Raw genomic sequence first — 144179 nt, forward strand, 5'->3', positions numbered from 1 at the left:
CAGTAGCTAGATTAAGTATCTGTATCCCAACCGGGTATAAAATAAAATACAGGTTCCAATCATTCATTGTTCTATCATTGCACCCTAAAGCTTATTTCAGGCTGAGCTGATAAAATTTGAAGGGTGGTAGGGAAATCTGGCCCTTTTGATCCGTGTAGGTCCCGTAAATAAGTTTACAGGCCTCAGAATTTTCCTCTTAAAAATCTCCAATTGCCAACGATTTTCACCCACTCCCGAGGCAGAGATGAAGTGTGTAATCACGTTGGTAGAACTAGAAGTACTGGTACACACTACTAGCCGACAATTTATACATACAATAAGCATGCATGGGTCTGGATTTTGTGAAATCACCATACAGTTCAGTGAGAGAACACGGTAATGAGCAAAACCATGTTCACAAAATGATGACTTTTTTTCTATATTATAAATTGTTCACCTGTCCTTGTAGCCTGTGATAGTAACAATAAGCCAGTAATGTGCCAAACATTGAACAGTGAGCGATCGCGTGACCAAATTGGTTTCTCATTCAGATGGCTAATCTAATCAAATTAACTTCTTTATTAATTACTTTGCACGTTCATATCCACATTAGGTGATCGCATTGCACCCTCAATTAAATTATATGCATACCCAATTAGCCAATAAGCAAATTACACCTTCATATTTCACTTCTACTACATGCATCTTTTGTTTTGGGTCCAGACTATTATGAACTATGTAGGTTGTCATATAAAGTTAAAATTGCTCATCTGTCAATATCAGCTAGGATGCACCAGAATTGTCACTAGGTCCCCCCACTGATTGTTCAATAGTATTGCGTAAATGTAATGGCAATTTTTTTTGTATTTTGTTGGCTGCTAGCCCTGTAATTAGAAGAAGAAGAAGAAGAAGAAGCATTAGGTCGTATCTGATGATCATTAATTGATTTGCATTTAATGTGCACAGGACCACCATGCCCAGATTTTGCATGCTTGACTTCACAGTTCTGAATGTCTGGTATCACATTATTATAGACTCCTCTCTCTTAAGACTCTGAATTGGTTTATGGCCACATTATTGTATGGCTCTATCCATTGAAAGATGTGAAGTCTATGCATGCTTGCTTATCTCATTTGTACGCTAACTTTAGCTTTATTCTTTTTGTTACTATGAATGCATTATTGTTCAAGTTGAAATTTTAAAAACAAAAAACGAAAACCAGGACTATAAATTATCCCATCTCGAGATTTTTCTTGGTGGTTCAGATGGTTTACACACATTGATTATGCTAAAGAATAGTTCAATGAAAATGTTTAAATGATGAATTGTAATTAAGGCAACAAGATGAAGAGTAGAGTTTCACTGTTATGGACTTAATTTGGAAAAATGTACCTCTCATTCAATTTGTGTGGTTGGTTTGTTGCCTATGGTTATGGGTAATTAAGAGACTTGGCTATAATGTTTGTACTTTCTTTGTTTATGGGTTCCCTCCTTTTTTTTACCTCATTTTAGGAATTTTTTTTGTGTATGCATGCGTTTTTTTTTCTTCTGTGATTCACTCCAGTGAAATTGAAATTTCGATGGCAAATATGTTTTTAAAAAATTTTAATAGATGTTTTACTCACCATCATATTTTTCAATTATCTCATTTCAATCTCTAGATTTACCATTTTTAAAAATATTTAAAACTTTAATTCCTTTATATCCAACTATTTATTACTATTATTAATAATAATATTATTATTACATTAGTATCTAAACATGTTTTTTTAATGATTATGGCCTTGTAAGATGTAAAATAACTATTAACCTCGATATTTCATAATTACATTGACTTTGATTTGAGTTTTTTTTAGTATTAGTTGTACGCTCTTTATCTAATAAATGTATTGGTCTTTTTAGTGAATTTGTCCACTAATTAAATGATTACCCATTAGTTTGTTTAAAAAATTGAAATTAAAAGCCAAACTTATATATATAAGCGAGGGAAAGCCTAAAAGTTTTATAGAATAAGTTAATGACAAGTTTAAACATTGATGTTAAACTCGAATAAAATTTGTCAAGGTGTGACAATTTCCCCGTCCAAACCATAATTGGTGTATATTGAGAATTTTGAATTAATTAATTTTAATGATTCAATCAATAGAGAATAAAAAAAAATAGGTTGAATTTTATCAATATATAGCAGAGGAGATATCAGAGAGAAAATCATCTTTACACATTGGTTAAGGGTGCACTCAAAAATACTTTGAATGTTCTGGACATAAGATAGATTACTCCTTTTTATCTAGAACAAGTTTTAAAATTTCTATTTATTTTTCAATGTTATTAAAAATATACATTAACTATTAGATAATAAATAATAAGTTTTAAATAAAATATTTTATCGATTAGAGTATATTTTTAATTGGTAATTTATAAATTATTCAAATTAGAATATATAAAACTCTGTGATTCTCTCATCCTATCCGATCCTTTTAATGTTTCAATATGAAATTTTAAGGTCATTCTTACTGAGAATTTAAAAAATTTGATACAAAATTTTAAGGTCTTTTTTTATAAAGAATTCAAAATATTTGATGATAAATATATTATTTAGATAAATAGTTTTAAAAGATTAAACTTTTAAAATTTAATGAGTAATGGAATTACAAAACTAAAGAATTTCAAACTTTACCAAAAAAAGGTAAGATTTTCAAAATCTTCCTTCTTATATATTTATGTCTCTTCTTCTTTTCATATTATCTCATTACTTTGATTTTGGTTATATCCTTGTTTGATTAACACTAATTCGATTTTGGTTATATCGTTGTTTGATTAATGCTAAAAAGTTATTAGGATCACTATTTTTTGATGTCGGGTAGGTTTTTTTATTCATGCTGATAAGAAATTATTACTATTGTTTTATTATCGTAGACCGTTGTATTTCTCGCTCAATATTAGTTATAATTATCTTAGCCAATGTTGGAATGTTATTTTTTGGCGAGTATGAACTAAAAAAATTCGATTCATATTTATTGTGGACAATTTTTTATCAATGTTTGCATTGATTTATTTCATTATCGGTTAATGTTATTATTTGCAATAATTCGAGTTGAAAAACTTTAACCAACATCAATTAGGATTGTTTTTGTCAATCTCTACAAGGAGTTTTTTTAACTCACATGTATCAATAAAATCTTAAAAATAATACTAACTAATATTAGTCTAAATAATTTGGTTAACATCAATTGAAAACAAATTTGGTCCATGTGAATTGAGAAAAAAAAATTGTTAATAAATTAATAAAAATCTTGACGAATTTTGCCTTAAAAATAATATAAATTAGTATAGATTAAAAAAATTATTAATATTGATATTTTTGAATTGTTAATAATTATTTAATATTAAAATGCTTCATCCAAACAAAAATAAAATATAATAAATTTGATTCTCTTATCTTAAAAAAGCATTTGAAAAATAAAGCCGTTTAAAATATCATCAATTTAAATAGTGGTCGACGTTGACTACTAATTTTGTGAAACCAAATTAATATATTCAAATTAAATGTTGTTTTAATGTATGATCTCTTTACAAAGACATTAGAATTCATTATCTATATATTCAAGATAATTTGGGCTAACTTCTCTTTCTAATACACTTGTAGTACACTATGAACTCTCCTTAATCATCAACAACACTAACTCCTGTCTTTATTTTCAAAGAAAAAAAAATTCATAAACGATAATTTAATGACGAGATTAAGATTAAGGCTCCACAACTCTCTTAGATTTGATTGAATTCAAACTTAGTATATTTGAATGTTTAAAAAAATTCTATTAAATGATACATATTTGATCCATCTTAGCTTCTAACATAGATTCAACTTAAATACGTGTTAATTATGTGAAGGAATTAAAACAAAATCATTTATTCGTTTTGTTATATACATGTCAAAAAATAAATTCATTTTTTTAATTTTATGAATGGTTAATGGTGTATTTATTATTTTTTAAAAGTTGATGAATTCATTTATAAATACTTAATATATAAAAATTAATTAGATTGAATGTTTTATTGTTAAATCTTTCTTAAATTTACTCTTTTAAAATGTTCTTAAAAATGTAGTTTAAATATTTCCTTAAAAAAATTCAAAGTTTTTATAACATATCCTTTTTATAACATTTAATTTTATAAAATATTCCTCCTTGAAGAGATTGTTAGTGAATGAATTAAAATGAACTTTTATTAAATAAATCTAATTTGATGTTATTTTCAAATAAATATTTATGAAAAAATGAATTAAAAAATCTTTTTATCCGATTTATGATCGATTAAATAAAATTGATCCAAATCTGTTTGGGACTACCACTTACATGTCGTAGGCTAAATTAAGAAATCTTCCCCCAAAGCCTTTTCTCATTGGATTCAACACTCTTTCTCATTATTTCACTTTTAGTATAAAGATGAAGACAACTACTTCATTTGGAGTAGGTGCATGCAAACTTCGACCAACATGGACCTAAGTCTTTTCTTTAGGTCCACCACCACTACTTATTTTTTATTCTTAGTAATTTATAGAATATGTTTCGATACATTTTTAGATAAACATTTTTAAAAAATAAATGAGATTCTCCATAAACTACTCATAAAAACTCTCCCATATAACTGTAAAGTTCTTACTTTTAGTTTATATTTAAGTTAATTTTAACTTTAAAAAATGTGTTTTAATTTTTTCTTGTTTCCTTTATTTCTAAAAATACTCATGAAAATGTTTATTGATTTAACAATCTATTTGGTTCTACTATTTTTTAGTGTATTTTTTTTAATTAAGTTTCATTTTTAAAAAATAGTTTATTTCATTAAATTAATGGAAATGGTGTTAAGAAAAGTATGATATAATAAATATGTTACTCGTTGAAGATGCGACATTCACTAAATAAAACTAATTTATAATATATAAATTAAAACAATTTTTATCTTTTTAAGTTAGTATTATTTTTTATTTATAATATATGAATTAAAACAATTTTTATCTTTTTAAGTTAGTATTATAAGAATGAGTTAAATTTAAAGTAATTATTTTAATAGGATATCAGAACATATTTTGCTTTGTACTATCCGTTATCGTTTTATTTTTTAAAAATGAATTATAAAAAAAATGCCTTAGAAAAATAAAGTATGAAAAAGATTAGTAATCGACAATGGTAAAAAAAGTATTAATCATCTATAAAAAAAATTATAATTAATTTCCATAAAAAACTGAATACCTTTGATCACGTTTTTATTGATAAAATTCACATTTAAAAGATGGTTCCATTTAAACGAATTTAAATTGGGTGAGGAGTAAGCATATACATGAACCGTGTTGGTAAGTCAAATTAGTCCTTAATGATTACATCACTTTGTCCATTTCATGTAATTCACAAAATCACATTCACACGTATTTGATTGTGACTTTGAGATTGATATTTGATACCACACTTTCAGTTTTTCACCCATAAACTAACCAAGCCTCACATTATTTTCTCCTTTGTTTTTCCAATCATACCACATGCCATTCATGCCCTACCATCAAACAACTTTCTGTTCCTCCTTCTATTACTTTCACCATCTCTTCAATATTCCTTTTTTTCTTTTCTAATTTTTTTCTCTATACACACCACGGTTAAAACTACCACTTACTGTTTTATTAACTGTTTCGTAACGTGCGCATTATCAGTGAAAAATATCTCTGAAATTTTTTATATCCATAATTTTTTTAAGTGGGTAATTATAATACTTGTACATCCTATATTCAAATATTTATTATGAAAAATAAAACATAATAATGTTAGTTTTAAGTATGAAGATGGAAACAGTGATGAAAAAGAAGGTGATGATGATGGAAATATGAATGCAGAGGTTGTTTGGTTGAGTTGAATTGAGTTCAGAGAAGAGAACATAACACAAACACGAGAAAGACAGAATCACACAAATGAAATCAGCAGGTTGCGCCCACAGTATTCAATATCCCTTCAAAACCGCCATTTTTTGTCCATTTCCTATTATTTTTGGTCCCACCCCTTCAACCTTTTTCCATGCATCTTCTCCATTTTTTTTTCTATTTTTATTATGCTTTTTTTAATTTCTTCTTACTATATTAAATTTTTTCAATTTTTATTTTATTTTATATAAATTAATATAATTTCTTCTCACAAATTATTTATAACAATAATATCACGTTCAGATACAACGCAAACAATGCATAATTGTTTATTATCGAAAATAATAAAATATCCCAAAACGCCGATTTAATAAAAATAAATTAAATGAAATTAAGAATATTCTAAATTTAAAAATTAATTAGACGAAATTGAAGACATTAACATAATAGTAATAAAAGAATTATCACTAAGGCTTTTATATTTATCAAATAATAGTCAGCTACTCAACAAGAGATCAAACCACCAAATCTGTGTTATGTGCTTACTTCTAATTACTGATTTTAATTATATTAAATGTTAACAAGAAAATTTATCATTTGAAATAAAATATGACTATATATGTATTTATCATTCAAATCTTATTCGTTTTTTGATTTTTTTAATATAGGAAACATATATAGAAATAGAGTCATTGATATAATTGCATTGGGAATAGTTGTTTTATTTAATTATTATAATACAAATTATTTATTTTCATAAAATGTTTTATTTAATTATTCTAATACAAATGATTTCTTTTCATAAAAACTATTTATTAATATAACATGAGATATTTTTATTATTTTTTTTTTCTGGATTATTATCTATATTGATATTAACTGGATGAATGTTGGAGGACTACATAAAACAGAACATGTACATGTCTTGAATAATTGTACAATATTTTATACATGGGTTAGACTATTCCAAATACTCTATTATTTATGTATTTTTTTGAGAAAAAAAAACTACTGAATGCAATTTTTACCTGTCTTATACTAATTTATTTATAGAATTTTGAATAGGTTTGTGTATAGGTTTAAATGGGATTAATATGATTCTCAAAAGTGAAAACATACACTTCACACCATAATAAATAAATATTTTATTTTTTAATTTAAAAAAATTATTATATTATTATAGATAATGTTAAATATATGTTTTTTATTATTCATGTGTTAATAAAACTTTATGATATCAATAAAATAAAAATAAACAAAATATTAATTTATTATGGTATAAAGTGTGTGTTTTCACTGTTAAAGATGTTAATATATTAGCACCCACCATAATAGTTCAGACATTCACATTAAACGTTACATTAGTTTTCTAGCATATATTCAAGATAGGATCGTTTTAATTTTGCAAATATAGGATTGAAATATTGTTCAAATACTTTTATTTATTATATTTTTTAATTATCAATAAAAATATATATTTGATTATATAATTTTTTTAATCTAACGTATACAGATAATTTTGTTTCTTAAAAGAATGATGATGTTAATTTTGAAATAGATGTTATTATTTAAAGATATGATTATATATTATTGATTTTGTAACATAGGATTGTATTGCAGTGCATGATATGATATGACAGAGGGTAGAGGAGATAGAGAGGTGTTGCAGTGTTGCCTGCTGAGGATGGAAGCTCTGCCTTAAACGTCAGAACTCGTACGTTTGCTATTGTATTTTAGCATCTCAGATGAACAGTGGGGCATCCAAACTCATCATGCTTCTTGCAATTGCCTATTGCTGAGAACACTCATGGGTCCTATCCTTTCTCACCACAACACAACACCACTGTTATCCCAAATAATGAGGCCAAAAAGTGCCATAAAAAGACGAGAATTTTAACTAACATTGCAGAAGGGAACACCCCTCCTCCTTCTCCTTCACCCTCCTCTTCACTTTCAAACATTTTTGTCAAAATCATCAACCCCCTTTTTTGTTTTCCTCTTCCTTCACCAATACTGTGTTGGCCCAATGATAAAGTTCCACTTTTATGTCATGAATTCAAATTCAGAAACAATTTCTTGCTACATGTAAAGAGAAAACTGTGCACACATAATAACTCACTTCAGTTAAAGTATTAGTTAGCTTCTTTCACCTATCAGTTGAACAAGGTTTTGTTTAATTTAGAATTCAGTTATGCTGGTGTCTGTATTTAATTTGTAGGATATGATGTTTCCTCTTTTTCTGTGTTTAATTGGGTTCCATTGAACCTTCTAAGGTAAAATTGCAGTAATGAAGAGATAGTAACAAAAAAATGTGATCTGCAGAATAAAAACATTTGGGGTCAATAATGGGTGTTGTATAGTCTATAATTCGATATATTAAGAACAAACAGATGGGGACAAGTGTATGTCTATTCAATTTTCCTTAGCAGAATTTGCGGACTGGACAAAGTTACGAGGTCTTGCCTGGTCGGTCTGCAGCTATAATGCATCAACATTGCATGTCGGTAAAGTAATCCTTCCTTGTGTCTTACAATGAACTATGCAATCTATGGTTCTAGAGAAAAACTAAAAAATAATAATAAATCACACACAAATATGTGATGGAGACGTATTTATTATGAGAAAGGGTATGTAATTGTTACAGTTAAATTAATCATCAGTAATTTATATAAATATTTAAATTCAAATCTTTTGCTGTTCGTTAACGTAAAAACGATGTACTCCTTCCATTTCAAGCAAATAATCTCTTAAAAGTTTGACATACTAAATATTTAATTAATATAAAGTTAGACAAAGAAAAAGGTGCATGTGATTAAATTCCATTTTTTTAATTATACTTTTATTTAGCCTAAAATTGATTTTTTACACATATAATGTATTTAAGTTAACAGATTAATTAAAAAAACTTGACAGTTTTAAGCGTTTATTTAAAAGTTTTAATATAAAATGGTTGCGTCATCATCCACGGCACTTCTGATATTTCCTAGTATAAATTGTGAAGATTAAATTATAATTTTGAATGAAACTCTAAAGTCAATAAAAAAATGGTGTTTCATCTTCTATTTCTTGTTAAAAGTAAATAAGAGAACTGTGAATCATAGTTTCGTATGATTGTAAAAGAATGAAGTAAAGGGAAAATTGTTTGTTCCTAGAATGTTGTTCATGTTATGAATTAACTGAGTTAGAAGTTTAATATTGAGTTTGCTCTTATGATTTATAGAGTTTGACAAAAAAAAAATTATAATTAGATGTTGAATGAATTGATCTTTGTTCAATTTCAGTGTAAAGATTGAAATACTTTCTGAAGTGTCTTTTTTTATTTTATTTATTTTTTCTTATAAAAAGAATATATGTTATTTTAATTTTTTATATGAATAGGTGTTAAAAAATTTTAATCTCACAATAACCCACAAGTATTATACAAAAATCTTGCATTGAGGTTTTCAGTTTGTTTTCTCTTGAAAGAAACTCACATGAGGTTTTCAGTTTATTAATTAGTACAAAATTTTGTATATTTGAACTAAATTATTCTTAGGTGCAGTCTTCCACAAACCCTCTCTTCATTTCTTTTTATAGGTACATGAAGTTTTTTTAACCTTTAAATTAATTATTATTTATTCATTTCAATATAATAATTATAATTTCATTCTATTATTGCCTCCAAATAAATACTTAATAATTATATTTGTCTGCTATAAACTTCAAACCAATTAGATGGAAGAATAACCTATCTAATGTTTCATAACATTTTACACGTGTATACAATAAAATGTAACTATATATATTTAAATGCTCAATAATTACCACGAAGAATGGAATAGGAAATAGTATAAAGATATTTTAGTAAAAAAAATCAATTTAATGACTAATGTATTTTTAAAATAATAATAATAGTTCTTTTTTAAAGTCAATTTTTTGTCTACATGGTCACCTCTTAAGTTCTGAGGTTTTTTTTTATAAAAAATAAAATAAATTAATGTGACACATTTAAAGTGTCTTCGAAACCTTATAAAAAATCACAGGTTACTAACATAATTATAACCTTAAAAAAAATGGTATGAAGCTAATTGGTCCAAACAAAAATCAGTTACACATTTTAAAACTCAGAAAATAAAGTAGTTAAATGAGAACTTAAAGTCCATTATAGTATTATTGTCCCACAATGTTTCTTTCACCTTCAGATTTCATCATCAGTGTTATAAAGCTGGTACTACTCTTCATCCTAAAATTCCACTTTTGTTAAAACTGTTATGTTAAGCTTACGCTATATTACAATAAAATTATAAAATATAAACTAATTTTTAATAATAAAACATAATTAATTATTATAGTGATTAAATTAGATATCATTTTTAACAATTTTTTTTTTGTTTTTAAATTAGTTTATATTATTGTTAAATGGTTTCTAAATGGGTATCTAATTAACAACCAATGTTTTTACTTCCAAATTTAGAAACTAAATTCCAATTTAGAAATTATTTAACAATAATAGAAACTAATTTAGAAACTATTTTTTTTTAGTTTCTAAAATTATCTCTAATTTAATTATTATAATAATTTTTTTTTTCTATTTCATGTTTTTCTTGTAGTGGTAAGAATTAGTAAAAAATTTATATAGATATTTAACATATTTATTTGTATTTAAAGTCTGAAGTTAAAGTTAATTAATTTTACATTGATCACGCGTTTAGTGAGTGATAAACAATAATACTTTCGAGATAAAATCAACATACTTTTAGAATGGTGTGAAGAATATTAATAGAATTATTTTAAACTTCATATGTAAATAACATAAATGTTTATATTCAGATGTTTATTATTTGTTCCAGTTCACACTGCATCTTTAAAATTAGTTTTGTTGAGTTTAAATTTTAAACTTAGATTCGTCGTATTCCGAAACGAATATGAGTTTTACTTTAAATAATTCGTTTCAAATTTATCTATATCCTTTAAACATAATTTTTAAAAAATATGTATGTACTATTATTAGAAATATTAGAACTTTATTTGACACACTAGCGAGTATTATTTTGTATAATACGGTATTATATTTATACCGAAATAATTTATTTAAAATACATATATTATAAAATATAATCTAATAGCAGTTGTAAATTTTACGATTTAATTATATAACATTTTGTTAAAAAAGTTAGAATGATACTGTGGAATCTCAAGTTGAGTACTGTTTTTAAAATTCAATAAATGTTCCTATTAAATTTTAAATAAATAAAAAACTTTGTTTAAATATATCTTACGTAAAACTTTTAACTAATGCGCATAGCACAAGTGATTGCAACTTGTAATCCTCAAAATGGTGGCTATAGTGACTAAAACAATCTAAAGCAATGCACACGTATATGCTATCAATCATAGAAGTAAGTTTGATTTGAATGAATGAGATTACTTCCAACTTTTAATGAAAGCACACACAAGTGACTGCAACTTACGACACTGAAATTCATGGCTGCAACAATGATATATGTAAGTTAGATCAGAATAACCCAGATGGCTTATACCACTTTTAAGAGTAGTTGTAAGTAATTAGTTGCAACTTGCAACCCTCAAATTCATATTTAACAATCACATGAAAGAAAAATAAAAAGGTGAAAGAGGGTGGCAAACTAAAGTTAGCTGCATTCAATGGCAGTTGTCAATTACAATGGAATGTCAAAGTGAGATATATCAGAAACATGATACGAAAAGGGTATTTGCTAGCTAATGATGAGAATAATATAAATATGATTAAAGTTGTAAGTTGAGTTGATTGCTAAACAAAAAGTTTAGTTTGCTTGGATTTAATTTGGACTTAAAATGCTGATAATTGAAAATGGTTTCTGAGTTATACACACTTCTACATTGACTTTGCTTATGCCTCAAACTCAGATATTCTATTTAGCTATCATTTCCATTTTGTTTTGTTTGGTTCATGGAGATATCACTGTTGCATGAGAAATCAAGTGATACTCATGGTTTGAAACTTTATAGGCTTCTAGCTACTAATGAAAACAATAGCTTCATGTGGATCCAACTATTCACATCCCTCGCTTTATATCACATCGAATTGAAACTTCTATCTCTGTCCTTTTATACTTGTCTGCTTTTACATGTCACTAAATCACCATATCAAACCAAGATATCATTGTTGTAACCTTTTTCAAAACTCTCATGCTAGATTATTTTCCATAGAATGTGTGTAAAATGGGATGCTCCATCAACAAAATTCCAAAAATCAGATCCTGATCATTAGATATTCATGCACCTTACTTGCATATGCATCAAGAAACACAAACTATATATGTGAGCTTTTATTTCTGTTTACAGCCGCAAATTCATACACGAGGTGGTGGAATTTTTAGCAAACATTTTCATTTTTTTTCATTGATTGCAAGCTTGCAGCAGCAATGTCAAATACTAGATAATGATGTTTGTATAAAGTTCATACCCACATTAGATTTATGCTTTGATCAGCAGTTAGATTTTTAAGATATAATATAAATTGTAAAACCATGCTACAATAGGACAAATAATGAAAAACGTGATCCACACTTTCTTGTCTTAATTAATCCAAGTTGTCATGGACTGATTCTATTTTGTTGTTTTGGTGTCTTGAGGAAGAGTTAACACACACAGAATAATACATTGATTGGCACATACTTTGTTTGTTGTATTGATGCATGAAAGTATAAAGTATATGAAATTGAAAGATTCCAGGACAAACGCTATAGAACCTTGGTGTAATCGTCCAAATGAGACAGGGGCTATCCAAATCAAACTTTATTCATAAATTTTTCTGACTGAATTGGCGTTAGTTGGGGTTTTTTCCATTTATAGAGAGCCTCTGTTTTTTCCTTTTGACGTGAGGAGAATTCATTCTAACTTCATCCTATTTTCAACATGTCGATCAAGACTTGAGACAAACATAAAACATAGATTACGACAAAGTTTACTTGATTTTCTCGAACCAGATTTTCTACTGGATATGTTCACACCACTATAATGGACTACTTCTTCCTGCACCCTCATAGGTTCTTGCACCACCCCTGTAATAACAAAATTATCTCTATAAAAAAGTTAATTTTTTTAAGTGTTTTCATATTTCAGTGCCTTCTGGATTAAATAAACTTAAATTATCTTCTAGATTTGAGGTTAAATTTTAAATTATGTAATCTGAATGTATTTTTATTTTATTTTTTATTATATAATTTGAAAGTCTTTTTTAAATTTGTGAAAAAAAATTAGATTGTATAATCCAAAATGTATTTTTAAAAAAAATAAATTCTGAATTATGTAACCCATAATGTTATCATAATAAAAAAACAAGAAACCTTCTATCAGTGAAAATTGCATTCTGGAAGTGCCTTGAAGTGCTGGGGTACTTGGAGTGCATGAGAGAAATAAGAAGAAGGAGTAGGATGAAAAATGTAGGTGAGGTTTTAGGGTTTATTTATTTTTTAAGTAAAGCACAAAATTGTAACTGCATAATTGCTATGGGTGTCACAATAACCTCTGGGAGTGCAGGAAGAAGCAGCCCTATCATGAATGGTGAATCTTCTTGTCTGGGCGTACTACCCAATCTATAGTTGGGCCTCCAAGTTAAATTTAAGCCCAATTAGTGCATTAAGCCCAACTCAAAGTATTCATTTAATAAAAAATGTGTCAATCATGTTTCATGGATAGATTTTGTCACATCATTCAGAATGAAAATGTACAAGTCGTACCGAATATAAATTCCTCAATAAATTGCTTGAAGTAAAAGCATTTATATATTATTGTTAAAACTTGAGGCGTGTCATTATTTTAAGAAAAACATTTCAATCCACCTTATCTTGTTAATCTAAGTGACAGCGAATTTATTTTTTTAAAACAAAGCTTCAAAGTCAAGTATTATAAATAAAAAATAGATGTAAAAAACTAAATAGCAAACCATTTTTATATTCATTAATAAATATTCATAAAAATTTGAATTCCAATTTTTTTAATAGAAATACGTTAATTATGTAAAAAAAAATACTTTGTTACTTAATTATATATGTTACCATATAAACATATTAACTTTTGTAATAATTATTTGAAAACTTTAGTTAGAACACACTATCTATACATAATTGATTTTCATAATCCTGTCATGCATGACATTTTTATAATGATATTGTGTCATACGAGTTAACTATACAAGTAATTTCTTTCAAAATCTGTTTATATTGATAAACTTTTGACAAAATTGTATCATATTTAGAAAAGAAAACCCTATAAATGCTCATGTGCATAATTATAGATGTTTTGTTGAATAGCAACTGTTTAAGGTTTTACATCATTAAAAAATTATGTAAGGTATCTCTTTGTATGATAACTAGCGGGAAATAAATAAAATATTTATTTTAAAAACCAATTGTATTTTTAAAATAATTAATTATAAACATATAAATTTTAAGATAATTACTTTCTGTAAAAATAATTATATTAACATAATATATAAATATAGTTATTAATGAGAGAGATATACAAAACTATTTATAATATGTACTTTTTCAGATTTTTAATATTTATAAATATAATTATTAATAATATTTATATATTAATTATTAAAGTGAATTAAATCATTTATATTCTTTTCGGTAATGTTTATAAATATATCAATTATAATATTTTATTATTTAAACGTTATAATTTAAAATTAATCTTGAAATATGATCACTAAATATATAAAACAACACTTTAGTAATATTTACAAAAACAATTCCACTTCAACAATATTTAAAAAACAATTCCACTGTAATTTGACTATAAGATCACTATAATATTTTTCATAACATTTCAACATAATATAAATAGTCCACTGAATCCCTTAATCCAAATTTTTCATTTTCCTTCAGTATTGTTCAAGTTCAATATAGATTTTTTTTTCTTATAATAATGAACCATCCCTTTCAACCTAATGCTTCAATTTTTCAAAAATGAAATTACAAAAATATAGAAAGGTTTCAAAATTCTATGGAAGATAAAATTTTGCAAGAAAATAAATAATAATATTAGCAAAAATAAATATTTCAAAGATTATAATGAATTGTAGAAATAAAATATATACCAAATGTATAATAGAATATACATCCACTATTATAGAAGGTTAAGATATTTAAAAGTTGTAAATTAAAAGAATAACTATTTTGAAAGTCATTTCCATTTGATAACCCATTTGTCTTTGATCCAAATCTAAAATGAAAAAAGGAATCTCAAACAATTAAATCAAACAAAATACTTTTATTCATTTCAGAATCATGGCTATCAGAAGAGCCATTAGATTTGCTTTCGTGCAATCACATAAATATAACAATCACGGGAAGAACAAAAAAATTATTAAAAGAAAGTACTTAAAAATATCATGTTAAATAAATTGTCACTAACATATATTTTGATTATATATCTGACCCTATAATATCAAAACTATTGTATATAAAATAAACATGTATCACTTCCATCATTGATGCTTAGCACATTAGACACTTTCTTCTACTTTGGTGCAAATCATTTTTACATCTTGAACACGTTTCACATCTGCAAGACAAATACAACATCAATATGTAAGTAATTTACATCAGGTACAAACAAAATTACTAATTTGTAAAAGTAAGACTCTTCAACAAAGGTTGAAACTTAAAGAGATGATTATAAAATGAAATCAACCTTTCACATTTTTCCGCAATCAACAATAAAGAGAAGCACTCACCATATGTGTAACAACGTTTTTTTTAAGAAGCAGAAGCCAAAGACGCCCCCCCCCCCCATCACGCACATTCTTTCTTCCTCTCTCTCCCTTTAGAATCTGATCATACCACGTTGTAGTAGAGGAGTTAATGAACATTTTTACCCGATCAGATTTTCAAATAGAGTAAGTTCATTTTTGCTCTAAATATCCTTTGTTCTCTGTTTTTTCTTAGGATTTAGTCATCAATCTTGGTGGGGTCAGTTGAGAAGTTTAATCCTCTCAACTTATTCTATTATATACTGAATTTTTGTTCTGTTTGGATAATTTGCATTAGGCCCGTAAAATCTTGAAGTTTATCCAGACTGTGGGGAATAAAATTCTAAAAGTTGCTTGGAAAGCAAGCAATTGAGGTAAGGGAAGCTAAATTTAATTTTTAATAGAACCCTAGGCTAGAAGATCTGGATATGGAAGGGACGTGGTCCCAATATTCAATTTCTTTTGCAGGGATGTTATGTGTTGATGTATATTGAGTTGTTTGTTTATATATTATTTAAATTTGTGGAAATATTGGGTTTTGATGATTTAGTATTAAAGTTCTATTTTTTTTATGTGAAATAGACTTTTGAATATTGTTGATCACTTTTTGAATGATATTGTATGACAGAATGGTATGGAATTGAATTCATACATTTGGGATAATGTATGGACTGATGTTTGTTGTGTATTAAGTATTGATGCCTATGTGGTAACAGAGATCTCCGAGCTTCACTGATGATCTAAGTCACATAGACTAAGATATCAGGTGGTGAGAAACTGATGGAGGAGTTCATACACACCGTGACATATGAGATGCACAACTTGGGTTGTATTGAACTTACCCTGATCCTTTCTGTTGGATTCGTTGGTAATCTTTAGATCAGGTGTTAGTCTCTAGTAGGACTTACTTAATACGGGTCTTCCAGAAGACGTTGTTTGTTGAATATTCTGGATGTGTAGATCCATGAGAGATCTATGTGATTGATTTATGTTGGAATTTGAAGAAGATTGAATAATTGAGAAATTGGCCATGTAATTTGATTTTCTCTTTTAATTTAATTTCGTATATTATAAAATTTTATTTTCACTAGCTTACCCTTGCTTTTTGTGTTGTGTTTAAATTGCGATGATTGTACTATGTACATGAGCAGATGACCATATAGGTGCAGGAAAGCCTTAGATGTTTCAGAGTTTTATTTTGAACTATGGATATGTAAATATTTGTATTTCTATAAATCCTAATCATGTATTAGGAATGTTTTTGAAAAACTCCAAGTTTGTATAGAAATACGTAGAACTTGTATTGTAATAGTTAGATGTTATTTTCTGGGGTGTTACAATATGCCTTCAATAGCGACATCAAAAGTTGTCGTGTAAATCCTTGGCTCAAGTCATAAACATTTAGAGTAACCCTGTGACCCTCCTGCAGCCAAATATCAAATTTTAGATGTTAGGGAGAAACAGAAAATTATGAAAACAGACACATCCGAAAACATCACTAATACCACATACTAATGGTAAAATTCATATATTTTAGAAAACAACTAACCTTGTCATCTCTCTTTGTTGCTTTTCTGAAATCACATGAGTGAATATACGATCATCATAAAAAAATTTGTCAAATATCAAAATAAGTAACAATTATAAATTATTATAGTATAAAAAAAAGTAAAAATAGGGCCACCCAACGAACTTGGTAGACAAAATCAACTCACTAGTTCCTTTTTGAATCTGCCTCCGGTTTTAACAAAATAAAATTTAGCAGTAAAATTTAATAAATAGAAACTTGAAAATAAACACTACATTGACATTTATAAAATTTAAATGAAACATAAAAGAAATTATTGAAGCATAACATATGAATTCTCGGTGAGTGATATTGGTGTGTGCTAGAACAGATTTCAGAGAAGAAGTCGTCGGAGCTTCCTCGGTTGGCCAACTAAATGAATGAATCGTCTTATTTTTTCTTTGTGCTTGTATGAGAGATTTAAAAATAAAGAAACCACAATGTCATGTGATAATAAAGTAAAACACTTTACATGAAAATGTGTTTCTCATTGCAGTAGAATAATCTTATCTAATACCAGGAAGATGATGGGTGGGGACCATCTTACGGATTAAAGTTTTCTTTTTCTATGCAAAACTTGGATTAACGCAGTTTGAATAATTTTTTGAATATCCCAAACAACATATCATTTTTGTACAACAATGTCATCTGATGGTAAAAGTGGTGATGTTTCAATCCTTGGTTTCCATCAAATGACTCAGGAGGCATTTGGTGGTTCGACCATCTGACTCTTGTTATTATATTCAAGAGCGAGACTATGTGTGCAAAAGAAAACCTAGTGAAGGAGGACACAACAAATATCTTTAATTTTTTTTTAATAGAGAAGAAGATCAATTTAAAACAGAAAAGTAACTACCAATCTCTGCGGTCCACATCTAAAAATAAATATTAACAAATATCTTTAATTTTTTATTTAATAGAGAAGAAGATCATTTTAAAAGAGAAAAGTAAAATATTCATCTCTCCACTCTCCAACAAGTTAAGTAATAACAAATAAAATAAAATATTATTTGAAAATTAAAAAACTGCTTTATTAACTTTTAAAATTATAAAATGTCCAAATAACCAAAATAAATTAATAAAATAAAATATTAAGTAAGGATAAAATAGAAAAATAATTTAGAGCAGTTAAAGTGAGGAATCGCTTTCTATATAGATATAGAATAACCAAAATAAATTAATAAAATAAAATATTAAGTAAGGATAAAATAAAAAAAAAGAATTTAGAGCAGTTAAAGTGGGGAATCCCTTTATATATAGGTATAAATATGTAGATATAGATTAATAACAATATTTAGTATTCTCTTTTTATTAATTGTACTAATGATACCTTATGATTAATACATAATTAAGAAGTTAATATGCATTTATTTCTTATTAATGGTACTAATGATACTTATGATTAATACAAGACTAAGTAGTTAATATTCATTTATTAATAGTAGCTTTGATAAAATGGTGATCCTAAAATTAATTAATTTAATGTAATGCATTTATCATATATTAATATTATATGATCTATAATAAAAGATTGAATAAATAATAAGAACTTGTATTTCATACATACATGTAGTTTGTTTTGTGAAAAAGTTATTATAACGACCATGAACTGGTATAGAATTCTGTTTTCTACCCTGTTAATGGACAAATAATATATTTATTAATAAAATATTATTTCTTTTGAATGACATGGAAGTTGAACAAAACCTCAATACCAATTTTATTTGATGTCAAGAGAAATTTATTATTGTAAAATCATGACATTACAAATTATTATTTTATTTTTTAAAACATATGTATATAAAATATATGTTATAATCTGTAATAATAATTATAAATGTACTATATATTAATTTTAAAAATATAATTATTACAAACTTATAATCCATATTATTATGATAACTAGCGGGAACATAGGCACTGAAGTGCCTGTGTATCCGCATTTTTATCTTTTTAGTATTTTTTTTATTTTTCAAAAACAATTTCTTTTGATAACATTAAAATGAGAAGTTAAGGAGTATACAGTTAAAGAGTAGTGTGTATCCGCATTTTTTATTTCTCTTTTTTTAGTATTTTTTTATTTTTCAAAAACAATTTCTCTTAATAACGTTAAAATGATAAGTTAAAGAGTATACAGTTAAAGAGTAGGTTAATAAAATAATAGAGAGCGGTAATTAAAAGTTACATATGGTAAAGAGAATGAATGAATTTTCAAAATTTAAAATTCAAAATTGCTATTTGAATTCAAAACCGTCTCTCATAGAAAATAATTAAATAGAATTTGAGTTTAATATTTTTTTATAATTTTTAATATTTTATTAATTATGAGTAAAAATATATGTAAAATATCCAAATAACCAAAATAAATTAATACAATAAATTATTAAGTAAGGATAAAATGGAAAAAAAGTTAAGAGCAGTTAAGAGGGGAATAAGAAATGACACAATGACCATAATACAATAATAAAATTAAATATTAATATAAGGATAAAATAGGAAAAAAAATTAAGAGCAGTTAAGAGGGGAATCCCCTTTATATATAGGTATAGATAATATTTAAAAACTACAAAAATATATAAAGATGGTTCCTCTTCATAACCGTTTTTTGGTGTAGATAATTTTTTTATTATTCTACCTTTATTTAATATATCTCATTTTATTAATACAATAAAATATTTTATCATTCATATGAATTACTTAAAAAATAATTTTATTTTTTTAGATTAATATTAAGGGACAATTTTTATATGCAAACTAACTCTTGACTTTTTCCTTAATTCATTATTTTATGGCAACATCATAAAGAAAGAAAGGAAGAACATACCCTCACCCACACCAAATGTCACATCAAATAAAATAACCACTATTTCTAATTAGTCTCTCCATTCCATTTCAAAGCAACTCTATTATTTGTTAAAATCATCATTATTTTGTATTTACCATCAAGTGAATCATAACCTTAACGTGAACATCATCAGACTCTCTGGTCCCAAAATTGTAAATGAAAAAAGAGAAAAAACTTGAAGAAGAAGAAAAACTCAAAACAAAATAAAAGAAAAAAAGGTAACAATTATAAATAATAAATAATAATAATAAAATTAAAATAAAACATAAGCAATAATGTTTGTAACTGACATGAACATGTTAGCAGTTGTAGTGGAAGAAGAACCAAAGGAGCATAAAAGCTTGTGAACACTTTAACTTGATTGTATATCAAAGAAAGAAAGAGTGAGATGAGGAAGCAATGGGCATGGAGTTCCATGATGATGTTGCTTTTGATGTTCTTCCTTGTCTCTGAAATAGCCACCACAAGAAGCAGCGACTACGCTTGCAAATTACCCCATCACTCTTATCCTTTCTGCGACGCTTCCCATCCCACTCTTACTCGAGCGCGCTCCCTCGTTTCTCTCCTCACTCTTCCGGAGAAGATCCAACTTCTCTCCGACAACGCCTCTTCCATTCCCCGCCTCGGCATCCCTGCCTACGAGTGGTGGTCCGAATCCCTTCACGGCATCGCCCCCAACGGCCCCGGAGTCTCCTTCAATGGCACCATCCCCTCCGCCACCGGCTTCCCCCAAGTCATCCTCTCAGCCGCCTCCTTCAACCGCTCCCTCTGGTTCCGCACCGCCGCCGCCATCGCCCGCGAGGCCCGCGCCATGTTCAACGTGGGTCAGGCCGGCCTCACCTTCTGGGCCCCCAACATCAACCTCTTCAGAGACCCCAGGTGGGGCCGGGGCCAGGAGACTCCCGGGGAAGACCCCATGCTCTCTTCTGCCTATTCTGTTGAGTACGTCAGAGGCCTTCAGGGGCTTAGCGGAATCCAAGAAGCTGTTGGTGATGATGATGATGATGATGATGATGCACTTATGGTGTCTGCGTGTTGCAAACATTTCACTGCTTATGATTTGGACAAGTGGAAGCAGTTCGCGAGGTATAACTTCAATGCTGTGGTGAGTTCTCTTATCTTTCCTCTTCTCAGTGATCATATTCTCTGATGATTAATTACTTCTTACTTTATATAGAGAAATGAATAATAGTCCTAAACAGATAAACAAGTATGGATATGTATTTAATATCTTGAGAATTAGTAGGAAGATAGTGTATGAGTGTTTTTAGAATTGGAATTTGATTAAAATGCACACCTTACCATCATTATCCTCTACGGCTCGAGACTTAAGGATTATGTACCCTCCTAGATTTATGCTAGCCTTTTTGTGACGAACTGATTCGTATACTGTTTAGTTCTTAGGCAACCAGGTTAAATGTCGTTAAGGGGATAACACAATCATACTGGGGTACTGCCACGATGGAGTAACAGTCCATGGAGTTTGGCACTGACCCTCGGTCATGCCAGGAAGCAAGAGAATACACACTTGAATAGACAAGAAATGGTAGAGCTTTAGACCATCATCTAAGGCTTTCCTAAATTCATTGATTTTTATAATAATTACTTTTTTTTTTATCAGCAATAAAAATTAAATAATTATAATAATTACTTAAAAAGTCATTCTTAGAAGTTAGAATTAAATCTGGTTATTTGATAATGTAAAAATATTTACATTAACAATGCATATAATTGTTCTTTTTGTAAGGCTTTTGTTGTTATTTGTAATGTGTTGGTTAGGTGGCATCAATTGGTTCTGTGATTGTAGGTATCACAACAGGATATGGAAGACTCATATCAGCCACCGTTTCGTAGTTGTATCCAGCAAGGGAAAGCAAGCTGCTTGATGTGTTCCTACAACGAGGTGAATGGTGTTCCTGCTTGTGCTAGTGAGGAACTCCTGGGACTGGCTAGAGACAAGTGGGGGTTCAAAGGGTAAGATTTTTGGGTCTCTGTAATTTGTATCATCGTGAAAAACTATAATGAAAAACAAAAAAGAAAATAATCTTTTGTTGATTATCAGGATTGGTGGTTTTGACTTTTGATTGTAGGTACATCACCTCAGACTGTGATGCTGTGGCCACGGTTTATGAGTATCAGAACTACACCAAATCCAGTGAGGATGCTGTCGCTGATGTTCTCAAAGCAGGTGCTTTCGTTTGTCTGATTAAATGCATCTTTCATTGAATTTGTTGCAGCAACATTGTATGAACTGGACAGTTTTTGACACTTTCTCAATTCATCAGGTTTGGATACTGATTGTGGAACGTTTATGCTTAGACATACTAAATCTGCTATTGAACAAGGTAAAGTTAAAGAGGAAGATATAGATAGAGCTCTTCTTAACCTTTTTTCTGTTCAACTGCGCCTTGGACTGTTTGATGGAGACCCTGTAAGAGGCAGGTTTGGTAAATTGGGACCAAAGGATGTTTGTACCCCAGAACACAAAACACTGGCGCTTGAAGCTGCAAGGCAGGGAATTGTACTGCTGAAGAATGACAAGAAGTTTCTTCCCTTGAATAGGGATATTGGTGCCTCCTTGGCTGTCATTGGTCCAATGGCAACTACAACCAAATTAGGTGGTGACTACTCAGGTATTATTTTCATATTGGAATGTTGTAATTTTTACATCTTCATTTGTTTGTTTCATTTAATTTTCTTGCAGTAGTTACCTGTGATCAGGATATCCCTTTTACAAAACCCTACTCTCCAATACCACTGCTTTATGTACACAGGACACTCATGCCTGCTAAAAGGCTAAATACTTTCTCTATTCTGAAATAATGGTTGTTTTAGCAATTTACGACTTGTCTGTTTAACAATTTTTTGGTCCCCTCATTACTTTAAATGTTTCTTTATCTTTTAGAAGACCCCTCACGTCCGTGATACTGAACTGCATGATTTTGCACCTAATAATGTAGGAATTCCTTGCTCCTTAACAAGCATATACGAAGGACTTAGAGAGTTTGCAGAGAGGATATCATTTGCTTTAGGTTGCCATGATGTATCGTGTGAGTCTGATGATGGTTTTGGTGAGGCTGTTCACACTGCAAAACAAGCTGATTTTGTTGTTATAGTTGTTGGGCTTGATGGAACACAAGAGACAGAGGATCACGATCGAGTTAGTCTTCTCTTGCCTGGTAAACAGATGGACCTTGTATCTTCTGTAGCTGATGCTAGTAAAAACCCAGTCATTCTAGTTCTTATTGGCGGAGGACCTCTTGATGTCTCTTTTGCTAAAGAAAATAAAAAAATTGCAAGTATTCTTTGGGTTGGGTACCCTGGTGAAGCTGGCGGAAAAGCCCTAGCTGAAATAATCTTTGGAGAGTTTAATCCAGGTATGTATACTTACAAGTTATAAACGAAAATGCTGTTAGACAAGGGTGTCTTTATCCATTTTGAACATTTGAAATTAGATGAGGCTCTTTGCACTCCAAGAGTCATAGTTGCTAATTTAAGCTAACCGCTGTTAAGTGAGCTTTTTCTTAAATCATTCTTAATTAAATGTGATCGGATGAATCACAACATTATTGAAGTTTGACAAAAATCAGCAAAACTCTAATTGAGTGCAATTTTGGGAATTGCATAGACTAGTTGCTAGGATTGTCAAAATATTCGCTTCAATGCATAGGATTGTACAATCCAACATGTTTCGTGCTACCATTTGTAAGAAAAGCTTTGCTTTTTGATTTATGTTTGAGGTCCTAACCTGTTGTGCCACCCTTGACTTGTCATCCTTCAGATGTCTGTGGTTCTTTGTTCTCATTTCATCCTTCCAGCTTGCTCTTCTCTTTTGGGTTTGATCATCTCTTTCTCTTTATCCAACTCTTTTCTGGTTCTCTCTTCCTGTCTGCGGCCAAAGTTTGACTTATTTTGATCTGGTTCTAAAGGTTGCCGCAAACTGCATTTTGTTGTTAACTGGAATTTTCTTTTTATGCTTCAGTTATGTGTTTTTGAAAAAACGTATTCACTTATGACTTTGAGTTATACAACACATTGCAAATTTTCAATATTAAAATGTTGTGGTTTAGACTTATTTTTCTTATTTGTTAGTCCCTCTATCCCTATTTATAATACCTTTTTTAGAAAATTGTTACGTTTTTATGAGATCCCTTTGTAATTGAATGATGGATTGATTAACTTTTTCCTGAGACACCCTTAATTAAATATTTGAAATAAATCACAATTTTTTTCTCTCTCTTAATCTGATTTGATTTGAGAATATAAGGACTTACGGATACCAAAGCTTCTCTCAATTTAGGCATAAGAAATCACTGACAAATTTATTGTTTTGAACTAATATAATTATTTTTCTTAAAAGGTGTGAATTAGTTGAAAGAGACTTACAATTAGGGACTGTGCATGGATATTTTTATTTAAATAGAATTTCACTTTATAGACGAATCTTACTGTTTGCGTCTTTACCTCCCTTCTGTTCCAGTGCTCAAAACTCCATTTTGACGACCTGGGTTGTTAGCAGGGATTGTAAATGGACAATTAGGGTTTATTTTACCTGGTTAAGGCATAATTCTACGTTAATTATTGAATTAGGATTGGTCCAAAACAATTTACTTGAACTTGAAATTCAATGAACTCTTTTTTATAGAAATTCAATGAAGTCGTTTGCTTTTCATGTGTATGTATAGTTGTGCCTTTGGCATTAAAAGTCACAATTAGGTGTTTTAGTAGCTTTATTTTTAAACTATATGTGTTTATTGTGGTTACTTATGAAGTACTGTATGCAACACTTGAATTCAAAATTTTCCTTTTCAAGTCTCAACAGAAGAGTTTATATCCATGTCCATTTTTTTATGCAGTTGGAAGACTGCCAATGACTTGGTACCCTGAGGCGTTTACTAATGTTCCCATGAATGACATGAACATGCGAGCTGATCCTTCACGTGGTTATCCAGGAAGGACCTATCGCTTTTATACTGGAAGTAGAGTGTATGGATTTGGGCATGGTTTAAGTTACAGCCATTTTTCGTACAATTTCTTATCAGCTCCAAGTGAAATTAGTTTGTCAAGAATAACCAAAGATGGTTTCAGAAAAAGATTATTACATCAGGCAGGGAAAGAGGTTAATGGAGTTGATTATATTCCAATTAACGAGTTGCAAAATTGCAACTCATTCAGTTTCTCAGTGCGTATTTCTGTGACGAACCTTGGTGATTTGGATGGAGGTCATGTTGTAATGTTGTTCAGTAAAGGGCCGAAAGTTGTAGATGGTTCTCCAGAAACCCAATTGGTTGGGTTCAGCAGTCTGCATACTGTTTCTAACAAATCTACTGACACAAGCATTTTGGTGCATCCTTGTGAACACTTGAGCTTTGCAGATGAGGAAGGAAAAAGGATTTTGCCAATGGGCCCCCATACTTTGAGTGTAGGGGATGTGGAACACATTGTTTCAATTCAAATGTATTGATTGCTTGTAAAATGCTAAATGTGTAACTTATTGAAAAATTTATAATAAAATTCAAATTATGTTCGTGGAGAAACCAAGTTCTTTAGTCATGAATTTGTTTATTTAGTTTTGTACCAGATCCGTAGGACAGCTAGAGGGCCAGCATGATGGACACGATTAAAATGATTAACAAGATTAATCAGTGGTGAAATATTATATTTTTAATTATGTTTCAAAATCAACTTTGATCAAATAACATGAAATAGGCGCACATTTCAAAAATAGGCAAGTCATCGAAATTTTACTTAAAACGTGAAAGTGTGTTTTTTGTGGTACCCTCTAAATTTGGAGTTGACAAAGACTAGGAAGTAAAAAAAAAAGCACGGAAACGTAAAGAGAGAAGGTTATATATTCTTATGTCATGATCGTTGGTCACTGGTCCCAGTTATTTTTTAAACACTTCCCATCTAAATTACAATAGTTCGCTATTTTCACGCTAAAACTTTGAGGGTATATAATGTTTTTATGTTCAAATATGATTCAACTAGAATTTATTCTAATTTTATAGGAATAATTGAATTTTCATTCCTTCATATTCACATCCAATTCTATAATAAAAGCAATTTGGTGGAGAATTTATTCGCATTTATTTATTATTGTGGAATTTAGCAGATATTATATTATCAACCATGAATACGATTCTAAACCCAACCATATTTTCACACTAGCTGCTTCCAATAATCTTTCAGAGCTCCTTAAAGAAACACTTGTTGAATTTTAAAATACTTACTTAAAAGTTATACAAAAATTCGATTATTTAATAATTTAAAATAAACTCATAAAACTTTTAAATGTTCTTTATAATTAGATTTTAATTATAATTATGACTTAAATGTGTTTTTACTCTCTATACAATAAGTAAGCTTTTCTTTTGGTTTCTCTACTTTATTTTTGATCCTTTAATACTGAACAATTTTTTTTTTATAGTTTTTATCCAGTTTTAAAAATTTATTAACTATTTATGTGTTTAACAAAATATCAAATGTCAATTTGTGACACTTTTATTCAATTTTTATGACTAGTAAGATAGATGATATTTATTTATCATAAATTTATATTAGAAACTAGAAATAGTGATTTGAATTTTTTGAGAGATAAAAAATAAAGAAAAGCATTTTATAGAAACTAAAAATAGTAATTTTAAATTTTATAGAGGGGAAAAAAACAAACTTTTCTTTTACTTGGATCTTAATAAAGTTTGTTATTTTAAAAATAAAAAATTATTAATCCTTTCATCAGTCATGTATAACTTAAAATTATGGTTATTAATGTCTCATTTTATATATATAAAAGCGTGAGAAGAAGTGATTGGACCTTTGGTTAACAATGACAATTACCAACATATTTAATTAAATAAATCCCCTAAATTCTGCCCAAGAAACTCACATTTTGATAAAGATGCTGAACTGGGACATTGACATGGCAGTGAGTCAGAATAATTTTTAATTAAAAGAATACTTGAATCCCTTTTATTTAATATAACTTTTAAGGTTTTAATTAACTTTTTTACATTCTTAATCTAACTTTAAAAAAAAGTAATTTAAAAGATAATTAGATAATTAGCAACCACTCCAATAGGCAAATAGCTATCTCATCGTCATGTTCTTTGGAACTTTTCATAGCTGTCAGCCATCATCAAACAACTACTTCAAAAACACCATCTCACCAATTCAAATTCAACTCTCCTTTTCATTTGCCTTTATGTATTTTTCTGACATATTCTTTCCAACCACCAAAATTTACAAAGGAAAAATGTGATGTGAAATTTTTTTAGTATTCTGATATTTGAATAACGAGTGAATATCAAAATTTAATTGAATAAAATTACTTTTTAAAGTTTGTTTGTATTTATAGATATTCAAAGTCTATCATATATATCTATAACGATATAAGTAGGATGTTAATTTATACATAATTATCTCAAAATTTATGTTTTATATTTTTATATATCTTTACCTATTAATTGGTTATATTCATTTATTATAATCTATAAACTGAAAATAATTATAAATAAAATTAGCATATTAAGATTATCCAGAATAAATACAACTCAGTTTCTTTTAGTTATGATATATTCATAAAGTTATATAGATATTAATAACTATATTTTATTCACTACAATAAAATATAGAAACCAAATTTTTGGGATAAAAAATAATTAGCTGTTATAGTGACTAAATTAGATATCGTTTTAGAGACTAAAAAAAATTGATTTCTCAATTAGTTTATATTATTAGTAAATGATTTTTAAATTAGTGTCTAATTAGTAACTAATGTTTTTTGTTACCAAATTTAGAATGTAAATAATTAGTAACAAAAGTTTAGGTTACTAATTAGACATCAATGTAAAAATTATTTAACAATAATATAAACTAATTTAAAAACTATTTTTTTTTAAATTTTAAATATCTAATTTAGTCACTATAATAATTAATTATTTTTGCTAATTATTTTTGTGTATTTTTAGTTTTTATTTGATGATTTTCTTGTATTGATTAATTGATACAATATGTATTTTATTGTATACTATATATATATATTTATTTTTTCCTTCTTAAAAATGTATGAGTTCTGTCTTATTAATTTTTTTGTAACGTGGCTCTATAAGGCATTGACATTGGCAATGCAGTGATACAACAAATATTTGTTTTGTGAAGATTTTCTATAGTTTTGAAAGGAAATGAAAATGCATGGATTCCTATTTCCAAAGGAATTTTGAAATTTGCAATGAATGTATGTGATTGCATTGTGGCCGAAAGTAAAAGATAAGATGTTGTTTGTTTTTGACAAAATGGCATCACATAATAATACCTAAACAACTAGTACCAACGCGCGTCACTTCTTAGCCTGTGGGATAAGGTTCTTTCTGGGGAGTAACACCCTATTTTTAAACAATTCAACATTTTTAATCTTCAAAATTCTATTCTCTCTATTCCTTTTAATGGGAAAACACCTCTCAACCCTACACCATTAGTCAATACCTAATCCATATAAAACAGATAAAAAATAAGAAAAATGTTAGTTTAAAAAATACCCTTAAAAGAGATCACTTTATAATTTTTAACCTTCTATTTTTAGAATTATAATATGGACCAATTACGATTGGTTGTGAACATATCATCACTAATAAAAAATAATTATTAACTCATTACTTATTCATCAAGGCCATACATATCTTTTTCTTTTCTCTCTTTATATTCTCTTCCATACTAATAAAAAAAATTCTTCATTAATGAATTTAGAGCATTGGTCCAAAAATGGATTTTTATTAAAAAATTAACAATGCCCTCCTTTGTAATTCTTAATATACTCTAAATAAAATTTTCTATTTTTTTTTTCATTTCTTAACTAGTGTCTACAAATTAAGTCTAATTAAATATATTAAGAATTTTTATATTATTAACTAGTAAAAAATATATACGTATTTTTTGTTAAACCATAATTTTTATTCTCTAATAATTTTCTTAACAGAAAAATAATTTCACTCTTAATCAGAGTTTTAAAATTCTAATTAACTTTTTCCGAAGCATGTGGGTTTAAGTTTATAGCGTAAAGCTATTAAAATAAAATTGTTGGCGTAACTCTCATAATAGGAGATGAGTTTTGAACAGGGGTAGGTTCTGGGAGATCTTGGTACGTGAGAGAAACGTTGGAAAGTTGTTTCTTCTTGTACATCATTTTCATCAGAAAAATAGGTTTTGGTATTGGTGAACGTGAACAAAGATAACAAAATAATGTTTTTAAAAATTAATAATAATATATTTCTAAAGCTAACAAGGGAAGGTAAGAAAAGAATAAAATGCTAAGTAGATTTTGCGCCTGAAAAAAGCATACATAACTCAGGACTTTCTTCTTCTGCTTCTGCTTTTGTTTCGATTTTGTCGCAGAAGACTAACTCATATCACACCTTAGATTAGAGTCATAAAGCTCTCTACTTTGTGCCACAAATGAGTGACCCCAAGTATGCATATCCCTACCCTCCTCAAGGACAAGGTAAACTTCTATTCTTTTTCTTTTGATTATGCCATGGATCAAACCAAAGCATTTACATATTCATTCTTAGTTACATGCTGCACTTTGGAAAACAACTGCATCGTGATTGTACTCATAATAAGTTTCATCCTCTGAATTCTGGAACAAGTCTAGTGTTGTTTTTCTCTCATATGATATGTTCATGGAGGATACAAATAAAATTTCATTTATCTTTTTTTTCCAGATTTGGTTGTGTTCTTTCTTTATGCATCAATTTTATTTATTTCTTACTTTGTGGAGAACTTTTGTTGGCAGGGTACTATCAAGGTCCTCCAGTGATGGCACCACCGCAATATTATGCTGCTCCACCACCCAGAAGACAAGCTGGATTCCTTGAAGGATGGTTAGTTCCCTTCACTGCACACCTTTTCCTCTATTACTTGTATTCTTTCCCCTTCTTTTTTTTTCATCAACTTTGTGTAATTGACAGAATCCCTCTTTGTTCCTGCCTCAGTCTTGCAGCTCTGTGTTGTTGCTGCCTCATAGACGAGTGCTGCTGTGACCCCTCGATCATATTTATCAGCTGATGTATAGCATCAAAGTTTAATACTGCAAGTGGAAAAATAAAATAAAGAAGCTTCAAATATACATGGTTAGAATAATATCTGCACTGTATATTTTACCTTTATAACATGTCTGTCTTGTTCTTGATTAGCATAGTTTTTTTTGGAACTTGGTCATTGTTGTTCTTGGTGTGTGTGGTTTAGCCTACGGTTCTTCAGTGATTTCAGCTGTAATGTGGAAATTGGAAACAATTGCTGTGCATTCAATTGGGTTGGTCCCTCGGTTCCCCAATTATATTTGTCTTAGGTCTAATCATTTTGAATTTGGAATGTGGAAATTATTACTTGGCATACCAATGTGACTTTATATATCGAAGCTGGGTGTGACCCTGTAACTTAATAGTACAGAATCTTTAATATTGAAGTTTTGATCATGATGAAGTTATTTTTTTTTTATTAAAATGGGGTCCGTTTTAAAAAAATTACAAATTTAGGTAAGTCATGCCAATTCGGCACGACTTCATATGCACAAATCGTCTCAATTAGACACGATTCTGTTATGTCATACCGAAGTCGTACCAACTTGACACGACTTCTGCCTTGTCATACTGAATTCTGTCCTGTCATACTGAAGTCAAACATGATTCATACACGATTATCCAATTTTTTGTTCCTTAAAACTAATACTCTTAGAAAATTATGTATCAAATTAATTTTTAATATTACATAACTTACTACCCAATATATAAATAATAAAATAAAAAAAATAAAAAATATGACGTGTCAGAAGTCGTGCCAAGTTGGCACGACTTCAGTATGATAGGGCAGAAGTCGTGCTAACTTGGCACGATTTCAATATAACATGACAAAGTCGTGTCTAATTGAGACAATTTGTGCATATGAAGTCGTGCCAATTCGTAATTTGTAATTTTTTTTAAATGGATCCCATTTTGGTAAAAAGCAAAAAAAAAATAACCCATGATGGTAAAAAACCCCTAATATTGAGCCTTATAACACAGAAATTAAGAAGACTAAAATGGAAAGAAGCTATTCATCCATGAGATAATCTTTTCAATTATAGAATAACTTGTCTTATTTATAAAAAAATTGTAACTCTTCTTATTTTTAATTTAATTTTAAATAATAAAAAATATAATGAAAATAAGTTAATCAATTTAAAATTATGACATGTGGATAATTTTTTGGAGTACTGCACCTCCATATCTTCTTCTGGAACTTCCATAACATAAAAATACATTTTTATCCTTCTTGTGCCACCCCCATAGAATAACTTCCGGATTATGTAATCTAGAAACGCATTTGAAAAAAGACTTCTGGATTACATAATCCGGAAGTTAAAAAAGACTTCGGATTATGTAATCCGAAAAGTAATCACGCATATGAAAAAAGACTTCTGGATTATATAATCCGGAAGCTAATTATAAATTTGAAAAATCACTTCCAGATTATGTAATCCAGAATATTACAGAGGGGTATTTTTGGAAATACGAAAATCTATGGAGATGAGAGGAGAAGGTATGGAGGTGCAGGAAGAAGGAGCCTTACTTTCTATAGAATGCCCTTGCTCTACCAAATTTGCAGGATATATGCCCCAGGCCCACAACTACAATTTTTCTTAAAACAATTAATACGCATAATTAACGTATTTTACGTCTTACATATTCAATATAAATTCAACTAATTCCAAATATAAAATCTATTAAACATTAAATCACGTAAAAAAAAAGAAACAATTTCATTAACTTTTTATTTTGTCTCTTATGAGTATGATTTATTTTTACCTTTTATGCCTAACTTTTTTTTTTTTTAATTTACTTATACATTGTTGTAACAAGAATTTTTAAAAAAATTATGCGAGAGTTTGAAAGATAATAGAATTTACAAATTTACAAATATGTGGCAATAACAATAATTTGTTAGTAAGCATTGTATGATATATAATTGTATTTTTAAACTTATACAAAATCAATAAATATTAAATTAGATATTATTTTTTTAATCTATTCGATATTATTTTATAGATTAAAAAAATATTATTATTTAAATTATTATTATTTAAAGTGACTTATATTATTTATAAAAAATTATAATGTAATTTTTAAATTGGTATCTAAATTAGCTATCAAGATTTTAGTTATTAATTATATTGTTTTAACCTCAAGTCGACCGAGAAGATATCACTAGGATCAATTACCACATTTGAGGTATTGTATATTTTAGAGATTGAAGTTCCAACACTGTTCTTAAAAAGCGTCTCTTTAGAAGGTTAAAGAATAAAGATGTATATAAATTGTCTCTGATCTCGACTCTTAAGCGATGTATGACTAAAGAAATATCGAATGTATTGGAATAAGTCCCCCAAATGAGGGTCTAAAGGAACGAGTTTTCGATTTCCAATATGACGCTAATGTTCTGACCTAAATTTTGTTGAGATTGGCATCCGTCAACAAAATGATCACCCAAAGATGATCATCTCGTGACTATTGAGAGCAAATCAAATCAGATGCTTCTATTTCTTATTTTTAATGTTTTCGATCTCGGTTCCATAGGAAGATGTCATAGAGACCGAGAAAAATAGATCATTCACAATCATTGATGAAGGATTCCTTGAAAAGTTATTAGTAATCCTTTTGAAAATTCAAAATAGAAAGGATGGTGATAGTGCAAATACAATCTGTGTTTTTAACCCAACCCAAGCTTAAGAAACTTATTCAATGGTATGCTAATCGCTTTTGGTCCCAAATCTTTGGGGTTGCTTTTTCCAATTACATTTCTTTATGTTATTTGTACCAGTAATTGGTTTATGGATGAGTGCTCTTAGGATAGTCGGTTAGGCCTTGACCTTACGTGCTTATGATTTCGTTTCTCAAGAAATTTTGCGCAGCGGAAGATCCTGAATTTGATATTTTATACACCAAAAATATTCTCTTAAACGAAGGTATTCGTGTGTGGATTGCAGCTCAAGATCAGCTTCATGAAAACCTTATATTCCCTGAGGAGGTTCTACCACGTGGTAACGCTCTTTAATGGAACTTTAGCTTTAATTGGTCGTTACCAGGAAACTACCAGTTTTGCTTGACAGGTTGGGAATGCTCGACTTATTAATTTATCTGGAATATGTATTTTTCACATTGAATTGAAGTTCTGCCACGATTTTACCTTTAAAAGATGTATCGGTGGGTTAAAGGAGAAAGGTATAAGAAAAGTGTATATAATTTATCATTGATCTTGACGGTAAGCAATCTAAGACTATGTTGAATATACCGAACAATTATTATTTAAAAATTTATAAAATAATTAAAAGTCGTAAATGTTGAATATTGATGGAAAGATAATGTATATGCATACAATAATGAAAAGTTAATAAAATGATTTTAATTTACGCAATTAAATGATTTTTTTTAAATGCTATGCACCAACCTTAGCGAAGAACTTCAATATTATTTATAAATCGGATAAAAAAATTAGTTCCACAGATCACAAATTAAGACATTATGTTACAATTTAATTCAATAACAAAAATATAGTATTACAACATATATTACTAGAGCATTTCTAAAATTCACATGCTCTAAGTAGCAATTAAATGGATGAATGTTGAATAAATAGAAGCAATTTATTCAAGACTCAGTTCAATCTTTCAAATTTGGCTATCAAAATCCATAACATCATGAAGGAAGAAAATATTGTCACGAGTAGAATTTATTTCACATCATAATATTTTATATTTTATATCCTTAAGCATTCACAAACATAGGACCATAAGAACACACTCAGAGGTATGTTTAGTTGATTATTTATTACACATTCAATCCTTCCCCATGCTTTTCTGTCCAACAAAGGCAGTGATGGAAGAGAAGCAAAGCTTAGGTCACAGACACACGTACGTTCATATATACGATGATAACATGCATAATCATGCATGCTTCATGCAGTAACTGCTTCTTCGTTCACGTACTTTAGCTCCTCCTTCAAATGTCCATCGATACCACTTATGTCCTCACAACCACCACCCTTCGACATATATCCGCCCGCTCCTCCACAGCCTCCACCACAACCGCCACAACCACCACCACAACCGCCGCAGCCACCACTCTTAATCATATTTCCACAGCCTCCCCCACAACCACCACCACCACAACCGCCGCAGCCACCACTCTTAATTATAGTTCCACAGCCACCAGCACCACAACCGCCGCAACCACCACTCTTAAGCATATTTCCACAGCCTCCGCCACAACCACCAGCACCACAGCCCCCGCAGCCACCACTTTCCACTGCATTCCCACAGCCACTCCCACAGCCACCGCCACAGCCACTGCCACAGCTTCCACTGGAGAGTCCAGACTTCTTAGATATACCATCCTCTTCACTGCACACATTAGAACTCAGCCCCATTCTGTTCAAGACTGCCCTTTCATTCACCTTCAAATCTTTACTGTTAGCAATGGCGCCTTCATATTCTTCCTTTTTCATTACATTAGCAGCAATAAAAGCCAAAATGATTGCGGGCAGCACCATCCACTTTTCCTTTGCCTTTACAAAATGAGCAGGAGCAGAAAAGCAGAAAACAAATTAAGTAATGAAAAACAAATGTCTCTATAGAAAATGTGTAACATATATAAGTACCGTGACATGTTTAAATCTCAAGTCCAGCAATGCCATTGCTTTGCCATAAGGCTCTTCTACGGAGAATTCAATTGCTGTCAGGAAGTCCATTTCATTTCTCCGTTTTCCATGGTGTCCCAGTTCATACTCTAGTTTTCTTCCAGGAAAAAATTTCAACTGTAAAAGTGACATGAATTTAATATTATAACTTTGAATCTGTCTCATTTGACGCATGTTTAGAAATCTTATGTGCAGCAATGCTATTGAAAATTGTACTAGTTACTGGATATGTGAAATATCAACTGAGTAACAAAGAATTCAAGATCCAAGAGAGCTCTTGGCCAGGACAACATATTTTAAAATAGAATACTTCATAATAAATACATACAGTCTTGGCACCAGTAAGCTCAAAGAGATGGCCATCGTTTGTGCATTTGTGTGGAAGGTGGAAGAACCACAGATTCTCCAAAACAGACCACCCATTTTCAATAAACTCAGCTAGAGTGCGAGTTTCGCCGGACTTCATGAGGCCAACAACCTTCGTTCCAGGGTTTCCTATGTTCTTTGCATTCTCCAAATCCCTAAAATGTAATTCGTTATTGGGAAGATCATCATTAGCTTAACTAATTGAGAATACTTCATTACAAGAGACAGTAATACTGGATAATGTACATAAGATAGACTGTGTGGAATTCTAAAACATGTATGACAAACACAATAAGATCTAGACACTGTCAGAATTTTTCATATTTTTTTACAACTTTTCTTACCTATATTTTATGGAATTTTAAAAGTTTAGAGAAAAATTTGCAGAAAATTCATTTCTTAAAAATTCCGTAAGAAAAGTCTAGTAATGAGGGAAAAACTTCTTTAGGGACGTAAATCTGTTCAACTGGTTCAACTGCTTTACAAGTATACTCTCTCTCTCCCATATGAATTTATGGACTAATGATCTTATTTTGGAACCACAATTAGTCATAATTGTGCTTGAATGTTATACTATTTGTATCAATAAGAATCCAACATTATGAACTGTTTATCATATATTGGGGTACACTGAATGGCAAACCTCAACAATATCTACATGCAGAAAGCTACAGTGACAGTAAAAATTGGTTTTCAATTTACACATCTAATCTAGGAATGAGATGACCGCAAGCACTTAGTAGGAACAGTATTCACATGCAAATACAACAAGTTGATATTTTCAAGACACAAGACAAGCAGCAAAGCAAATCACTTTTGAAGCAGTAACTAGAACGCATCAATCACCTAAGACCAGTCCCCAACAAGACCATAATAAAATGAAGTACACATTTTGGCAAGGACCTCCAATTGTTATCTGGCATAATATAGAGGGTAGATGTACCTCATTTTAAGGCGCATGATCCTGTTTCCATTTTCATCAGTGACATGAGTCCAGCTATTAGCATGTTCAGATCTAACAGAAGGGTTAAAGAGGCATTCGTTTTTGGAAGATGGACGAGACAGAGTCATTTGGAGTTTATATGGGGCAGGAACTGGGACAGAAAATGAGATGGCTACTCGTAACAAGATGGGCTTTGAGCTCACAGTACCAGAACTTGGTACCAACTCAAACCATTTCTCAACATGGAGTTTTGAAACTGGGTCAAGATAATCTTTTACAGAGAAAGAAGCTGAAGCGATTGTCTTTGTTGATTTTCTTAGAGAAGAATAGGACGTGAGTTCAAAAAGCAGCTCTCCCGTAGGTTCACACTGGAAAGATGCAACCTGTTTCTCTCTAGATTGTGATAAAATAGTCAGTCTTCTTTTAGCACCAAAGAATGCATCAGGCTGTGATTTGGAAAATAAAACAAAGATATCTCCTTCCTGGCCTTCTGGTAAGTTTTTAACCCCAACGAACTCCAAGAGAACCTGATTGGATGTACGAGGGAATTGCAAATGTTATCTCATATAAACAAAAGCTGTTTCAGTGATGGTTATTCAATTTATGCCTATATACAAGCAGAAAGAAGACGAACAACAAGAAGTAATAGCATTATGATCCCCAAAATCAAGAAAGATTGTCCTTATACTATGGTTCCATGTGAAAGCAGACAAACATACTCAAGAAAGACAACTTGTTGGAGGCACTAGTATTATGCGATTAAGCTCCTGGTCTGTATTTATATACACAAGAATGGTTACATTTTGTAGCATGTCCATTATTTAACAGTTACCTACCTCTCTAGAACCCAGATAACATAACATGACTGGCTTGCTGCTAACAAAATCCTAACCCTGACGGACCCTTTATAAACAAACCTTCCAACTTCATTGATATAATTTCAAACTGTTTATATCGCTGTTATGATGAAAAGCTTTACAAACCACTGAACTATTCTAGGGAGAAACATTTAAACTAAAATTGATCCAATAAAAAATTAGTAATACAAACTTTTCATGATATGTGGCATGGAGTTATACTTGCATATTCGTGTACATGACTCAATAAATTTTGCATGGAATTATTAATACACGTATACACGTAATTCAGAGCTAGAGCTTAAAACGTGTAAGATATGGAACATAAAAGGAGATCTTAAATTACCTCCATAACTTTCCGATCTGGTAGTGAAATTTCTTGTGGGCACTCATTTGAAGAAACAACCTTCTTGAAAGTAATGTTAGATGAAAGAGGGTTATTTGTTATAGGAGATGGTGCATTACCCCTATACATTGCTCCAGCCTTCCAATATCTTGTACCAAATGTGACTTCCCACTGTTTGGTGGTTCCAGAAAAACCAACATCCAGTTTCTTGCCTTTAGTTCTGTCTGCGTCTGTATCGTCATGTTCCAATACTTTTCCAAGTGCTTCACTGAGGTCTTTACAATAAGAAACTGGGTGTAACTGATGAGAGTGCCAGATTAGGTCAATATCATATGTTGGAACACAAAAGCGTTTTATACCCTCTTCTTTGTTTTTCTTGATAAGATACAGAAACCCTCTGTATCTGGCCACAGATTCCTTGATAAAGAGATCATTTTTCATGTGGGGTCTTGATACCTATGACAAAGAAAACATATATTGAATCCCTTGAGATGATGCAATATTATGTACTGGCCACGCACAAGAAAGACTATTGGTAAATTAATTTCTCAAAACTGTTTGTAATTCAACTAAACTGAAAGATGCGTTCATATATCACCACATGATAGTAATGTTATTTGGAGATGCTGTCAATTAAGAATGTTGGAATAAAATTGTCTGAACCTTAGATTTTTCAAAACAAGGTAATTTTGAAACCACATGCATGTATTGGCAAGAAAACAAAACACAGTCAACCACAAATTGATAAAATTGAAGAAGAGTCAGGTTGAACACAGCCTAAAGCATGCTAACATTTAAATCAGGGCTTTGATTTTGACAGAGCCAGACTAGAACTGGCCTGGTAAAACTTGGTAATTCTGTTAGAATATCAAGCTTATGAAGAAACTCTAACTTTCCTTTACCTGGTAAAAGAATGGACTCTGCCTTTTAGCAGCTGAAATCAGATCATACTTGGTGTACTTTTCAAGCCTAGAAATCCTTTCAGAGATATCCCCTGGGAGAATATTAATCAAATCAGCATTGAAGAGCTCATCAGGGTACAGTTGATTCCAGATTTCTTCAGTTTGCCTGCCACAAACTCCTTCTACACTGGAGACAACACCAAAGTTGTCAAGTACCCGTCCATAAAGCTCCTCACAGTCAGTTTTGTATCTTACCTGTGTAATAAATTGGAACCAAATTTTATTGCCAGTACCTCAACCCAATCAAACAGCATTGTTAATAATCAGGAATAATATATATATATATATATATATATATATATATATATATATATATATCCTGGTCTGAAGCCTACCGGGTTGAGTCTGTGACAGTGCCAGACCCATTCACAGTCAAGAGGAACTACCAAAGGTCCTTCAAAAATCTTAGACTCAGAATGTTTGGCAAGCAAGGGAAGCCAACAAGCATTGTACCTGAATACACACTTTCATTGTTATTAGATCAGCAGAACTAATTCCTTGTTTGGTTGAAAAGATGCTGAAGGATGAAAGAGGATATAAATGATCTTTTAAAAGTGGAAATCACCTTACTATTTTCTCAATCTTTGTCTTCATCTCTTCTCTGTTTCTATTCTACTAAACATTTTAGTTTTCTATTTTTTTATCTATTTCCACTTTACTAACTAATTTCTATAACCTATTTTTCTCCTCTCTTCCAATCAGAACATAAGAAATTGATCAACTATAATGAAAAGCTGTGATTTGACCGCAGATACATGATTTCAAAAACAAATTATAATCCATAATAATTCTTGAGTCAAGCTTAGTGAACTAAATAAAATAGTAAAAATAACAAGCAATTGTTCTTTGAAACTAATTAAGCACGAAACTTTATCCGCAGGAAATACTTCATGGAGTGTTCACCTATAAATAGCCCTCTCAAGGGCAGGGCCATCATAGAGGTGACGGTTCCTGTCAACAGCTGCAAGGAACTGAAGCTGCCTTTTTGCTACAACTAAAAGATCCACGCTTAATGGAATCTTCTGAGCTTCATTCCATGCCTTTTCTTGTTTTGCATCCATCTCTCAATTTAACCTGAAATACAGCAACCTTCCAGAAACATTTTGGTGTAAGTTAAAGTGCCCTTTTAGACAGTTGTCCCAAAATTTGCAGTCAAAATGGAAAATTTATCCGCAAGAAAGCATGCTCCACCAACATGTTTTGTGTTATCCACAATTACCTGAAGATATCTTATAATAAAAGAAAAACATCGTATTTGAAAAGGGTCTAAAGAACAAATATAAAAGAAAGGTATCTACAGGTTGGTCAACAAGAAGTTTTCAAGAGAAAAAGGAAGGAAACCTTGAAAATCTATAAATTAAGCTCATGTAACAAAAACAAACATATTACGATCATCCACAACATACAAGCAACATACAAATTCATAGTATCAAAACCAAAATAAGAGAACAAAGAAGGGCATTTGGGGATTACCAGTTTCACAGAAACTGTGAGGCAGAGATGCTATAGCTGCAGAAACGGAAAATCCTCAAAAGATGGATCTGAATTTGACTGAGCTTCTTCTTATGTACTTTTCTGACTCTGCAACATCACAATAGACATTACATGATTCAATTACTGTCTTATGTTTTGTATATGTGACTTGTACTGCAGCTCAAACTACTCCCAACCATGTTGTACGTTTGATCTAATTAATAGTACCGCAACACATTCTATCCATAATCATGACTTGTACCAAAAATTCCAATAATTTTCTTGAAATAGTAAATAAGGAAAAAATATATTAGTTAATTTTTAATAAAAAATAACATTATTTTTACTTTATTGTTACAAGAACTTTTGGATTTTGATGTAAAAAAGAAGGAAGAACCTTCTAACTTTTGTTAAATGAATTATTTATGATATTCCAAGACAGTTGTCTTAAGAAAAAAATATCGATGCTATAGAAAGGTTAATAATTCTTTTGAACAGATTATGTTCATATAATTTTTTTAATCCCTATCTTTTTCATCCAGCTCTCTTGAAATCTTTTTCTTATCTATTTTAGTCCTATATTCAGTTCATTTTCCTTATCATTTTATTCTCAATATAAGTTGTGAACTTTTATCGTCTCATTGAAAAAAAAAACATTTAGTTTTTTATTATTTACATAATATTATATTTCTTTTATAATATTTATTAAACACGCTATCACTTATTTATTACGAAATCTTGAAAGAGACTCAAAAGGATTTTAAGACGAAAAGAAAAGACATTTTGTATAAAAAACACTAAAAACTTATTATTTTTTATAACATATTTTTTATTTTTTTATCAGCAAATAACATAACATATGGTTATGGTTAAATATGCAGGGACCTTGTCCCTCTTTTCTATTCTATATCGTGTACCCTTTGCTAACTGCGATAACGACCATTGCGTGAACAAATAACATATGAATATAAATATATTAGAAAAAAGATAAGGCCCAGTAAGTTGCAATGAAAATGGCTGAGTTGATACTATAATATGATTTCAGCACAGTTTTCCATCAACAAAAATAAATGGATCATAAACGTGAAAGTAAAGTTGGAGAACTAGAAAATCACGTCATAATTGTGATTGGAACTGCTTCAGTGCAGATACTTCGTTAGGAATGCAAGGGGATGCGGAAGATATGGGTTTTACTGTTTATATTCTACAAACAGATATTTACGTAAATTTATACTTACTTTATTATTTTCTCCAATATCAAATCTGTGTCTTACTTTTTTATATTAGACAATTACTTTTTTACAATATTCTAAATTTTAATCATTTTTTTTATAAAAAGTAAAAATAATAATAAAAAAGTAATATTATCAATAATTTAATATTATATATAAACAATTATAAATAATTAAAATTAAAGTTTTATGACAACTATAATCTTTATTATAGTTATAAATGTTGAGAAGAAAATATATGGAGGATATGAGTAAATTTGGTGAATATGAAAAGAGAGAAGAAAATAAAAAATAAAAATCAAAGAGAAAACAAAATATAAAAGTTAAAAATCAAAGAGAGAACAGAATATAAAATATTTTAAGTTCTCTAATAAATTAAAAGTTTATACTATTAAAAACTTAAAATTGATAGTCAAACATCTTTATTGACAAAAAAAAACAAAAAATAATAAACAACAAATAAAATATTAAAATTGAACGAAATAATCAAATATGTATTTTAAAAATGATTTAATCCGATAAAATAGAGGTTTATGTGTTCTTGAAATGCAAACAATGAAAAAAATGCGTAGTTGAGACTATGGTGGATATAAAATGAGTTGAACATTTAAAAGAGGAGAAGAATGAAAAATTTGTTGCAAAAGAAAGATTTTCATAATAAAATGAAACAAAAGACCTTATAGAATAATGAAAATAAGTTTTTTTTTTTACTTAATAAACTAAGAATATTTTTATAATATAAATCAAGGACACGCATGAGAACCAGACGAATATGTATATACGAATTTTCGTTCTTATACTTAATTTAAAAATTAAATATTGGTCATACTAATATTCAGTTAATGCAGAGATTTTTCATTAAATCTGAGATGAGTTTAAACAATATCCACAAATATAATATATTTAATGTTTATGAAAAGTGCCTAAGGAAAAATTGAGGGTCTTTAAGGTCAAATTTTACTTCATAGAGATATCTTAGGAAAAAGTCAAACATATATAATTTTGATTAAGTACGTAAGTATAATAAAATGTGGTCATCCATCGTCTGCATGGTGAATGTTTTTTCCAGTAACAAATCATGAAAGACATAAGTGTTTTGTTTGTATGATAATACAATACTTTGGAGTCTTACCTTATGTATGCTAAGGGATTTATATGCTCACGCGTACTTCTCTAATATTTATACACTTATTTTATGTTGCAGGAAATATTCGTTATTTTTGTTTGTCAAGAAGATCCCTTCAAGCTCCAATCACATTAAATAATATCATGGATGAAGAGCTATAAAGTTGCTTTCTTCAATAACGACCTAACACAAGTTCATTTCAATTCTAGTCCAACTAGATGTCCATTACTGTGTGCATTTTTACCATATTTTTGGTGCAAAAGCCTATGCTATTTAGGGAAATAAGTATTGCTAGCTATAAAAGATGTTGCTTAAAAAAGAAGACACATTTAAAGTAGCATGAAATGAATTTAATGCATAATACATGATGTTAGATATATAGAAAGGATACTCAAGTGAGCTAAAACTACTGCTCAACGACCAAAAACAAATTTTCAACCATTATATTCTTTCAATACCTTTATAAAACTACCTTTCAAGAAGAAGAAAGAATAGAGGACATTGCAAATGCTGTTAGATTTTGTATGCCTCAAAAGCTTCTTAGATAACACTATTAGTGTTCATCTAGCAAACAAGGTTAGAGCACATAAGTCTTGTAATTGTTAAAAGACACAATTCCTGTCTAGTATGGAAAATTTGATGATACCTTACAAAATGTTTTATGTTAGCCAAGAGTGGTTATTTGGAAAAGAATACTCATTGACTTAGAAATAATTTGTTAAAAAAATATATGAATATGGTTGGTAAAAAATGATTATGTTCCCAAAGAATACTCGTTGAGTCAGAAATGACGTGTTGAAAGAATAATTGAACCGGGTTAACTAGGAGTAATTGTGATCCAAAAGAATACTTGTACGTGACCAGTCAAGAGTAATTACAATCATAAAGAATACTCAATAGATTAGTCAAAAGTGACTAAGATCCCAAATAATATTCAAGGTGTTAGTGAAGTGTGGTTACAATTCCAAATAACATTCGATTATACTTCACAACATTAATCTGCCTAGTAGATCTCAATCTGTTGATTAAGAACTTGATGTAGTTTGTTGTGTCAAATGAATCAATATAAAATATAGTGTTTATTTCTTCTCTCTTTTTCTCTTTTTCTTTTTATGTTATGATCGTCTATGTTAATTCAAAAGGAGAAATAACCTCTCTACTTTATGGTTCTAGAAATCAAAATATGAAATACAATTCAATCTAAACAAATTAAGATTTTTTCTTCCGATCCAATCCGAACGAATTCAAATTTTTCGGTTTTGAGTGGTTCAAATTAGATTGATACGTTGATGTGCCCACCTCCACTCAAAATGATTTATCATCATCCAACTTCCTCAGGTGGATGCTTCATAATTTACAGCCAGAAGTACAATCCTCAACTTTGCAATGAAAATCAGATGAAATATGGTAATATCCAACTGGAATGTATTACAAAACTTTGAAAGGGTAGTAACTTCTTTGATCTATCTCATGTTGAGTCTTTTCTCCACTTCAACACTTCATACTCTTGATCTAAAAAAAGGCAGGGAACAAGAAACATATTGGCAAGAAGGATGTTCGTGAGACGCAACTTAAAACTCTACTGGTTTAGAGTCATCTTTAGTCTCAGACTTCTCAGCTGTATCTTTTGGCATATATTCTTGTTCAATAGTATCTTTGAGGATAAACAACCTCTGAATTACAATAGGGTCAGTCATCTGCCTTGCTTCTCTCAAATCTGTTTCTTCCTTGTTCAGATGATACGCATCAAGCATGATCTTAATCCACTTGTGCAGCTCCTTTGGGGTGCTGCTTAACCACATCAAAATTAAAGCAATATATCATATTTATCACAACAAAAAGATAACAGTTTAGAATGAACCAGGAGGAAATTCTCTTACGTGTATAGAGCATTAGGGTCTTTGGCTTCATTTTCATTACCAGGGGAGAAAGCCGTTGCCAATGCAGAGAATCGCTCCTCAGGATCTATGATGTTTAACAAATGCTTGAGTAGCTTTATTTCCTTTGGAGTAATACTCCTTAGGCTGCTCTTTGTGGCCTTGTACAATTGATACATTATATCTTTCACCTGCACAGAGGACATATGATAATGCAGTCTAATAATATCTTCTAATCTTGAGCAGTCAAAATTAAGGTCCAACATGCTAGATGAACAAGAATGAAGGCGTGCAGATAATACAGATTGATTTATAAATCAGAACAATCAATTCAGTTTTTTCCTTCCTAAGACCCCCATAAAGATTCATACTTTAGCTTCCTATCCTGGTAGGTATCAGTATTATATAGGGAAAGACATGAAAACCTCTTAAAATTTCCATCCCATGTAACTTCATAGTCATAACCAATGTATGTAACTATGCCTTTCTGACTCTCTGCAATATAACCCCAACAACCAGCATTTTTCTTTCAAGTCCTGTATTTTAAAACTTGAAAAATAAGAATGCACAGTCCAAACCGCTTTAAAATTAGCAGAGCAAGCAGAAAGCTACAGAAAAAGAAATTTTTGTATGCTTATATATACAACTACAAGAGAAACACATTCCATTTGATTTTAAGTTTTATAAAAGTTTTTTATTAATATTGGCTGGGCACAATTACAAATACATGGCGTCCTATCTTTGAAAAGGATGGAATGACAGTACAAAACCAAGGGGCAACATAAAATTCATACCTCATTCTTCATCGTTGTAGATTCTTTTGCTTTAGCCCAAGCACTGCTTATCAACAATATCAATGAAGAATCAAGTTCCTTTGCCTTTGCAAGACTTTTGATCTTCTGACAAGCAACATCAATAGAAGGAGAATTGAGGATATCATCAAATTTGGTCTGTGCAGCATCTAACGTCTCCACAACCTCTAGAGTATTATCATATGCACTGACAGCTGACAAACATCTACTCCCCAGCCTGGAAATTCCTGTTCAAAACACGCCGATGCCAGTCATTAGAAACATCCTACACAAGGGGCAGGATCACAAGTGTTAATTTTTTCCAGGGTGCAAGGGGTGGGTTCATTATGTAAATTTTAAATGCAGTACCAACATTAAACCCTCAAAGCTTAATACTATAAACATCTCATATCTTCTTCCTTTGTAAAAGAAATCTAATTTTATGATCAGTTCGTTCTTTCTTATTACAAGTTACAACAATAAACATTCTTAACTATTTTACTCATTTTTTCTGGTGATTACTGGTTATAGAATCAACAATCGTTGAGCCAAATACCCAAAATCAAACATTTATTTGTATTTCTACATAATTACCATCACGATCTTCCAAGCTGTCATACGTTTCTGAAATAAGAGAGAGGTAGTGGAAGAATTCTCCTGTAAAGTCTCTACGCCGTCGTGCAACTATGGCATTGATGTCTGTTGGACTATCTTGTATTTCCTTGAGGAGTTCACAGTGTCCTTCCATTTCATCATCAATCTGCAATGCTTACTCCTGATCAAACAAAAACCGGGGAAAGAAGGTCTAAAGCCAGGCAACTGCCTAGATATGAAAGTAAAATTGATGTACAGATTTGTTCTTTCTTACAAAATAAATAATTAGCAAAAAGAATAATAATGCTATATTATTATTAGTTTAGCAAGAACTTGCAGGATAATGTATCTGCATCTTTTCCGCTAAAAAAAAACTGAATTAGATTTTTGTTTTCTCTGTTTGAGCCAAAAAAAGGCAAAAACCAATAGTTTTTGTGAAAAGTTTCTTTGAATTTTTCAGCTTCTATTATGCAGCAGAAGGATCTATTTCTTTAATCAACATTGGAAGGGGGCATGGTTGTGAAGAACATAAAAAACATGGAGACTACCTTCTTCACTTTTCTTTGCAATGAAATAAATTTGTCCTTCATAATTGGGTCATTCTCCAAATCGGCCCTTCTTTGGCACCTACTGTAGAATCTATCCTTGTATTTTCTCCATTCCTCTCTGAATATCAAGTACCCCTTCCATTCTTTTGATTTGGTTTTCTCATTCAAAAAGAAATCTATGATTTTGTCACAAAATTGAGTCATATTGTAACCATTTGCGATTTCAACCTCTTGCTCCTCAGCTTGAGCCGTGGAAGCACTGCTAGCCTGATGACCTGAAAGGAATTTCATTTTTTAGTGAGACACAAATAAATACACTTAGAAAATAATCAGAAAAAAAAGAACAAGATAAAAAAAAACATACCCCAAAAAAGAGAAAATATAAAGATGCTTTCTTTTCTTGTGATTTGTTAGCACATAATGGAAAAACAGTGACATTCTAATTTCTTACACTGTCAACAATTCAGTAAACTAAAACGAAACAAAAACTGCTGACAAATAAAATAAGTAGAAAAAAAGGATATGGAACTATATAGTGTGAATTTCACAGGTCTGCCCTCCCCTTCACATTATATTACTACCCAACCCTAGAGACACCCTTAACACTTTCAAATAAAGACCAAAAATTAAAACATTTTTGATAAACCATTGAAGTTGAGAACATAAAAAGAATACAGCATATTAAGAAATAAACAATGGAGAACAAAATGACTGGAAAAAAGGGGGAAAGGATACTCACTGGACAGAGAAGTGCATATAATGACATGGGGTTTGAAATTCTGAACTTTAAGGTTTTGTCTTTGGCTTATGAAGGAAGGGGAGAACTTTGAAGCAGTATAGGAGGAAGGAGATGCGGGGTAACTTGGGGAGAGGTTACTGTTGAAAGGGGTGAAGGAGGTGGTGCTGTTGAAGTACCCTTTCATGTTAAGGTTGTTCATTCTCACGTTTCACTCTTCACATGACAGACAACAGAGGCAATTCGCCCGAATCTTGTTTATATATCATCATCTTATCCGTTTCATGAACAACTCGGAGTTCTGAATAGATTAATAAGAATAAAATCATTTGAACAAAAAATGGTGATATTTGTATATTTGAAAAAAATGACAAACTATTTCTTAAAAAGAATTTGGATATTTTTTTTTTAAATTCAGTAAAATTAAATTTTAATTTCTGAATATTAAATTTAAAAAACTAAAAATAGTTTTTGAAATTTTTACTTTAGTTCTTCAACTATGTTCAGGGATTAAAATTATATTTTTCTTAATTTTGAGAAACTAAAATAAATTTTTTAATTTGGAAACTAAAATTAAAATTACCTTAAATTTCAGTAACTAAAAACATAATTTAGCCAAATCAATTTTTTTGAGGGAACTTCAATAAAATAATAGTTTTATATAATTAATTGCTTTATATATGTTAAAATATAGGTAAACTAGAAATATTAGCAAAATAAACTTTGAGACACGTTTTCAAATATATTTAGTGAAAATCTAACCATGATGATTGTATTGATATAAATAATTTTTTTTGAGCATATATAAAGTGATTATCAATTAATTAAATATATTCTTAAATTTAGATCCATTGATTAATTTACTTTGAATATTTCCAACAGATTAATTCATAAAGATGTGTGGAGGATCAAATTAAAACTGAGTTTAGAAGCAGAAAAATATATTAAATCAAGATTCAACTAAAGTTGTCGAGAAATACATTAATTAAGTTTCTAAAATTACTATATAATTTTTTTTTTTTGAGAAATTATTCATTACTTTTCTATCCAATTGAAAATAATAATGTGGTTTTAATAATGGAAGAATGTTTTAATGTTCATATGTGAAAAAAAAGAGAGTAAAATATGAGAAGTTAAGCTGATGAACCAAAAAGTTACCTTACTCAAATGAAGTTAAATCAAATAATAGAAATTGATTTTAACTTAAATCAATTTCTATTAAGTTATATACGGAGTATAGAAAACTGAAAAAAATAATCTTTAACTGACAATTATCTCTCTCGAACAAGAAGTGTCACGAAACATTCAACTTGAAGCATAATTATTTTCACTCTCTTCTCTTTTCACTTTCATCCAAATTCTTTATTTATTTTGGTGGATTATTTGGATTTTCACTATGAATTGTTGTAGCCAATCTTTGTATTTTGGAGTTGAACTTGTACTGTAGGGAGCTTAATCATGAAGTCTTTTGTATTTCATACTTAACTTATATTCAATGTAATTACTTTATACTTTCATTTTTGTTAAATTTTGTTTTGGTTTTGATCAAGCAAAAATTGAAACGAGTTGAACACTATATTTACAATTTAAATTAAAAGTAGAACTTGATAAACACTAATTTTACTGGGAACGAATTAGGTCATGAAAATGGTCAATTGCAGTAAAAGAAAGAGTGTCAAAACAAGAATCGTGAGCACAGAGAAAAAATAAGGAGAAGTTTCGAGAGAGAGAAAAGATGAGTGAAAAAGGATTTCATTAATCAGCGTGTGAATGTACAATATAAAATGCTTACAAAATGGTAAAACTAATATAAGCACTAGTAAAAGTCCAAAGACCCACAAAGGGCCCAAAAACAGAAAACAGAAAAAGTACTTAGAATAACAACCATAACTAAAATACAACAGTAACAAAAAGATATTTTAACATCCCCCTCAAGCTGAAAATATATATTTTTCATTCCCAACTTGAAATATAAGGTCTTGAACATCTTATGCGGAAGGGGCTTCGTGAAAAAAAAATCAGCAGTTTGCATGGAAGAGGAGATAAGGAGCAATTTGATCAGTCCTTGATTGAATTTTTCATGAACTACATGATAGTCAATTTCTATATGCTTTGTTCGTTCGTGAAAAACTTGATTGTGAGCAATTTGAATTGCTTACTGACTATCACAATATAAGAGAGCAGGCTAAATGAAGGGAATTCGAAGATCTTGTAAAAGGTAGACAAGCCACACTCTGTATTCAGCTTCAGAGGAGCTTCTTGAAATCATTTGTTGTTTCTTTGATTTCCGGGAGATCAAAGTTTCACCCAAATATATACAAAAGCCCGTGATGGATTTTCTGGTCTTGGGGCAAGTGGCCCAATAGTATAGGAGTATTGTTATGGAGAAAAAGACCAGCACTAGGAGAGGCCTTTAGATATTTGAGAACATGGAGAGCTGCCTGAGAATGAATGTTGGTAGGTGCAGATACAGAATGACTGAGGTGGTTGACAGCATAGGCAATATCTGAGAATGTATTGGTAAGGTAAATGAGGTGTCCTATCAGTCTTTTATAGGAGGTAGCTTCTTCTTCATTGAGCCTTTCTCCTTTATCAGCAGTAAGGCGAAGAGTATGTGCCATGGGTGTGAGAGAGGGAGCACAAGCAAGCATACCAGTTTCTGTAAGGAGATTTAAGGTGTATTTTCGCTGGCTAAGGTGGATACCAGTGTTGTTCCTTGCAATTTCTAGGCCAAGAAAGTATGTAAGATCCCCTAAATTCTTGATGCAAAAATGTTGATGAAGCAAGGTTGTGATTTGATTAATTTCAGCAAGGTTGTTCCCAATTAAGACTATGTCATCCACATAGACAAGGAGTGCAGTTATTTTTTCTCCATCATGTTTGAAGAAAAAAGAGTGGTCAGTAGTAGAAATATTATAGTTATGAGATTTGAGGAAATTAGAAAGTTTGGCGTACCATTGGCGTCCGACTTGCTTGAGGCCATAAAGAGACCTTTGAAGTTTGCACACTTTATTTCTATTTGCTGCTGCAAAACCAAGGGGAAGCTTCATGTAAACTTCTTCATTTAAGCCACCATGAAGGAAGGCATTGTTCACATCCAATTGCTTAAGATCCCAATTTTTTGCTACAGCAAGAGCTAGGAGAAGCCTTAAAGTGGTTAACTTTGCTACTGGTGCAAACGTATCCAAGAAGTCTATGCCCTCCATTTGGTTGTAGTCTTTCGCTACTAGCCTGGCTTTATATCATTCTATGGTACCATTTGAGTGATATTTGATCTTGTAAACCCATCTACAACCAATGGCAGATTTTCCAGGGGGAAGATATGTAATACTCCAAGTCTAATTAGCTGCAAGGGCTGCTAATTCATTCTGCATTGCCTGGACCCAAAGAGGATTCTGAATGGCAGCCTCATAGTTTTGAGGCTCATCATGAGAAGAAATAGACATTATGGTATGTCTAAAATTAGAGGATAAGGAATTCAAATTAATGAAAGTTTGTATGGGATACTTGGTACTAACCTGATTACTGCTAGTCTGGAAGTCTTGCAAATAGATTGGCATCCTCCTGTTACAGTCAAATCTTTTAAGGGTAGCAGTAGGAACGTCATTGTTATCAACACAAAGATCATCATCATTTTTATCAGGAGAACCATGGTCATTATGCATATTTATGTCATCATAAGTTTGAGCACAATGTTGTGGTATGGGAAGTGAAAGGCTGTTGGCATCTTTTTCATTTTCAAAAGATATGGAAAACAGTTTTCATAAAAAATAACATTCCTGAAAATTTCAATTTTGTGACTTTTTAAGTTTAGAAAAATAAAACCTTTGGTGTGTGTTTTAAAACCAAGAAAGACACCAGGAACAACACGATTGTCCAACTTCTTTCAATGAGCAACAAGAGTAGAAGAATAGCACAAACAACCAAAGATACGCAAGTCAGAAATGTGACACAACTTTCTATGCAATTTTTCATATGGTGTTGCATTATTGAGCAAAGGAGTAGGAATACAATTAATTAAGAAAACAGCATGCTGCACAGCAAAATTCCAGAAATTAGCAGGGAGTTTAGACTGAAAAAGGAGAGATATTGTAACGTTTAAAATATGTTGATGCTTTCGTTCAACAATACCATTTTGCTCGGGTGTTTCTATGCATGAAGTTTGATGTAAAATGCCCTTTGAAGCAAAAAAATTTGTCATCACAAATTCAACACATTTATCAGTACAAATAGATTTGATTTTTGTTTGAAAGTGGTTTTCAACGTAAGAGACAAAACTCACAACATTAGCTCTAATTTCAGACTTATTTTGCATAGAAAAAATCCAAGTAAAGTGGGAAAAATCATCAACTATAGTGAAAAAATATCTATGATCGTGCATAGAGATAACAGAACAAGGACCCCATATATCCATATGAATTAAATCAAATATATGTGCAGAATGAGTAGTTCTAAGAGAAAAGGCAGTTTCTTTTGTTTAGCTTGATGACAAGCATCACAAAAATAAGACTTTTCAACAGATATATCAAGATAATAGGTTTGTAAAATCTTTAGTCTTTCATCAAAAGGATGACCTAATCTTTGATGCCAAAGACCAACAATTTTAGTTACACAGTTCTAGAAAGGAGAAACATGTTGTGTAATGGATCTATCTAAACAATATAAGCCACCAATCAAATCAGTTAAACCAATCCTGTCTCTGATTCCGTTGTCCTGTATGATACACTTGTTAGAACAGAAAGTTAAATCACATTGAAGACAAGAAGTAAGTTTGGATATAGAGACAAGATTGAAAGAAAAAGTTGGAACATATAGAGCATTTATAAGACTAATTTTGTAATTGAGATTAACAGTTCCAGAGTAATTTGATGTAACATAGTGTACATTGGGTAATTTTATGAGAATAGGATTGATACGATGATAAGTGGAAAAATCAGATAAAGTAAAACATACATGATTTGTTGCTCCAAAGTCTAAAATCCAAGTATATTTATTTAGTAAAGGATTCTTTAAGGTATGTGTGTTACCTACAGAGTTAGAGTCCCGGTCTTGTTGACTTGTATCAGTAGCAAAAGATCCAACCTGATTCACTTGAACTTGTCCAGCATAAGTGTTTGCTTGCTTGAGAAGGTTGGTTAAGATTTGATATTGCTGATGATTAAAATGAGTATCACCATTCTCATTGTTGTTGGAATCATACTCCTCTTGAGTGGCAATGTTGTTGACAGAATAAGTCTTACCATTTTGGAATTTGTAACCGGGTGGGTAACCATGCTTTTTATAGCATGTATCGACAGTGTGGCTAGTTCTATTGCAGTGTGTGCAAACCTTTCTATTACTATTATGGCTGACCTTTTTTCCATCCCGATTGGGAAAACCATGTTTCTTAAAGCACACACTATCATTATGACCATTCTTGCCACAAAAAAGAACAAACAACAGAAGACTGCACATTACTCTTGTTTACCATGGGCTGAACATTCTTTATATTAGCAATCAAAGCATTGCTACTCAATTGTCGTTCTTGTTGGGCTACTAAAGAAAACATTTTTTATATAGGTGTGACGGGTTCCATTAAAAGGACATGGGATTTAACATTGTTATACTGATCGTTTAGACCTCTCAAAAATTGTAGGCCTTGGTCTTCCCTTTTTCGTTTAGAGACAATAGAGGAGATATTGCAAGTACAATTCTTACAGATGCAAACAGATTCGGGTCTGAAATATTCCAACTCATCCTAGATCACCCTTAATTTTGTAAAATAGTCGGTGCTTGAGAACTCACCTTGGCTTAGCGAGGATGCCTCCATTTGGAGGTCAGAAATGCGTGAGAGGTCACCTTGAGAATATCTTGTCTTGAGATCATTCAAAATTTCTACAGCTTTGTCCATCCAGACGATGCTTTGACGGATAGGGACGGAAACAGAGTGGACCAGCCACGAGACCACCATGTTGTTGCACTGATTCCATGCTAAGAAGGTGGAATCTGTCTTTGCTGGTTGTGTAGCGGTTCCATCTACAAACTCGAGTTTATCCTTAGCGCTTAACGCCGTAAGCATCGACTGGCTCCATGAATGATAATTGTTAGAGTCCAACACCGGCGAGACAAGAGGAGTAGCTAGATTCTCACTTGGATGGAGATACAAATAACTTGGGGTTGATTCCTCCTTTTCCTTCTTCATGTTGAAAGAAAAATCTGTCCAAAAGAAACCAAAGAAGGAGTAAAATAGAAAAACCAAAACAAGAAAACGAGAAATCAAAGAAAAACAGAGGAGGAGCGGAAGAGTGAAAGAAAGAGAAAGATCGGTGAGACAGGATCAATAAGAGATCAGAGATGAAGCGCAGCAGAGCTCTTCTAAGAAGAGCTCTGATACCATCATGAAAATGGTCAATTGTAGTAAAAGAAAGAGTGCCAAAACAAGAACCGTGAGCACAGAGAAAGAATAAGGAGAAGCTTCGAGAGAGAGAAAAGATGAGTGAAAAAGGATTTCATTAATCAGCGAGTGAATGTACAATATAAAGTGCTTACAAAATGGTAAAAATAATATAGGCACTAGTAAAAGCCCAAAAACCCACAAAGAACCAAAAAACAGAAAACAGAAAAAGTATACAGTAACTAAAATACAACAATAACAAAAAAATATTTTAACATTAGGGTTTCTCGAAATTTACTTCTTCTTTCTTTATTTATGTAATTAGTTTTTGTAAAGGTTTAAGTGTCGAGAATATTAAGAGAAATGGATTTTCAAGGAATAAGAACAAGATCATTTATTCTTCTTTCTATAAGTTAAGATTCTAATTATATTAAACTTCGATAATGTTTCTCATCGATTTCTTATTATACTTTTTATTCCAATTGTTTGGTAAAATGCCACAAAAACTTCTATTTGGCACTTTTATTTATAAATTCATGTATCTACTCATGCACTTAAATTTATTAATAAATTTTTGACAATCATAATTTATTACTTAAATTTTTAACAGAAAATGATTGATAAAAATAATATATAAGAGACACATTCATAAATACACTAATTTAAGGTGTTTTTTTGTTGTTGAAGGTGGTCTCAAATATTTTATATGTGGTTAACTCACTCTTTCTAATATGTCCATTAGGAATAAAAAAAATACATAAACATAGTTACTATAATATTGTAATGCTTTGAGGATTTAACCGTGAAGCACTCTTGCAACACTTGTATGATTGGCTTACCACTCTAATCTAAAATTTTGGAAAGACCATAAAAGCACTTGACAAACTTAAAATAAGGTACCCGTATTGTTGCTTAAATTTCATGTCCTTTCAATTTTTCTTTTGTGTGCTAAGTACCAATCATTAATTATTTCATTAAAAGTTGAGTTATAAAAAAATTACCTACAAGTTAGACTAAGATACAAACCAAATATTAGGTTAATTATATTTAAAGCAATTTTTGAATGGGTTGAAAGGGGTCCTTCTGCTAACTGTACCTGACATCCTATATAGCACTGTATCCGATAGTAGGATGGGTATCTATAAAAGGTATTCTGATATCTAAATTAAGATTTGGTATAAAGTAAGTTAAAAGTAATAAATATTGTTTAATGATGTGTACATTTACTTTATGTTTATTGCAGGATCTAATAGGTTCTTGTTTTGGGTCTATATTAGGATATATCACAAAGTTAATTTTAGTGTTAAAATATGATTTTGTAATACTTTTTAATGAAGTTAATGTACAAAAAGTTAATTATTAGTTCTCTAAGAATCAGATTCAATCATATCATCCGTGTCTTTCAATCAGAAAAATATTATATTAGGTCACCTTATACAACATTTGATTATACCTAGAAGGAGATGACAATATTAACCATCTCTAACGTTAAATAGAATAAATAAATAATTTGAGATTGGCTTATATCTAATAAATAGTAGTTTAGGTTGTCCTAACAAAGACTTGTCCTTTCTTCACCTTCACAAACAAATGAAAGGAAGCCAGAGTAACTTAAGCACTCGCTGAAACATCAAAAGCTTTAGAAATATATTTTCACTCTCTTTGCAGTTAACTTTTTTTTTTATCAGCAAAAAATAATAAAATAAAATGAGATATTTTAGGAGTGTCTTAACCTTTATACAAAAACACCCAAAACAAGTTTCCTACCACCAACCAACACATGATCTAACAAACATTACACTACAAACCAACAATAAACCAGTTCTAGGTATAGGAACCCAACATATACAGTTACATCAACCCACCAAGAGATTACACTCTCAATGTAGGACATGCAGTCAACAACTGAACAAGATCTTTGTCAGCAGGCAGAGGTGCCAAACCAAGTGCCAAAACTCGACAAACCGATCCTACAAGGAGGATAAGTACGCCAAAAAAAACCACCAAATAGATCACACCCTTATTACAGGACATAACAACCAACAACAAAACAATGTCTTTACAGCAGGCTGAAGAACACCAAATACCCAAGAGCCAATACCAACAAACCCATACATAGACCAGAGGTAACCTTCCAAACCTACAAGAATCAGTCATAGCCAGATAGACCTGCACACAACACAAACACCTTCCAAGCGCAACCCAAGGCCACACACCTCAATCCAACCTTGCCAGATAGGAGTAACTGATGAAACCTGCACAAAGCACACCACCACTACCAAGACTGGAAAAATCGTTAGTTAAATAACGCAAAAAATCAGTCTTTCAAATACCTCATACAACAATGAGGTTCCAAACACCAGTCTGAGTAAGATAAAACAACCAATTTTTCTTTTACTGTGACCCAAGACCAAGTCTTCCTTTGTACCACGGTAAAAACCTCCACTAGATCCACCCGCCCATTCTTAAACACAACCCTATTCCTGTGATTCCAAATTTCACTTACAATACCTACCCAAATACGCCCCCCCCAGCACCTGGTAAATGCATGGTTCAAGCCTATAGGTTTGAACATCCTAAAATACATTTGTGCATCACGATGTAGCACCGAAGAGAACCCCAGCCACTCGAGACACATACCCCAAATTCTCCAAGAGATCCTACATTCAAAAAATAAATGTCTTACCGACTCTTCTTCCACACCACACAGGGGGCAGCGATCACTCATCAAAGGTATGCCACATCTCGAAAGATTGTCTTTAGTGGGAATGACATTACATAGCACCCTCCAAGCCATAAATTGTACCGAAGGTAAAGTCTTTAGAGTCCAAAAATGCGAATAAATCCTCACCCACTACAGACTCCTCCCCCATGAGACACTTATATGCTGCCTTCACAGAGAAATCCGTATAATCCACATCCCTCCAGAGCCATTTATCGGGTTTAACTCCACCCTCTCTTGTTAACCTTTTGTTATCCTACAGCTGCATCAGAAGATCAACCAGACTGGATTCCCGCATAAAAAAATTCCTTCTCCACCGCAGCTTCCACAACCAATTATTATTATTCTAAACCCCAACTTATGAGAGAGTACAAACAGTATCTAAGGAAATCGAAAAAAGCCTAGAAAATTTATGCAGTAGAGAAATGTTGTCCAACCATTTATCCTCTTGGATATTTACAAAAGAAATTACATATACGAGTATATAATAATATTAAAAGAAAAACATTTTCTATGGAGTTTTCCACCTCAAGAATATTCTCCTCAGTACACGCAAGACGGAGACTCTACTCAACAATATTTTTTGGTATTGCTTCACCTAAATATTATTAATTAAGAACGGTACTGATAAAGTAAAAAAAAAAAGAAACAAAAAAAGATAATTTTGACGGCAACAAAATGTTATATATAGGCGATGTGATGTGTCGATTTCTTAAATTGAAATTAAACCGATAAATACAAGCTTGAATGAAAAATATTGTGTTTTACCTTATCTTTCTATCATAATGCTGTGATGATCATGATCTTGTTTAAACAAATTCTGCTGGTGATTCATGTTTGATCATTCCAAGAAGAAGAATGTAGCAGAACACCCAATAGGAAGGGAAATAGAAAGTGAGAAGAGAAAAACAAAAAGAGCGAATCCTCTCTTTGATTTTTTTTTTTTATATTAAAATTCTTTTAATTCTCGCACAAAATCAAATTTAATTAAGCAAGATCAAATTTAACTGAAATCAAATTAATTAAGCAAGTTGTACTTGCACTAAATATATAAATATATATGAAATAGATTGCTTTTGAAATTCGTCTTCCCTTTCCCTTCTTTCTCTTCTCGGTCACTTTTTTTTTCGTTTCTTCATTTATATCTCCTTTCTCAGTTTTTTTTACTGGATTCCTCTCGATCTTTCGTATTTGTTTGCTGAATTCCTCTCGATCTCTCGACGTACAGTGTGATAAATGGAGAAACACTGAATATTAAGTCAATGTTTTATTTTTCTCATATCATTCTAAATTTTAAAAAACTAAACTAAACATCTTATCTATTTATACTACTTGACAATGGATCTATTGAACCTCTCACATCATTTTAATCTTTTTAGGCAAATGCTTTCTACACCATATGAATTTCAATATGGACCCAACTTGTTATTGAAAATGATAAAATAATATCTTTTCAAAATGACAAAAATAACCTTAAAATAAAATGAGGATGTAAATAAAAATTACTTTTAAAACCTTTTATCCGAAAATATTCTAGATTTGGATATCCAAAACACATTTTTGAATTCTGTAAATTTTTATCTAGAATGTATTTTCAATTTTTATTTATTTTTTAATTATATTTACTATTTCAGATTTTTAAATCGGAAATAAGAGTAATTTTGGAAATTTAGAAAAATGATAGGATGCATATTAAAATTAATATGGTTAAGAAAAAAATTGTCATCTTTTTTTTTTACTTCACACTAATCAACTTTTATACTTAATTAATTTTATTTACATATTTATACATGTCTACATTTAATCTTGACCGGCCTTTCTGGCTACTGATCAGTTCACAAGTATTATATATATATAATCTCCAAACATTCGGTAACATGTAATCTCAATTGTTGACCAGAAAATTAATAGTAATACATGAACATGTATAATGCATTCGTTGAAATATCTTCTCTTCTAGTTTACTAATTAACAATGAGATGACTTATTTATCCTATAGTAAGGGTGTGCATGGCAAAATTCAATCTAAATCCAAATCCAAATAAGTGGATGGATTTAAAATCCATATCCACTTTAACTAGATCAAATATATTTGGATTTTTTTAAAATCCATTTAAAGTGGATTGAATCCAAATTAAATTCAATTTGTTAATTATATTAAATCCACTTTGTCAATTACATTAAATTCATTTTGATATGGATAAAGACTAACTTGGCTCGAACTGGGCCTAAGCCGACTCAACCTGAACACAGACCAACTCAGCTCTACATCGGCCCCGACCCAGATGTCTCGACATCAGTCCGGGTCCGGACGACTCGACATCGGCCTGGGCCCGAACGACTATACATCGGCTCGGCCCGAACGACTCGACATCAGCCTAGGCTCGAACAACTCGACATCGGCCTCGGCCGAACGTCTCGACATCAGCCCGGGCCCGTCGACATCGGCTCGACATCAGCTTAAGCCCGCTCGGATCGACATCGGCCCGGGCCCGATCGGCTCAAAATCAGCCCGAGCCTGGTCGGCTCGACAGTGACCAGGCCCGCTCGCCTCGACATCGGCCCGGGCCCACACAACTAGACATTGGCTCGAGTCTGGTCAGCTTGACAACGGCCCGGGCCCGATCGACTCGACAAAGGCCCAGGCCCGGTCGGCTCGACATCGGCCTGGGCCCGCTTGGCTCGACATCTGTCTGGGCCCGCTTGGCTCGACATCTGTCTGGGCCCAGTTTGCTTGACATTGGCCCGGGCCCGGTCGGCTCGACATCTGCCCGGGCCCACTCGCCTCGACATCGGCCCGGGCCCGCTCAACTCGAAATCGGCCCGGGCCCGCTCGACTCGACATTTGACCGAGCCCAGTTTGCTTGACATCGGTCAGGGCCCGGTCGGCTCGACATCGGCCCCGGCCCGGTCGCCTCGAAATCGGTCCAGTCTCGCTCGCCTCGAAATCGGCCTGGGCCCGCTTGAGTCGACATCGGCCCGGGCCTGCTCGACTTGACATCGACCCGGGCCCAGTTGACTCGACATCGGCTCGGGTCCGGTCAGCTTGAAATCGGCCCGGGCCCGCTCGACTCGGCATCGGCCCGGGGCCGCTCAACTCGACATCTACCTGGGCCCAGTTTGCTTGACATCGGCCCGGGCCCGGTCGACTCGACATCGGCCCGGGCCCGGTCGGCTCGACATCGACCAGACCCGCTCACTTCGACATCGATTTGGATTTGCTCGGCTCGACATCGACCTAGGCCTGAATAACTCAAAATCGGCCCGAGCCCGCACGACTAGACATCGGCCCGGGCTCGCACGACTCGACATTGGCCCAAGCTCGAATGACTAGATATCAGCCCTGGCCCCCTCGACTCGACATCGGCTTGGACCCGCTTGGCTCGACATCAGTCCGGGCCCGCTCGACTTGACATCGGTCCGGGCCCATTCAGCTCGACGTGGACTTGGGTCAACTTTGCTCAACCTGTGCCTGAATTGTCTTGGCTCAACCTGGATCGGGCCAAGTCAAAATCCAACCCAAAATACAAATTGGATAATCCAAAAATATATCCAATCCATATCTAATCCATATTCAATTAAATGGATTTGATTTAAAATCCAAAAATATGGATTTAGATTTGAAATAAATCCATTTAAATGGATTAAAACTAATATGGATATAGATAATTATGGATTGGATTTTGTAATTTGGATTTTTTACCCACCCTTATCCTATAGCATACTCTACGAGAATCAAATAATTTTAGTTTTTCACGTGTTTCAAACACACAAAAAAAACTTGAAGTTAGTCGAATTCAAAACATAATTATTTACTAGAAGAAAGCTTGTGGATCATCACCAATTTGATTCGAAAGGAAAAGAGATTCCAGCTAAGAAAATTACTCTTTCACTGTCCTTCGATATTTGTTCAACAGCTATGGTAACTTGTGCTTTTGAAAGGGAGTTACAGGGATAAGGATCTTAAGCCCAAACTGTGACACAACGTAGGTTCAATATCCATTATTGAAAAGGATGGTGCTATAATATCATTTTCCAATAAATCTTATTGCGTTTGATCTGCAATATTATGCCAAAAAAAGAAATCGAAAGTAATTTTTTGTTTGTTTTTCCAATAGTTGAAATTGGTAAGTCCGTTAGCATGACACATAAATACAAGAATGAAATATATATAAATATCCAAAAAAGTCTGGTTCATTGCCAGCCTTTCTTTACTGAATATTATATGAAAAATGATACATATGCATGCTTACGTTTAAGCGAATATAATGAACCAAGCGATGAAGAAAACGAGAAGCCACTTTCAGCTTTTCGATGGAAACAACCCCAAATGGATTCTTCAACGAAGACAGCATGGTGAATAGCTTTGGAAGCACCATCTTTCACCGGCAGCACAAAGCACTATTCCCTCTCTTTTAATACATCCTTAACCATCCACCCTTTCAGTTTCAGAGCCCTTCTGAATAGCCTCCACTATGACTCAAGCCAATGGCCACCATCGTGTTGAGACGGTGATTGACATAAGGAAACCACCCGTGAGCTTCACTGGGGGTCTTGTGTTTGAGTGCCTCACTTACACTGTGACAAAAAAGACGAAGGTGGAGGGGAAGTGGTCGAGTAAAGAAGTGGACTTGCTGCATGATATCAGCAGCTATGCACCAAAGGGTTGCATCACTGCAGTGATGGGTCCTAGTGGTGCAGGAAAGTCCACTCTCTTGGATGGGCTTGCTGGGAGGATTGCTAGTGGAAGCCTTAAAGGGAAGGTCTCATTGGATGGTGCAACCATGAGTGCAAGTTTGATCAAAAGAACTTCTGCATATATCATGCAGGAAGATAGGCTTTTCCCTATGTTAACTGTGTATGAGACTTTCATGTTTGCTGCTGATTTTCGCCTTGGACCACTCTCACTTGCTGATAAGAAACAGAGGGTGGAGAAGCTCATTGACCAGCTTGGCTTAACGGTATTCAAATCTGCTACTAATTAATTCACTTCTTTTATATCTTTTTAAGATATAATTTCTTGCTTATATATGTGTTCATGAACACAATTCAAGCTTAACTCATGTAGATAAAGAAATAACAATGATTTAGGGTTTGACTTCAAAGACACGCAATTTAACGAATAAAGTATATAGGATCGGGATACTTTCACAACACACACAAAAATAAGACTTTTTAATGAAGTTTGAATCTGTGTGAAAAGATGATTTTTTTAAAAAAATTTATAAGGGAGTTACTTTGATTATGTAGTTGTTAAATTAATATTTTTTTAAAATAAAAATATTTATTTTTAATTTAAAATATTAATATGTATTATTATATTTTTAAAGTTGTTCATTAAAAATGTATTTTTTTTTAGAGTTATCAAATTATTCTTTCTAAAGATGAATATTCACATCTTTATACATTCTCTGCAATGCATTATGGGTGATCATAATTTTTCCAGAGGTTGGATTTTCAATATATATTTTATATTTAGTTAAGGTTGGATTTTTAATATATATTTCATATTCAGGATTGACAAATCAATTTACAATATAGAACTAACACCAATCCTCATGTTACTAATTCCTCCTCTTACTTGATTTTGTGAGATTAAATTAATATAAATTACATTTTAGAAATTTGTATATATTTATAGGTTAATCCAATTTGACTAAAAATCAACCTTTATTTGAAAAATGAAAGTAGCAAGAAACTAATAACTAAAAAGAGGGTAATACTTTACATCTACTAAGTAACCCATAAAGTGGATATATTTTTTTGGGTGTGTGTGAAAGTATACTTTTTCAAGTTTAAAAAAAAAGTATTTTTACATTCTACACTAACAATTAGATCACTCATTTTTAGGATAATATAATCATTAAAAAATGAACTTTTATATTGATAAAGGAAAAAAAAAAGATAAAAGGTAAAATAGGAGGTGTAAGGTGGGTATAAAAATATAAGGAGTATAAAAATATCTTATAGAAATAGAAAAAAAAATATTACAAGTGAAATGTACAGTTTATAATTGTGATAAAAAACAATACAATTTTCAAAAGGTGTTAATAGGTTAAATGTCCTGCACCAGATCACAAATGAAACTGAAAAGAGAATTATTTTTCGCTCGAAATAATTTTAAAATTATTTATGAAATTACATTTTGTAAACTGATTTTTTACCAATGGTCAAAATAACATTTTTTTTTTCAAAATTATTCCTTCTCTTCTCTGCGCATAGGTTCACATTTTCAAACAGAAAAAAAAAATATTTCTTTACTAATGAAGTTATCAATATATCAACACTCAAAACTATATTCAACTAATAAAAAATATCAAAGTATCATTGTCCAATTTTGATGGAACTCATCAAAGTATCTTATCTCTTTTCTTAATGAGTTATCTTTCTTTTTTTCTTTGTTTGTGTGTTTACGTTTGTTGTGGTGGTGCAGTCATCTCGGAACACTTACATAGGAGATGAAGGGACAAGAGGAGTGTCCGGCGGAGAGCGGCGGCGCGTGTCAATCGGCGTGGACATCATCCACGGCCCATCACTTCTCTTCCTGGACGAGCCAACCTCAGGGCTAGACTCCACCAACGCCCACAGCGTGATCGAGAAAGTGCACGACATCGCCCGCAGCGGCAGCACCGTCATCCTCACCATCCACCAGCCCTCCTCCAGAATCCAACTCCTCCTCGACCACCTCATCATCCTCGCACGGGGCCAGCTCATGTTCCAAGGGTCGCCGCAAGACGTGGCCCTCCACTTGTCACGCATGCCACGCAAAGTCCCCAAGGGAGAGAACCCCATTGAAAGTCTCATTGACGTGATCCAAGAGTACGATCAGAATGAGGTTGGCGTTGAAGTACTTGCAGAGTTTGCACGCACTGGGGTCAAACCACCTCCTTTGTCTAACCACCAACACTCGCTCTCCACTGTTGCACCCTCTCATGCCCCTTCCTCGCACCTTAGCCACAGGTTTGACGACAAGTCTCTGGACTTTTCTCACTCCTCGCAGGTAAGTAGAAGGGCCGTGGACGAATTCGATCACAGTCTCAGAAGTCCTTATAACAACACTTCCATGTCTTGGAGCACTGGGAACAGTGCAGCCTTTCTCAAATTCACACCTGCACGGCTTAAGAATGATCACAAGCTCAACAATACCACAAGGTTTGCAATATTTCACTATTTTCCCAAATCATAAAATTCAGAAAAGTTTAAATATAAATCAAACTAATTCAAGGGATAATTCATATAATTTAATTTGACTATATTTACAAATAGCACACAATATATAGTTATCATAATTTCCAATTGGATCAGGCATAACACTTTTGAGTTACAGTGTATACAAATAACTAAGTATTGTTGTTGTGATGCTTATAATGAATTGTGTGATGAGCAGAAACAATGCTTCAGCTGGCTACTACACATACTCGAGTGAAATCCTTCAAGCGACTCCAACACCCCACAGCAGTGACTACACAGTGAATGAGAATGACTACCTCACTCCATCAAATGGCACAGAAGAACACCTTGGCGCAAAGTTTGCAAATTCTTACCTAACAGAGATATGGATTCTCATTCGCCGCAACTTCATAAACATAAGGCGCACCCCTGAGCTTTTTCTCTCAAGACTGATGGTTCTTACCTTCATGGGGTTCATGATGGCCACCATGTTCCACAACCCTAAACAAGATTTGCAAGGAATCACCAACCGCCTCAGCTTCTTCATCTTCACAGTGTGCCTCTTCTTCTTCTCTTCCAATGATGCCGTCCCAGCCTTCATCCAAGAGAGGTTCATCTTCATAAGGGAAACTTCTCATAATGCCTATAGAGCTTCCACTTACACCATTGCAGGCATAATCACTCACATGCCATTTATTCTTCTCCAAGCAGCTTCCTATGCAGTCATTGTTTGGTTTGCCCTGAAACTTCAAGGCCCTTTTCTTTACTTCTTGCTTGTTCTCTTCGTTTCTCTTCTGTCAACCAATTCATTCGTGGTGTTTGTGAGCTCAGTGGTGCCAAACTACATCTTGGGTTATGCTATGGTTATTGCCTTCACTGCCTTGTTCTTCTTGTTCTGCGGATACTTCTTGAACAGCCATGACATTCCCCGTTACTGGCGTTGGATGAACATAATTTCAACGATGACATACCCTTATGAGGGGCTCTTGATGAACCAGTACCAGTGCAATGATACGTTTGGATATATTGATCAAGTACCCATTATCGGTTTTCAGATCTTGGATAGTCTACATATCAAGACTGATGGACGTAGGAAGAGGACAGTTGTGCTTATAATGTTTGGTTGGGCTGTGCTATACAGGATTTTATTTTACCTAGTCCTTCGTTTTGCATCAAAAAACCAGAGGTCGTAGAGAACTGTATCTTAGGGAAAGTGTGCGAGTTAGTGAATCATTTGATTTGTTTTGCACTGCAGACATGGAGGAACTGTTAAATATGTTGCTTCAAAGTATTTTGTTTTGCATCAAGCTTTGTAAATTATGTAGCTTGATGGGCTTTTTGTATACCGTACAATAAAGCAATTCAAGGAACTAGATTAACAAATCTCATAGCGTTATTTAATTTTGTTTGCATAATAAAGACCTAAACTTGCCAATGATCTGGCTTTTTCAGTGTTTTCTCTAAGTCATTGTGCTATAATGTGTTTATGAGTTTATGGCAATCTGATGAACTCCTATTTAATGCTGATCATCTTTCTTAGGTTGGATTTTAAAAAAAGTATTTTAAAATATAATTTTAAGTTTAGATCTTATCATGCAGTTTACAAAATTTTCCCCTAAAATATGACACAAGAATACTCAAAAACTAAATTACACCCAGTAAAGGAGAACAATATGGAATAGAAAAAGGGACAAAAAAAAACTTATAAGTGTATAATGTTTAAAATATATATATGCTTTGTAATCCATATATGGATATAAAGTGGAAAACATGAACTTCCACCATGGGGGTGAAGAGGGGGTGGAGTGAAGAAAAATAGAAAACGAAAAGATATAGTGTAATTGGTAGAGGAGGAATCGTGGAGAAATAGAAAAGAAAGAGAAGCAATAAATGGAAAATTGGAATTGCTTGGTTGATTGAAATGTGTTTTTTATTTTATTTTGCTGTTTAAACCTGTGAGTAATATAAGAAATGCTAGGTTTTTATTTCATATCTTTTTTTCTAATTTTCTCAAACCCAATATATTCATAGATTTTAATCTATTTGATATTTATGTTGTATTTCTTTTTAAATTTCCTATATTCAATAATTTTACTTTTTTTATTCTTAACCATTTAAAAAAGGATATAATAGATAATGTGGTACAAAATAATAAAATTAGAAAAGGGATTATAATTACTCTAGTTCATTTCCATTTGAAAGAAGAATTTTACATGAAATGAATGAAAAGAAACATTACTTCAATTTCAAAATTTTGGGATTTCCCCTTGACGTAATATAAAAACGATTAATGTTGAGTAGATAATTCCAATTAGATTGACTTATTAAAGATGAATGGAATGTTTTGTTTTTATTTTATAACTATTATTTTGGTTGATGATTGATTATGAAAGGTCTTCTACCAGTTGTTGTGGCAAGTGTTGGATGATTTTTTATTTTATTTTCCAAAGATAATATGTAGAGTTGAAGCTTGGCCTTATAATAGAGGTTTTGGGCATATGCATGTATTATTAGCAGACAAAGCTTAATACAGAAATATGCGTAAATCCATTGGAAGTATCAATTCACTTTGTCGGGTATAGGCAAGCCAACTCGAATGGAATAATCATATTTAAAATCTTAGGCCAAAATGTATAATATATAATATATAATGGGGAAAACCTTTAATCATACCCAAAAGGCTAATTTAACCTGAGTTTTTCCCAGATGATTTATTAATGTATGCCACCATTGATTAGGATTTCAAACTTGAAGTGAAGAATTAGGAAATTGAATTGCATTGACTTAATGTTCATGTAAAATAAGGGAAAAAGTAATTGATTTTGTCTTGGTAAGGATAATTTTGATAGCTGATGTAGCAAGATGATGATGACTGCATCAAATTCTTTTAACTTAAACATTAATCTTCAATTTGAATCCTTTTACCAGCTTTGAAATTACCGGCAATATATAAATATTCTATGCAACTTGTTACTCGGACTAATACTATAAAGAACAATATTCTTTTTTACACAAAATACAAGTTTATGGTTAATGAGATGTGCTTGAACGTGTTATGGGATTGAGATTGACCAAACAAAAAAGTTATATGTTAATCATATCAACATCTATCCTTTCTGTATATGACTAAGAAGCTATATATGAGATTAGGTAAGCAATTATATTGACAATAAATTCTGCTAAATTTTGATAAATGGATAGTAATTTAATTTGTGAAGAAATTTTTAGTCTGATCACGCTTAAAAGTTAGGCTAGTACTACAAGGATGTGAAGGGGTTACCTGCTCTTTTGGGGTTTTCTTGAGCCACTTCCTCTTCATACTTGGTTTCAAATGTTTATCTGTAAGTAAAATATTATAGAAAACATGAAAGGGAATAATTGGTGTGTTGATAGTGCTAGGCATGAGAATGAACAGTCTCGTCTTTGAAACTAATCACAATTCCTATATTTAGTAATTTTTTATTTGAATTCCTTTCCCCCGTAACTTCATTACCTACCTAAAGCGAAATCAGATACACGAGACTCTAACAATAATGTCCATAACCATTTGTATAAAAATGCATAGGTCAACATTAGTGAAAAGCTAAGTATACAAATTTATAATAAATATATTCAACGATACGTCACTTACAGTTGCTACGTATACCAGAAAAGTTCAAATTTGTTCCATGAAGATACCACTCTTATTTTGATCATTTAACATCCATGGTTTCAAATGAGAGGAATGAAGGCAGAAGAAGACGAAGGAGTGGTCTGTCCAATTATTTTACACCATATCAATATTAAATACACATAATCAAGCAACCACCACCACCACTCCATGAAAAATAATGTTTAACGTCAATAACATATAAAACTATAAAAGAAATATTTAACTTTGGATTTATACTAATTCAATCTCCTTACTCGTCTTCCATCTCTTTCCTAGCTACTACCTCCTGCCGTTTCCAGGCTTGAAGTCAAACCCCTATATCTCAAGAATATTTGTTCTTCTAATCCTCCATCCAATTCAGTACTTGTGCAAAATGGCGTCAAAATCTTTCACAAGAGACAAGTTCTCAGAATTATGGGATTAAGCAAGCTTTATTTCATTTCTCCCCTAATCTGAGATATAGGAAAACTCAAGAGTGTTGATGATCAAGGCAGAGAAAGAAATGGAATTCAGAAGAAGATTTATGGTACTAGGTGATGAAGTGTTAGTTGGCATGATTCAAGTTTGCAAACCAATGGGGTAACCTCTATTTCAGATTATGATGGAATTACCAGAAATTTGGGTATTGAGACTGGTTGTGGCAAGTGCTGTTTGTCTGCATATATTTATCAGATCAGTTTCTGGCTTTGCAACTGAAGGTTAGTAACTTAAGGTTATAATTCTCTTAGATCATGATGTCTATTACCTGGTATATTTTCCAATAATTGTAGCAAAAAAATTAATATAAAGTAAAGGTCAAGTGATAATCACAGTTAAAATGAGAAAAAACAAACAAAAATTTGTGAGGATGAAGAAATAGAACTGGTAGTTTTATACTTTCAGTTTCCAAACAGAGAGAATCTTAAAACCATTTTACACTTTCTTTTATTTATGTTGCTCAAATTTATTTAGGGGAAAATCCCTTTTAGTACAAAATAAATATAATCCGTGACATTTTTTGTAGGGTTTGAAAACATAGCATGTTGTGCTGATTCAAATTACACAGATCCACAGACCACCTTAAACTACACAACAGATTACTCATGGTTCCCTGACAGAGGAAGCTGCAGAAGACCTAAAATTGGGTTGAATGAAAAAGTTCGACTGTTTTCTATAGATGAAGGAAAAAGATGTTACAATTTGCCAACAATTAAGAATAAAGTATATCTGATAAGGGGCACATTTCCATTTGACAGTGTAAATTCTTCCTTTAATGTTTCAATTGGGGTAACACAATTAGGTGCAGTGAGACCATCCACGCCCCAGGACTTTGAGATTGAGGGAGTTTTTAGGGCTACCAAAGACAACATAGACTTCTGCTTAGTGAAGGGGGAGGTGGATCCCTTTATTTCTCAGCTGGAATTAAGGCCATTGCCTGAAGATTACCTCTCAGAGGATTTGCCTGCCAGTGTTTTAAAATTGATAAGCAGAAATAGTCTTTGGGGCACAAAAGATGAAATCAGGTACGTCATATACTTTAGTTTGAGGTAAATTTCACCAACATTTATCAAAAAAGTGTATCTCCTAGAAATCTACAAGGCTTAGGAGTCATCATCACTTAATGGTTTTTATGGAAGCATTATATTCACAATATTTAGAATGGATGTTAAATATTCAATCAACATATTTAGGGGATAAATAATAGCAATTTGCATTGTTCTTGGTCATGCTTTAGACAATCAAGTAGAGCACCATGTGCAAGAAACATACCTACAAATGCATGAGATAACCTATCTTCACCTAATAGACAGAAGTGTAACACACATTTATGTACAGCTTTTTCTCTTTATGATCCAATGATGTACAGGTTTTTCTCTTAATGATGCAATAAGATGCATCGTAATAAAAATAACAACAAAACGAGAAGCCAAAAATCTATCACTCAATCCATTATAATGTGACTCACAAGAATTACTGTCATCACATATACACCGTAAGTGGTGCAAATTGCAAAAAGGGTGTCAATGGGATTTATCCTTAATTTTCTATTGAAGTGATTTGTGTTTAGTGTTTGGTCTATAACTTTGTTTTGCTTCTTGGAACCATGGACTACGAACATGAACAGAAGGTCTTATAATATGGCTACTTTACCAAATTATAGGTTCCCAAATGACCCAAGTGATAGAATGTGGAAAGCAACTTCAAGTCCACCATCTGCTCTCCTATTGTCTTACAATGTTAGCAATTTTGACCTCAAGTCCAACATGACACCACCTCTACAAGTTCTACAAACTGCTCTTACCCACCCTGAGAGATTGGAGATCCAGAGTAGCCTTGACACTGAGGATTATGAATATCGTGTCTTTCTCTACTTCCTTGAATTAAATAGCACTGTCAAAGAAGGAAAAAGGGTGTTTGACATCTATGTTAATGGTGAGATTCAACGGGAGAAATTTGACATATTGGCTAGAGGGTCCAACTATACATACACTGTCTTGAACGTTTCAGCAAATGGTTCACTTAATTTAACCTTGGTCAAGGCATCTGGTGCTGAGTTTGGACCCCTTTTGAATGCTTATGAGATCTTGCAAATGCGATCATGGATTGAAGAGACCAACCAAAAAGATGGTAAACGTGTTTGTGTTGTTTTCCTCCTTTTTTGTGTGGGGTTATTGCCTTTGGGACCTATTTGGATAAACTTCTCTCTAAGAATTTATAGAAGAAAAAGCTAAGAAAAAATTATATCAGCTTCTTCAAAAGTAAAATTATTTTACACAATCTAATTTGTAGAAACTTTCTCATATAACTCTCTAGAGTTTTATTTTTTAATCTGTGGTGAGCTACTTTTGAGTAGTTCATATATTTTTTTCTTATTTTTCTCTTTTAGGAATCCTTACAGAGAAGTTTGTCCAAATACACCCTTAGTTCTTTGCATTCCATTTGCTTATTCATTTCTACACTTAAGATGGTATATGGGTGTATTTTAATTTGTAACCAATCTTCAATCTCTTTCTCTCTTATTTTTACTTCAGTGGAAGTGATTCAGAAGATTAGAGAAGAACTGTTGTTGCAAAACCAAAACAAAAAAGTGCTAGAGAGTTGGACTGGAGACCCTTGTATTTTCCCCTGGCACGGAATAGAGTGTGATGGTTCAAATGGCTCGTCTGTTATCACCAAGCTGTAAGTCCTTCAGTTCTAGTTAAAACACTGCCTCATGTATATCAACTCATTATGGATTTAATAACCCAACACAGGATGATCACAGTGGAAATGAAATGTAACCCTGGTGAATTTAATCCATAGTGTCAGTGATTTGAATTATTACGTGATTTAAAAACTCGCTCAGCTGAGAGTTTTTGAAGAAAATAAGAAAGATGGATTTTTACTCCATGTAATACTTTACCAAACATGCACTCAATCTCACAACTATGTCTATAGGAATACCTAGACAAAGACCAATATAGATAGCGGCTTTAATGCATTGATACATGCAATTGTCAACCAATCCATATCTCTAGCTAAGTAGGTTCTTGTTTAGATAAATGAAGTGTTTTCTTTATGTGTTTATTCCCCTTTTCGTAAACTTTTATTGTTATCTACATTTTTTTTTTCCTTATTACCAGGGATCTTTCCTCAAGTAATTTCAAAGGACCAATTCCTTCTACTGTTACTGAGATGACCAACTTAAAAATACTGTATTGCCTTCAAAACTCTAATTCAATTGTTTCTACTTCTATTTTTGGAGGATAATCTGGGACTGTGATATGCATTGATGTAATTATTTGGTCATGTGCAGGAACCTGAGCCACAACAATTTCAATGGTTATATTCCCTCGTTTCCACCGTCCTCCTTGTTGACATCAATGTAATGATCCCTTCTAAAATGTTTAGCTATGACTGGATGTCACAAGCTGAATTATAGTACTTCTATTATACTTGTTGATGTTATCATGAAAATAAGCAGAACCATAACACTTAATTACTGAACAAATTGCTAGAAGGTTCACTTTTACTCGGCTCAACATGCATTTACCTGAAATTTGATTTAAATGGATGGCGAAAATTGCATGATCTAATAAACAAGTTTTGTTTGTAGCCCTTATTCTCCTTCTTGAAGGAGCGAGGAAGCATAACCGTGTAGTAATACATGGATTCTGTATCATATACACATATGAACAATACATGTTGGGAATCCCTTCTTAATTAATGGGAGACCATGACCAATGAATCTTGTTAAATGATCCATTGATTATATTCAATGATGGTTATTTCAAACTCTTGAAGACTATGAAGTTCAACCTAGAAAGTTGAAGATAATTTTTTGAAGGTATCTTGAAAATGTGACAAACATTAGTTATTCGTTATCATTTTATGAAGAAGTCTTTCTCTTCTTCTCGATATAAACGGAACTTGTGAGGAAGAAAAAGAAAGCAAGTGAGAAGAGTAACATAGAGAATAAATGAGAGAATTGATATCCACCATAGTGTGAGACTAAAAATCCTAGTGAGAGGCTAGAGAGACATTGTATTTCATCCTAGTTCGGTGAGATTAAGTGTTATCCTCATAGAGTGAAAGAAACAAATATTGTAATTCTACTTTTATAGTGAAAACATTTTCTGAACTAGGTCCCATAGGTTTTTACTCCTTAATCAAGTTAAGGAGGTTTTCCCACGTTAAAATTCTTGGTGTCATTGTTCTATTTTGCTCTATTTTCTTTTGTTTGCTTATTTCTTCTAAAGGTGCCCATTTTGTATCTACACAAAGATGGGAGAATTAGTTATGATTTTCCCAACAATACATAACTGCATTAGGGTTACACTCAATTGAAATAAATCCTTCTGATTTGATATCTCAGTACATGCTCTAACATCCTATGCAAAACTCTATGGAATTAGGTTAGTAACAGAAGAGGTAGAAAATATCAATTAAGCAGTATCTATAATATTCATGTGCATCCTAACCTTTATTTCTCTGTGACACTTTAGTAGGTGCAGATATGCCTCTATATGCGATGTCTGCATGGATAATATTTGGAAAGATATGCTTTGACATTATTATGTTACATATACTGATCTTATTTCTTCCTTCCTGCACTTAGATTCAAATCATAGAGAATTTTCCTACTAGTGTCATCAAGAAAATTACCTACCACTGAAACTTGTTCCTGTGTTGATTGATTTATATTTCCGTGCAGAGATCTAAGCTACAATGATCTTATGGGGTCACTTCCAGAATCAATTGCCTCACTGCCATATTTAAAATCTTTGTAAGTATTTGAGTTGACATTCTATTTCATCTATACCAAGAAGTCACTTTTAATTATTTAGTTTTTTAATATACTTTCTACAAATTTTGCTTGTACTCTATTCATTCTTAGGTATTTTGGCTGCAACAAACGCATGAGCGAATACACTCCAGCTAATTTGAATGGTTCACTGATCAATACAGAGTATGATGCACTCTCTGAAACGGGAAAACAGACGCTTTAATTAAAGCATAATTTGACTATTTTAGCATTAATATTTCAGTTACGGAAGATGCAAAGCAAAAGAACCTAGATTTGGACAAGTATTTGTCATTGGTGCTATTACATGTGGATCACTTTTGATCACAGTGGCAGTTGGAATCATTTTTGTTTGCCGCTATAGACAAAAGTTGATTCCATGGGAAGGATTTGGTGGAAAGAACTACTTAATGGAAACAAGTACGCATTTTGTCTTTTCTAATCCTTTTTTCATCCTATGTCTCTCTGCATTCTAAAACAGTACATTTACTTTTAAGATTAGAAAACACAAATATATACTCACTTCCCTTTTTAAATGCAATCCCGGATCATAAGATCAATGGTCTTGAAAGATTATTACCTTTATTATGTACATGGTTTTACATACAAAAAAGAATTAGTTTCAATTTCTATTGGCTTCAAAAAGAACAAGCAAGATAAATATGAATTGAGATTTTGGTGTTCTGAAGAAAGGTTTAAAGAGACATACATCTTTAATTGCATTACCCTTCACATTTTATAGATTTCAACAGCCCTTGTCTTCAATATTAATTCCACTTTTCTTCTATTGTTTAGCTTGTCACCCGTGCATGTAACTAAAGCAAATTTAGGGTTAAGCTACCATTTCAGTCAGGAACTCGCACATAATGTTGTGTATTGTGATGAAAGTAACGAAGGGGAAAATCTATTAGAAAATTAACATATGCAAATTTCTATATAAATGACTGTTAAAAGTTTGCATTCCATACCTGTGCACTTAGCACGAGAACTTCATTGATCACACCGCTATCAATGTGTTTTTTCTTCTGCGTGAGAGGGACACTGATTTTAGCATGTAGGTTTTGTTCAATTTACACTTGAGTATATGACATAATTTTCTACAAAAACATGCAGATGTAATATTCTCTTTGCCAAGCAAAGATGATTTCTTAATAAAGTCTGTATCAATTCAAACATTCACTTTGGAAGATATAGAGGTGGCCACAGAAAGGTACAAAACATTGATAGGGGAAGGAGGATTTGGTTCTGTTTACCGGGGCACTCTAAATGACGGTCAAGAAGTGGCAGTGAAAGTCCGTTCAGCCACATCAACGCAGGGAACTCGAGAATTTGATAATGAGGTACAATAGGCATTATTTAGTTTATTAGATTATCAAAGTTCCCAGGAAATTTTCCTAATTAACATTTTTTTGCTGCAAGAGTAATTCAAAAGTGAAGTCACTACATCCCTGGCTCTTACATTCCCCAACTCCTCTTTTTTGAAGTTTTAACAATTGCCTACTTTTCCACCATCTCATCTGTGATGTATCTTGCAGCTAAACCTACTTTCTGCAATACAGCATGAAAACCTAGTGCCTCTTCTTGGTTACTGTAATGAAAATGATCAACAAATTCTCGTGTATCCTTTCATGTCCAATGGTTCTTTGCAAGATAGACTCTATGGTAAACATTCAAAATCCTTTCAGATTATTTGTTTTGATACCCACTAATTCTAAATTTCAACTTTATAACAGGGGAACCTGCAAAGAGAAAAATATTAGACTGGCCAACTAGACTCTCTATTGCTCTTGGTGCAGCTCGAGGCAAGTAATATGATGTTTTACTTTTACTAAGCTGCAGCAAATATACCTAATCAACACAACAGCTTGAATCATATCAGGAAGGAAAATAAACTAAAAAGAGGCATATTGATTCTATTGAATAAAAAACTCCAGGAAATGATAAGCTTTACTGATTGACAACGATGGGGGAAATCATATTGATTTCTACCACTTTTTAGCTTAGAATGATTAAGATGAAGGTATTTGAGGGGGAATTCCAGAAGAATCCGACAAATAGCATGCATTTCATGATAGTATTTTCATACCCAATGGCAACAATCTACAAGTATTACCTCAACTCTCTTCAAACAATATATTAATTTTAGTTTTAATAATTTTTTGGTGTTATTGGACTGTTGAGTGTTGACTTTAATCTTTTAAAACATTAAATCCAGCAAATAATGATTTAAATCAGAAGAGTAACAAGCTCATGAATTCTTAATGTTAACATTTTAAGAAAAAAAGATAATACTAGTCAAAATGGGTCACTCTGAAGCCTTTTGGCCTATTTTGGTTGACTAAAAATGAGGCCTATTTTCTAACTCCTTAGGTAGTTAAATGAATGTCTTTCATTGGATAAAGTGAGAGAATTATTACTTTAACATATTAAATTAATTTATTATAATTAATAAATAAAATTTAACCTATAAGTATGGATAATTTAAGTTACAATATTATTATATTATTGTATTTTTTATCTTTCAAATAAAACAATAAAATAATTTATTTTTTTAAACTATTTCTTTTATTTTAATTTTTAATTATAAAAAAGAACCGGCAAACCACCTGGGCTTGCCTCTAGCCTACCAAGTTAGCGGGTCAGAGAATACTTACTGTCAATCTATACCATCAAACTAGTGGCAGGTTGGTTGGAGGCCAGCTTTGTCATGCATAGTAGCAAAGGAAGCTTTAAAATTTGGGGAAAATTGAGGCTACTATTCCTCAAATATCATAAGCTTTCAGCAGATTCCTAGTCTAGCTTAAAAATAAGTTATTCTAGCCTCTGTTCTGTTGTTTTAGAATTGTAGATAAAGAAAATATGGTGAGATTTACTGGGAGGAACAGGAACCACATCACTGATAGTGTTTCTTCATAGTTGCAATGCATTAGAAGAGAGAGAGAGAGAGAGAGAGAGAGAGGGAGAGACAATACTCACCAAGTAATATCTGACAATGCTTTAATTGGTTCATCATGGATCTAAAGAGAAACATGGCATGATGCATCCTTAGTCTTATCTGTCTTCATTACAATTTTAATCAATATCATGTTGAATGTTAACAAATTTTCTAATTAAGCAGGTTTGGCATATCTCCATACATTTCCAGGACGTTCAGTAATACATAGGGACGTAAAATCAAGCAATATACTTCTAGATCATAGCATGTGCGCTAAGGTTGCAGATTTTGGTTTCTCAAAATATGCTCCTCAAGAAGGTGACAGTAACGTTTCTCTTGAAGTCAGAGGAACTGCAGGGTACCTGGATCCTGAGTAAGTGGACATTTTTATCATGTCTTAACCACAACTTCTGATACTGCTTTCCTCCATCACTTTGAGCAAAAGATTTATTACACTACCCACATAAAGGATTCTAGGAATCATCTCAAAAGAAAGGCCCTTAAACACAAATAATATTTGAAAAAGAAAGGCCCTTAAACACAAATAATATTTGAAAAAGAAAGGCCCTTAAACACAAATAATATTTGAAAAAGAAAGGCCCAAACTCTCCTATCATTTACCGCATTGAGTTCTGTGTCATGGAAGCACTGTCAACTACAGACAGATTGAAGAAATGTTTCTGATGAGAATTTCCTATATGAAGAGTATATTTATTCATAAACGTATAGAAACTAGTTGTTCTATATACAAGTAACTACAAATTTCAATAGATGATAATCTGTGAGATTTCAAACGAGAAGAAAAAGAATCTGTCACTTCAACTCTATTTTACCTTTGTTACAAAATACAACTATAATCTAAACAACTTTTACAATACCAGAAACTTATCCCCATGCATTGCAGATACTACAAAACCCAACAATTATCGGAGAAGAGTGATGTCTTCAGCTATGGCGTGGTTTTACTTGAAATTGTGACTGGTAGGGAACCTCTTGACATAAAGAGACCACGGAATGAGTGGAGCTTGGTTGAATGGGTATGGTCCATGTACTAAATGTTTTGTTTTATTGGATTGTACTAAATTACATTTTGTTGACGTCACTAAGAAATAACTTTGCATGCATTGCAGGCTAAGCCATATATAAGAGCATCAAAGATGGAAGAAATTGTGGATCCTGGCATCAAGGGGGCATACCATGCAGAGGCAATGTGGAGAGTGGTGGAAGTAGCACTGCAGTGTCTTGAACCATTCTCAGCATATAGACCAAACATGGTGGACATTGTCCGTGAGTTAGAGGATGCTCTCATCATAGAAAACAATGCATCAGAATACATGAAGTCCATTGACAGCCTTGGAGGATCAAACCGCTACTCTATTGTCATAGAGAAAAGGGTGCTGCCCTCAACTTCATCAACAGCAGAATCAACCATCACCACACAAGCCTTGTCCCATCCACAGCCGAGATAGCAAATGGTTGAAAATGGAATTCTTTTGATTCGTTTTTCATAACTGCTTTAGTCATAATACATTTCATATGGTAAAGGAGAAAATACTAGTTTTTGTGATGGTAATTTCATCCTATCAATGCACCTTCAAACTAATCTCTCTTGCTCGGCCTCATTTTTATGAGTGAAAGGAATAAAGTGGGTCAAATGCAAAAGGCCATATCATTTGCCAAGTCCGAACTTGACTGATAAAAAATTGCATAAACTAAATTGATTGTGATTTAATATTAATACAGTATAACTGTGCATTGAACAAAGCTAAATATGTCAAACTTGACACATTGGTGGACTTGGACTGGTTACATAAACTAGGACGAACACCTAAATATGTAAGGAATATTCTAAGTCCAGCCAGGAACTTACTAAGGGGTCCTTTTATCTCTTTTTTTGTTTGGGTAGAAATATGTCAACAACATAAATGTTGGCCATTTGAATGATCTTTATTATTTGTGTGGAATCACGATCGAAATACTAGTGATAAACAATAGTTGCGTCAGTGTCTTCCTAGATCAACGGTTTATGGAGGAGGAATGTGTTGAGCATAAAGATCAGACACGTGTTGTTTCTTAGGAAGCATTCATAAAACTCAAACCTTAATGAATATTTCAAGTTTTGGACTGTCCAAACTCTCAAATGACACGGATGGAAAAGAAAGGTTTTATAGTATTTTGTGAAGCAACTTTATTAAAAGAAAACAATTTCATTTGAAACCAAACATCCTCCCTCTGAGTTGATCGCGTCCCTGAAACACCTATTCTTTGATGGGTATTATTGAACAAATGATTGACCATTACAACGCATAGTTTTTCACTAGTTATTACATCTTACAATATATTCTATAACATTTTTTCACAACTTCATTTTTTCCCCATATTATCTATACATTACTATCTTTATCTTACCCCATCTCCTCATCTTTCTCCCAGTCGTAGAAAAAGTAAGAGAAAACACGTGCAGGAACAAAAATTTTCATTTTTAACAGGCTTGAGTAGATATATTCAAAATGTACTGTCCTAATGCTGGACTGAATGAGATAATGTAGGGCAAAAGATTTTCAGTGACGCTGATTCAATCAAAGATATATTCCGTTTCAGAGTAAAGAGGGGAAATTTAAGCTATTCAGAATTTGACACACAATTCCTACTGTTATCAAAGAGCCAGTTCAGACACTTCTTCCTCCCTTTTTATCCCTGGCATGGCCCTAATTAAGAAATAACGTGTTGATGACAATAATAAAGAAAATGTCTGAAATTGCATTGACAGCATATCTGCCATATTATGCAGTAGCAATACTAAAAGGTAGCATAAGAAATATTTGTCTGATTAAAAGGCAAGCTTCAGGTCCACAGTTACAGTAAAGTGATAATAATTTTTCCCCTCCAAGGAAAAATGACCTACAACTAATCACTGAGATTTTTTGCATGATCAATTTCATAAACTACACTGTTTCTTCCACATTGTAAATTATGCCCCTTAAGAACACTCAAATTACTGCTACAATGAGAACAAGCAAAAGAAGAGGTGGAAGGAAAGAGATTGGACAGTGTGAAAAATTCAGTAATTATCCAATGGCATAAAAGAAATGCTGTTGAGAATAAGCGATAAACTGTTAAGGGCAACATTAACATTCCTCACTGTGTATACGTAAAATGTCAAGTGATTGATTATGCATTAAAAGTATGTCGCAAATGAAATTAAGGTGGCAGAGGAACAGCATTTATCATGTAAGCTTAAGCACTGGGCATGCAATGAAAACACATAGCTACAATGAAAGGGACTAAAAGCCTACGTAGATAAATTTTTCTTTAAACACTCGTAAAAGCAAAAAAAAAAGAAAGAGAAAGACAAAAAGAAAAAGAAAACTAAAATTAACTTATATATTAGTTGATTTATAGAAACCTTCTTATATTAGTTCCTTTAAAAGCTGATTTTCATAACTTATTTACATAAACTAATTTCGGCTAATTTAAGCTTATGAAGATTTTTCTTTTCTTTTTCTACTTATTCTTTTCCTATAGATGCTTCAAGACAATTTTATCCAAATCAATTTATAATGACACTGGAAGGGGCTAAGTTAAAAGGCATTGTGAGTTAGTCACATGGCAAACAGGGAAGAATCCGAGAATTGCAACGTGCTTATGAACTCCAACTTACAAATAAAGCAGTGCAATTAACTATAGGATCACCCAATAAATAGAGAAACCAAGAGTTGTAGTTACAGAACAAAGCATGACACTGATCAAACACTTCAACTTTGATTTATGAACGACTTACATATATCATCAAGAATTCCGTTTAGATTTTACATCATAGGTGGAGAGTGCTTACAGGAAAGCCGTATTACAACACAAAATCATGTGGCAAAGAGAGAAGGGTTGGCCGAGGCATTGCCCACTTGAACTTCAAGCAGTTCCAACCTGCGCTCCAACACATCCAGCTTCTCGTTCAGAGACGCCAACTTGCTCTTCGTCGTCGCCTCTGAAAAACACATTAATTTTCAAAGGGGCAGAATAAAAATTCAACATTTATATGCTTTTGGCGTGATTCAACGTGCTCCAACACTCGTGGGATACCCAACAACGAGAAGGACACAATGGTGATGCGGTTTCACGGATAGATAAAACGACACCGTGACGAGCCGTTTGGGAGAGAAGGAAAAGTGTGTGTACCAAATTGGACAAGGAAGTCGAAGAGGCGACGAACGTTGAGAGAAATGTGAGAGATGAATTCGCGGTTCTCCCAATCGGCTTGCACTGCGATTCCCACGTTCACAGCATTTGTTATCCCTCCCGCACGAGCCATTCTTCTTTTCTTCTTTTCTTCTTCTTCTTCAACTCGCTTTCAGATCCAATGCTAATGCACTCTGCACATTAGAATGCACAGTTTGCTTCCTACTCCTCTTTCACATGGCTATAAATATAAATATAAATATATATATATATATATATTCAATTACAAATTATTTTAAATGCTATTTTCAAATTAGTTACTATAAAAGAGACAAATTTTTTTATAACAGTGTTTGAGTTTAGTATTATAAAGTGAGATTTGTGTTAGAGTCCACTTTTTTTTTCCTACATTTCAAAATAAGGTGGTAAATGTTTTTTAATTGAAAGATATTTTTGTTTTCTCCTTTTTTTGACAGTGGCAGGAAGTGAGTTAGTTGAAAAATGGTAATGGAGGGTTGACTTCATTATTGCCAGTGAGAGAATTGAAAGATAACTTCAAACTAACATAACCCACTTCAGTTGAAGCTTATCATTATGAAACTTTTTTATATGATTTTTATTTTTTTTAATTTTTGTTATAGATAAAAATATCTGAATTAAATAGTAAAAACTTAATGAAGATTCAGAATTGAAGCACAGGCCTACTTAGTAAATAAGACAAGTTGGAGGAGAAGAAATTAAAGAAAAACACGATAAATAAAAATTAAAAACAAAAAACAATACAGGCTTTGAATTTTCCTTGCATCATAATGGGTTATTTATGTGGTATGTATTTTATGAATATTACATAATTGATTAGATTAAAGAAATAATATTTTATCTTCTAGACAATATGATATTTTATGTATTTTTTTGGATTCGGTGATTACTATTTACCCGATTGAAAAGTAAAGAAAATTTATGTTTAGATTAAGGGGTTTGTAGTGGTTAGAGAGAGTGAAAAAACAGAAAGTGATGGAATAATCTTTACTAGTTTGTGAAGATTTACTGAGAAAGTTTTGCTTTTACCATGTTATCCTTTGTATCCTATTATTCCCATGAGAAAGTTTAGCTTTATATTAATTTTTAAATACAATGATAAATATGTAAAATTACGTTTTTATTTATTAAAAAAATATAATTTTAATCACACTTTTCATATCACTTATAAATTTTTATAAATTTTTCCTACATTTTTCATTCTATTTATCTTAATCCAAACATCTTAACTTTTTTTACATTTTAGGATAAAGGAAGAAACATATACAACTCCTTAATTTTAAACATTTAATAAAAAAAATTAAATATCTAATCAATAATTTACTTAGAATACGGTTTTAGATACAATAAGAAAAGCTATTAAAATTATCCGGAACACCTTCCCAATTTCTTTGTACTTTGTTTGAATTTGGAAAGAAATGAAAAAAAAAAAGTGAAAAGCAAACACTTTTAGACTCACAACACAAATATGAAGAAAGTTAAATATATTTATTTATTACTAATCTTTTTATTTCAATAATATTACTTTAATTATTTATTTTATTATAAAAACATAAATATTAATAAAAAATTAGTTATATAATTAATTATGTCAGTAATATTTATAATATAATCAATTATGTTGAAAACATAATTTAGATTTTTTACAAATATTTCGGTTTTTAAAAAAAAATATAGTTTTGTATGTTTTTAATAGTTATATTTTTGTTTTTCTAATTTTCTATTTTTTATATAACCTTCCTTTTCTCAATAGTTTAAATTGGATTAATTTTTTGTCAAGAAATGAACTCATTTAAAAATACGTAATTTATGGTGTAATTTCATTTTAGCTTTTCCAAGCAACTTGAATATTACTTGCTCATTTCCATTCTGTTTAATAATTTTGCATTGAGAAAGTGGAAGATAATATTTGAAAGAAAGGTTTGTTGAAGGTATTTGAAAGACGTGAAGGGAAGGAATAGAAGGTGTTAGAACGTAGCCTTCACAATCATCTACCAAACCAACCACTAACACTTGTATTGTAGGCCCCTCACTCTATTCATTCCCAAAGATCATTGTCAAACACCTTGTAATCAAATTTATTGTTAAGGAACACGTTTCTCAGACACAATTTAAAATTCATTTTAGTTGAACTTTAGAAGCAACAATGTTTTTTTAACTAGAAACAACAATCCAAAAATACTCTAAACTCATCTAAAAAGTTTATTCTATACTGATAAATCTTATTCATGCGGTGCTGCAATGATTTATGTATTATATAACGTTTCGAATCAGAATTTGGAGATGGGTGAAGAAAGTTTGCAAAAATATTAGTTAAAAGAAAGGGTTTAATTGTAAAATCTATTGGTATATATATATATATATATATATATATATATATATATATATTAAAATGTTATATTTAGTTGATGTTCAATCTTTTTATATCAAGATAAAAACTGTGAAATGACTATAAGGATAATTTGATAGTGATTCAATAAAAAAATCACTTAATAAATTCTAAATACTTTAATATTATATTAAAAAAATAAATTTTAAATTTAATTCAACTTTATAATATAATAATCTTACAAAATTATTAATTAAAAAATATTTTTTATCTATCACATCAATAAAATTACTCACAAATTTTCTTTCTCCGTTCACTTTTTCACTATTTTTCTTAATCCAAAGAACTTGACTTTCAATTCTTTATTCCTCATTTCCATCTTTTTCTTCTCCCTTAAATCCCCTTCATGAAACAAACACAACCTTAAATTCCTTCTAAACTATATATTGTTGACTTAAGTCGAAATATTCTAGCAAAATATACTAGTAAAAAAAATGAAAATCAGTTCCCTTTAATTTCCATTCAAAATGTTATAATTATTTCATTCAAAATCAGTTCCCTTAAATTCTTGGTAGATTATTTCTTTCTACTTGTTTTTCTCCCACTCTTTCGTTCACTTTTCTTTCAGAGAGCGAATAAACCATAAATCATAAGAGGATGTTGTGAGAATGTAAATGGCAGAATAATCATTGAAATTAAATTCCTAGAAGTGTGGTAAAAGAAAATTTAAAAGAGTAAGAAAAATATAAATAAATAAAAAGTAGGATTCCCTTTTTTTATTTAGTATAGAAGTGGGAAGTCTATGAGGAAGCTGCAACTGATAATAGGCCATTGTGCCTAAGCAATGCATCTGGTGTTGGTTCTCGGCCACGGAATTGCACAAAAACCTGCATACACCACACCACCATTACTTACTACATACATGTTCAACACATTAGGTAAAAATACATTGAATCTGTCTTATTAACAGAGTGGACAGAATAAATTATCTTACATCCAGTGGTTCCTTGCCACCTCCAAGAGCAAGAATGGTCTCCCGGAACTTGTGCCCCGTTTCTTTAACAGCCTGTACATTTTGAGTAAAACACATAATAATCAAACTCAAACATGTAACAATAAATATATATACCAACTTGCAATTTACATGTATGGCAACAAGCTGAGTAAAATTAAGTATTGCTGAAGTATCATTAAACAGGATTAATAAGGAGTATTAAACATGGAAAATAGAGGATTTTCTTTATCAAACACAAAGGCAAGTCCATAAAGAGTAAAGTACAACAATATTAACAGTATACCTCCTCGCACAGAAAAAAGAAAAAAAAAATGTACCTTGTCATTATCCAATCCAACATCCTCAAATGCAGAGAAAGCATCTGCCGACAGCACCTCAGCCCACTGCATAACAGACAAATTTACAGTAAGAAATAAATAGCTCTTTCTCCATTCGTTGGAGGGACAGGGATATTTCTATAGGGGAAAAGGGAGTCCACTGCAATCATAAAAGAAAAGGAGTGCAAAACACATCCAAAGATCCTCAAGACACGAAATGTTAATCAACATTAAAGAAATGGAGAATATACCTTGTAGCTATAGTATCCAGCAGCATATCCACCTGCAAATATATGGCTAAAGCTGCAAAGGAACCTGTCCTCTGGTAATGGAGGAATCACTTGAGTTTTCTCAGAAACTCTGCGGTCAACATCATAGATGGACTCAGGTCCCCCTGGAACATATTTTGTATGAAGTTCCAGATCTACACATGCGAACTTTAACTGCAAATTATATTTGTATACAGATTAGAAGGCATCATGGGAAAACATGTATTTTAAAAATACAAGAAGCTAAGGTCAGAGTTGGCATTGATAAATAAAAACTAGGAACAATTATCATAATATTGAAGCCTTACAGACTAGTTAATGAAGTAAAGACATGCAGATTTTAGTTTTTTTGGGGGGCAGGGTTGCCAGAGCACTATATTTATGTAAAGGAATAAGGAATAAGGGATGGGAGATCCCAAATGTACCTATACTGAGGCAGACTGTTTTTTAGACCACCAAAACCAAACGAACAAACTATTTATCACATAATAAAGTTCTGAATTTGAAATGAAGCAGTTTAGCTTTGATAAGTTAACAAGAGTAACATTCGCAACTTTAAAATTACAGAAAGGAATAACCAACCATTACATTCACACTGACCTGTCGAAGACTTAGAGAGCCAGCTCGAAAAGTCCTAGCAGCAACAAGCTTCAAATATACTTCTTCAGGTAGACTCTCGCCAGTTTCAAAATGCTTTGCAATGCCCATTAAAGTTTCTCTATAGCAACAAAAAAGAAAATATGATAAACACGAAATACTTGATGTTTTGATTCAAAAACTATAATGTTAGTTTGCTAGTCTCGGACACACTCTAGTCATATTGGACAACCCTTACACAGTGTTTGGCTGATAACAAATAAGATTAAATTTTGAAGTACCAATGATTGATAAGATATATTCAGGTTATAAGATACAGAGGAATTCACCAATTTAATTAATCACAAACAAAACTTCATGTGTTATTCGACCTTTTATGCTCAAGAACAGTAGCCAGTCTACTGTACATACGAACATGCTACAATCTTATAACGTTAGATGAAGTATTAAAGCAGTAGCAAATGTCTACATGCTAAATTGACTTTACTGCTTACGATGTGGATTTTGATAGAAAACATGCCTTTATGCCTAACTATACGTACCTATGCAAACTTCCGTACCCAAAGTAGGTAATTTCATACAACAAAATAATCCTTCTAAGGGCTAAACACACAGTTAAAAAACACTTTCTGTCAGATACACGTGTCTCCTCCAAAAGAGAAAAGCCCAAAACCTAGGAAGGAGTTTACGCTACACACATCAGTCACATGAAAGAACATTTCTATAAAAGGCAAAACTCGGTTGCATGAAGAACAAGAACAGTCAACATAAAACTATCTTTTTCATGCAAAAAAGACTGCACACATTTTGTGAGCATACAGATGTTTTAGTCGACCTTATAGACTTCAAGAAAAAAATAACTGTAATATTCTTCACCAAGTGACGTTAGATTCTCATAAGGAGTGTTTATTTGTATCCTCTCTAAGGGAAGTTTTCCTATAACTGTCATTCAAACATATCTTTGTTTGTGGCCAAGAGTGGTAGCTAAAGAGTACTTGTGAAAGGCAGAAACAGCTTAGGGTTAAAGTATACTAGACATTCTTAATCTTAAAAGAGACTGAAAAGTTTGTCACAGTAACACTGTACTCGTGTAAGCCAATAGTGGTAGTAAAGAATACTTCTTATAATCAGTTTGATGATTATAGTGAAACCTTTCAAGAGTCACTTGAAGGAGAATTAGATGTAGCTCAGGTTGAGTGCGAAACTCATTTTTAAAAGCATACACGTTTGTTTGTTAGACTGTCTACTAGTAGCTATCTGTTTTCAAAGTGCTTGCAAGTTTTTAAAATTCTATTTAACCCTTTCCCGTTCTAAAGTTAACATGTTGTTTCAAGTTTATGAACAGAGAGTACTCCTATGCAACTATCCCCTCCTATTAGGGGTTAAAAGGGATTAGCTCGAAAGAAAAGCACCACATACAGGTGAAGTGAAAAGCAGTTGAAATGTTGAATATAAAAGCAAGAACAAGCAATGTTGGTGTGGACAATGGCAAGTTGGATAGAATCAATTTATCAATTTTCCACGACATGTGGCAAAGTTATTCAGAAGACATTGATCAAAAAGAGGACCAGGCATATAATAATAATATAATAACTATAAACAGTTGGGGGTAACATTAAAAAGTTCTTTCTTAACTCTTGTTATGAAGAAGTGAACGGCAAGAGTAACATCCGACCAAGAGAAGGGTATAACCTCACGTGGACATATTTACTTACCTATGGTAACACCAGTTTTCCATGAACTGAGAAGGTAATTCAACAGCATCCCACTCAATCCCTCTAATACCAGCAACTAGACCCTCATCTTGCTTAGTAAGCATATGCTGAAGTGCATGACCAAATTCATGGAAGACAGTCTCCACCTAAGAAAAATAAAAAGATAGTGTAAACCACATGATATAGATAGGTGCACAAATTAGTAACTGCTTCTAATTTTATACACAATTGTATGCAAAATATGGTCTGTTTGGACAAACTTATCATAGGCACTTCTATAAAACAAAAATGAGATGGAGTTCTTCATAAGCTAAAATAGCTTATTCACAAATTGAAAATAAGAATTTAGAAAAACTATATCAGAGAACTTCCACAAATTAATTTATAAATAAACTAATTTTAACTTAATAAAGAAATTCATTGCAATTTTTACTTTTTTTTTCTTTCTAAGAAGTACTTAGAGAGAAATTTGTCCAAACATATATTGTATTGTATCTCAGTTGATATTTTATTAGGCAAAATTTTAATATTTTTTAATTACTTGTATCGCTTAATTTGTCAAAACCAACCCAACCTAACCCAATTCTAAATTATCCAATCAGGTCATTTCCCACTAAACCTGACTTCCCTGCAGCCCATAATAAGAATCGGGTATCATGTTTGAATTCAAAACATATAGGGGGTTTTCTGAAACTAACCTATAGATGACGGGTCTTGCATTTTAGCCATTCTATATTTTTATTATAAGCAGCCATCTGGTGCAACTACTGAGTAGTTTAACAACTGCCACAAACACGAGAGCCTTGAAAAGTTTAGACTTAGTAAGGCTTTGTCTTTGTCCACTATATCAAATCCAACAATATGTTTCAAGATTTTCCTTAAAATTTTATGAGTTTAGTATGGACGGGAAATATTCTGTTTTCCATTACATACTCACTTATGAATATTTTGATTGCACTGCCATCAAGATATAGCGTAGAATTTTAAATTTTATTTCACATTGGTTAGCATAAGTAGTAGTGACTTGTGTCCCTTAATTAAGTGATCCAAGGTCCGAATCCTGGTTACATCATTTTGGATATGGAATAAATCATGCGGGGAGGGGAATATTCACGTAGTGTGCACTCAAGGTCTTTGGTATTAGTCATTACCTCTGATACTGAAAACAATAAAGCTAACTCAAACATAATTAACGCACTCAAGGTTTCCTCCTTAACCCCTAAAACTAGCTCAAACATAATAACATGCTAATTAGTACAAACCTGTGAAAACACAGGCACTGCATGACTATGCCGTTTATGTTCCTTTCAAGTTAAAATCTCAATTGATTTAACATTTGTACCCAAGAACCAGAGTTTCCCAAATAAGGCTGAGTGCTACCAAACCAGACCCTTGTTTATTAGTACAGAAGTATAGATGTTAATCCTTCACTTATTTAAGAGGAAGCTTTGCAATAAATGCCTTCACTTCAACAAATTGCCTAGAATACAGTCAACTGGAAAAATATTGACCGAACATCCATTGAAATCAAACCAAATATCACTGCTCCAAACAAAATAATAAATGAAAGACAGTAATTGTTCTAGTAGCCCTTTACTCAGACTAAAATAAGCCAACATATCAAGAGCAGACACTACCATTCGCAATGAGTGTTTTAATTAGCTTTAAATCATAGCCTACTAAACCTCTTTTCTTTCTCACAGATAATGATCATAGCAAAAAGTTATAAAATAGACAGACACATAGTGCAAAATTGAGGTTACCTCACGGAATGTCATTAGACTTGGCTTGTTTCCTACTGGAGGAGTTTGATTGCAAACCATGTGAGCAACAGGCAACCTTGCTGAGGTACCATCACGCGATAATACACGACTTCGAGCAAAGACTTCATCCATCCATGCACCTTGCCTTTTCTCTGCAGGACGACTGTAAGGATCAAAATAAAAATACGCAATTGGACTCCCAGAAGAATCCTTAACACGGAAGAACTTGACATCATTATTCCAGACCTGAACAACAATAATCATGTGTCAGGAAGTTTAAAATAGGTGCTCCCCATACAAGAATCATAGCTAAACAAAAAAAGAACCTAGTTTACCGGAGCTACACCATCAGCTGATTCAATTTCAATGCCAAAAAGTGAGTTTGCAAGTTTAAACAGTCCATCCATAACCTTCGGCAGAGAGAAAAAGGGACGCAGCTCTTCCTATGAGATACAGCAGCAGAAGCATGAGCATTTCCAACTCCAATAAAATGTTTACAGTAAAAAAAGACAGACACATTGAAAGTAATAAAATCTTGTTGAAACAGCAGGTACATCAGTCAATGGTGTGAACAAGTATTAGCAAACCATAAACTGTAATTAGAGGGTAAGGCTGTGAAAGGAAGAAACTCTTGTTGCAATTGACATGAGTATAAATAATAGCTTCCAGAATTTAAAATATGCAGTGAACCTAATTGTGAAATATGAAACTTTAAACTATCATATTTTTTAAAACACACATCCATAGGATAATTTACAACAAATATTTTGCAGGCTGGTGATAATTTCTTGTTACTTTACCATAGGAAAAGAGCATTCAAACTGACTGTAAGTCATAACAATTCAACAGCTGATAAAATAGTTGTATAAAAAGTATTGATTGCATGAACAATGTATTTATTACTAAATAATGTAGAATGGAAATTAATTTTTCTTCTAATCGTTCTATATTTCTTTATTCTCCAATGTAACAGTTAATTAACCTTGTTTCTTAAAAGATTTTTTTTTCTTTCTAAATGATAACTGAGATAGTGCAATAGAGCAACCTCATTAATATCATATTTTGACTCGCGTAGCCTCTCACTCCAAAAGCTAATGTCCCAATGAGTCAAATCACTAGCTTCTAATGCACCCTGACTTTTGGAGAATTCCTTAAGGTCTTCAATATCTGCAAAGAAAGATGCAACACCTAACTTATTTCCTGGTTAAAGGAAGACACACGTCTATGTAAATAACCAAATTTAAATAGACAATACAATCCCCTAGGATGCATATGTCAGAACTATCATGAGTTGGCAATTTAAAATCCTTCCAAAACAACATGTATTTCATGCTATTTTAGAATATTAAATGACAATGAAAGGCAAACTCCAGAAAGCTTATATGCAATGCATTATCCCCATGCATAACTAATAAAAGTATATACAATTCAAAGCCTGATGCAAACACAATCAGAAACACATTTTATACACACAACCTTGCACTGCGGGATCCCAAGAAGCTCTGCGAAGCTTTTCAAGAAGTTCTTCTGCTTTATCAACAGTTGCCATTTTGGTTGCCATGCTAACCTGAAAGATTATTTATGCATAAGCAACCAACAACAGGGTTGTATTCTCAATATGGCACATAAATCATACCTCAGCATAGTTATTGTAGTTGAGAAGTCTGGCCTTTTCCAACCTTAGCTTTAAAATTTGATTAATTATTTCTGTATTATCCAAATCTCCACTAGATGCCCGTGATACATATGCTCGGTAGATCTCCTCTCGCAAAGTTCGGTTGCGAGCATGTTGCATAACAGCAATAAAACTAGGAGCATCCAATGTAATTACCCATGGCCCATTCTCAGCGGTGGCATTTTCATGCCCCTGCATTTGCCCATTAAGTAATCAAAACTCAAAAACATAGTTCATTGTCACAACTTGAGAATAATACAAAACATGTAAGATATATATACCTTAGTTACTGCACTTTGTGCAGCCAACCCAAGAGCAGTAGCAGGTAATCCTTCAATTTCCTTCTTATCTGTGATTAGCTTTTCAAACTTCTTTGTGGCATCTAGAACATTCTCCCCAAACTTTTGTGATAACTTTTCCAGCTCCTATGGATGAAATCCAGAAAGAAAATAAAAATATAACTAAAAGAAAAGCACCAGTGCATGAAATATGGTTAAGTTATGAAGTCCAATCACTATGCTTTTAGAATTTGAGTATACAAAAAGAATTATTTAATTAAAATTTTATTACTTGGTTTAATTTGCAGTTGGGATATTAAACAAAATCCTCCACCCTTCTCAATTCCCAAAAAAAATGTATTGCTAATAAAATTGGGATTTCAAAGTGCTCAAAATCCATACACTGCATTTGGATCTTAATTTTCAAAGTTAATGTTGCCTATTCTGTTTGTCAGTCACATTTTCATAATATTTATAATTAAGATTTCATTTCTACCCTTGACTGAGAAAGGTTAGGCCTGGTTGCTTCCACAGAATAGAGAACAAAGATCAAGATGTAACCAAATTAGCGAACCTAGGAGATAACCACTAAACGATGGGAATCAAATAGCATGTGCGACTAAAAGCTATAGTTTAAGCTTTTTTTAGCGATTTAAATGCCACACCTGTTCAATTTTGTTAAAACTTTCTCTTTTATCGTCTTCAAGGGAAACTCCATTCAGAACCGCCTCCTTTATTTGGCCTGCAAAGACACACATTCTTTTATTAGTTAAATGTAAAATAATGGACCCAAAATAATACGTGTTTAAAATTGAGTGAACAGTGAACGGAACAACAGTTTGAGATTTAGCATGGCCTAGAGTATAGATTATACAAGTTCTTCAGTTACGTGTAAGACCCACAATGTTACACAGATATTACATATCACAAATCAAACACTAACAAGTAGACGACAACATCTCTTTCAATAACCAAAAAGCACACCATCAAATTGGTGACTAAGCAGATTCATGAATCAGAAAATTTTACACCAACTTCACACCCTGCGGCTTTCACCTTATTAAATGAAAGTCTATAAGCTGAGAAGAAGCATTGTGATACAGAGCCACAGCAATTTCGAACAACTTTTACCGTAAAAGCATGGCAGCACTGAAACAAAATCACATCACAAGAACAGCATATCAATAAGATATCATAATAACTTACTGTCAACAATGCGCCTACGAGCATCACTTAGTGTCTTCCAATCAGGAGACTCTTGAATGGCTTTGAACGCATTATAAATAGGTTTGCTTTGACCCAGTCTAAGCTGAAACTTAACCTTCTCTGCCTGCAAACAAAAAAGAAATCCACCAATCTCGTAAGCAAACCAAAGCTACTGTTCTCATCATCCAAATATAAAACAGCCGAATAACATCTTCCAACATGGCTAATGTGTTATAAGCGAAGCAAACAAAAATACTAAATCCCATAAATTGTTACACTGTACCCCAATTGTATAAAAAAAAATTATGCTAATACAAAAACAAAACAGAATCAAAAGATTAAAAAAAAACACGCAAATGCACATTACAAAAGTACCCAATTTATTTAATTTTCAAATTAAAAACAATACCTGCACATCTTCAATAGCAGAACGTAACTCAGAACTATCCTTGACAGCCTTCAGATGATTGACCATGCCCCAAACAACAGATAACCGGTCAACTATCTTCTCCAACGGTTCGACCAACTTTGGCCACGACGGTTCCACGTTTCGTTCCAGATCCTCCAATTCACGTTCCTATCAAAACCCCAAAAAAATCAGCATCATGCAAACCAGTCCCGAAAACCCGAATCAGCACCGACCCATTTCCCGAACCCCGACGGAGAATCAGAATGAGAGAAAAGTATGGAACTTGTTATTATTACCAGCTCGCTGAGGAGGGCGCGAATTCCGGGTCGCACGTGCTTGGGCTCGACGACATCGAAGGGTGGGAAGTCGAAGTTTTGCAGAAGAGGGTTGTCTTCGATGACAGGATTGGGCGAAGAAGCGGCCATGAAAGGAGAAGTGGACTTGCGGAGTGTGTGGAGGCAGAAGGAGAAGGAGGAAGACCAGAGGGGACAAGGATGGGATTTTGGTAATTGTTTGAGGTGTGAAAGGGAAGGAGAAATGGGGGTGATGAGTAACGGGGGGATTGAACGAGAGAAAGGAAGAGTGAGGGTGAAACGTGTTGCCATTAGCATGTTTGCTATAAGAAGGGTACCTACAACACCTGACCGTCTCATTTTTAGAGTTTCTGTATAAAATGATTTTTGTGGCCAGGTTCCTCAAAAATCTAGCATGGGATACTTTTGTTTCTGTTTAACTTTCCTATTTATTTATTTTTTTACTTTTATTCTTCTAGTTTAATTTCATCTCACATTCAACTCTTATTATACCTTAATTTTCACGCTGATAAAAAAAATCCTTAATTCTCACTTAGGTTTTGTTTGTACTTTTATACTCTTTTAGTTGAATTTTATTTCACATTCAACTCTTATTATACCTTAATTCTCACTTAGGTTTTGTTTGTACTTTTATTCTTCTAGTTGAAATTGATTTCAGATTCAACTATTATTATACCTTAATTCTCACTTAAGTTTTAGATTATCACTTAAGTTTTATTTGGACGAGAAAGTTAGTGCGAAGGGAATGGAAAGAATTAAAAGAAAGTAAAAATTATATCGTTGGATGGTAGGAAAAAATAATAAATATGAATTTAAAAATTCTGTATGATATGATTGCTTTGATTGAAATGTGAAAAAAATTTATATAATTTATAAATTTATCTAACTATTTCTATATGAAAGTGTGAAGAATTTAAATTAAAATAAATTTAAATATTTGTGTTTAAAATTTATAACTAGAAAATAAATCATAATTAATTTTTTAATGTCATTATGGTGTAAATAATATAATTATATTATTAATTAATTTATGAAAATATTCCTGATTTAAATTTTTGAAATATTTTAATTAAAATAAATAAAAATGTTTAAAATTAAAAATTTATATATTTGTGTTTGAACAACATTTAAATATGTTGAACCAATATTATTAGGATTATGCATTTTTTTATGCTACCTAAAATATTATAAGAAAATGGTATATAAGAAGATGGTAAGAAAAATGAAGAATTTTTATTATCTTGAATGAGATTTTAACATCATATATAAGTGGGTGGAGTTATGTATGGATCCACTAATTATGGAATTCTATTATTATTAAATTTAATTACGTATAATTGTCTATAATATCGTACAATAATAACGTATAATTTTTTATAAATATTGTCTATCGAGTATTGGAACAAAACATAGCATCAAATGTTATTTCAATTTTATCACTAAATTTTTTAATTAAAAGTGTTTTTAATTGACTGCGCGAAGACAACATATATTTTTTTTTATGTGACCAATTAGTTTTAAATAAAGTTGTTCATCATCCAATAACACAAAGTTATCAATTGTTCATTAAGAATTATAATCGATTATGCATATGAAACCTTTCATTAGAGTGAATGAGTTTCGTCTTGTTTTTTTTGGCAAATACGATGTGGTTTTGGGAGGCTAATGTGTATTTACATGCATGCGAAAATTCAAACTTAGATTTGTAATCGGCTCATTTATCCAAAACTTTTCATGTATGTCATTCTTCCCTTCCCTTCTCTTTTTCCTTTTAAATAAGTGAAAATCAACTCAACCATAAACAATACTAACACTTTCTCAACCTTTAAATTCACTCCAACACTTTAAGCCTGTGTTTGGATTGGGGAATAACAGTGTAGCCGTAGACGGATGTGGGGTGTCACCCCCGTTTGGATCCACGGATGGTGGAGGGTGTGGGTGAGGGGAAAGTTGGGCCAAATGAGAGACTTTTCAGAAATGAAGAAAAAGGAGAGGGTGAGGGAGTGAATGCCAGGTAGGATGAGTGCAAAGTCATTTGTGCCATCTCTAGAATTTTGGACGTATATGGACGTGAAGCATGCATGCACAGTGTTATGTGAAGAACCTTTTCAGCAAGCACATGAGATTCCTGACCATTGTTCAGGAATCTCTTTGACCAACTTCAAAGCTCAATGAATACATAGTTAAGTTTGTGAGAGAGTGAATGAGCGTAATAAAGAGGTGCAACACTATATATCTGGTTCCCAACCTCACAAAGCAAAGGAAATTCAGTTCTTCACAAAGCACAAACCTATAGAGCTTGGAGAGGGTCGTGAGTAAACATAGTGGTAGGAGAGTGTGCTTGGTTCTTCGTTTGTGACCTCAGGTGAGCTTTGTGTGAATTTAGTTTCATGTTTAACCGATTACCACTGAAAATGAACATATGACATAATCGATTATGTGGGAAAAAATAGTTGATAATCGATTATGCTCATGACATAATCGATTACTTGTAAAAAAATTTGTGAGATAATCGATTATGGTGGTTTTTGAACTGGAAGCATAATCGATTATGTGGCATAAACCTTTGGATAATCGATTATGTTATATTTTAAACTGAGGTGATAATCGATAATGTTTTTTAATTTTCCAGATTTTTTATTTTCTGTTTTTTGAACTAATTTTTGAATTATTTTTTTTCAGACACAATTTCATAAATCTTATACTTGCATTGTGTTGTGATTTTGTTATGCTCTTTTGAGGTATGTGTGTTTTTTTTTAAATTGTGTTTTGATGTTTATTTTTTGTTTTGAATTTAATTTGTTTAAATTATTTTAAAGTACTTGTTAATTAGTTTTTAATTTTAGACGTGAATGTTTAGGAAAATTGATTATCTAAAATTGTATGTTCTTAATGTAAAATTTTCATAAAATTTGAATATGTTATTTTTGTGACAATTTATAGATTGAAATTAGAGATTTGAATCTGTTATTTTAAAATATTGTTATTAAAAAGATTATAAAAATTGTTACAGTAATTTAAAAACAGAAAAATCAAATATACAGAAGATTTTTTTAACATTTAACAATGTTAATAAATAAATTTATGAATGTGTACATTGTATTTTTTTTTTAACTTTAAAGCTGTTAATAAATAATTTTTTTATTTAAATTTACAGAATAGATTATTTTTTAGAAATTATTATTTTTACAGTGTAGATATAATTTTTTTAATGTTATCTTTTAAAACAAATATTGTATTAATTAAAAAAAATTACATAATAAATTAGAATTTTTAATAATATCGTACATAGTTACTATTTCTTGAACATTTAATTCTTTATAAAAAATATATATTTATTTACTTGAAATGATTATTTTTATATAATGGAAATAAAAATTTTGAATGCTATATTTTATATTTTTGGACATTTTACATATACATACCTAGTGTATATGAAATACATATAATTTATTTGGAATTAAAATTTAACAGAAAAAGATTACATAATAAATTTAATTTTTTAATAATATGTGTAGATAGTTAATATTTTTTTAACATTTAATGTTTTATAAAAAAACATTTATTTATTTGAAATTATTATTTTTATAGAATGGAAATACAAATTTTGAATGTTATATTTTTTATTTTTTTTCATTTTACATACACATACCACAATGTTATGAAAATATATATAATTTACTTCTCATAATTTACATAAATTGTTAATATTATTATTTAAAAATTAAATCAAATATTGTAGTAATTTAAAAAAAAAAACAGGTTACATAATAAATTAGAATTTTTCCTAATATGTGTACATAGTTAATATTTTTTAACATGAAATTGTTTATAAAAAATAGATTTATTTATTTGAAATTATTATTTTTACATAATAGTAATAGAAATTTGGAATTTTATTTTTTTTTATTTTTAAAAATTTAATTCTTTATAAATAATACATTTATTTATTTATGGTTAATATTTTGACATAATGCATGAATGCAAATTTGACATGTTATAAATAATAAATGTCAACAGAAGATTTTATAGAAATTAATAATGTTATAGAAAGTTTTATTGTTATATAATGGAAATGTAATTAAAAAAATTAATAATGTTATACAATTTTTTATTGTTACATAATGTAAACGTAATTTAAAATATTATAAATATTATTGTACTAAAACCCTAAACCAAAAATAAGTTAAGAGAAAATATATTTATTTTTGATTGATTAAATTATAATTATGTTAGTCTATATTTATTTTGTTAAGTTAGGGACAATCCCTGAGGAATGTAATTTTGATCGAGCCTTAACATTATTGTCCATGCTTAGTGAAGATGTTCAGGGACAAAATGTTAGAAATGTCGGTAGTCTAAAAATGAATGACCGGCTACTACATTACACATGGGTGCATATTTTGTGCTCTCGTGGAAGCAACTTCGCATAAGTATTAAATGAAGATATTTTCATGTTCTGGTGCATAAAAAATAACATAATGATTAATTGACCACATTACATCATGCAACACAAGATGAAATGTCGGGATAACAACATGTTGCTGTCCTATGCAATTTTGATAACACGCATCTTGCAGGTGTATGGCTTCGACTTGGAAAATGGACAAGCGGTAATGCTTGGATGAAATCATTATTTAGGCAAAAAGAGTATGACCAAATTAAATATATTCCAGGTCAATGGTGTATGACAACTTCGTAGGCCTCAAGTGGAGGACGAAGGAGATAATGAAGAGGATCAATTGGCAAAACAACATGTTCAAGGTGCTCAACCTCAACCTGTAATTCCCAGTCAAACTGAAATGTTAACCCAAACTTGGGCGGGGATGCAAGACATGAAAGAAAGCATGAGGAACGTTAACATCCGTTTTGCCAGGGTTGATGAAAGGATGGAGCGGGGTGATCAAAGGATGAACAAAATGGAAGATACTCTGAAACATATTCATCGTCATCAAGGCCATTGATTGTCTATTTGCATTATGTTATTGTCATTTATTTTATTTCTATTTTTCATGTTGAAATTGTTTTTGTTATTTTTCACCTTGAACATTGAGAAATTGATATTTAACATTAAGCTTCATATTATTTTAAATGCAAGTTCTTTAAGATTTGAATTCTATTATGATTAAAGTAAATATTTCGAGTCCATTATCTAAATTGGAAAACGAATAACATACGTAGCCTTCAATGTCTGCACATGACATGACATCATCCTCTAGTTTGCACTGGTTGTGGTGCAAAATCACGTGGTACTTTTACCCATGCTGCTGGGAGCACAAGTGCGTTAATTGCTCCTATTTGTGATTGTGAACACTTTGTTGTTTTGAGAACAACAACAATTGAAAAAAATGTCGAAAAATGATTTTGGGTTGTCCCAAGTACAAGGTAAATTTAATTCAATTCGGTTTCATGCAAACTTAACTATGGTTATTTAAATTTTTTCATTGTTGAATTTTATTTTTTTATTCAAAACAGGTTACAAGTGACATTGTTCTAAGCTGTAATTTTTTCAAATGGTACAATGAAGACTTGCCGATGACAAAGATGCAATCATTATCAAACAACAGAATAAGATATGCCTTTTAGAAACACGTTTGAAGATTTCCACAAGAAGAGTTAAAATGTTATTAGTGGGATGTCTTTTCTTTTTCTAATTAACATTATTATGTTTTTAAGTTTTGCATAATTTCAAACTAACATATATTTTATCTCTCTCTACATCAAATGTAATGACTTTATATATTTTTGCAACTAATTAATGTTCATGACATCTTTTCTTAAATTATATTAATGTTATTATTAATAGTAATCAAAATCATAATTAATAACAATTATATATTTATATATTTATATAACATAAAATTTATTAAATAATCATTAATAATATTAAAATTATCTACAAACAAAAATTTAACTAATACAAATTTTTCAATTAATAAAATTAAAAATGAAAAAATCATATTTCATTTCTATATTCTATTTTTTAATTAATTTAAATTTTAAATTATTTTTTAAGTTACAATTGAAACTTACAATTATTTTAATTATCAAAATTATGTACAAAATTAATAATATTTTTTTTATTAATTTTGTACACACATGGACAAAAGTATACTTTATTATTATATATAACATAATATAATAGAAATTAAATAATATAATACTAATTATTTTAATTAACTTAAATGTTCTTTAAATTAATTAATATTTCATTTTCTTATTTATTTATATATAAGGGTAAATTTGTAATCTTACAGTTTACACTATTCAAAATATATTAAAATACTTCCACAACTATCACATCATTCACACTTTTCAATAAATTTTCTTTACAGATCCACTCTAACATCCCCCAATGAAAACACCCTCAACTTTCTCTACACTTTCTTTACATTTTCACTCCCCCACACTCTCAACTTTCCATTCGTCCACAACCTCTAATCCAAACCAAACATAAATTCATTCCAAACAAAGCATTAGTCCCTATGTTAGAAATCTAATACAAGAGACTTAGGTATTGAGGAGATTTTTCATTTTTAACTTTAAATATATTCTTTTTAAAAAAGTGATATATAAAATTTTAAATTTAACTTAATTTTACAAAATTATTTTTAAAGTAATATTTACACTTATTTATATATTATAAATTAATATTATCTATTATGTGAGATTTTAACAATAAAAAAAATTTGAAATTTACTTTAGACTTAATTGTAGTTTGAACACAAATTGAACTTTAAGGAATTAGGTTGAATGAACATGTTATATTGGTAGGTAATACGCTGAAACTCCTTTTTTTAGACTTTTTTTTTAAGTCATGTCGTGCTTAAATATGCAGTGTAAAGTGAGAAGGTGAGATTAAAGTGAAAGAGTAATTTTTAGTATGTTTTTTTTTTATTTCATTTAACTTGGTTGCAATGCTTATAGAAAAAATTACATTTTTATTTTAGATATTTTGTTTACTTTACTTAAAATTGGTTGGATTAATCGTCCTTTTTCTCTAGACCTTTAATTAGTAGATGATAAAAAGTAAGAATTTAGCTAAAATTAAGTTGTTATCTTAATTTTAATTGGTATCTCATTTTGTTCCATGTGAAATATGCTAAGACGGTGGAGATAGGTAAGGTTTTTGTATAGTTTTGGTTCCTTGTGATGATCCCCATCTCTTTTGGGTTAGTAACTTGTTTGTAAAATTACTTGTTTTATTTTTTATTTTTCACACCTAGTAATAAACCAATGATTGAAGTAACACCTTACACGTAAAAGAATTGAATCAGCATCGAGTTCAACTTGATATCCAAGTTTTTCATATTAGGATTCGAATTAGTTGTATTCATCCAAAATTTTCCGCAATGTAAAAGATTGTGATGGTGAAAACAATGAATAAACAAGTTTTCCTTTTAAATATTAATTTAAGGCAAAGAAAAAAATTCACCATACCAATTTAAACTTGTACTCTATTACCTTTCAAATCTTTCAAAATTACTTTCTATTTCGGATTTAAAAATTTAAAATTCAAAAAATACAGTTCAAAAAAACCAAATTAAATTATATTCTGAAAAATAAATTTAAAATCCAAAAAATACATTTTGAAAGAGAAAATTCAGAAAAAAAAATTAGAAATGTATTTTGAAATTTTAAATTTGAAAATGTATTTAAAAAAAATTATTCACATTTTCATTATTTCACTGGATACAAATTGAGATTTATATGATGGAGGAAGAAATTGCCTTAATTTAAACATGATGATAAAGCCCTTTCGGATTGGGCTAAGCCTGTGTGTACAACGATATGCTCCTTACTCTTTCTTCCTACACCTCCATTCCTTCTTGTGTCACCCCATACTGTGAAAATACTGTTTTATCTTTTTTTTGTGCCATCCATACATAATCTGAAATATGTTTTTGGATTCGGAAGTGTTCTTTAGGTTTATAAAATCTGGAACTCTTTTTTAAATTTGAAAAAAGCTTTCAGATTATGTAATCAGGAAGCTAATCACACATCTAAAAAAAAGACATCTGAATTATATAATTTCCGAAATATTAAAAAAAAAATTGCTCCACCCCCACATGAGCCCAAGAAAAGAAAATAAAGAACAATGCAAAGAAAAAAAACGAAAACGCTAGAAGGAGGGGTTGAACCTCCGACCTTGTGGTTAACAGCCACACGCTCTAACCAACTGAGCTATTCCAGCTTGTTGATTACATAATCAAATTTAAAAATAATAAAGTAAAATATTCATAAATATTAATAATCCCACCACTTTTTGTCTTTTTCATGTCCATGTGATGAGTGGGATATGGAGAAGTTTTGGAATTGTATTGATCCAATTGCAGCTGCACAAATTTGACTTGATTGTCTGGCATTTAGAAGAACAATTTTGCAGCTTGAAAGGTCATAATCAGAAATCATATATGGTGGGTCACTCATGTACAACCTACATCATAGCCATCTCTTACAGGTACTACTAATGGTGATGATAAGTATATTGGGTCATATACTTAATTGATTTTAACTAACACGGACAAACTTATTAAAAAAATTCACCAAACAGGGCCTAACCTATCAATTAATGAAGAAGAATATAGTGAATAAAATAAAACAAAAACCACTTTACACCACAGACAATATGCTTTCAATTTTATTCCATTTTTTATTCTTTTACATTCCTCTCTTTGAATCCGTGCGATTCACCATTTTTTTTTTCGGAACGAGTTTAACATTTATTAATAAAAATTATTTTATAGCATATTAAATAACTATTTTTATATACTATATTTGAATTAGAATAATAACAATAACATTATAAAGTAATTAATAATAAAAATATTATAAAATTGTATGGTATTAATCTAAAATATAATTTTTTTAGAACGATTTGACATAATGTAATAATGTAATGTGTAGACTTTGGAGGAGATTGAAGAAATGAATGTCTTATGTCAACAAATCATTATATATTAATTGTAATAAATTTTCAACAATTTTTCAATATAAATAATTCAAATTTCTAAATAAATAAATTCTAGACTAGTAATTATAAATGTTTATGCAAACTCTAAATAAATATTAACTTTGAACAAAATTTAGACGTATTACATTTAGAATCCAAGAACGAGTTTACTTTCGTAACGCATGCAGTGTACATAGATGTATTTTTCAAAACTTGAAACACAATCTTGAATCAAAAGAAATGAAATCCATTTCTGATATGCATAATAATTAAAATACAATAGTAATGTTAACATTAATAATATTAATAAATATAATAATAATAATAATTATGACTGATTTTATGTGACTAAAAAATGTAGTCATTATTTCAGTTATGAAATCGTAAAAATAATTTTTGGTAACTAATAATATTAGGAAATTGATTTTAAGTCTAATTCAATCTCATAAAATTGGCTTATGATGTGAGGTTTGTACCCACTTATATACTATGAAATTTCCTCATCTCTAGTCGATATGTGAGCTCCAACACACCTCCTCACACCGAAGTGACAGCTCGTGCGTGGGATAACATATTATGGGTGGTCCGATAACGGGTGGCCTAATAAGCCCAACAAACACTCATTAGGAATAGACTCGAAAATGGCTCTGATATCATATTAAGAAGTGAACTTTAAGCCTAACTCAACCTCAAAAGCCAGTTTTATTAGGTTGAGTTAGACTTAAGGTCCACTTTGTAATATGGTATCAGAGTCATTTAAAGCCCATCCTAGCGAATGTTTATTGGGCTTATCAAACCACCCGCTATCGGACCGTTATCGGTCCACCCATATTATGTTATCCCACGCATGAGTTGTCACTCTCGGCGTGAGGGAGTGTGTTGGAGATCACACATCGACTAGAGATTGAGACAATTCATTGTATATAAGTGGGTGCAAACCAAATCTCATAAGCTGGTTTTATGAAGTTGAGTTATGCTTAAAGTCCACTTTGTAATAAATAATTACCACATTTTTCGGTCATTGCTTTCGTTCACTATTGAACAATTTTTTAGTGGTGTTCTTTATTATTTTTATGAGGAAAGGCAACTTATTCTACACTTTGAGAAAATAATATAAATCCATTTTTACAGGTTGATTCAAGAGAGGAATCAACCTGTAACATAGTTTAAGGAAGTCTTTGAGTTAGATTTTTATGAAAATCAATATGGTTATATGAGATGAAACACCAATGATGAATAAATTATGCTTTGAAGCATTTGATTGAACTTGAAATATATTATGAAAATTGTAGATGAAGAAAATAGTGAAAAGTTGTTCGGTGGTAAAGTTTTTTTTTTAGGTGATTTTAGACAAACTTTGTGTGTTTTAAAAAATGGATCAATACATGATGTGGTTAAGTAATTAATAAATTACTTTGAATTTATGGAAAAATTACAAAATTTTAAAGTTTTAACAAAATATGAGATTAACACTAAAAGAAAATCATGAAATAGAAACCAATTTTTAGAGACCAAAATAATTAGTTACAATATGAACTAAAATAGAGACTATTTTAGAAACTAACAAAAAAATTGGTTTCTAAATTAGTTTATATTATTTTCTATTATTGTTAAATAGTTTTTAAATTGGTATCTAATTAGCAACTAAGGTTTTAACTACCAATTATTTAGTTTCTAAATTTGGTAGCAAAAACCTTGGTTGCTAATTAGATACCAATTTAGAAACTATTTAACAATATAAACTAATTTAGAAACCAAATTTCTTTTTAGTTTCTAAAATGGTCTCTAATTTAGTTACTATTGCAACTAATTATTTTGGTTTGTATAAATTGGTTTTTATTTCATAATTTTCTTGTAGTGTAAACACGACAAAAACCAATGAAAGTGCAAAACATATCACATAATTCATTGATTAGATTTTCAACATTAGAGATAGAAACATGAATTTAAGTGAAGATGTGGAACAAAATATTACCATACCACAATATCTTTTAAGTTGAAAACAATGAATCACCTTTAGTGTCATTGGTTGAGTTTTTCTGTCCTTATTTTATTTTATTTTATTTTACCTAATATGATGTCTTCTAATTTTTTTTTTTTGGTAAAACAATATTCTATCCTACAATTGAATATGAGAAAAAAAGTGGATGATTTGATTTTATCTTCAATATTTTGTGAATAAAAAATTATTTAAGTTTAAAAACACACTGTTAATCAATGATAAAATTTAAAGTGAATAGTTGACACCAGGGATTTGTGTGTTGTAAGTAGTATATTTTGTTTGATAAATTAAATTTTAATTTTCCTAATTAATTTTGTGAAGTTTATTTATCAACTTTAAAATAATATTGAAAAGAAACTAAATTTACTACGATAAGAAAATAGAAAATGGACATCAGATTTTAAATTAATTGTTCATTCTATTAATTAAATAGAAAATATTATATATATATTATCTATATAATTTTATATATAATTTTAAAAATAGATATTTTAATTATATACTAAGTTTTAACGAAAAAAGGCATATCTATAGATTCAACTAAATGTATTTTTAATTATATTATATATAGAGAACTCATATTTGCATTATATTATAAAGGAAATAATAAAAAATAAATTAAAATTACTGTAAGATAATATTTTAAAAATGAAAATTTTATAAATTATGGAAAGTATTTATATATATACACATATATTATATTTTATATGAAAATTAATTAAAAAGACATAAAAATATAGAATTAAAGTAATTAAAAAATAACTAAAATAAAAGAAATAATATAAATAAAATAAAATTAAAAGAGAGATAATAAAACATGGTACAAAATATTAAAATTCAAATATTAAGTAAAAATAATTTAATAGAATAAATCATCCTCCACAATTATTAAAAATAATACTAAATTAGGCACCTAACAAAATTAAATGATTAAAAAAATGTGATTTTGTTGTAGATAAATATGTTGAGAACATGATATTTGTTTTAACACTTACAGAAAATTATGAAATAAAAACTAATTTATATAAACCAAAATAATTAGTTGCAATAGTAACTAAATTAGAGACCATTTTAGAAACTAAAAAGAAATTTGGTTTATAAATTAGTTTCTATTATTTTCTATTATTGTTAAATAGTTTCTAAATTGGTATCTAATTAGCAACCAAGGTTTTTGCTACCAAATTTAGAAACTAAATAATTGGTAGTTAAAACCTTAGTTGCTAATTAGATACCAATTTAAAAACTATTTAACAATAATAGAAAATAATAGAAACTAATTTAGAAACCAATTTTTTTTTAGTTTCTAAAATAGTCTCTATTTTAGTTCATATTGTAACTAATTATTTTGGTCTCTAAAAATTGATTTATTTGATGATTTTCTGGTAGTGTTATATAAACATTCAATCGTTTTAAATTATTTAAAAATAAATAAATAATATAAGAACATATATAACTTAAATTTATATAATACATGTCAAAGAATACATTAAACATTGTATATTATCCATGATGATATATCAATTTTCAAATAGGGTACAAAATGAAAGGATTCAAACACATTACATAATACTTCAGGAATTTTTTTTAAGATAAATAACAAAAAACAATATATTAATTTACAATTTTGGTTTGTGATTTTTCATTCTTAATGTTTCTTTTCAATGTCTCTAAATAAATATCTATATTTGTTGACTAAAGTAGTTGCATTATATCTTTTAAGTGAATTCTTTACCATTTGTTATACAATGTCAATAGATGAACTATCATTGTTTAAATGTTTTTATTGTGAAGACTTACTATTTTCAGAATACACGTCCTGAACAAAATTTTCTCAATCTTAATCTTAATGGTTAGAGATAAATAAATAAAAATTACAAATTTGGTTAGTGATTTCTCAATCTTAATGTTTATTTTTAAAGCCTCTAAAAGAAGATCTATATTTATTGACGAAAAAAGTGACTGCATTATCTCTTTTAAGTATAGTCAATACCATCTGTTATATGTAAAATACTTTTGCAATGTGAATAGAGAAATAATAATTATATGAATGATTTACTGTGAAGAAATGACAATTTTCATAATTCACATCCTGAACAATTTTCTAGTCTAAAAGGACCTGTTATGTAGAATACCTCTGCAATGCTAAAATATTACTGTTTGATTTTTTTAGAATGAATAATTGACCATTTCTAGTCCCATTTTGTTTAATATCAATAGAATCATGAATAATATGAATGAGAAACATGTAAAACTATTAAGAAAAAATATAGTAACTAGTATGTCTTTTGAGTGGATCACTACCATATAATTGATAAAAACATTATTAGTGTACAAACCAATTATCTGTGATTAAGTATCAATTTGAAAACTTGGTTAATAAATCTTCTAAAGAAATACGTTTTAATGCTTTACAAAACGAACAATTTTGTATTTTAAAAATACATGTTATGCATAATACCCTTGAAAATATAAATATTTTGAAGTCTAGGTATAATACCTCATTAATTAAAGTTGAAATAATAAGATAATGATATAATATACATTGAAAAACTGACTTTTCAAAACTATATACTTATAACCGTATTCTGAACTTTTATAGATACAAGAAATGCATTTAGTTTATCAACATAGTTCCTAAACTTAGTGTAATCATATTATAAAATTATAATATTAATTATGTATTTTATTTATGTTTTGTTAATATTATAATTTTATTTTCTTATTTTTATTTTATAGTTATATATTGTTATTAATAGTATAATTATTTTTTTTTCAATTTTTTAAATAAATTTATGTAATATTTAATTTTTTATATTATATATAATTATATTAATAATTATAATAGTAATAAAATAATTAATATTATTAATAGTTTGAATAATTTATATTATTAATAATTTGAAAATACATGCACAAGGTATTTAGTTAAAATATAAAAATCCTACATGGAATCAATAAATCACTACCAATCTCTTCATTTGAACGAAGAATAAAAAAAATGTGTTTTCACCTCTCTCACCTACTTTTTCACTCTAAAAAAACACTGAAATAAAGTCAAGAAAAATTAGAGAATTTTCTTTAGTGGGACAATGTATGTAAGTTGATAGCTGAGTCATGCAACGTGTATAGGGATAACCACATGTGTTCCATAGAGAACAAGTCCATCTATATTTTTTTGGCAAACTTTGTTTTGATTATTAGTTTATATCTTTTTCTCAAATTTTCCAGAACTAACAGGTGACAAACATTTTTATTTATGATCCCTCAATTATTATATTTATAGATATCTAAACAATAAAGTAATAACTTTATTTCATGAGGAAAATGAACTAACAATAACAATATTAAACTCTTTTTTCTATAACCAGATAATAGTGTGTAATTGTTTATAGCTATTGAAGTCTTATTTTATTCAATCTCATTCAACTTTATATGCAATTATAATAACTTGATTTGAAATGGGGCAGTGGAAAGAAACAAGGTTTGAGATAGGGATTTATCATTTACTAGGTGCCTGCATGTGGGCTCACAATCTTTATGTTCCCATCTTCTATCCACATTCAACATGTGCATAAGATTCTTATAGCCACCAGATAAGCCCTATGCTTGTCTACGTAGCTCATGACAATAAGTCTACACAAAAATTCAAATTTCTAGCATCCAAACAAAGAATCATACTTACTATGTCACAAACCACTCAAATCAGTTTTTTTTATGATGATAAGGGACTAAAGTAATCTGAAAGAGTGCTATGAAAATCTAAAACTAAATGATTAAGGTTATGCTTCCACAAACATTTTTGGTTCAATAGGTTTTTTATCCTTCAAAACCTTTTAGCTAACGACACTATCCTCTGTTCTTCACCACTTGGTGAGGTAGAGAGACACGACAGATTCCCAAGTCCCCACACAAATACAGCTTTAGGTGTGGTTTGTGGAGCTGTGATTGTACCAAATTCACATGCCCCCATCCTCATCATTTGTAGCTCTTTTTGTCATTGCTTAATTTTTTTTACCTTTTCTTTCACAAAGTTTTTCTCGAATGTTTCCGTTACTGAATGGTTTACAAAGAAATTATTCCAAGGAATTGCTTGGCTCATGTTCTGTCCTTTTCCTTTCTCCTTTCCATTACTCTAATCTTCCAGTCAGAAAGGGCTGGTGCATGTCCTCATCAATCCCACCATTTTGTCTAGCATTGATTGGAAAATTGAAAATCTTTGATCATGATATGGTGTTGTATTTCTAATTTGTGTAATGCCATATCCATTAACCCCAAAATCATAATGTTTTTTCCCTTAAATATGTAATCAGTGTACAAAAATATGTGTTGAAAGATACCATTGTTACTCTTACTGGGTGAAAGTTTCGGTTCAGTGAAAGAAAATATTATTCATCTTTAGTGATTGATCTTATATCTGTCTGTCTCTTACCCTAAAAAAAGAACGAATTAATATCTCTGTTTCATTTTGTCAAACTAATAATTGATAATAATATGATGATTCCCTAATAATAATTCAATTCATTGATTTTCAGATTTGGCTCTCTGCCTTACACCGATTGCTCTTTTGTCACTCACATATGGCTACTTATTTTCTAATCCATATTGTTAACTCCAATTTATAACCAGAATAAGACAAAGTACCATGTTATATAATTAATGACAGAGTAAATTAACATACATTTAAAAAAGTTGAGAAGAAGAAAACTTTGAATGGGAATTACCCTTTTACAGCATATGGTACTATGCACAAATGGTAAGAGCTTAAAGGCATTATAGGCTCCTCAAACCAACTCTTAGCTAAAGAAAATAATTGAGAAGATAAAGAAGCATACACACTCAGACACACACCTCAAAAGGAAGGATAACATGTCAAACTCCACACCAATGGAAAAGGATCTCACAATGACAGTGCAGCGATCCTCTTACATGCCGGGGTGCATGATGTCCCCTTCGTGCTTGCCAATCCACAACGAGTTCCAGTACTCAAGAATCAAGTACTGCAGCAACCCCAGAAAGAGGGTGAGAAGGTGGAGGAACATCCTCAGAAGGTTCATGAGGGAGAGCAAGACCTTGTGTAGATCCAAACCTATGTCATTTCAATATGACCCTGTTAGCTACTCCCAGAACTTCGATGAGGGTTGCCATCTTGATGAACCTAGGCCAGGGCTGCAAGAAGTTAGGTGGGATTTACATCATTGATTGTGTAACTCTGGCTATTACCTGTTTAGGCTTGAATGTAAGAAGAACATTGAAATGGCCTGTTGTTTTGACACATGCTAACTTTTAGTTAGTGTATGGTACAAACAAACAAACTATTCCTTCTTCAAGATTGTATATGGTGTATCTCATTCATATTTGTCACAATAGCAAAGTTCTTTTAATTGAAAACTTTTCTGTATATATTGGATCCACCAGTAGTACTGATTGATGCAGTAATATTACTTTACTAAGCAATCTTGTGATTGCTTCAGTTCTGGTTGTGTTATGTTGAATGCTGCTTTGTTCCAATGGTTGGATTCTCCAAAAAAAATCTATTCTTTATCGCATGATGCTAGCTAGCACTTTGTAGTCAGTGAAATAGAGTATGTTTTATCAACTAAGAAACCCCTTCATATTTTTCATTAGGAGAAAAAGGCAGATGCTCTGCAATTGAGTTTTTCTCTGGATTATCAAGACAGAAGAATGCAGATTCTGGAGTGTGCAATTTAATGCCTTTCTAACAGTGACGGCCTAAAGAATATGATGTATGGTTCAAAAAGCCATTGTAATGAGCTAAGCATGTTAGCTTGTTGTTTCTAGTTTTGACCATGGGGTGTGGTTGTGGGGTATATATGGTTAACTTAATCACATGTACAAAAAGAACATGGTGGTATTGGGAATTATTATGTACAGAAATCTGCATTTTAACACTTTTCTTTTTGGTTTTGGGTAGCATAGTTGCACTTCACTTAGAGTTTTTCTTGCTATTCTAACACATAAAGGGACAATTATTCCAAGAATCAAAATCTGATATGAAATTAGAAGTGGATCTGAAAGATGCTGTAGAACAAAATGAAAAAGGAAAAAGAAAAAAGAAAAAAGAAAGAAGAATATTACGGCCACCTAACCATTTTTCCGTTTTCTTTAAATTATAAAAATTTTAGAATCTTGTTAAGATACATAGACATGATTAAAAAATGGTTAACTTTTATAATGGCAAAACTTTATATTAAAAAATATGAGCGCATATTTTGTGATTAACCCTTGTTACATTTTTATAGTTTATTTAGTCATTTTTTATATTACTTATTTTGTTTTGATTTTTTTTTCTCTTTTTAATTTGTAAATGATATATTAAATTAACATAAAATTAGCTTAATAATAATTATCTTTCATGAAGATATATATTGGAGATTCTATGTAAACTAAAATATGACAAACCTATAATACAACGAGTAGAAACTTTATCTTACATATTAGTTTTATAAAATTAATTCAATTTAAAGTTTACTTTTTAATAATACTCTTAATTACTTTAATTTATAAATAATAGATGTTACGTGGCTCTAATATAAAATTATAATTATTTTAACAATTTAATTTGTTTCAAATTATGGTTGTTTTACCAATTTAAGATAATATTTGTAATTTTTTTAGTTATACCCCAAAAAAAAAACACACACATATATATATATATATATATATAATATTACATTTTACGAAACTGTTATATTAATTAGTTAGTATAAAAATATAATAGTTCCCTAATGCATATACATTAAACTCAAATAGCTATAGTTTTTTGAAACTAAGGGAGAAGGATTATCTTTTTCAAAATTCAATATATGATCCAAATTTAAATTCAATAAATAAACTATATTTAAAATTTAGATCTAATAAAATAGATTGAATAAAATAGACTGAATGTAAAATCTAGATTCATTTTTTTTAAAATCAAATTGAATTTAATCTTCTAAATTTCAATTTCAATTTAAACTAAATTAAATTTATTTTGTATAGATTTTTAAATTAAATTTAAATTTATATTGAATTGGTCTTATTTGGGTTCAATTTGATAAGATGGGCCTAACATACATTAAATACCACCAAATCAAATCTTACATTCAACTTGATCAAACCAAGCATGAACTAGGCTCAACTAAATCCTATTTGACTTTAGCTTTATGCAACCCAATATGACTTAAGTTCAATCTGACTCACCCTGATTTGAGCTCAGCTCAGTCTTAAAAAGCCTAACTTGATCAAGACCAAGTCTAACCCATCTTAACTTGGACAAGTCCCAATCCAACCTAACACAAACTTAACTTGACTCGATCCAACTTAACTTGGACTCAACCCAACTCAATCCCAATATGACTCGGATATAAAACCCAACCTAGTTTAACCTGACCTGAGTTTGACTCAACCTAATATGACATGAGCCTGAACCAACCTAACCTACTTGAGCCTAGCTTGACCTTGTGTGATTTGGGCTCGACTAAACCCAACCCCAACCTTTCCTAAATTGGACCCAACCTAACATAGGCCAGACCCAACTCGTCATGCTCTAGGCATGAGCTGAATCAACCAAACTCAGGCCTTGGTCGATCTAACTCAATTTTGACGTGGACCCAGACTTACCCAAGCTGACTTGGTCCAAATTGTTCATGGGTTGACCCAAATAAACTTGGTCCAACCTGAGCATGAGCTGACTCAACTTGACTTGGGGGCCAACTCAAACTAACATAGACTCACTTTGGCTTAGCCTAAACTAGGCCTAATTTGACTCAATCCGACGTGGACTTGAGCCCATTTGGCTTGACATGTACCTGAGTTGACTTGAGCCTTTTTATGACTCATATTGACTTGGATCCAACATGTCTCAACTCAACGTGGCTCCTGGCATTGACTTGATTTGTCCTGATGTAGGCACACCTCAATTCAGCTTGACATGAACACAAGTCGACTTAGCCTAACAAAGATTCAAGCCAAATTAGCTCGAATTGGGCCCAAGCCTATTCAACCCAAAATGGACCCAAGATGATTCAAATTAATCTAAACCACGAAACATTGTCAGGAGATGACTTGACCCGACCTAGACCTAACTCAATTATGCCTAACTTGTCTTAGCCTTATCTAAGCCCCATTGACTTGGTTCGACCTAGGGCCCACTTGACTTATTCTTACCTAGGTCTCACTTGACTTGCTTGATTTTTTTTTTCAGCAACTTGACTTGCTTGATATTGAACTACCTTAGTTCAACCTAATGTGGACTCGACCATATTCAATTTAACCTGAACCCAACTTGATCTAACTTGATTTGGGCCCAACCTCATCAACTTGACATGGTTTTTGTCCAACTTAACTTGACATGGGCCAAATTCAATTGAGATTGACATAAGTCTAACTTAGTCCAGTTGGACTTAAGCCTGACTCGACTTGAGGTCAGACCAACTTAACTTGGGACTGACTTTGTCCAACCCAAACTGGATTTATTTTAACTCAACTTGACTTTTGCATGATTTGGTCTCACTTGTCCTATATCCAATTTAGTATAACATTGCATAACTTTGACCCAACTTAGCTTAACCTTACATGAATTGGGTCCAACTCCCCGTCATTCCTTACTTGGATTTAACCTAGCATAACTTGAATTTATCCAAATTCACAATAATTTTGAATTTTCAAAATAAAAATATTATCTAATTTATATTCATTTGAAATCTAATTAAATGGATTTAATCCAAAATATGTATTTGGATATGAAATAAAATCATTAAAATAAACTTAAAAATAATATAAATTTAAATAATTATAGATTGAATTTAAATTTTTTGATTATTTTTTAAACCCTAAGTATAAGTTAATTTTCTCTCTCTTAATATTGAAGAATTTTCTCTCTCAACTATTATTATTTTTTCTCCATACTAAATTTGTTGAAGTAAAAAATATATTACAATTACATTTGGCAATAAAAATAAAAATTTATTACTCATTCAAAATTAAGAACATTTGTCAAGATGAACTTTGTTAAAGGTTAAAAATGCATTTATTTTGAGATAAGAGAAGTATGCAAAAATATTTAGTTTCACAATAATACATAACAATTAATTTTAAAAATAAAAATATTAAATTATTATATTGGCTAACTTAAATATTATTTTATAAACTAAAAAATATTGATATATAAATAATTTTTATTATTAATAAAAATTTATAAAATAATTTTTAAATTACTATTTAACACTAGATTAATTTAAAATTTAAAGTAATTAATAAGTAAAATCTTGGTAACTAATGTTAGATATCAATTTAAAAATTATTTTATAAATTTTTATTAATTATATAAATTATTTTAAATATTAATAATTTTTTTAGTTCATAAAATAGTATTTAATTTATTTAATATAATAATTGATTATCTTTATTTTTAAAATTAATTATTATTCAATGATTTTAGTATAATATATTTATGATTTGAGTTTTAATTTATGTTTTTTTAAATAAAATTTGTCATGTTAGATATCACTATGCAACTTGACTGACACCTCAATTAACAACAATAATTTGTCATCACATGAAAATAGTATTATTAAAAAAAATACAAAAATATGGGAAGACTAGATAAAAAAAAATCATGTTAACAAAAACGATACATAGGTAGACCATATCGGTTCATATAAAGAAGTATAATAACAAACTAGATGGAAACCTATTATATCAATGAAAAGTTTTTCTATGAATAAATCATAAATTAACCAACTCATTTCTTTTACGAAAAATATGAGTAACCCTAAACCTGATAAATCTAATAAGTTTAATTTGTGATTTGTAACGCCGTAACTTTTCTTAAAAAAAGAATACACAAAAGCCACAAAACCCTTCCCCCTGTGCCATTTATTTTTCTTCCTTATCTCTCTTTTCCTTTCTAGATCTCTCCCTTCTCTCTTAATTTTCCCTTCCAATCTTCATCTATTTTCGAATCTGATCATACCACGCTGTAGCTGAGGAGTTAAGGAACATTTCTACCCGATCAGTTTTTTAAACAGAGTAAGTTCATTTTTACTCTAAATATCCTTTGTTCTATATTTTTCCTTAGGATTTAGTCATCAATCTTGGTGAGGTCAGTTGAGACGTTTAATCCTCTCAACTTATTCTACTATATACTAAATTTTTGTTCTGTTTGGATAACTTGCATTAGACCCGTAAATCTTGAAGCTTATCCAGATTATGGGGAATAAAATTATAGAAGTTGTTTGGAAAGCAAGTAATTAAGGTAAGGGAAGCTAAATTTATTTTTTAATAACACCCCAGGATAGAAAATCTGAATGCGGAAGGGACGTGGTCCCAATATTCAATTTCTCTTGGAGGGATGTTGTGTGTTTATATATCGTGTTGTATGTTTATATATTATTTAAATTTGCAAAAAAATATTAGATTTTGATGGTTTAATATTTAAGTGTTTTTTTTTTTATGTTAATTAAGCTCTTGAATGTTGTGGATCGTGTTTGGAATGATATTGTATGATGAAATGGTGTGGAATTGAATTCATACATTTGGGGATAATGTATAGACTGATGTTTGTTGTGTATTAAGTATTGATGCCTATGTGGTAACAAAGGTCTTTGAGCTTCACTAATGATCTAAGTCACATAGACTAAGATATCAAGTGGTGAGAAGCTGATGGGGGAGTTCATGCACACAATGACATATGAGATGCACGACTTGGGTTGCATTGAACTTACCCTGATCCTTTTTGTTGGATTCGCTAGTAATCTTTGGATCAGGTGTTAGTCTCTGGTAGGACTTACTTAATACGGGTCTTCCGAAAGACGTTGTTTGTTGAATATTCTGGATGTGTAGATCAATGTGAGATCTATGTGATTGTTTTATTGTTGAGATTTGAAGAAGATTGAATAATTTGAGAAATTGATAATGTAATTTGGTTTTCTCTTTTGATTTTAATTGTGCATATTATAAAATTTTATTTTCACTAGCTTACCCTTGCTTTTCTTGTTGTGTTTGAACTACGATGATTGTAGACGAGCAAATGATCTTACAGGTGTCGGAGGGTCTAAAGAGCTTTAGGGTTCTGATTTTGAAACTTATATTGTAAATATTTGTATTTTTATATGTCCTAATCATGTATTAAGAATGTTTTGAAAAACTCTAAACTTGTATAAAAATATGTAGAACTTGTATTATAATAGTTAGATGTTATTTTCTGGGGTGTTATATGTTTCTTATATAAGAAGTCTGCACTTTAGTTCTGTTCATTGTGATAAGTAATACATGCTTATATGTCGGAATAATAAGATACAAATTTGCTTTATATATATATATATATATAAAAAGTAAGCAATGAGAAAATAACTAAAATAGTTAATAACTTAGATACTTTTTATCTATAAAATGGTTGCTAATATTAAATTTTATGTTGTCTATCGTTTTAAATTTTAGTACAAAATGTGAAGTAAGATAATAATTTTGTTCCATTTATGAGAATAATATAAAAAAATTATCGTACAGTTTTTTTTTTATCAGCAATGAATAAATAAAACTAAAGGGATACCCCTGAACTTCCTATATCATCCACAAAAGAAACTCTCCTTTATGGTTGGAGCAGAACAACCTTAAAGTGAGAAGACCATACCCAAACAAATAACCAAGTTACCTCAAAGCAACATTCAACTTTACCGAAACACCCATAACCGAGGCCACCTACATTCACCTCGCCAAGCGACGATTTACCCATGCACGTTGCATAACTTCGGCGACCACCGACTACACACAAATGGAGAACGCCGCTTCCTCGACCGACGATCTTGTTGACCTTTGCATAACTTCGACGACCATCGACTACGCACGCACGGAGATCGTCGTTACATCGACCGTCGATCATGTTGACCTTTACATAACTTCGACGACCACCGACTACGCACGCATGGAGATCGCCGTTTCATCGATTGAGATCGCCGTTTCATCCACCGGCGATCATGTTGACCTTGTATAACTTCGGCGACCACCGACTACACACATATGGGAACGCCGCTTCATCAACCGACGATCATGTTGACCTTTGCATACCTTCGGCGACCGCCGACTACGCACGCATGGAGATCTTCGTTTCATCGATCGGCGATCCTGTTGACCTTTGTATACCTTCGACGACCACCGACTACACATGCATGGAGATCGCCGTTTCATCGACCCGGTCTCAGCTCGAAACAACACCTTCCTCGGACCTCAACTCATTCTGCCAACAAGATCTCCCTTGCCTTTCTCTATTCCGCCACCAACCATCAAACTTTAAACCTTCCACTGCAGCACATAAACTACTTATAACTACTAATGCAAATCATTGGGTTCAATACCCAATCAGATAAAGAGTAGGTAAACTTATTTCCTTTATGTTTTAACCATAACCATGACTTTATCTGGGCCTGTTGAAAGACTTCTTCCGCATCCACAACACTTTTATTAAAAACTAACACAGAGCCATAGTTGACGTAGCCCAAGCAGAGTTTTATTATATAGCTGCTATTCAGAACTCCTTCTACTTTGGTCCCACCCCACACCATCAGCCCAAGCTCTTCGTAGGGGCATCGTCCAGCACCACCCTACGCCTACCACCCCTATCAGCAGAGATTTCACACTATGCACACGTAAACAGTCCATAGCAAACCTCCACCAAGGCTATCTTCCATCCAGGACAGTGCCACTGCAGAACAAACCGCCCCACTACCCACTCTTCTTGACGAGGATCAGAACACCTCCCATTCTTCTCACCTCTCCGCACTCTAAGAGTATTTCTTTTAACTGTTTAACCTCCATCACTGGCTCCCACACCCCGCCAAGCCTCTTACAGCAAATTCGTGAACAAAGCCGTCAACAGATGCCCTTCCTGCCACCCTACTCAACCGTAAGAGACAATCGACCCTCCTTCTCCCAAGACGACAATCAGACTGGGCCACCCAAAACCCCACTCAGTTTGGCTACCACATCCTCCTACTTATAGCTGGAAAAGCAGGGGTTTGGATTTAACATCCAATCTGTAAGGGAGTACGAAAACCTATTCCCTTTGTGTTTCAACCAAAGCCACGACCTTTGTTGGGCCTTATATAACACTTCTTCTACATCTACTACACCTTGGTTAAAAAGGACTACATTTCTATGTTCCCACAAACACCACACAACAGCTGCCCACATCCCTTTCCATACTAAGTTTTGCTTATGGTTTGCTTGGAACAGATGGAAGCTCTCTAAGTGGGCCACAATGTCGTTATGTTGCACAAAATCAATTCCAATCCATTTGAAACACATTGTCCATACTTTCCAAGCCTGTTCACATTCAATAAAGAGATGCTGATACGATTCATCAACAGTTCCACACAGCACACATAACTCAGAGGTTAACTGGACGCCTCTCCTACTCAACGCCACTCTTGTCGGAATTCTGCCCCTAAGCACCCTCCAAGCCGTGGTCAACACATTGGAGAACATCTTGACCTTCCACAAAAGCTTGAACACCTCTACTTGGGGGCCCCTTTCAGAGTCCACTAAGCACTCATAAGCCGACCTTACTGTGTAGCCCCCGGACTCTTCGCACCTCCACACCTGGACATCGTTCACATCCTTTACAACACAAACATTAGCAATGTATAAACGAAGATCAGATTCCAACCGTGTTTCCACACAACACAAGCATTATCGTACAGTAATTTGGACCCTTTTAGTATTTTAGATTCCTCAAAAGTCCAAATCGTTGCCTTTTAAATTAGGCCAAAAATTCATCGTACAAACAAAAGTCATTTTCTTCAAGTTACGTTACATCCCATCCTAGATTTTTTATTTTCAAAATTCCTAAATTAATCTTACCTCCATGTCGTTTTTTTTTTCTTATAGTGATGTTCAGGAGTTGATAAACATATTTTATAATGGAAATATTATATTTTTAAAACATACTAAATATTCACATTGTATAAAACATTTTGGATAACATACATGTATTCCAAAATTTAAATTTAATGGTGAAAACGTGGGTTGATTTATCTCATTTTAATCTGTCTCACATTTGGTCAATAAAAAACAAGTTATAACAGGTTGGATTGAATAAAAATTTCTGAATTACTTTGTTTAATGATATGTCTGTACAATTACATATGTGTGAGCTGGAAGACCAATTCTCACAAATTAAAAAAATCAATAAAACTATTGACAATTTTTCCGTCACAAACTAGAGTATTTCCATAAAAAATAAAAATTTATAATAAGTATAACCGTTAAAAAATAAAAAATAAAAAATTTATTATAATTACAAGTAAATAAGAAAAATATTACATAAAAATATTAAAGTAAAACATAAATAAAATTTAAATTTATTTTAAAAATTTAATTATTAAAAAATGAACTGGATGATCCGATAACAAACATTTTAAACTTGACTCAACCTTGTAAATTTGGTTTACAAGATAAATTTTGTAATAACTTATATATTATATATTTAAAATATTTTAATATCTAATGGAAGTTAGATTCCAACACTAATATTAATAAAATAATTAAAAAAATATTGAATTATATCAATCAAACAATTATATATAATAATAAAAACTAAAAAAGTTCTTGACAATTATAAAGAGTTTTGTTAGACTGTAGAACGACCCAACTATAGTGACCCACATTGTCATCTATTTATATTTTGTAGTGATATTTGAATCTGTTACATAAAATGTTGTTCTTTTAAAACACATCTACTTTCATAATTTTTATTTAGTAATACATTTTAAAATAGTTACAAAACAAACCATGTTTACTGTTTTTTTTCAATAAATAAATATGTTTTGAAATTTGTTTTTCACAGCCTTGTTAATATTTTACAGAGGAGATAGTTCAAAAAGTCTATTCTATAATACATTCAAAAAGTTACAAAAACGACTTTCCGAAACATCTTATTTAAAATAACTATATATCTTTTATGTTTGTGTCTATTTAAAATAGCCATTGTTATATAACTCATAAAATATCATATTTCGGTTTCAAAATAATATATAAAGAATATTTGGAGTGACTAAAAAATTTTGAAAGATCTGAAGGAAAAAGTAGTGAATAAACAAATTTTCCAATATATATAAGAAATTTATTTCCCTTCTACGAATAGTTCCACAACATTGACTGACACAGACCAAGAAAGGTAACGTATCAATTTTTGCCACAATTATAATGTAATGTTTGCGTTGGAACACACGTGGAAAACTGCGTGACAAGTGCAGGTGTGCAGTAGGAGGTAGATATACATATGACATCCTTACTTTATACAGAGAATAATGAGTAATTTTTTTTTGAGAATTTAGAATGTATTATAGCAAAATATGATCTTTGGATAGAAATTCTGAAGAAATTAAAATTTTATAATTTTATTAGAGTACCTATATTGCTAAAAAAATTTAAATGATTTTAAATTTTATTTAAATTTTTTATATTTCCAAATTTATATTTTGTTTGTCATAGTTTTCTCTTAGTTTAATTAATTTTGGTTGAGATTGTCATCGACGTAATTAAAATTCTTATGGGAGGATTACTTTACACTTGATATCAGTTAGAGTTTTTTGTTGTTATCGTTAACAAAAATTCTTATGTGATTAAAATGGTTAGATTTTTATTGTTGTAGAAATTTGTTATTTTTTTATTTGATATTAGTTCAATTTTTCTCAATTAATATTGGGAGAGTTTATATTTTTGTATATGTGAATTATATATTCTTTCAATAAACGTTCTATTGTGATTTTTTTTTGTCCATGTTTGTGGTAATTTCTTTTATCATCAACATGAATGTTAATTTTTCTCAATATAGTTTGCTGTCCTTTTTTTTTTATGTAACTTGAAAACTATCACCCAACATGAATTATTTGTCAGCTGAACTTGATAAAAGAAAGTCAGAAAAAAAACCTCAACTATCAAAATAATAAAAAATAACATTGATTGATGCCTCAATAATTGTAGACATACTGAAAACAATATTGGATATCATTGATTTTTCTTTTACAAATATTAAATAAAAAAAATCTTATGTATTCATACAAGACTCATTTGATTGTTAAAGGATATATCCAAATGGAAGGTTTGAGTATTTTGAGAAATCAATTTGTAATACAACTTGGTTATGTTCAAAGTGCAGGTTCATTCTTTATTTCTGTTGATATATTTGATGACATTATGTTGGTCGACAATAATATTTAAGAAATTCAACGTGTTAAAACTCATATTATAACTCATTTAGTATTAAAGACCTTGGTACTCTTTACTATTTATTGGAATTAGAAATAAGTCGTTCACCTTCTGGTATTGTTTTCGATCAATGAAAATTCCGTATAGATTTTCTTTTTGATAAATGATTTGGCTTGCAAATCTATCACTTCTCCCACTAGGCCTAATATTAGTTTTGTGGTTCATAAGCTAAGTCAATTTGTTTCAAATCCATGAGAACATCATATGACAACAACTCCTAATATATTATAACATTTGAAAGGATGTTCTAGTCTTGATCTATTCTTTTCCAGTAATAATCAAATTATTATCAAAGTTTTTTCTAATTTTGATTGGGGAACTTGGATTGATTTTAGAAGGTCTATCATTGGTTATAGTGTGTTTATGATAAACTTTCTAATTTAATGGAAGTCTAAAAAGCAGTCTACAATGTCGAAGTCTTCTTTAGAGACAAAATACAAAACACTAACTTCATTTGTATGTGAACTTCGGTGGTTACAATATTTATGTCATGATTTTCATACTAATATTTTTGAATCTTTTGTCGTTTATTGTGACAATAAATCTGCTATATGCATAACAAAGAATCTCACATTTTACGAGAGAGAAAAACATATTGAAATCAATTGTCATTTCGTTTAGACTAAATTTCAAGAAGGCTTCATTCATTTCATTCTTGTTTCTTCTTCTAATCAAATGGCTAATAAGTTGACCAAATCTTTGCATCATCAGTTATTTCATGACAACTTATCCAAACCGAACATAAAAGATATACATGCTTCAACTTGTGAGGCGCTATTAGATGATAAATCTGATCTCATATGAATATTTTAGTTTTTCAGTTATATCTGCTTTATGAATTGTAATTGCACTTGTTATTTTTTTTTTACTCTATAAATAGAATACTCAATAATATGAATAAGTGTAGAATACTCAATAATATGAATAGGTGTGTAACAATTATTTGATTAATAAAATATAGTGCTATCTTGAATTCTTTTCTTCCTCTTCTTCTATTTATGGTTTCTTTCTATGTATATGAGATATATAAAACTAATAAGTAGCACAACTTAGTATTTTATTCTGTGTTTTTGTATGGTTAACAGAGAATTTTTGTGTTGGATATCATATATTCTATGGTTTACTCCTCCAACAACAACTGGTTAAAGAAGGAAAAATTTATGTCCATGCTGTGTTATTCAAGATTTCTTTTCATATGAAGATTTACAAGCAAATGTCATTTTGCTATTAGATTTTATATAACCAATACAATATCAGGGAGTGCATTGTTCTCTTCAGGTATTCTCTGAGGAAAGTAAAGTGAGTAACATTCATCCCCTAGGCCTATAACTCTTCACTTCTTTGGAGTTGCGTGATTCATTATTGAGCTGCAATATCATTATATATCTTTCTTTTTCCAAACGCATTACTAATATATTAGAACAAATTAGACTTGACCATTATTTTGTGGCAGTGTCGGATGTGTCATAAGCTTCTTGTTCAGGCTGGCATAACTGAAGTTGGACTAATTCTTGTGAATGCCCTCCTACATGCATACCATATGGAAGTGGATCAAATGCATTTCTGCTTGTTGTCGCTGTATCGGTTGTACCATAGACCTGGGACATCAGGCCTCATTATTAAGCATCTGTGTCAATGTTAAAGTATCACCACTTTTATGCATATTAGTGTGTGGTATTGGTGAATGAGGTTTACCTTCTTGTACAGTTCCACATTTTCCTGGAAGATAAGGTTTCCCTGTATGTGAAAAGAAAAATGTAAAGATCAGTCAATGTTATACAAGTTATGAGACGAATAACAAAAGTTATTTCTCAGAAAGACCTTTCGGTTCAGCTCTTGGATTTCATCTTTTAGAATTTGTTCCTGCAGAATTTGACTAAACTTGTTAATTGATTTGGTCCTTAATGAGATTAATCAAGCAAGCAAATTTACTTCCATTCCATTCATTCTCATGTGAATTTAAAAAGCATCTCACCTTTTTTATACGGACACCTTGGAGGCTCATTTCCAGTTGATTCTCTAGATCTTGTAGGTTTTTGACACTCAGACCATAAAGTTGTTCTCCCATCAATTGCCTGTATCTTGAAAATGTTAGTGCTCTTATGCATGGGGCTCTTAATGAGATGTGTGAATCCGTTGGTTTATCTGCTATTAGAAAAAATGAAAAATATTTTTTCATTTTACTATTTTGGAGTTTATGTGGTGTATTAAAGTAGTGTGTGATTGATAATGAGCCATGCAGTTGGATTTGTATTCAATTGTACTGTGTACATAATCCCAGGATTGACATGGAAGTTTCCTTGATTTAATTTAGAGAAGAAAAAGTAAAGTAAGAAGGTCATCACTTCTGCCACAACCTTCTTTATGGATTGTACCTGGTGAGACATAGTATTAATGTTTATTGTAAGTAGTCTAAGATGGAGATAAAAGTGAGTGCTGCTTCTTCATGGACTATTTTTCATGTTATTCTGAAAAAAAAGAACTACTTGTGTGAGTGATTAAGAGCAAGAAAGTATTTTGTGCATATTCAAATATTTAAGTCTATGTTTCTTCATAGTAGGTCATGCGTCATGATGTTTTATTTTCTAGAAGAGTCTACATTTTCATTTCTTGGATCTTCTTGTGCATTTTGTGATCTATAAACTCGCTGATACATTAGTAGAGGATTTCAATCTACAGGTCGTCACTTATATAATTCAATCTTAGGCTTATAAGTTCCACTCATGTAAAGAATTGCTAACTAAATTTAGAAAGGTTGTACCGATGGTTTTCTTGTAGGATCTGTAGTTGTTGCCTTAGAATCTCTGCCTCCCTCTGCCAAAACTATCAAAAATCAAGTAAAATGGTATACGTAAGTAATTCTGAGGGAAAAGAAATGCAAGGTATGTTTTGTCATCATTTTTTACTTAAGTCCAAAACAAATGCTTCAACATGCCCCATAATGGATATGAAATCACTATGTTTAGTGGTTGATAGTCATATTTAGAATCAAATATAGAGCCATATACAGGGAATGCTGTAAGACTACTCACAATATATTTATAAATATCAAGCAAAAGGCTGAAAGAGTTTGTCAGGTGTTGCTTTTACAGTGCCTTCATATCCCTAAGAAATGAAGTTGTCTTAAATAGAGAAAACTACGACAGTAATATCCACTACAGGAAAAAGTCAAAATTACTAATCTTGCATATATAGTTTCCCAAAATTAACAAACACAGTAAAACATGAAAATCTAACTGCAACATAGAACTTTAGTTTAAAAAGCCTTGTTATTATTTAACTCCCTATAGGAGACTGTGGTGGTATCCCTTTCCTTTTTCCTCCAATTTGGAGGAAATAAAATAATTTGTATTTGAAAGGGAATAAGGGATGAATTTTATCCTATACCTTCCTCTGTTTCAAAATTCTGTCTCCAATCCTTCCTCACCTATTTCCAATTTTTTCATCCCAAACAGGTTCTTGGGTGCATAAGGACCATTTTATCAAATATACGGTTTTAATTCTAGAGTTAAAGGCTGGAAACTTCTATTCTGCTTTTATATATGCTTAATTTCACGTGATTAATTTGTATAACTATTATTGAAGATCTACAAGTAGTTCATCAAGTCTGAAACTTTAGATCTGTAATTGATATCATTAACTGAAATAAGTGACAATAGTTTAGCATTGTTACTCAACGAAAATAAAGTTAAACTAAGATCAACACGACAATGATTTGAACTGGAAATAATTTTTTCTTTATTTAAGAATACAACTCGTTATACTATATGGCATCTCCAATTATAAATATTATAACACAACTTGGCTTAATGCTTGAATATATTCTAGTAATTAGATATTCGAAACTCAAGTGTGACTTGGAGTAGAAATGGGTAATACAAACAATATATAAGAAAAAACAATCCACAAATTTATAAGAAAAAACAATCCACAAATTCACAGTTTATTGTATTAAAAAAAAGTTGATTTTAAGTCCAACTCAACAATCCACTAATATACAATGAAATTTATTAGTAATCTGATAAATGATGACCTTAACAAATTTTTATTAACATAAACTTTAAATAACATTTTAAAAGGTGAACTTTAAACCTAACGCAATCTTATAAAATTGTCTTATGAGATGAGATTTGTATACACTAATATATTATGAAATATTTTTATTTTTAGTCGACTTTTTATTTTTAGTCGACGTGAGATCTTCAAACATATTGTCTTCAAAGCATATTTGTAGAAAGCATATTTGTAGAAAGCATATTTGTAGAAGAAATGGTTTATACTTTTTGCACAAAATTCCTTTCCAAGTTTAAGAAATCACTTTTACTTTAAAAAAAATTACATTCTATCAATTTGATGATGACCATAAGCTCCTCGTTTTGCAGACCCTTGTTTGCTTGCAAAAACTACACTCATTGGCTTTGACATTTTAACTTTGTAAATATTTATTTATTTTTATTCAAAAACACTTTTAAGCTCTTTAATCTCATTTCACAGTCTGTGATACTTACAATGATTGCTAGGTGTGATCCCATATAGATTTGTAGTTGTGATTATATGCAAGGAGGTTGAACTAATTGTTATGTAATAATCACAAGTTTGTTCATTCATTTTTAGGTTGTTCTATGTAAGTTATTTTTGAATCACTGTTCTCTGTGTTGATCATAAGGTTTATGGATCATGCAGCTATAACAGTTTGTGTTGTTTGCATGCTTAGTATGCAATTGAAAAATTTGATCAATGAGAAATCCAGGAGCTATGAGAAATAAAATGAACAATTTTGTCACTGTTTTGTTACAAAGGAGAGATTGGCCAAAGTATGATTATTTCATTTACAGGAGAGGGGTTTGATATTTCTCTTAAAATGTAAGAACAGAACCATGTACAGTTCGATTTTGAGGTCCGGTGAAAAATTTTTCATATTGGAGATTACTTCGTACATAATGGAACTGTTCAATGAATACACGAGTAACAACAACAAACACATAAGTGATATTTGAAATACATCTTGCTTATAGTTGTTATTTGTGCCTGAAAAGGGTAAGGGAATTCTGAAGAGTGATTAGCAGGAACATACCTTGACTTCGGATTCTGGATTTATCAGATGGTGTTGTTCTTCTTTGCATGTATTGTATCTCTCAATCATAGATTTCACGCTGGTAACAAAAAAATCTTTCCATTTTTTTTATTTTGTACACAAAATTAAGAATTCCACTGATAAAGAAAAGATGTATCAGAAGACATAACGAAAACAAATCACATCAAACCACCAAAAGATATACCTACCAATAAATTGGGTTCCATGAGAAATAGTAAAGTATCAATATAATAAATAATAAAGGTTAAGTGTACTGCCATCCAAATTGAGGATTGAAGTCAACAAAACTCACATATTGTTTTAAATTTTGAATTAGAGGTGATGTGACTTTTATATATAGCATAATCTGCATCTCTCTGCTATTTCTTCTTAAAAAACGTGACTTGCTAAAAGATAACTTGTGGATTCGTTACATTGTGAAATGCTTTTGCAAAGAACTCTCGGTCATGCACTGAACCTGTTTCTAGTTTTACTAATTGGCTCCAATTCAATCTTGGTGCAGTTCTACTTGCATATGGTTAATAAATTTTTTATCAGCTTAAACATTTGCATGTGGTTAATATATTTTTTTATGAGCTCATCATGTTATGTTAGGAGGAAACTTTTCTTTTAAGCCTTATTAAGAGAGGAAAATAAGAAAGAATAAGTGTTTAATTAGTTTATAACGCAGAAGTTGATTTTAATTTTCAGATTTTTTGAAACAATCTTCTGTATATAACAAGACAGGAAGAAGCCCAAGGAAACAAGTGGGTGCACTTGTTGAGAGTATAGAACAATATGTTAGTTTCAGGGAATATTTTGTACTGTCTCTTGAATCACCCAACAACAGCTTATGTAGTGCTGTATTAGAGTGAAACAGAAGAGGCAAATGACAATGATGCAGTACTGAATATAATACATAGCAATAGGGTGTGAGAATGTCATTTTTGCAGATTTGTGCTCATCATATAACAGCATTGCAAGGGTGTTTGTTTAGTTTTTTTGGATGTCCACTGTTGCTGCAAATTTCATTGTATATATAGAGCATATAATAATATGTACACAATTTGCTTACCTTTGCTTCTGTGGACATAAATTGAAGGTTTAGATAGCTTCTTTATCTAATTGTATGAGCATTGAAGTACGCGTAAAGTATTCATGTTCCTCTATTTAATTGTTTTTTTATTGATAAAAAAATTCATGGACTCTGATGGAGATGATTGTTGTTTTTAAATTTTGCTAAATTGCCGTTGAATTGTTCTGAATAATAGTTATAGAAAGTGTACTACACACTAAGTTCTCTGAGAATATATACGACATTTGGACGTTAACCATCTTAATCTTCAAATGTGCAACTATAGTTAATGAGTAGAGTTGAATTTTAAGATTTAGATTTTGGAGAATGAGTGATTAATAGAGCATATTTTAACAAAGGTTGGGTTTTTTTTAATATCAATCATTAGAGATCTCACATTGATATGAGTGTAAATATAATTTTATAAGTTGATTTTATAAGATTAAGTTTAATTTTTAATATGATATTAGAAATATTGAAGATAAGAAGCATATAAATGGGTGGTTATATAAGATTTATTCAAACTTGAAGTTTACTTCTTAAATTTTGTTAAAATTAATCATTACTAAAATTAATAAATATTTATATAAATAAAGTATCTTAAAAAAAATAAACATTAAAGACACATCTTGCCCATATTTGTTCTTTATTTAAAAGTTCTAGTCTTTTGAAAATTTTTGTTTGTCCAAGATTCAAATAAAGTCTCTTGCTTACCTTAATTTTAAAGACACTTCCTTAATTTTATGGTATATTATTTAGTAAATAACCTATTGCATTAATTGCTCCGTGGAAAAACAAATTTTTGGGTCCTGACCATTTCATTTGAAGTATTTGGTAGTGAGTGCACTACTCGTGCCCTGGATAGAAGAAAGTTAGGTATTCTAAGTTAATTTGGCTTATGGGTTTTTTTGAGGTGTCCATGAGGGTGACGGGTCGAGGATGTTTAATTTGTTTTGGAGAACTAAGGCTTTGGTTTCAGCTTAGGTTACCACTTCGAGGGTGCTGGAAAATAGGATTGCTACTAAAGTCAATTTACATAGACGTGGGATTGTGATTGGAAGTGTTTTGTGCTGGTTCTGTGGGGTTAAAGAGGAGGATTTAAATCATTTTTTTTTAGTGTAGAATATCCTGGATGGTGTGGAATATTTGTTGTGCATGATTAGGCATTTCGTTGGTTGTCCCCATTCATGTTCACTCTCATTTTCTGCAGTTCCGGTTGTGTAATGCTCCAAAGTCGATCTTATTAGGGATGAAGAATATTTGGATTGAGGTGGTTAGTGAGATTTGGAGTCATAGGAATAAGATTATTTTTAAAGGTGAAGTTTTGAATTATTTCGAGATATTTTTTTTGGCTCAATTAAATGTTTAGTCTTGGTTCTCTTATAAATATCCCCTGTTTGTTTTTCTTTTTTCTGACTGGTTGATCCTCTAGTCTGTCTTTATTCACTTTAGTTTGGTGTTGCAATTTGTTTTTTGGCAGGGTTAGTATTTTGAGCAGTTGTCTGAAAGATATTATGTTGTTATGGTGTCTTTGTTTCTTTGTAAATGAATTTATCACTCCTAAAATGATTCATTTGTATATATTATTTATGTTTATTGCTGATATTTTTTTTTAAGAATTTAGCTTTTTAGTTGTGATACATCATTTTTGTTATGGGTTATATCTTATAGTAGTTTTCTTTTCACTTACAAAACTTATCAAATAATCTAAAGATATAGTTCTCCGCTCATAAATTCTCGTGACTTTTACTATCTATCACTTTTTATTTATCAGGTTGCTTTAGACTTTTTAAACATTGCCAATATGTTTAATATTTATCTCAAACTATGCTCATGCACGAGTATAATCATCAAAAGGTGATTATAAAACACATATTTTGGCCATAAGACAAATTAAGTGATGTGAAGTTTTTAGTGTTCTAAAATATTTTCATGTTGAGATTAAAGATAACAAATGGTTAGCATTATCTCATTTTATGTTTATTAACATTTGAAACTTGCTATATCTAAAGCTTTCATATACAAATATCTTTTCGTGAATTAAAGATAGGGTGTTTATAGGATACCTTTAGTCTTAATTCTAAGTGATACAAATCTGTCTGCATATACTATAATATGTCTCATAGTTAAAAAAAACAATGAATAATGAGGGAGTTAAGTTTTTCTTTTAACATAATGTTATAATATCAAGTTCGTTAACAATATTAGGGTTATTGAATCTAAAATATTATTTGTGTTTAACTCAAAGGTTGATTATTATATTGTCCTAAGGTAGATTAGAAAAATAAGATATTTATAACTTAACATCAATTTTGACTCTAATTCATATATATTTGTTGACACATTATAGTAAGAAAACAAAAATAGTTTTTTTTAGTGTCAATATTTTGAATTCATATCCATTAACATTATTGGAGTTATCATATATATATATATATATTGTAGTTGTGTTGATTTGTCATCTATACCTATATATAAAGGGGATTCCTCATTATAACTGTTTTTTTTATACAATTTTCTTTCAATTTTAATATATCTCATTTTATTAATACAATGGAGTATTTTGTCATTTTATATGAATTATTTAAAAAATAAAATTATTTTAAAATTAATATTAATGTACAGTTTTTATATGACTTCTCACTCTTTCCTTAATTCCTTATTTTAAGACAACAACAGGAGGAAATAGAGAACATACTCTCACACATTTCCACACAAAATCTTATCTATTGAATAAAATAACCTCCATTTTTATTTTTTGTTTTTCAATTTTGACTCATTTAAAATTATTTCTGTATGTATATTAAATTTCTATTATTATAAAAATTGAGTAAAAGAGAAAAAAATCAATACACATGCGCATTTGTGCCTATGTTTCCACTAGTACTAGATTAAAGACATAAGGTTTTTATAAATTTATCTTTAATTTTGACATCTAAGTAATACATATTTTTTGGACACGCTAGAACAAATTCTTTAATTGAGACTAAGGTAAAATAATAACCTAAACCTTCTTTTAGGGAAAATAATGTACATTTAAGACTTTTGTTGCATTCACAATTCACAGTTTCACACAATCATTTTTACATTTATCATATGCTTACACTACATTGAGTTTATGTCACTGCTGGAACTGGGTAGGGAGTGCAGAATTAGGATCAAACTTTTGGTTTTTGTTGTAAGGAATAGCTAGTCCCTCAAATAAGGGCAGGACTTTCATTGTTTTTTTGGCTGCGGGTTTGTCACTCCCTTTTGGCAACCATTTGGAGGTTGACACTCATGTGCTTGATGAGTTTTTGAGGTGTTGAGGTCTCTTGCTTCAGTCTTTTTTATTATATAAGGTTGATGTATTCCTTAAATAACTCAATTAATTAATTTATTCTTAGTTGATAATATATATATATATATATATATATATTTTTTTTTATTTTTTTTCATTCATTTTGTTATTTTTCCATGTGCATCCACTCTGCATTGCACCAAATTTCTTATTGTAGTTTTCTTTATCCGTCTATTAATGTACTCCAAGCATATCTCACATAATTACAATTCAATTTCTCTTAATTTTAATTAGGCTTTCTTGATTTTTTTTAAATGTGAAATTATACTTGTGACAAGATTGTTTAAGATGCGATTTTGGCCCCAACCTAACAAAAGTGAAGCAATTCTTTTATCCTATTAGAGATAACTAAGATTTCATATATCTCTTCAAATTTTAAGTAAAAATCCAAACATTGTATATAATAATAACACATGAAATGAAATAATTTCGCTTCACAAGCAACATATTTTTCTTCACTTATTGAGCTAGGTCACAAGGAAAGAGTTTACATACTAAACACTTTATATTTTTAAATTATCAGTTACTTGGTTTATCTCGATTTAGACTAAGTTTCATTTTGTTATAGGTTCGAATTGAAATTAATTGAACCGTTTTTAATGAGAAGTACTATATCTACACAACTATGGATAAAATAAAATTTAGGGATTCCCTCCACTGTCTAGTTATGAAATTCGAACCAAAAGGTTTTTGTTCTTGCAGCAGGCTGCCAAGTCATACACATATAATTATAGTATTATTGCGTAATTATGGTTAAAGGTTTTTTTAAAAATTAATTTCGAATAATAAAGCACAATATAATCAATTTGAATAGTTTATTTTTTAAAAAGTAGTAATCTCTTAAAACTTTCAGTGAGAAGTTTAAAAAAACATGGTTATTTTTAAAGAAATAGTTTTGTTTTCAATATATTGTTTTGTATTAGGTTTTAACTTTTTAAAAAAAAAAGTATAATAAAGACAGTTAGTCATATTAATGGTATGCATGGATCCTTAAAGTTAACTAGAACTAGCTTTGCAATTTAATAAAGTTTAATTAATAATTAAAATGTGATTCACTATCTTTTTATTCTTAAACATTTTCAAAATTTTGATTTTAATATCTAATAAAAATTTGTTGGTCTTAATCTCTCAACCTTTTCCGTGTTGACATTTATTTATATTTGTTTTGAATTGACATTTATTTAAAAAAAACAACGTTAGTTGAGGTATAACATATAGTGACGTTAAGATAACAATTTATTACACATCTATAATTTTTGCGAGACATTCAAATACAATTTTTTTTAAATAAATTAGGTTTTTTTCATCAATTAGTTTAATATTATTCGCTTATGAACAAATAAACACTATAAGAAAATCATGAAATAGAAACCAATTTTTAGATACCAAAATAATTAGTTGCAATAGTAACTAAATTAGAAATCATTTTAGAAACTAAAAAAAATTTGGTTTCTAAATTAGTTTATATTATTGTTAAATAGTTTCTAAATTGGTATCTAATTAGCAACCAAAGTTTTAACTATCAATTATTTAGTTTCTAAATTTGGTAGCAAAAACCTTAATTGCTAATTAGATACCAATTTATAAACTATTTAACAATAATATAAACTAATTTAGAAACCAATTTTTTTTAGTTTCTAAAATGGTATCTAATTTAGTTACTTTTGCAACTAATTATTTTGGTCTCTAAAAATTGGTTTCTATTTCATGATTTTTTTGTAGTGCTAATATTAATTTGTGTTAATATGATTGATGGTTAACTTAAAAGAATAAATATTTTTTAATTAAAAAATATGTTAAAAAATACATATTTAAAAAGAAGAGTTAACTATGTTTTTAATCCATTTACTTTTAGGTGAAATTGGAAGCCTAATTGTTTCTTTGTACTTTAGAAATTTGGAAGAGATGTTCATAAACATATGACAATAGTTTTGTTTGTCACGTGGAAAAAAGAGTTATAAGAAATATGACTTTGATTATTTGTTTACCTCATCATAAAAGTTCAAGGACTAAAAATATATTTACTTTAATTTTTTATATATAAAACTATTTAAAAAGTATGTTATAATTAATATCTTTGTTTATATTTAAACTAGATTTATCAATTTGAAAGTATAGATCACTTACAAGTTTAAAAAAAATCAAAAATGTACTTTTTCTAGAAAGTATTATGAATAATTTATCTTCTCAATCTAAATTTTATTTTCTTCAAATTTGGGAATGCACTAAATGAAACAAATATTATATTCTAAAAATATTTTACCACAAATGCTTCTAAAAGAAGAAAAAAACTTATTTATAAATTAGCACTAATTTATGTACAAGTTCAAAATAAAAATTTATACAAATTATATATAAGAATTTATATAAATTAGTTTATATATAATATTTATTATAATGTATTTTTGTAATATAAACAAAAAAATATTAATTATAATATATTTTTAAAATATTGTAAACATTTTTTATAGGAATTTTTTTTATTTCATCTAAAAAATTAGAGCTAAGTATAAAAAAAATATTAATTATAACATATTTTTTAAATATTTTTATCAATAAAGAACTAAATAAATAAAATGGAGCATTTCAAGAATATTCTAAGCCTTATACAAAATTCCTACCGTACTCGAATCATTTCACCGGTTAAACTTTCGTATTGACACAAATAGTCAAAGTCAAACCCATTTTTGAAATCCATTTACTACTGACAAACAAGCTAATACAGTTTGCTTAAAATGATCTTTTAAGATTTTCCAAAGTATAAGAAAACAATTAATGTACAGTTTCGACAAGAGACTAAATCAAATTTAACCTAAAAGTACAGTGATTAAAAATATATATAATTCTATAAAGAAATTAGAAAAAAAAAGGAATAGCAAAGTTTTTTGGATCTAGAAAACTGTTTTTTTAGAAAAAAAAAATACATTATATAAAGTTAATCTTTTTTAAAAAAAAACTATCCACAACGCATCCTTATTTTACATGACGTTAGAACTATAGTTGAAAGCGAAAGGTTCAATGCATGCTCTAAGACTAGGAAACAAGAATGCAAGATCATTGTAAAACACTGCTCATTCCCACTTGGTCAAATATATATATAAAAGAAACCAAAATAATAATAATGGCAATGTACCAAAAGTTGGTTATATGGCTAGGTTTTAATTATCTGATAAGGTTGTCTATATCAAAATTAGTGGTGACATCACTTTATCTGGTTCATGCATTTGCCAATGATAGGGATCCTAAATGGGACTTGATCATTTGCTTATGGGAGGGGACATGCTACCAAATGTGCTGCTACCTATCACATCCACATCCTGAATGATATTGACATCGACTGATCCAAGGCATGGTATCAGCTAAAATCGTTTTGAACATATACTTTTATATGTAACCTTCTAAAATTAGAAATGACTAGTTTGATGGGACATCATAAGTAAAAGATGCATCATATTCAAAACCAATCTTTGGGTTACAGCTCTATTGGCCAATGATTACGTTCAGATGACCATTTCCCTTAACAGCTAAAGAAATTGCTGTGGTATACAGAATTTCCAATACTTTCTGAGAAAAATAGCTAGGTTGGATTGATGAGACTCAAGAATATATATATTAATGTTGAAGATAATATAGGTCATGGAGCTGAGACTTTTTTTCAATATACCATTTTCCAAATACCTACTTAATACTTATCATCTATCTCTATCTCCCACTTTCCCACTTCCTGTCATGTTATATCATGTATCATACCTACACTTTTTTTTCCCTCTTCTTATCTCTTCACAATAAGTGTCAAATAGCATTTGAGGTGTCCACACAAATATAATATACTTATCTTTTCCGGGGTCTCTGCCTTTGGATGAGCAAACAGGAACCTTTTGGATTCAGAGATATGAAGTTACATCCTCATGAGCTTTAAGGATAAGTTTTATTTTTTTGGGTTAATTAAGGATATCTATTTTCCCTTAAAAATATTATCATATTCAAACTACAACTCTTTTCATTATTGACTTCAGCATAATGAACACAGATTTATTATGTTTCCAAGATGATACTCTCCCAATATCCTACAATCTCTGGCAGGTTAAATTCTGATCCATCATCAGCTTTAAAATCCATTGTCAGAAACTTGAGAAAAGTGCTGTTAGTTCATATGACATTTTGGGTGGAAAAAATATGAATACACATGTCCATTTAGGACTGTCTAGCATCCGAATAATAATCCTGTAATTGTAGTAATTGTGCAGATATATAATTGCATGATTAGACAAGATTCTCTTACTATATGTATCAACCCCATGCCTTAACTTGTAGCCATGCATTTATTTATCTTTTTTGCATTATGTTCTTCAAGATAGAGAGATTTATAGGTTAAGTGAGACCTAAAATACATGGAAGTCAATCAAATAGAGATTTAATTAAGGTCCAGACAACAGATAAACTTTTTGGTCCCGATCTATTCGTATAATAAGCATATTTATGTATCAAACTACTATGGCAGCAAAGAAAGAGTGGGAGCAGTACGTAAGCACATAAATACCCATGGTTTTACTGCAATTAATTAAAAAAGGTGATGGTGATCAAACCTGGTGCTGGCATACTCGTAAAGCTTCCCCGTGCTGGAGAATATCAGAAGGCCAACTTGTGCATCACAGAGGATTGCAAGCTCTTTGGCTTTCTTGATCAATCCCTTTCTCCTCTTTGAGAAAGTCACTTGCCGGCTGGTGGAATTGTCGATCCTTTCAATCACAATCTTGCCCCTTCCCATTCTAGCTTTCACTTCCCACTTTAGGGTTTCTGAAGTAATTATCTAATTGCATATAGTTATGTGAATAGAAAAAGTGAAGATACACACAAAGTTCAGTAAAGCTGTGATGAGAGAATGAAATGATTCTTACTTGGTTGTGAACTCTATTGAAGATGGTGCAAGGGAAGAATGGTGTGGCGCTGGGTTTCCATTTTATAAGCAGAAAAAGCAGTTTCTGGGTGAAAGGTATAAGCAGGTTTGTGGCAGTAGACAGTGGGGCAGATAACTATGTGGGTGGGAAATTAAAAATTGGATCACTTATAAAACCTGTGACTTTAGTTTGTATACTTTGCACAGTGAAGTATTCAAGGATAAAATGTATTGCTTCAATAGTTTTGAGAATTTTTATGGCGCCGCCAGCCGTATAAGCCTCTGACACGTTAAAGGTGCTTACTATGTTACTAACTACTCACTGTCACCACCATTCTCATAGATCCAGTTCAACTATATTTATTTAGATATAACCTCCAATTTTTTATATAACTAGATTAAAATTTTTAATATTATTATTTTAATATTTTTTTATATTATTTAATTATAAATTATTTTTTATTATAAATATTTATTTTTAAATATATCATATAAAAAATTATATCCAACTTTAAGGATTCTCATATTACAAAGTGGACGTCCTTATCTCTAGTCGATGTGGGATCTCCAACATCTCAGACTATATTTTTCATTTATTTATAACCATTAAGTATAATATTTTTAAATTTAAATATGTAAAAAATATTATTTACGAAAAGAAACATTCTTTGTATTTTAAGAATATATATACAATGTATCAATACTATAAGCGCAATGGAATAAAATTCTACCTATTATATAGTAAATTTGTTGTCAATATCTTAATTTAATAAATTATTTGCTTTATTTAAACTTAGACAGGGTTGGTTTGACAAAGTTAATAGCGTAATTGAAATATTAGTGAAAAACTAATAGTAGTATCATCTTTAGATTTTCACTTAAATACTTACCATATGCATGTTGAGGAATTGATTCTATTTGCTCTAAAACTTGAGTTCTTGGGTGAGTGATAAAAAAGTTATAAGTTTTTCAAATAAAAAAAGTTTTCATTAGTTATTTTGTTTTATTTGACGGATATAATATAATTCGTTTTGCATATAAAAATCGAGATTATCATTCTTTCATAGGAATTTGATCTTAAAAATATATGATAAAAATTGTAAACAATAATTCTTCAATTTTTATTTCTTTTATTTTTTAAATAAAATAAAACATGTAATTATTTGACAGACAAATTTAACCAAAAATATGTAACCAAGATGTGAAATTAATACAAATAGTCCAATTATTTAGATCATGAGTGATATTTTTTTTATTAGAAAAAAAATTAATAAATATATACTAGTTCAAGCATGTTACAATACAATACAAACATCTAAATACTCTAACCTTAACTTGCAAACCCTTAAAAGCTAGACAATCAATCACGAGTGATATGAAAAACAAAAACTGTTTAGGTTTTCAAAAAGAGGACTTTTATGACATGTATGACTATATGGATTGGGTAGAAACATGTAAAGGAACTGAGGCTATCTAATCTCTAACATCTTTTATAGCTTAAAATATCTCTAAAATATTTTATTTAATTAATTTTATTTTTTGTTGATAAAAAAATAATATAAGTATAAGCTTTTCATAATATAGGATTTTTTTTAAAGTTTGACTTTGATAATTATTATCTAATATACATTCATATATACTTAGAAATCTTATTTTGTATACACTAAAATTGAACAAAATAAGTTTCTTCTTTAAAATATGTATATATATATATGTATATATATATATATGTATATATATATATATATATAGTTTGTGTATATATGTACAAAATTTCAAAGATAGAGATAATATTATATACCATTTCATGCTTGATATTTTTTATTATGTTTAGTAAGAATATTTATTGGGTCAGATGTCTTGAAGCACCCTACAATCTTGAAGTACTACAATCAAATAAAAACGAATTTGAGAGATAATTTTTTTTTACTATAATATTGATTAAATTAGATGATATTTTAGATACTTAAAAATTTATTAGTATCAAAATAATTTCTATTATTAATAAAATTTATAAATTAGTTTTTAAATTAGTTACAAATATTTCTGACTATCAACTTTAAATATAAATTAATTGATAGTTAAAATCTTGGTAGTTATTAGATACAAATTTAGAAACTAGTTTATAAATTTAATTAATAATAGAAACTTCCTTCCTTAGACACCAATAACTTTTTTAGTCTCTAAAATAATATATAACTTAGCCAATATAGCAACTAATTATTTTTTATATCTAAAATTAATTTTTGTTTAATGATTTTTATGTAGTGTAATTTGACCCAATCCAACCAAATATAAATATGTTACGTTGTATTTTTTGTTCATGTTGCATTATGTATATTGAACCTAAGACTAATTTTAATTTGATTAAAATTATTAAATAATAATAATGTACTTATTATTTAATTTAATTTATTATTCTATTAACTAAATGTGTATGTTTTGAAATATTAAATTATTTAATTAATCAAATATTAAACAATATAATCCATCTAAACAAATTATTCATTAAAACTAACAAAAAATGTTTTTTATCGCCTAAGAATAAATGAATTAAATGTACATTTAGGGAATGTCTAAGAGTCCAAAATCTATGTACCTCAAACTCCTCAAACTCCTCAAACTCCAATGAGCCTAAAGCTCTCAATGCAACACCTAAGAATAAATGAATTAAAATGTACATTTAGGAAATGCCTTACTCTTACAAGAAAAGAATCCAAATTTTATGTACCTCAAACTCCTCAAAGTCCAATGAGCCTCAAGCTCTCAACGCAAAGGAGGTGTTTCATTGCCAACCCTTATGTGTCCTTTATGTGATCTGGTAGAGGAAACGGGTGGTCTGTCACCTATTTGTAGAATATAAGATGGTTTTTCATGTATGATTGATGGTTTCAAAGTGAGTGGGGTAATAATGTGTGGAAAGGAAGATTCTTATCTATGGCAGAAAGAATTTGTCTAATCAAGTCTGTTATCACTGCTTTACCGCTGTACTACCTGTCTCTGTTCAAAGCTCCGGAGTCGGTATGCAAAAGCATTATTAGTATTCAAAGGATGTTTCTGTGGGGCTGGGGAAATGAGAAGAGAACGATGTCATGGGTAAGTTGGAAAAACTTATGTAAACCAAGAGAGGAAGGAGGACTAGGCATTAGAGACATTCGAAAGTTTAATATAGAGCTCTTGGCTAAATGGAGATGACGTTGTATCTCAAACGAAAAAGGGAGGTGGAAGGAGTGTCTGGATTCAAAGTATGGCCTGAAACATGATGTAACTAAAACACCACTTAAATTCCAATCGTGGTGGTGGAGAGATCTAGTAAAGGTATGTAGGGAAGGAGGAGGAGATGAGTGGTTTCAAGAAGAAGTTGGTTGAAAATTAGGGAGTGGAGATAAAGTAAGATTTTGGGAGAATGTGTGGGTTGGAAATGCTAATCTCAAATCCATGTTTCCTAGAATGTACTCCCTATCGTTGAACCAGGGTCAAAAGGTGGAAGAGGTAGGTGTGTGGGAAGAATTGGTGTGGAGATGGACCTTAAGATGGAGGCGTGACAGATTTCAGTGGGAGATCCTTATGGAAATCGAGCTTGGTATGCACATCTCAAGGGTCACCATAATAAAGGATGGAAAGGATACTCAGGTGTGGAAAGGTGATGAATCCGGGTGTTTTACGGTGACTTCTGCATATGAACGCCTAAATAAGCCTGAAAGGGGTCCATATATTGATGCTTTCAAGTACCTATGGAAGATTAAGGCATTCCCTAATGTGGTGATCACAACTTGGAGAGTACTATTGGGTAGAGTACCAACTAGAGAGTGTTTGAGTAGGAGATGCGTGATATTGAACACTACTGTATGTGCTCTGTGTCAATCTAAGGAAGAGTTGTGTCAGCACCTCTTCCTAGAGTGTAAATATGCTCTATGTGTGTGGGCCTTGTGTTTTAGATGAATTGGAATTCTGTTTGTCCAAAATAATGATTTAATGACCCATTTTGAGAGCTTTCACTTGATCTAGAGTAGTAATAAACAAAACTTGGTGTGGAAAGGGGTGTGGGCAGCTATAGTCTGGTGTTTATGGGAGCATAGAAACTCATTTGTGTTTAACCAAGGAGTTGTAGATGCGGAAGAAGTATTCCAAAAGGCCTAGCTTAGATCGTAGTTATAGATGAAGCATAAGGCACACAACTTTAACTACTCTTTTGCAGACTGGGTTTTGAATCCAATGTACTGCATTAGTAGTGTTAAATAAGCGGTTGTAGAGGAGGAAGAAATAAAGATGAGGTGAGTCTAAATAGGAGGGTGAGGTGCAGCAGATTCGAAGTAGATCATGTAAGTAGGATTGAATACATTGATGATGTATTTCTTAGTTGAGCACTTTGTGCATAGTTATGCCATTGGATTCTATTGAGTGCTAAGGTGGCTGATGAATGCAGTGGAAGCATGGTCGGGATGATGGAGGATGGAGTGTAGTTTAAAGAGGACTAAGGTTAAATACCTTAGTCTAAAAGTGCACTTCTGGTTTAATAAATAGATGGTGCGACAATCAACCATAAGGTGAGGAAGGTTTATACATGACTCAAATTTGATGCAGTGCGGAAGCTGCTGTGAAGGTTTTCTCTGTGGATGGAGCTGCTGGACGGTTGAAGGGGAAGACCAAAGCTAGGCAGTAAGGGGCCTTGAATTGCAGTAGGTCTCAACAATGTTATTGGTGAGGAATGGGGTGTATATAATCCTGTTTTTGGAGTTTGTAGCTGCTGGTTGGTCAGGGTTTATGGCTTTTGGTTGCTGTGTAGGATGGTGTGTGGACTGGTTTTCTAGCTTTGTGTAGAATGTAATTGCCTTGTGTAGCTAGTGTACCTGCTGTATGATCTAGTTAGGTGTCTTGGATTTATGCTGAACTAAGTCTGGTATGGTGGGTTAGGGGGATGGTGTAGCGCCATTCTGCTATGTGACATGTTGTTTTGCAGATAGTATTTGAACTATGTGCTGGTCCAATTGCAGACATGCTTTAGCGAGCTTAAGCTTTGTGTGTTGTTCATGATCTCTATAGTATGATTCCAATGACATAAAGCTAAAGAAATGGTAAGGCTGGACTGCTTGTTCAAGTGCAAAATCAACATCCCTGTTATGATGTTGAGGCCGTAGGTAGCAAATATTAATGGTTTTTGAGGGCTGTACCACTTTTTTCTCCTTTGTACGTCGGTGTTGGGAAGAATTTCTTGGGTTACAAAGAATGTACTTATCTGTTGTGGAGGAAGTGACTAATTATCTTATAGAGGTAGTATTCTCTCTTTAAGAGTGCAGGGGTAGTTTTGGGGAAGTTCTTTATGAAGCAAAGTTTGGATTCTAAGTGATCCTGTTTTTTGGAGGGGTTTTAAGATAGTTTATATCTTAAACCATTTTTAGCTTTGTATACGGGTTGGGATACCCCTGAAGTATCCCTTTAATTCATATTAATTCGTTACTGATAAAAAAAAATCAATTTATCACAATGAACTGAAACACCATCTGCTTCAGTTTGGTTTGTTTCAACTTAATGAGAAAGGGAACCATGATTGGAAAGGGGGTTGGGTAGCGATGATTTGGAGCATCTAGAATCAAAGAAATGGTGTGGTTTTTAAAGAAGGAAAGGTGGATGCAGAAGAAATCTTTAGTTTGACACAACTATAAGCTTGGTGCCGATAAAAAAAAAAAAAAAAACTATAAGCTTGGTCTTAGAAGAAAAGGAAAATGAGAAATTTTAATTTCTCCTTCTCTGATTGGGTGCTTTATCCTTTAAATTTTTTACATTCCTTAAGTTGATAACATATTTTGGTTATGTGTTTTCTATTGTTTAGAACAATCCGACCATATATAGATGTTGCTTAAGGTTGTTGTGATGCAGATACGATAATTACAGGTGGTCAAGTGGTGGTCACAAAGACAAGGGATATAAGATGGAGGGAGACCGACATAAAGGAAGAAGCACTATGAGGACAATGCCATAGACAGAAAATCAAGAAGCACTAGGGTTTTTTTTACCACTTTTGTTTGGTCGTTATTTCGGTCGTAAATCAATTTAACAACCGATTTTGATGGTCGCTAAAATACATTTTACTTATAGTGTAAACTGAAAGTGATACAAAAGAAAAGTGTAGAAGAATTAGATACATGAGAAAACAACATCAAGTAGACCTTTAAACTATAAGGTGGGATACATATATCAAAACATAATTGTTTTTTTATTATCAAAGAATAAATAAAATAAAGTGAGACACTTCAAGGGTGCCCCAACCCTTATACAGATACTTCAGGGGTGTCCCAACTCTTATACAAAAAAGTGGTTAAGGCCAACCTGCTTAACACCTGAGAACAAACAATCTTCAGGCTCTACAGACCTCTAGATCAAACCTCAAAAGAAAGGAATGACAAAACACATCAAAAGGAATTCGCTACTACTCTATCCGGATCCTTATTACCAGTCTTTAACCAAAACAACACACACAAAACAACCCTACTACAACCAAATGTCTAAAAGCACGGATACAAATCACAAAGACAAATAAAAAATCCTCACCCACAACCAAACCCACAATATCACGCCAAAATGAACCCACTCTCTTCAAATCCCACAAAAACATTACCTGCCTGCCGACCTTCAAACACCAAAAGCTACCTAACAACTTCAAACCTTCTGCAACAAACACCAAACCCCTTTGTTGGCCAAATACCAACGTTAGTAACACCCAGCCCGAAAAACAAAAAAAATAAAAGACAAGTCATAAGAAATAAACTGTACCTCCCGATCCCTCATAAACTTACACTCACAAAGACCCCTAACGTCACCCTTACTTTTTAATTGACTTCAAATAAGCCAATGGGTCCAAGCACCATTGAACGTAAGTAAACGAGACATCGTACACCCTACTCGTGAACCATGACCAGACCTTAAGTTGTGCCAATACGAAGATCTCCGAACAATGCATAATTGTATTCATAAGCACGAAAGACAATAAAATACCCAAAACCTAAATATAAACATGAAACCTAATTATGGGAGAGACTTTTTTAATACTCAACATACTACTCTTCTCCAACATTCACAACATGAAGTAGATCACATCATGACTCGTCCATTTCACAAAGTTGTCCGTGAGCAATAAATCTAAACTGATATGTATACCATAATTGGTTTGGTAAGATAATATTTACATATATATATATATATTATTTAAATCAATTTTTTAACACATCTTATCATGTTAAAAGATATCAAGCATTCTTCCAGAAAACATTCAAGAATGTAAAGTTTTTGTTTAACTTAAATTTAGAAAATAGAGTTTAGTAAGATAAAATTCACACCTATTATAATTAGACCTTATCTTAATAAATCATGGTTAAGAAGAGTTGAATTGTTAAAGAAAGTGAGTTGAAGTGGGTAGGAAGCAGTTGATAGAACAGTATTCGGCAATCGAGGGAAGCCTTGGCACGCGTGTGTGGAGCTAAGACGATGGTTGAGCAAAATGGTACCATTGTTTGCGGCAACCGTAAAGAAACTGGGACATCCCCACGCGCTACTATTCTTAGAAATATACATCATGGTTTTTAGGTCCCTAGTAATTTTAAAAATACTCGATTTGGCGTACAATTTGTAGTTCTCAAATGCTCATAAAGCTTCCTCTTTGTCTCCAAATTTCTCCACCTTTCCACACATCCTTTCCCCAACCCACGTGAACAGTGAACAACGTCCCATTCACCAATAAGATTCGATCTCGCCGGAATTTTAATTTTCAGATGGCACCTCGATCCAAGTACGTAACGTCTACTGCGGATTGATTGACGCAACTTCAGTGCTCTAGTCAAGGAGCTTAGCCAAGTGTCAATCATCAGTTTGTGTACGGAACCTATTTATCCACTATTTTATTGCTTACTATTCCAGCTTTGGAAAATGCTGCTTTATTTTACTGCTCATTCTGCCTCTTCATACCTTCTTTTTCTAGCGGCATGGAATCAGTGAACCACGTGAAACTTAATCATTTTTCACTACACTCTTCACCCTCACATCACACTTTTTCTCCTCACTTGCATGTGTGTCCCTTCTCCTGTCCAATTATGATTCTCATGACCCACCCATATCTATCATCAATTTACGTGTACTGTTCATCAGCGTGGCTCTCAAAAGTAGTAGAACTGAACCATGAGGGCATCTCTGAAACCTAGCTAGCTAGCTACCATGCATGCTGAACTGAATCTTGCTTGTTAATGGTTTCTCTCACTCGATGCCATCCTCAACCCAGTTAATTACATAAATTTATCATCAGATATATAAAAAATTATTCTGCTTGTGTATTTTTTATTTTTGGACAATGATGCAGATTGCTGATATGATTCTGACGGCTAAAGAAATTTACATGGGGTGGGTTTAAAAGCATTTACAAGCTAGCATATCAACATTCGACAACTAGTGGGTTTTTTTCTTCTTTTTTTTTACTTGTATATGTGGACTGTGGGTGACGAAACATTTGACATTCATCAGAACGAAACACTTCTGATTTTAGGTTTGCTCTGTTTTAAACTCCAAATGGAAAACACAAAAGAAAGGATGCATACAAAGGTCGTGTGATGATAATAGAGAACTGATGTTTCACCACTGATTTTAATAATGTTATTAATATTTGAATCAATCAATAATATTTTAATGAGTAATTAAATAAATAATTATAAACAAATTATTTAACTAATATTGATGTTGAATATACCCGTACGTGAGTGTCTATAATAATTTGAAAATTTTCATTTCGTTACTATAGTCATTTTAAAATCGTCATTAGCACAAGTCAGTTCATTACCGCTGATAAAAAAAAATCATTTTATTATGGTCGTTTTTTTGGAAATTTTACCAAAGTGGTGCAGTTTTTTTTGAGATTTACGTAAATGGACAGATTCAAAAAGTATTACAAGAATGAACATTTTTTTGTCAAAGTTGCCAATAGTGTAGGCAACATAAATTAAATTAATTAATTTCTCTACTTTTCTTTTAATTAAAGTTTCCAATCTGATTGGCAACTTCAGTTTAAATAAAATTGAATACTGGATTGGCAACTTCAATGTATTTTATCTCAAATGAAATTTCCAATTTTGTTGGCAAATTTAGCTGATTTTTTAAAATAATTAATATTTTAAAAAAATGAAAGATGTATATAATAATAATTTAAAAATTATTTAAATTTACATGAAGTGAATAAAAATAAGAATATTGAGAAAAAATGTATTTTTATAGATAATTAATATTAAAAAATTAAACTAAATTTTGTTTTCACAAAAAACAAAGTTACCTAAAATTAAGTTGGATTTAAAATAGGTTGTGTAATAAATGTAAAATATTTAGTACTTTTTAAATATTATTAAAATTAAAAATATTTTTGTTGTTTTTAAAAATTTGAAATTATGTATGTGAAATAACGTTTATAGTTGATAAAATTATAAATAAAAAGGGTAGCGTTTAAACAATATTTATAAAATGATATTATACATGATTAGAAAATAGAAATATAGGAAAAGTTGTCATCTATGAGAAGCTGTGCCACATGGTGGTCTTCTTCGTTGTCTTTGTGGTCGTCCTTGTGGCTGTTGTTCGAACTTAAGGGTAGGAGGGGGCGGAGGTGGAATGCCATCATCAGTGCCTTCGATTTCATTGTCATCACTCTGATTTGCGGACACTTGTGAAGGCATTGTTGGTCGATAATACTGCATAGATGACATTGGATTGTAGGCAGATGGGGGTGTCATGGTAGAGCTTGCAAAGGGATTTGACGGGCCAACAAACAATTGTTGTTGAGATGGAAATGTTGAGTAGTTGAAAGGTGGTTGATGGAATGATGATTGGAATGACATGTGAGATTGATCCCTATATTCGAACAACTGGGTCGGTTGAACACCTGGTGGACGAAAAGATTGTTGTTCAAATGATTGAACTTGAGAAGAAGACCCGACATGATGTTGATAGTGAGGTTGTGTAGTCTCCTGTGGCATATCATATTGTTTTGAAAATATGTGTTAATTTTGGATAAGTGAATGAAGAATAATAAATAATTTTGTAATTGAACTTACATCATCATCAGACAATGACTGTATAGGCGTGATGTAGCGGATAGTATGGTTGATGTACTATTGCATGTATGTTGAGTTGTCATGCAAATGACCATTTCCGTTAAACTGATTTCCGTGAATTAGATGATTACGACGGTCATTCCACATAGCTATCCATGCGACATGATATTGTGGCCAATATCGATAAGTTCGTCCTCTCATATCCTCTTTGTGAAGTTGATCAAGGTTGAATGGGTCACTTGGAATACTCTGTCGAAATCCAAATTGACGCATAACCCTGTCAACCTGATGAAATTCAACAGTTGCAAAACATATGAGAGGAACTACAGCCCGTGCAGTTGGGGAAACCTCAATAGTGATCAAGCGCCTAACATATTCCACTCGATATGGAGTCCAAAGAAACTGTAAATAAATGTTTGAAACATCAGTAATATGAAATATTTAGTTAAAATGATATGTTAGTTTATATATTTGTCACAACCTCTTTAGCTTTAATGCCATCAAATATTGCTCGTATTTGTGGAACAGTGGTTCCTCCTATGTGCGTCCTATGCGTCCTCCGAGTCCACCTAACGTAAGCAAAGAAATATTAAGAACTTCGTTTTCTTATCTCGAAAATTAATACAAAAATAACATACCTTTTACCGAGTGGGAAACCAACTCCTTGTTGAACTTCTTCATTGGTCAATGGTTGAAGTTGTGGAGAAATGCATGTTAGGCGTTCCCATGCCCAACACTGTAAAAGTAGCGTGCAACCTCCAATATTATCTTGATTAAAGTCTATTCCGTGATCGAGCGCACGATACAGAGAAGCCAATACAGCTGACCCCCAACTATAATTCCTTACGTTGTTCAAGTCAGCCAACAATAATAGATACATTAAATGTACCTTACTACCTGAAGAATCAGGCATCAATAGACTCCCAATAAGTGTTAATATGTGGGCTCGAGCATGTTGAGCAATAACATCATCGGTTGCATTATGTGGCAGTTCCTGAAAAGTGTTGTTAAGCCAAGACAACTTAATTGCATTTCCTTTTATCGCTGTTGATGGTGGTATAAATCCGAGCAACTGGTCACATAAAGATACTAAATCACCACTAGTAATCCCGGTGACAACCTGTCCATCAATAGGTAAACCCAATATTAATTCCACATCTTCCAAAGTAATAGTTGTTTCACCGAGAGGAAAGTGAAAGGTATGAGTCTCTGTTCTCCATCTTTCCACTAATGCTGTAATTAGTACATGGTTGAAGTCAATGTGCTTAAATTTTAACAAATGTCCAAAACCAGAATGATCAATTAACCGTTTGACTCGTTGGTCAAGTATATCCTCATGCTTTAGTACCCAACTTGCATGTCTTCTGGGTCTCAATAGTCTTTCATTACCTTCCCATACATATTTAGTAACATGTTTCTCTTGGAGTCGCAATATAGACATATTCGCGGGAAGACGATGAGATGCCATAAAATTCTAATAAAATGATTCCTGAAAATACAACCAATTTTTAGAATACCTTTATAGATAATTCCTATTAAAATGATATTATCAATAAAAATTAATTTTCTTAAATTAAAGATAACGAAAAGATATTTACACATACTAATTAAAGAGTACTTAGTATAACATATTATAAAAATATTGATTGAAAGTAAT

The 144179-nt window shown here is 31.0% G+C and overlaps 10 protein-coding genes, 1 long non-coding RNA gene, 1 other non-coding gene and 1 pseudogene across 18 annotated transcripts; 6 read left to right on the plus strand and 7 right to left on the minus strand.

The window, feature by feature from the left end:
* The first annotated feature begins 20293 nt into the window (after window positions 1–20293).
* On the plus strand, window positions 20294–25575 carry LOC137811282 (Glycosyl hydrolase family protein). Of its 2 annotated transcripts, none has more exons than XM_068612969.1 (6): window positions 20294–21143; window positions 21846–22012; window positions 22129–22226; window positions 22324–22671; window positions 22999–23415; window positions 24895–25575. In XM_068612969.1, exons 1-6 carry the CDS (start codon window positions 20427–20429, stop codon window positions 25500–25502), a joined length of 2355 nt encoding a protein of 784 aa, XP_068469070.1. In that variant the 5' UTR covers window positions 20294–20426; the 3' UTR covers window positions 25503–25575. The 2 variants fall into 2 exon arrangements, with proteins under 2 accessions (XP_068469070.1, XP_090154641.1); XM_090298515.1 differs by having other exon boundaries at window positions 20404–21584.
* Window positions 25576–29509: 3934 nt separating this feature from the next.
* Window positions 29510–30227, plus strand: LOC137811283 (uncharacterized). The gene is made up of 3 exons (XR_016518604.1): window positions 29510–29534; window positions 29829–29916; window positions 30004–30227. It is a non-coding gene; the product is annotated as an uncharacterized LOC137811283 (long non-coding RNA).
* A 3571-nt stretch (window positions 30228–33798) lies between these two features.
* LOC137811284 (DNA-binding protein, putative (duplicated DUF1399)) lies at window positions 33799–40301 on the minus strand. The gene is made up of 9 exons (XM_068612970.2): window positions 39713–40301; window positions 39143–39328; window positions 38575–38692; window positions 38180–38434; window positions 37278–37733; window positions 36075–36601; window positions 35094–35286; window positions 34727–34882; window positions 33799–34633 (listed from the first exon to the last, which is right to left on the minus strand). Exons 2-9 carry the CDS (start codon window positions 39298–39300, stop codon window positions 34025–34027), a joined length of 2472 nt encoding a protein of 823 aa, XP_068469071.1. The 5' UTR covers window positions 39301–39328; window positions 39713–40301; the 3' UTR covers window positions 33799–34024.
* Window positions 40302–43362: 3061 nt separating this feature from the next.
* On the minus strand, window positions 43363–46937 carry LOC137811285 (endoribonuclease E-like protein). 3 transcript variants are annotated; one of them, XR_016518603.1, is made up of 6 exons: window positions 46620–46902; window positions 45881–46155; window positions 45333–45498; window positions 44742–45024; window positions 43951–44138; window positions 43363–43858 (listed from the first exon to the last, which is right to left on the minus strand). XR_016518603.1 is itself a non-coding variant. In XM_068612971.2 (6 exons), the coding sequence occupies exons 1-6, from the start codon at window positions 46816–46818 to the stop codon at window positions 43642–43644; spliced, it is 1290 nt and encodes a 429-aa protein (XP_068469072.1). In that variant the 5' UTR covers window positions 46819–46937; the 3' UTR covers window positions 43363–43641. The 3 variants fall into 3 exon arrangements, 2 of the variants coding, with proteins under 2 accessions (XP_068469072.1, XP_090154642.1); XM_068612971.2 differs by having other exon boundaries at window positions 44742–44986; window positions 46620–46937; XM_090298516.1 differs by having other exon boundaries at window positions 44742–44986; window positions 45333–45513.
* Window positions 46938–51233: 4296 nt separating this feature from the next.
* LOC150029093 (uncharacterized) lies at window positions 51234–52797 on the minus strand (annotated as a pseudogene).
* Window positions 52798–60100: 7303 nt separating this feature from the next.
* Window positions 60101–64312, plus strand: LOC137809326 (ABC transporter G family member STR2). The gene is made up of 3 exons (XM_068610454.2): window positions 60101–60672; window positions 62145–62863; window positions 63099–64312. Exons 1-3 carry the CDS (start codon window positions 60187–60189, stop codon window positions 64072–64074), a joined length of 2181 nt encoding a protein of 726 aa, XP_068466555.1. The 5' UTR covers window positions 60101–60186; the 3' UTR covers window positions 64075–64312.
* A 2200-nt stretch (window positions 64313–66512) lies between these two features.
* LOC137811286 (nodulation receptor kinase) lies at window positions 66513–76411 on the plus strand. The gene is made up of 15 exons (XM_068612973.1): window positions 66513–67231; window positions 67537–68035; window positions 68674–69140; window positions 69545–69692; window positions 70136–70207; window positions 70309–70377; window positions 71707–71778; window positions 71890–71961; window positions 72041–72216; window positions 72910–73136; window positions 73332–73458; window positions 73530–73598; window positions 74915–75104; window positions 75636–75768; window positions 75862–76411. Exons 1-15 carry the CDS (start codon window positions 67132–67134, stop codon window positions 76198–76200), a joined length of 2760 nt encoding a protein of 919 aa, XP_068469074.1. The 5' UTR covers window positions 66513–67131; the 3' UTR covers window positions 76201–76411.
* Window positions 76412–78474: 2063 nt separating this feature from the next.
* Window positions 78475–79138, minus strand: BRK1 (BRICK1). Its single transcript, XM_068612975.1, has 2 exons — window positions 78908–79138; window positions 78475–78716 (listed from the first exon to the last, which is right to left on the minus strand). Exons 1-2 carry the CDS (start codon window positions 79038–79040, stop codon window positions 78592–78594), a joined length of 258 nt encoding a protein of 85 aa, XP_068469076.1. The 5' UTR covers window positions 79041–79138; the 3' UTR covers window positions 78475–78591.
* A 2797-nt stretch (window positions 79139–81935) lies between these two features.
* LOC137811287 (Zincin-like metalloproteases family protein) lies at window positions 81936–91250 on the minus strand. 2 transcript variants are annotated; one of them, XM_068612974.2, is made up of 16 exons: window positions 90816–91250; window positions 90520–90687; window positions 90111–90234; window positions 89570–89646; window positions 88908–89051; window positions 88588–88818; window positions 88428–88518; window positions 87997–88118; window positions 87287–87394; window positions 86952–87197; window positions 85189–85334; window positions 83477–83594; window positions 82859–83050; window positions 82608–82673; window positions 82270–82341; window positions 81936–82162 (listed from the first exon to the last, which is right to left on the minus strand). In XM_068612974.2, exons 1-16 carry the CDS (start codon window positions 91170–91172, stop codon window positions 82076–82078), a joined length of 2349 nt encoding a protein of 782 aa, XP_068469075.1. In that variant the 5' UTR covers window positions 91173–91250; the 3' UTR covers window positions 81936–82075. The 2 variants fall into 2 exon arrangements, with proteins under 2 accessions (XP_068469075.1, XP_090154643.1); XM_090298517.1 differs by having other exon boundaries at window positions 87296–87394; window positions 90816–91204.
* A 7703-nt stretch (window positions 91251–98953) lies between these two features.
* TRNAN-GUU (transfer RNA asparagine (anticodon GUU)) lies at window positions 98954–99027 on the minus strand. Its single transcript has one exon. It is a non-coding gene; the product is annotated as a tRNA-Asn (tRNA).
* A 7509-nt stretch (window positions 99028–106536) lies between these two features.
* LOC150029094 (uncharacterized) lies at window positions 106537–107515 on the plus strand. Its single transcript, XM_090298518.1, has 3 exons — window positions 106537–106968; window position 107370; window positions 107414–107515. The coding sequence occupies exons 1-3, from the start codon at window positions 106655–106657 to the stop codon at window positions 107495–107497; spliced, it is 399 nt and encodes a 132-aa protein (XP_090154644.1). The 5' UTR covers window positions 106537–106654; the 3' UTR covers window positions 107498–107515.
* An 11679-nt stretch (window positions 107516–119194) lies between these two features.
* Window positions 119195–132740, minus strand: LOC137811289 (MADS-box transcription factor 23). Of its 3 annotated transcripts, none has more exons than XM_068612977.2 (8): window positions 132442–132740; window positions 132130–132340; window positions 123129–123207; window positions 120816–120877; window positions 120030–120129; window positions 119876–119917; window positions 119750–119791; window positions 119195–119652 (listed from the first exon to the last, which is right to left on the minus strand). In XM_068612977.2, exons 2-8 carry the CDS (start codon window positions 132309–132311, stop codon window positions 119494–119496), a joined length of 666 nt encoding a protein of 221 aa, XP_068469078.1. In that variant the 5' UTR covers window positions 132312–132340; window positions 132442–132740; the 3' UTR covers window positions 119195–119493. The 3 variants fall into 3 exon arrangements, with proteins under 3 accessions (XP_068469078.1, XP_068469079.1, XP_090154645.1); XM_068612978.2 differs by having other exon boundaries at window positions 132130–132353; window positions 132442–132606; XM_090298519.1 differs by lacking the exons at window positions 123129–123207; window positions 132130–132340; window positions 132442–132740 and adding an exon at window positions 120430–120522 and having other exon boundaries at window positions 120816–120833.
* Window positions 132741–135377: 2637 nt separating this feature from the next.
* LOC150029095 (uncharacterized) lies at window positions 135378–137445 on the plus strand. The gene is made up of 3 exons (XM_090297933.1): window positions 135378–135536; window positions 135915–136286; window positions 137401–137445. The coding sequence occupies exons 1-3, from the start codon at window positions 135378–135380 to the stop codon at window positions 137443–137445; spliced, it is 576 nt and encodes a 191-aa protein (XP_090154059.1).
* Window positions 137446–144179: the final 6734 nt, after the last annotated feature.

The sequence above is a fragment of the Phaseolus vulgaris genome, chromosome 2 (assembly GCF_051622355.1).
Source record: "Phaseolus vulgaris cultivar YP4 chromosome 2, ASM5162235v1, whole genome shotgun sequence".
Classification (NCBI taxonomy): Eukaryota; Viridiplantae; Streptophyta; class Magnoliopsida; order Fabales; family Fabaceae; genus Phaseolus; species Phaseolus vulgaris.

What these genes read in the sequence shown, in the direction of transcription:
- LOC150029095 (XM_090297933.1), top strand. Translation starts at nt 135,378, where the DNA reads ATGGCAGAAAGAATTTGTCTAATCAAGTCTGTTATCACTGCTTTACCG. An exon ending in AGAAGAGAACGATGTCATGG is followed by an intron (nt 135,537 to 135,914) that starts GTAAGTTGGAAA and finishes TCGTTGAACCAG; the next exon opens with GGTCAAAAGGTGGAAGAGGT. An exon ending in GCGTGATATTGAACACTACT is followed by an intron (nt 136,287 to 137,400) that starts GTATGTGCTCTG and finishes GTTGTTTTGCAG; the next exon opens with ATAGTATTTGAACTATGTGC.
- LOC137809326 (XM_068610454.2), top strand. Translation starts at nt 60,187, where the DNA reads ATGACTCAAGCCAATGGCCACCATCGTGTTGAGACGGTGATTGACATA. An exon ending in TTGACCAGCTTGGCTTAACG is followed by an intron (nt 60,673 to 62,144) that starts GTATTCAAATCT and finishes GTGGTGGTGCAG; the next exon opens with TCATCTCGGAACACTTACAT. An exon ending in AAGCTCAACAATACCACAAG is followed by an intron (nt 62,864 to 63,098) that starts GTTTGCAATATT and finishes TGTGATGAGCAG; the next exon opens with AAACAATGCTTCAGCTGGCT.
- LOC137811289 (XM_068612977.2), bottom strand. Translation starts at nt 132,311, where the DNA reads ATGGGAAGGGGCAAGATTGTGATTGAAAGGATCGACAATTCCACCAGC. An exon ending in ATCCAGAATCCGAAGTCAAG is followed by an intron (nt 120,878 to 123,128) that starts GTATGTTCCTGC and finishes GATTTTTGATAG; the next exon opens with TTTTGGCAGAGGGAGGCAGA. An exon ending in TCCAAGAGCTGAACCGAAAG is followed by an intron (nt 119,792 to 119,875) that starts GTCTTTCTGAGA and finishes TTTCACATACAG; the next exon opens with GGAAACCTTATCTTCCAGGA.
- LOC150029094 (XM_090298518.1), top strand. Translation starts at nt 106,655, where the DNA reads ATGTCAAACTCCACACCAATGGAAAAGGATCTCACAATGACAGTGCAG.
- LOC137811284 (XM_068612970.2), bottom strand. Translation starts at nt 39,300, where the DNA reads ATGGATGCAAAACAAGAAAAGGCATGGAATGAAGCTCAGAAGATTCCA. An exon ending in ACTGTCACAGACTCAACCCG is followed by an intron (nt 38,435 to 38,574) that starts GTAGGCTTCAGA and finishes TTTATTACACAG; the next exon opens with GTAAGATACAAAACTGACTG. An exon ending in CAGATCGGAAAGTTATGGAG is followed by an intron (nt 36,602 to 37,277) that starts GTAATTTAAGAT and finishes ACATCCAATCAG; the next exon opens with GTTCTCTTGGAGTTCGTTGG.
- LOC137811287 (XM_068612974.2), bottom strand. Translation starts at nt 91,172, where the DNA reads ATGAGACGGTCAGGTGTTGTAGGTACCCTTCTTATAGCAAACATGCTA. An exon ending in CTGCTATTGAAGATGTGCAG is followed by an intron (nt 90,235 to 90,519) that starts GTATTGTTTTTA and finishes TTTTGTTTGCAG; the next exon opens with GCAGAGAAGGTTAAGTTTCA. An exon ending in CACAAAGTGCAGTAACTAAG is followed by an intron (nt 88,819 to 88,907) that starts GTATATATATCT and finishes GGGCAAATGCAG; the next exon opens with GGGCATGAAAATGCCACCGC.
- LOC137811282 (XM_068612969.1), top strand. Translation starts at nt 20,427, where the DNA reads ATGAGGAAGCAATGGGCATGGAGTTCCATGATGATGTTGCTTTTGATG. An exon ending in GGTATAACTTCAATGCTGTG is followed by an intron (nt 21,144 to 21,845) that starts GTGAGTTCTCTT and finishes CTGTGATTGTAG; the next exon opens with GTATCACAACAGGATATGGA. An exon ending in CTTTGGAGAGTTTAATCCAG is followed by an intron (nt 23,416 to 24,894) that starts GTATGTATACTT and finishes TTTTTTATGCAG; the next exon opens with TTGGAAGACTGCCAATGACT.
- LOC137811285 (XM_068612971.2), bottom strand. Translation starts at nt 46,818, where the DNA reads ATGAACAACCTTAACATGAAAGGGTACTTCAACAGCACCACCTCCTTC. An exon ending in TATATGCACTTCTCTGTCCA is followed by an intron (nt 46,156 to 46,619) that starts GTGAGTATCCTT and finishes AATTCCTTTCAG; the next exon opens with GTCATCAGGCTAGCAGTGCT. An exon ending in CAGCTTGGAAGATCGTGATG is followed by an intron (nt 44,987 to 45,332) that starts GTAATTATGTAG and finishes TGTTTTGAACAG; the next exon opens with GAATTTCCAGGCTGGGGAGT.
- BRK1 (XM_068612975.1), bottom strand. Translation starts at nt 79,040, where the DNA reads ATGGCTCGTGCGGGAGGGATAACAAATGCTGTGAACGTGGGAATCGCA. An exon ending in CGACTTCCTTGTCCAATTTG is followed by an intron (nt 78,717 to 78,907) that starts GTACACACACTT and finishes TGTGTTTTTCAG; the next exon opens with AGGCGACGACGAAGAGCAAG.
- LOC137811286 (XM_068612973.1), top strand. Translation starts at nt 67,132, where the DNA reads ATGATGGAATTACCAGAAATTTGGGTATTGAGACTGGTTGTGGCAAGT. An exon ending in TTCTGGCTTTGCAACTGAAG is followed by an intron (nt 67,232 to 67,536) that starts GTTAGTAACTTA and finishes CATTTTTTGTAG; the next exon opens with GGTTTGAAAACATAGCATGT. An exon ending in TGCTCTTGGTGCAGCTCGAG is followed by an intron (nt 73,599 to 74,914) that starts GCAAGTAATATG and finishes CTAATTAAGCAG; the next exon opens with GTTTGGCATATCTCCATACA.